At 38.8% G+C, this 144,179-nt stretch overlaps 2 protein-coding genes across 2 annotated transcripts; both read left to right on the top strand.

Annotated features, from left to right (window-relative positions):
• Window positions 1-12,268: 12,268 nt before the first annotated feature.
• CUNH5orf47 (chromosome unknown C5orf47 homolog) lies at window positions 12,269-24,644 on the top strand. Its single transcript, XM_070933959.1, has 6 exons — window positions 12,269-12,677; window positions 15,242-15,330; window positions 16,441-16,543; window positions 18,659-18,697; window positions 23,092-23,141; window positions 24,618-24,644. The coding sequence occupies exons 1-6, from the start codon at window positions 12,269-12,271 to the stop codon at window positions 24,642-24,644; spliced, it is 717 nt and encodes a 238-aa protein (XP_070790060.1).
• An 18,841-nt stretch (window positions 24,645-43,485) lies between these two features.
• On the top strand, window positions 43,486-105,056 carry NSG2 (neuronal vesicle trafficking associated 2). The gene is made up of 5 exons (XM_070933957.1): window positions 43,486-43,548; window positions 44,280-44,430; window positions 72,232-72,351; window positions 103,264-103,374; window positions 104,865-105,056. Exons 2-5 carry the CDS (start codon window positions 44,302-44,304, stop codon window positions 105,054-105,056), a joined length of 552 nt encoding a protein of 183 aa, XP_070790058.1. The 5' UTR covers window positions 43,486-43,548; window positions 44,280-44,301.
• Window positions 105,057-144,179: the final 39,123 nt, after the last annotated feature.

Here is a 144,179-nt window from a genome sequence, read left to right as displayed (position 1 = left end):
AAAAGAATGAGACACTGACATTTCTCCCAGTTTTCTTCTCAGTTTTCTAATTTTTGCTACACCAAACCAGTGTATTATCTATATAAGTAGATAAGAAAAAAGACTCCTCAGGAAAAGCTGCTTTTCCAGTTTAAGCTGGCCTTAAAGCAGCGGGGTCCAATCTTTTGAGTGCCAGGAACTGGTTCTGTGGAGAAAGGCTGTGGCTCCGTGGACTGGAGGGGCTGTGGTTTCACATGCTGCCTGCATCCTGCACATGCATGGATAGGGGTTTCGCTCATGGCCGAGTTTCTGGTGCGCTGTGAACCATTACCAGTCCATGGCATGGGGTTTGGAGACCCCTGGCTTAAAGTATCAGATGAGATTTTTATGTACGTTCTAAGGCCTTTGGAGATACAACTGGGGATATAAACAAGGAGTCTTGGAGACAAAAAGACCAAAAAATCTGTGTAGGAAGTCAGGTTATCTTCTAATATTTACATTTACCTTTTTTCATCAGGCCTTTAATTATTCTTGGGTTTTTAGCTGATATTTTATTTGTTATCACATTGGATTTTAGGTATGTTTTCATTAAGCATAGGTGTTTTCAAAGAATATCTTCTGTAAGCCGCCCAGAGTCAACGTGAGTTAGTTGAGTAGTTGTATAAATTCTCTTAATAAGATATAAATAAATATTACAACTTATTATTATGCAATTGAATAATAACAGGCCTGAACTGAAAGTAGTTGCAGCTTTTTCTATACACCCCAGCATTTCTTTTGTAAGATGATTTTAAATAAATGCATGAGACAGAAAGATTACAGGTGTTCTGGTAATCTTTTAAATTTCTTGACAAATTTATAACAAGGGGTTTTTTTAGAAAGCCAATCTAGAGATGCTATCTAAAGTATGCAACACATAATTTGTATACACCATTTATTTGATATGAAAGCCTTGATATTTTTCCTGTTAATGTCTCTCTTAAAAGAAGCTTGGTTAGTTTTGAAAGCACAGTTAGTGTATTCCAATAATAAAACAAATGGGGAAAAACGATCATGGCCAAAGTTCACTCTGACTTTGAAAATACCAGTAGTTTAAAAGTATCATTGATTTGTGGGGCTGTTTACATCAAGTGTTAACATTCATCATTTAAGACAATAGAGACCTCAAGGTTGTTGTTTAATTCAGGTGATTCAGGTGGCTAGAAGCTGATGTGACAATACAGAGGCGTTTTCATCTGATCTCATTGCTTCTTGGCTCTGTGTGAGAAATGTGTCAGTCTAGCTGAATACAGATAGTCCTCAACTTACATCAGTTCATTTAGTGGCTGTTCAAAGTTACAACGGCACTGAAAAAAATGTGATTTATGACCGTTTTTCACAGTTATGACCTTTGCAGCCTCCCCATGATCATGTGATCAAAATTCACATGCTTGGCAACTGGTTCATATTTATGACCATAGCTATGTCTCAAGGTCATGTGATCACCTTTTGCAACCTTCTGAGAAGGAAAGTCAATGGGGAAGCCAGATTCACTTACCAACTGGGTTATTAACTTATCAACTGCAGTGATTCACTAACAACTGTGGCAAGAAAAGTAAAATGGGGCAAAATTCACTTAAACCTATCTCACTTAACATAAATTTTGGGGGTCAGTTGTGGTTGTAAGTCGAGGACTACCTGTAATATGTTTGAACAAAATACTATTATTTTGTAGTGCTTTAACAAATACCCTCCTCTTTGGTTACTATGAACTGACATGCTCAAATAAGTATATATCTACAAATAGGATTTATTTTTAAAAAAATTAATGAGCTCAGGATAATTAAAACATATTCATTTTTTCACATATTTTTATTAGAATGTTAAATGAAAAGAATAAAAGTCAATAGAAACTAAAAAAAATACAAATTGAAAAATAAAATGGAAAGGAAAGAAGTAGTGGAAAGAGAGAGAGAGAGAAAAGGAAAATGAGAAAGAAAACAGAAGTAGTTTTCCCCTTCAATCACAGGTTAAAAATAAGTTTAGTTTATTACTATCTCTAAATAAAACATAATCTCTTTTTTCCTGTCTTAGGTAAAGAAAACAAAGTCCAAATGCTACGTCAATCCATTTTTCTTAGGAAAAGGCCAGGCACCCAAATAATTATTTTCTTCTTTTACCTTGGTTGAAGAAGCCAATTTAATACACCTTCTCTGAGTTTTTAAAATCATTCTTTAATTCCTTCAAAAAAAGTCTCAGAGATAGTTTGTTAATTATCTGTATTCCAAAGCAAAAATCCATCAGAATTTAAATGGATTTCTTTTAGTATCAATAAAAAAATATCCTTTTATTTATCACTTCTAAAAAAAAGTCCTTCCAAATCTTAGCAGAGCTCTTTTGTATATACAGAAGAAAAAAATAATATCCAAATCAGTTTCCTGTTTGAATATCTGTTCATCTCCTTTAGGGAATAAAACATCCATCAAATTGATTTGTATTACATTTAAATCACTCTTCAAATTAATTTCATAGACATCCATTGCAGCTCGTTCTTGTTTTATAACTTTATTAAATATATTCTGTCAACACAGTGATTCAAGTGCAGGACAGGAGCTCATTTTAAGATTTGGAATATTTGTTCTTGTTCAAAAATACCTGGGATGGTGGGAGGGATCAGTACCTTTCTCTTCCCTCTGGGAAGGTGGGAAAGTTCAAGTTTGTACTTAGCAATAGCACTTAGATTTATATACCGCTTCATAGTGCTTTTACATCCTTCTCTAAGCGGTTTACAGAGTTAGCATATTGCCCCCAACAATTTGGGTCCTCATTTTACCCACCTCGAAAGGATGGAAGGCTGAGTAACCCTTGAGCCAGTGAGATTGCAAATAATATTCACGGCATTTTCAGGCACTTCCTCATCAAAACAGTAACCAACGAATGCAGATCTGGTAACTCTCTAGATATTATTGAACTACACTTCCCAGAATTCCTTGCCAATGACCATGCTGATCTCTTATACCTGCACCAACCAGAGCAATCAGACTGACTTCTACTCAGTCCTGACCCAGATTTAATTTTAAACTTAAAAATCTCCAAAACCTTATTAAGAGATTGCAGTCTTTGTCAAATATACAAGGACCCATTAACTAATGTTCTCAGGTGAATGCACTACAAGCACGCTTATATAGTCAAGTTCACAGTAGGAATTTCAGATGAGGAGATCTTTGATCACTTATACATTTCTGAGCAAGTGGAACATCCCTCCAAAGGTTACCTTTGCATGTCATAATAGTGCCATTTTTGTAGCACTATTTTGTTATAGGGTTGGTCCCATTATCTGCAGCAGCTGTGCAGTCCCATCGTACCTGAGCTATGTAAGCATAGCACTCTATTGAATGCTGTTTCAGTTACCTTTCCATCTTAAGAATAAAGGCTCTCTGGTTAGGGCTATCCCTTTTTATTAGGACTACATTCCTCACAAATTCACCAAATCCCTCTGGGTTCATCCATCTCTGTCTCAACCTACAAAAGAACCCAATGGTAACTACAGTGACCATACATCTTTTACTTGATTTCAGAAGGCTGTTCTTTCGTATTTATTTTTCACAATTCACTTTTGTCTTATTTTTGTTCTTAAATTTTCTTTTGTAAAGCAAAGTTAAACATTTTTTTTATCTTTATGAATCTCTTTCATATTTTTCCCTTTTTTCCCTTCTTTATCCCCCCCCCCCGCAAAATCATAGTCACCTTATCTTTAGCTCAACTTATCAGAGATAAGACATGATGTAAATGCTGTAATATGCAAATAATGCAAATATGAATTACACCAGCTATTTGGAAATTGTCAAAAACATGGGTATGATTTCCAAGGTAGCGGATGTAGTCATTATATTGAATTGAAATAGGCTTGCTCTGATTGGTGCAAGAGATCAGCATGGTCATTGGCAAGGAATGCTGGGAAGTGTAGTTCAGTAACATGTAGAGAGCTACCAGATCTGCATTCCTTGGTTACTGCTTTGATGAGGAAGTCTCTGAAAATGCAGTGAATATTATTTGCAAGGGATACTGCACTAGCTAAACTTTTTAAGTTCATGTGTATGATTATTATAACATTTTCTATTAGGTTAGATTATTTGTACTTGTTTTCCCCCTGAATGGAGCCTTCCCCTTTAATATGCCATTTTGTACTAGTTGTTACAGTACATGAAAACCATCCATTTTCTTTGATTTTTCTTCTCACCCATGTCAGTGCAAACACACACACAAACACAAACACACACACACACAGACATCTCCTTTTGAAAGTGAAATGGGAGTAGATCTCCACAAAATAGTATCTCTTCTCATTGCTTTAGACCAGATTGCTCAGAAGAAACTGCTGGCCAATAAATGCTTATGAAGCAATTCCTTAGCTGCTCTTTATTCAGCATCCTGAAAGCCAACTCTGACAACAGTCCCAAAGGCCCATTGCCTGCCTACAGGAAATCTGAGACAAATAATGGCTGCAGAAAAAGAGAGCCAACCAGAAAACATTGCCTTCTTTTCTTCAGAGAAAAATGAGCCAATTCAGTTTGTCTTTATGAAAAAGAGGGCCTGGGATGAGGCTGTGTATTCAGCTGCCTTTAAAGGCATAAAATGACATTAAGTAATCCCAGCATATAAATGGATTAAGGAAATAACATTCATCATGTATTTCCACAATGTGATATAATGGATCTCTGCATGATCAAGGTGTTATTGCTTTTAAGGGGGGGAGGTGTTTTTTTTAATCTATTGGTTTTTTATATTCAAAAGGAACCAACCCATCTGAGTATATGGAATTAATGGCATTATACTCCCTCTGCTGGGCTTACTATACAATTCCACTATTATATATTTTTTTTCTCCAGACATATGTTAAAGGTAGGATTAAATTCCATGTTTTTGAATCTGAAAATATTCTCCTTTGTGAATATTGATTAAATACTGATTTCTAAGGGAATGTGAAATAATGCAAAAAATAAAAATAAAAATAAAAAATGAAGCCGAGAAGGACAGTTTTAGAATTTTGTTCCTTATTTCACCTTATGGAGTATTTTCTTGTTTTCTTTCTTTCTTTTAAAATTTTTGCAAAGGATTCACTGAGGTTTAATTTTCAGCCAGGGTTAAACTTAAAGAGGAAATGAGGCAAATTAATCTAACTGATGTATGAGGTTTTCATCTATTCCCATTAAATCCAACATCTTCTTTTTTATAAAAAAAAATGCCCCTAACTTTGCTCTTCTAGATTAGAATGTAATAAAATTTGCAATAATAATCTCTGTAATGGAAACCACTCATATCAAAGTTGAGGTTAGGACAGCGGGAATGGGGGGTGGGGTGGGGGCGGGGAAGCATGCAAAGGATATAATTTGTAAGAAATTATGGTGCCCCTCTATATGATGAAATTAATATTGGAGTCTGAAGCTCAAATATAATGGATTCACCTACTCTCATGCACCTAAAAATAGACAAATCAGTTAGCTAAGTTAGCCAATGAATTTGACTCATATAGTCCCATCATATAAAAACATATCACATAATGGACAACAGTAAGATAGACATGTGGAAAAATTAAGGATCTCTCTCTTAACCTGGTAGATCTCTCTACTCTTCATGACACCATAATCAGGCTAAGATCACTATGATCTGAGAGCAGACCTGATGGACATTAATCCCAATATTTTCCCTCTCCCATACATCATGACCTATTCTATAGGTCATGATGTCTTTTTTACCTTTGTGCTTTCCACCAACTGCAAAACTAGTGGTCAAGGCTCCAGGCTAGAAACCGGGAGACTGTGAGATCTAGTCCGTCTTTAGGCTTGAAAGCCAGCTGGGTCACTTTGGACAGCCATTCTCTCTCAACCCAATCCACCTAACAGGGTTATTGTTGTGAGGAAAAGTAGGACGAGCTTATTTACAAAAATAATAAAGGTGGGATAAAGGTAAGTAAATAAATAAATAACCCCAGGGAAATATTTCAAGACTACCCAAAGCTGCTTTTTCAAGACGCAACTGGACTTTCTGGTTTTTCTTTGAAGACATTTTGCTTCTCATCCAAGAAGCTTCTTCAGCTTTGAGCCCTGACCTGGATGACTGAGAATCTCCATAGACATTTCAAGACTACCAATTCTCTGAGGCCCAAAACTGGAGCAGGACAGTTGAGATAGGCCAAATAGAATCATTCATATCAGTTCTTTCACACCAGTTTTTATTTCATTTGACAGAAGGAAATTTGCTTAATTGGGGATTGAATTGGAGTACAGTTTTTTTTTTAACAATGAGAGAGTGCTTAACATATATGGCAATCTAGGCTTAAATAGTTCTGAAAATGGAAACTACAGAGTAGGTGAAGGCAGGCATGTTCATTAAGTCTTTCAGGAAGTAGTCGGTTTGGATTGCCCATCAGTGAATTAAATACAATCACCCAATGCTGAGAATCCAAAATGTATTTTGCTTCAAATTCCTACTCAATATTTACTGAGATGGAAGTAGGTGATAGACCAGAGATATACAAGAAGCTGGGCAGTTGCTTCAGAATGAATAATGGGGGGGAAACAGATATTTAATGTGGTATGAAATTGAAATGGAAGATATCAGATTGAGGGTAGTTAAAAGGACCAATAAATATGGTAGCTGGCTTCTTAGGCGACAATTTAAACGGAGAAACCTTGTGGAGGTGAGATCCTCCACAGTGATGTTGGGTCAAAAAGCATAGGTGGAGGATTTTGTCCCAAATTAGATGTACAGTCAGGAGATCTATCTATGTTGTCACTTATTGATGTAGCAAGGCTGATTGACAGTTGCTAGCATCTAGGATATAAGTCATGGATTCAGATTGTCCTAATCATTGCATGAGTGATTGAATAGTTCTCACGGGTAATGAACTAAGGGACATATTGCCAAATTGTCAGATTCCCATTGAGACAAGAATAAATGTGGTTAGAATATCTTTATTACATTACAGGAAATGATAGCCATGTAAGACACACATTTCTAAGTGAGCCAGAAAGATAATTCAGCCAGCTTTCAAAACCTTCATGTTCCCTCTCAGAAAAGGAAAGTTGGACTTATCCTTATTTTGGATAAGAGATGCTTGTTTATATTCTCTACATTCCATTCAGAAGAATGGAAGAAGAACTAGACTGGAATCTTTCAACCATTAACTTGAGTCGTGGTATGATTCACACATTAGATGAGGTGAATATAATCTTGAGGCACAACCCTAACCCTAACCTCTCTGGTTGTAAGAACAACACATTTTAATTATGGCTTCACATTGTAGCAAAGGGGCCCCCATGAAAAGGATAGCCTATCAACTTTATCATTTGCCAATTGTACCTGATTATGTGGGATAGAGTCAGGGCAAAGATCTTCCCAGCAAACATTGCTTGCTACTGTTCTCTTGTGGATAAATGTCATAAAACTATTTCTACTGCAGTGTAGAGTGGAAATATTTGATCAATATCAAGCTCAGTTTGTCCTGTCCTTGTTCCTGATCCATGAAGATGTCCCCACCTGATAGAATTTTATCCACCTGCTGAACAAGCAGCTTCTTCAACATGAAATACTTTTGCATTACAAGGCAAGGGAGACTCATAGCTCAGCCTATTCTTTCACGCAGGCTGTTTTTTTGCAATGAACCAATTCAATACAAAGAAATCTGCACAAAATCAGAATCTGTGAGTAAACCCTGGTGGAACTTAACTTCTGACAACTTTAGAGCCCAGCGGAGACCTCCTTTTGCAAAGATGACCAAAGCAGAGAAAGCCAGAAGAAGATTGTGTTGTTCAATGATTACTCTACCCCAGTAGCACAAAGCTTTAAAATCCCCTATGAAGGAAATTTAATTGATGCAATCAGTTTGGCCTCCACAGGCTGCTTAAATTCTCTATATTGCTAGCATTCTATTACTGTAAACTAGATGAGGCATATGTGCTCATTCCAAGGCTGCTGCATTAATTAATTAAAATTAATTAAAATAATTCTTAATTTTCCTGTAAGATGAAAGGGACTGCGATTTAATCGCAAAATATGCAAACAGGACCACATCTATAATGACTAACATCTTCAAAATCATTAGGTTTTGCTCAGCCTTTCTATTTATGTTAAATTTGTAGCAATCCCTTTGCTTCTAATTTCATCCTATCTGTTTTACACAAGTCATATACAGGTAGTCCTCGTCTTACGACCACAATAGAGCCCAAAATTTCTGTTGTTAAGTGAGACATTTGTTAAGTGAGTTTTGCCCCATTTTATGACTTTTCTTGCCACAGTTAGGCAAATCACTGCAGTTGTTAAGTTAGTAACGGTTGTTAAGTGAATCTGGCTTCCCCATTGACTTTGTCATAAGGACGCAAAAGGGAATCATATGATCTTGGGACACAGCAAAGGTCATAAATACGAGTCAGCTGCCAAGCACCTGAATTATGATCACATGATCATGGGAATGCTGCAAAGGTCGTAACTATGAAAAATGGTGATAAGTCACATTTTTCAGTGCTGTTGTAACTTTGAACGGTCACTAAACAAACTGTTGTAAGTCAAAGACTACCTGTACTACCACCCCTGTTCATAATTTTCATTTCTGTATCCTTTTCAGTTACAACATTGTAGAAACTAACTTCAGCCTTCTTTTTCTTTCTCTCTACTTCTGCTGTATTTTTGCAATACTAGCAAAGTCTTCGCTGAGCTATTCAAGCCTCACCTTTCTCATATGACTACTACAGACTTAATTTTGTCTCCTACCCAACCCACTAATTGTTTGTAAGTAATTTACTTGTCCCAGATATTTTACTTATATCAAACCAGTAAACAAACTGCTGTCAGCTTTGTGCCCATAATATTAAATATACACGATGCACAATGTTGTATGCAGCAGCAGAAAGTGGCTACTATGGCAAGAGGTTTGCTCATTCAAACAACAACAACAAGAACAAGAACAACAACATGGCTATGATTATTGAAGAAGTTAGTCACAGGCAGTAAGTAATTCATCAGAAATGTGACTGTCATCCTTTGCACTTTCCTCAGATGAACTCTATACATCTCACTCCAAAAGAGCGAACAACCTATTTATTTTTCTAAGCCATACTTTTATCCTTCACATGATCACATCCCTATAATGTTGGAGACCAGTTAATCTCCAACTAACATGCTAGGGGTTTTTTTTAAGTTAAAATGAAAATAGAGAAAGAGAGAGGAGAGAGGAAGAGACAGAGAGAGAATATTTGTCAAACGGAGGAAAAAAGACAGGCACTAAAGAGATTTGTTTGTTTTCTGAAGAGATAAACATATTTCATGGGATTCCTTTGAAAGTAAATTCACTAGGGGAAGGCATGAAATATTTTTCATTTGACTTATATAAATATTATGTGTGTGTGTGTTTATTACCTCTAACTGATTTTTATATATTATATATATAAGTTTGCATATATATATATATTAAGCTTATATATATAAAAGTCAATCAGAGGTAATAAAAACATCTTTATTCTATTTCAGTGCTTAAAGGGAGAAATGTGATAAACTATATGTACTCATACATATAGTTTGGTCTGGGCCAGCTTTGAGTCTCCATCCCTCCCCTCTTCCCCTCCCCCCTCTCTCTGTGTTGCTATGGAGAGAGACAGAGGCATAATTTCTAGTGACAAATATAAAGTGATTTCAAATATTTAAATTCCCAGATTGGATTCAGACAGTTTATAACATGATGCATTCTACCTTTCCCCCCCCCCAAAAGAGCAATCAGTTAAACAATGTAATTGCTGGTGTTTTCTTACCAGGATGACAAGTTTGCATTTCATAAGGGAAAAATATGAGCACCTGGTTCCTTGAGCAGAATTACCTGTTTGTCAACATACTAGAAGACAGATAGCAAGCCAGCCCTACCTACTTGTTTTACCCCACTCCTTTTTCCTGGAGGGAAAAGGTTGTCCTCTGCTAGTTTACACATTATTAAAATAATATTCTTTTCTCCTCTCTTGGTTATCTCTCCATAAGATGAGGCTCCCGGCTGCGAATGCTCTTGAAAGCCTTGGGCAGAGTTAATATGATAGAAAGACAACATTATTGAATAATGAATAATGGTTACTTTATATTTAAACTTCTTAATTGACATTTACAATATAAATAAAATTAAATTTAGTTTTTTAAAAAAATTCTCATGGACTCTCCCATTTTTTGGAATGTGAACCCTGGAATGCCCTTCAAAATCCAAGTGTGGTCTTCAGTCTAAAAAAGGTTGAATACTTCTGTGCTACATGATCTCATTTTAATGGAATGGATTTGTTCTGTGCTGCGAAAAACAAATCCCTATCACTCATAGCAAGCCATCTTGCCATGTTTTAACAAGCTGAGTTCATGCCAGCAAACCATTTTACCTGCAATAGATTTGCCATCCCGGAATCCCTTTGGGATGGATTTGTTACAATTATTTCTCTCCAATTGCAAGACTGCATTGAGATCTCTTGCTACAATTCTCTCTGGTTTCACAGTTAAGACTGCCATCTCATGGTTTGTTCTTGAACAACAAGTTTGTATCTTTTAGTTATGCTTTTTTTTTTTTTTTGTAACTCTAAAAAGAGTACATTCTATTTTAGGGAACTTTAGAAAAACAAAACTTGTGCGTGCTTTAAGTATTTTAATAGACAAATCAATGCATTGGTTAACACAGAATGCATAATCAAATATGTAAAAAATATCCACTATTGCCTTTTATTACAAAAATAAATGATGGCTCTGGATTTGAATAATTTACATTCATGTGGGAAAAAAAAACCCAGCAAACATATGATAGGAAGATGACTGGGAAAAAATAGGTTTGCTTAGGTCTACCACACTGTTTTGCACGCTTGACAGATGACTATCTATCCTCTGCTTAAATCAGTATAGCAGAGAAGAACCTCAAAACCCCAAAAGGCAGACAGTTCCACATATGGACAGATATTATCAGGGAGTTTCTTCTTGGTTTTGGCCCAAACCTGATTTCTTTCAGTTTTCACAGAGCATAATTTGTAAAGCTAGCAAAACTCTATTTGAGCAAAAACCTGTTTACTGGATTATTCACCAGTCTTCTTCTCAAAGTCTTGTTGGTTGGGAATATTGGCAACTCTGATCTCATGCCACTCAATAGTTGACATGGCATCAGACATTTGGTGATGCATGTGGTCTTAATACTTCAGCAGTGTTTCTCAATTTTGCAACTTTAATTATGTGGACTTCAGCTCCCACAATTTCCTAGCCAGCATGGCAAGGTTGAGAAAGACTAACTTAAATGGGAGCTGGTAGTTTCACTATGCTTTTCTTAAGCCCTAGTTGCATAGGGAGTAATCATGTTCAGCCCTTTTATTCTCCTCTTTCATTAACCTCCTTTTATAAACTTGGGCATCTTGGAGGTAAAAGGTTGTCCTCTGCTAGCTTACACATTATTAAAATAATATTCTTTTCTCCTCTCTTGGTCATCTCTCCATAAGATGAGGCTCCCGGCTGCGAATGCCTCTTGAAAGCTTTGGGTAGAGTTAATATTATAGAAGGACAACATTATTGAATAGTGTACAAAATTGTGAAGCTTTAAGAAACATTTAAAACAATTGAGAATTTATTGTCCCTTCTAAATTCTTATCAATTGGCAGCAGAATAAAAGTGTAAAGCATCTATTTTTCCGTGATTGCTTTTTGGCAGCCCAGGTTCTCCATGAATATCATAAGTAGCCTAATATTCCTGTGTTTCCCATTCCATATCAATTATTGTTCCCTGTAATGCACTTTATTTCCTGAGCTAAATATAGACATGCTATTAAGACTATTATTAAGGCATAAATGTTTTAATTTTCAATATAATTTATTAGATGAACAAATTGGGGGGGGGGGTGTCAGAAAAACCTACCTTGTTCCATTTTGGACTAGCATATAGCCTTTTTTAAAAAAATATTATTCAGATTTCTTCTGTTTGAAACCCTGACTCCTGGACGATATTCTAAATGTCAGCTAAAAATTGTGGATGTTAAAATGCTCTCCCTCTCATTCTTTCAGATACTGTAAGTTGCTTACTCATTGCTACTGCAGTATGAGTCATTCAGGCTTCCTGTTATTGAACAAGCGTATTATTTCTCCTCTCGTTTCATGCTGCAGGCACTACAACTTTTGCTCTCCCTGCTGCCTTCATGGGCTCGCCCTGAGCCTCTCCCCCCCCCCTTCTGGTTTATTAGTTCAGTCCAGACTCTCCTGGTTGATCTTGTGAGTGATCAGGTGGGAGGATGCGCCTCAGAGCTTGCTAGTCTCGTATCAGTATGAAGCCCAATTCTGGGCCTCGCTTTGGCCGGCAGCATTTCCCAGTTGTTTATGTCACCCGTTTTGGGAAACACCCCTGTGGCACGAAGATTCGTTCTGGTGGCAAAAGTCCTCCTAAAAAAGCAGCCCAGGAGGACCTCCATTCCTGCCTTTCTGACAAAGCTTCTTCTGCCACTTTGGACAAAACAGGTCTAGTGGGTGTCGCCCCTCAGAGACAAAGGAGGCACCCAAGCTTGGGACCTGGGATGGTGCAAGTCCGAGGAAGCCAAACTGGACGTCGACAACCACAGAGTGAAGGCTGGAACATCAGTATGGCCAAGCCCCCAGGCCGAGAAGCTTCTAAAATAGCCCCTTCAAGGAAGAAAAGCCGGGGAAGCAAAAGGGGGGCAGCAAATTCTACAACCTCTGGTACTCAGAAATGCATAGGTTATCAGCACAACCCAGCATTTATATGATATAACACATTTCCCCAAACTGCTGCTTTCCAGATGCAAATGGCTCTTAGGCAGCAGAAGCCAATACAGTGGAGGACTGACAGATTAAAGCTTAAATACCCTGTTCTTTCTGTGAATAAGAACCATTAATTTAAAATACACGTATTTTCCCTCAAACGGGTCAATCTCATGGTGGCCAGCCAACCCAGTTATTTATTTATTTATTTATTTAGCATATCTCATATCATACATGGAGCAGCAGTATGTATTAACATCTCACCTAGATTATTAAAACAATAAAATATAAATGTTAAAAAGATCTATGTTCAAAAACCACAGTCTAGGCCATCTAACCACTGTTTATATTTTTTAAAAAATCAGACACTGGATTGGTATATGCTCTCAGTTTACAGCCGGTCACGATGTGGTCTACAGTTTGACATGGAACCCAGCAATCACACTGAGGGGAGGATACTATGCCCCATTTATACAGAGTGTCCCGGCAGATGTCATGTGTGGTGTAAATCCTATTCAGGATTGTCCATTGCTGACATGGTAATTCAAAGCCTGGCACCTTTTTTGTGGGGTCATTTATATGTCTACCTACAGTATGTCTGAGTGTTCAATCCGGTAATGTTACATACGTGGTGAACAAGGATAGGTTCACTATGAATTTTTTATTAGCAAGTGGATTTTTCTCCTCCTTCTTGGTTGCTACTGAAGCTGCGATAAGTGTTTCTCAATTTTGGCAAGTTTAAGATGTCTGGTCTTCAACTCCCAGAATTCCCCAGTCACTTCTTAAAGTTGTTAAGGTTGAGAAATTCTGACATAGAAAAAATGGCCTACTTTGTCACGAAGGGCATATCTTCTTCACACCCTCAAATGGCTCTTGTCCTGTTCTCCTGCCAATCTGACTCTAAACTGGTTTAAGAAAATCCTGTCCAGATTGAGATACTTTGGCAACAGTTTGTATAATAATTCAGTCCAGACTGCAGGTTACTGTGTCTTACAACTGCACAATTCCCCTCTTGCTTTTCCCTCACAGCTCCAATAAAGCAATTGCCAGCAGTTTTCCTTCCTGTGAGTGAGCTTTACTAAACTCATATATTTCATAGATATATATCTGTGTTTATGTCTATATACCCACGAGGTTAAATTGAATTTATATGCATAAACATAACATAGCAAAATGCATCCCCATGCAGCACAACAACCAGCTCTAAAGTAAAAATTCTTTTTTTAAAAAAATGGCCCTGGCTATCTCTAATATTTTCTAAAATAGCTTTATTAGGAATGTCAATATAACATTATGGTTAAAACACTTTTTAAAACAGAAAATTCCTAGTTTAATACCCAGCAGATTTTTATTTCTTTTAACAACTATTATTCCTTCCCTCCGTATGCAATAGCTATTTTTCCCTCATTTTTTTAAAAAAAATAAGTTGAGAGCACTGGTAAAAAAAAATAAAGAAATGCTGGTTTTCTTTAAGCCTACAAGAAAAGTAGCTACTTTGGAAAAGAAAAATAATAATTTAAACAAAATTATTCATGAAATTATCTCATTTTTCCATTTTTTTCCAAATATTCTTTTTCTAGAAAGATTTATAAGGATATGTGCCAGCTTAAAAAGGACAATCCATAAAGAAAGTCAGATGATATCAGATGAACTTCTGTCTTATGTACAATAGACATTCTCACCTAGCATTTTCCAGATATGTTGAACTTTAATTTTGATAGGTAAAGCTTATACATCTAGTAGGCTCAGGCTACAAATGACAGATAACAATACAACTAGCAAGAGAAACAATATCAATATTATTAATACCCTAGAAGTTCTAAAATCCAGCCAAACACATACCATAACCTTACATATTCAAAATTTATTTTAAAAATGATGTCAATTACTGTTAGTTATGAGCTTTGGATGATTGAAGGAGGAAATACATAAATTACTTATTCAGAATGTAATACAATGTTCATGAAACAATGCTTCATGAAAGTAAAAAATATTCATAATTTAAAAACTGAATAAGTTTCTACTTTCTGCTTTCCAAATTAACTTCTAATACACTAAATAACAAAAATGTACAACCTAACATTATATAAGCTTTCATGTCGATCACTAGTTATAATCTAGGATGCAGACATAAAGAACAATTTTAGCATATCTAAAAATACAAATGAGCTTTTAAGAACTGATTTGCTCTAGAAAGTCAAAAGGTTACTGTCTTAGCAACAGACAGCATAGTGAATCCCTCCCTCCATTTTACCTCATTTTGTTTTTCATCTTCCTTTTAGTTTCAGCTGCTATATGAAGGAAAAGATGAGTGATATACGAAAACATTATATCCTCTGGAAGGCCTATAATTCTGCTTTCAAATGATATGAAGCATTGATTTTTCAAAATAGTTTGTTAAGATCAACACCTAAACATACACCTCAGTTATAATGAAACAAGAAAACATATATTTTACACCCACACGATCACAGTAGCTTAAATTGAATCACAAAATAAATACAATTAAATTACTTTAATAGGTGGCTTTGAAGAGAGTGGAGCTGATGAGTATGAATTCTCCACGTCCAAAGAAAACGCTAATGAAACGATCAGGGAACAAAAGAAAAAGGTAGAACATCAGAATAATAGCAATAATAATACACTGAAAAATGCTTTGGCTAGTACACTGGGTCTCAGTTGTGGTTGAAAATGGTTTTCTGAACAAATCATATTTGTTCATTGTATGCTGCTTCAGTATTCAAATAACATGTTAAAGGAATAATGACAATTTAGTTGTGACAAATGTAAAATGCTGCCTACTGAAGATGGAAGTGCTGATTTCAGAGTTAAATTCCTTCCTCCAATCTAGGGGAATCTGAAGTTACAGGTCTACATGTATCCCCCAGCCTCATTTTTATAATATGAGGCATACTTTCCAAACATTTGGAGGCAGGTTATACACATAAATTGTGGAGCAAGTCCTGACTAAGTTTAACATAGTTAAACAATAACTTCTCTCTACCTAAACTTTAATAGTAGGAAGACATATATCATTTTGCATCGTAACTGTTTTTCTAGGTTTTCAGAAAAGTTTAATAAAGTGCACAAACATTTTTATTTGTTTTATTATAAACAAATTAACTCAAATTTCATATAGTCAAATGTCAGAAATACTTATTTTGAAATAAGAACAATTATTAACTTTAACAGAATGTTTTAAAAGCTTATGTGGGATCAAAGAATAAGCAGGACAATACCTTCGTTATCAAAACTATAGCTAGATTCTCATAGAGTTCATTTATTTTCCTTGATGGTGATACAATTCATACCCCATACAAACAGTGGTGGCTTTGAACATGTCATCATCCTGGCTTAAAACGCATGTGAATTAAATAGTATTTGATGTCATTGCTAGCTAGCATATTAAAGTTAGCATATTACTATTAAAATGCTGAGGAATGATTTTTGAGTTATATTGTTAACACAGACCCAAATTGCATTAAAAAAAATCCTTATGAGGGAAACAAACTTTTTGAGATAAGCATAGACATACTTTAGGTTTCTTTGCCAAGTATACATATTTCTTTGAATTGCCCTAAGGCTGGCCAAAAGGGATTCAGAGATGGTGGTTCATAGGAAATGATTTAGAACTGGAGTAGGGAAAATGAGAGAGAGAAAATTCTTGATACATGAAGCAGTATGGTTCTGTATGTTTCTCACATAACTTTTTTCCCCCTAGTCTGCAGTGTGGCTTGAAGTATTTGAAGTAATTTCTAAAATGATAGAAGAAAATGGATACTTTAGGAATAGATTGGTGTCTAATTTTCATTTTTCAGTTGAAGGTAAGTAACAAGTGAACTCCTTTCACAAGGAGAAGTTGCGGATAATTGAGCATAATTTTTACAAAATGCATTTGTTAAAAAGGACTTTCAAATTAATTTTTATCTTACAAACTGAAAACAAAATCTCCTTTTTCCTCCTTTAGGCCGAAAAGCTGTTGTCCAGTCTATCTAATGTTAATTACAGTACACTTAAAGCTTCTGAAATTATGTACTGGTAATGACTTGAATCTTTGCAGGAATCTAAATTAAAGCATACTCAATAGATAGCCATCAATCTGCTATTGTACAAACTGGTTGAATCTGCTCTTGAATTTCATTTTTTCATTATCAGGGTTTTCTAACATTCATATTTGTAAAGAAAGTAACCTCAGGAGGTGAAAGCAACTGGCTTATCTTATCTGGGCTCAAAGGCTAAGCATGGAAGACTCGGGAATCCCAAACTGAGGTGGAGGAATGGGTATGTGAGGCTGAGAAGTAAAAAACAACCTGTAAGAAGACAGTTTTTTAAAAAACAACCTGTAAGAAAGCAGTGAGGACGCGGTGGCTCAGCGGCTAAGATGCTGAGCTTGTTGATCAGAAAGTTGGCAATTCAGCGGTTCAAATCCCTAGTGCCGCATAACGGAGTGAGCTCCTGTTACTTGTCCCAGTTTCTGCCAACCCAGCAGTTCAAAAGCACGTAAAAAATGCAAGTAGAAAAATAGGGACCACTTTGGTGGGAAGGTAACAGCGCTCCGTGCGCCTTCAGCTTCTTGCCGGCCACATGACCATGGAGACATCTTTGGACAGCACTGGCTCTTTGGCTTAGAAATGGAGATGAGCACCACCCCTAGAGTCAGAAATGACTAGCACGCATGTGCGGGGGAACCTTTACCTTTAGAAAAGCAATCCATTACGTTATAAGCATTTGCATTTGTCTTGAAGGAAGCTTTATTAGCACAATTCTGTATCCTGCATTCTGAAACAGTAGAAACAAGCCTTGATTTTTTTTAATGTGATAATGTTTTAGTGCACATAAAAGTGAACAGGTCAAATTAACGTTCATTTATTTGAGTGGAAGCCAATCTATAGAGAAATTTAGATTGGTTGTGTATTAATCTGAATTATTCCATTATGGCTTCCCAATAAAAACATCACAATGCTACAGAGCACTTGATACAGAATCCTATGGATTTCTTTTTTCAAGTAGGTTTCCCATGCAATCTAGAACACCTGTTCTAGTTGCTCAGGAAGCCATCAGAGCAATCTTCTCCCTAGAAATTATCCCTTCAGAGAATAAATGTCTATTTTATTTGTTTAACTGATAATCTGCCTTTTCTCTGAAGCTGAAAGTGATGTATGTGGAGCTCTCTCCTTCATTTCCCCCCCCCCACAACTTTTGGGAAATTGTGGGGCTAGGAAATAATCACTGGCCCAAAATCGTATCTTGGAACTTCAGTTGCTAAGAATAGTTATGTATCTGGGTTTCTCAGGTTCAAGCCCAATACTTTAATCATTTTACTGCAGTGAGATGGATGGAGCATTGACTCATCACTAATTTTTCTCTCACCTTTTTTTTTCATTATGTGGAGGAGCAATTCTGAATAGAGTTAATTCTGACAAGATTTTTTTGCCTGATTAACAAGGGGATAGACAATTTATTCTTGCATATTTATGCAAATCTTCCTTGGTTAGAAGTAGTATAACTCTTGTGTGATTTGACATGTGGCAGTTAAGTGTTCTCTTAAACTGTTTTTTTTTTAAATTCATAACTGGCATTCATTATTCCATGCCTTAAGGATGAATGAGATGCATTTCAAAATAAATAATTTGATTTGGTGGTTTCTTCATTGATTTGTTCTGCTAATTGTATTTCTTGCAGCATAACTGCCCACAATGGCTGGGAGCTGGGCAGCATATACTGTACATTTAATAATAATTAATAATAATAAAATAAGTTATTTGCCATTTTCTACTTCAAGGAGGTTTCCCAATTTTCCAATCAAGCCAACAGCTCTAGGATTCTCAAGTACTGATAAGAATTAATTTTGTTTAGTTTTTGTTCCCACAATCGGCCAAGATAATTGAATTGTTCCCACATTAATGGCATTAACATCTAATTATTTGTTATCCAAGTAGATGCTGCAAAGAATTCTCAGCAATCTTTGACCATACAAGGTAGGACAGGGACGTTTAACTAGCTTCTTATTTAGTTTACTATAACACATAGATGATGGTTTAGAATTCCTGTTGTTATAATTCCTAAGTATGAGGACAAGAGTGTTGATAAGAAGTGAGTGATATAAATACATTTTTAATGATCTTCCCTGATATGTTGTTCATTTCCAGTCCTAATTTAATGTATTTGAGCAATAAAGCCCTTCATGGCTGGGAACTGTAATATCTGAAAGAATGCTGCTTCCTGTATATCCCTATATCCTAAAGCCATCTCAAATGGCCTACTTTAACTGCTCTCCCTCATTGTTATGTGGATAGAGTGGGTAACTAGCAGGAAGGTTGTTCAGTTGTAGCTTTTCAGCTTTGGAATTCTCTCCCCAGAAAGGCAATATTTTGGCTGTACTTTCCATGCTTTCAACTGGCAAGGGATTAGAGGGAGAAACAAAGAGAATCAGTGTAGAGCAGTTGGCTTGCAGAGTTGTTCCTGGCCTGGTCCTTGATGTTAGATTCAAAATCAGCTGCCTGGGGATTTGCCCATTCCAAATGCACTTTTCCAGCTAGAATGCCTGAGATTTAAAATCGAAAAGCCTTGATCACAGAGTTGACAGAAAAGATTTCTGTTGTCAACTGCCATTGCCTTGCTTATTTGATAAAGGCAGATTTTTTTAAAAAAATTCCCAAGCTTTTTAATGTGTAAATATTGGGGTGATATTTTTAACTTTTAATTGCTGCTTTTACTCTCCGTTAATGTATGCTTTACTTTATTTTGTAAATTTTTGCAGTTTTTAAAATAGGCTTTTATAATTTTGTTAGCCTTTTATTAACCTCAATTTTAAACTACTCAGATATTTTTAAATTGCAATAATGTACAAGCATATTAAATAAATAAATAGTCATTTCTTTAACATTAAATGAAGGATGCACAGGAAAGCTACATCCTCATGAAATAATAAGTATTTAATACAAAATATAATAGTAAAGAATCTCCAGCTGTAAAATTAGAACAAGGATGATTCTATACAACATATGTGTGATTTATTGATAATCACTGTGTATGCTGTTGATAATTCATTGTGTATGCTAATTCTGACTTAGAAAAATGTAATTTTAGAAAAATTTTCATCCAAAGATGGCCTGGATGCAGAATTTCATTATATGAAAATGAAGCAAAGATTAAAACTGACATTCTATTGATGTAGTTTCCATTAGATTAAAGCTGTGTTGCTGTTGCACAATTCAAAGTAACACAATATTAAGCTTACCAACTTAATTGGAATTTCTAGCTTCATAGTTTAATTAGTTTTAGGAAACTGATTTACCAATCCATTAAGTGTTAACTGATTAAATTTATACTGACATATTCCCTCCTTCAATTTGTCTTTGCTCAGAGTAACATTTAAGTTTGTAAACTATGTGAGAGCAGAATATTTATCAGAATATTGCAAATGAATGCTGGTAAATTGGAATGCTTCATATTTCTTTGAATTATTAGCATGATAAACAATACCAGCTAGCCAGATTACACTTTTTTATTTTCTTTATTGTATATGAAGTGCTTTGGGATGATTTTTACTAGTACAAGTACCCAGTTTTTTTAAAGAAATAAAAATAAATTTAAAGGAATTGACAATCCATATTATACATGGTAGAAATTTAATATTAATACATTATGCCATCTTTTAGTATTTTATATATTCAAATTTTAAAATTGGTTTTAAATAGTTCGGGGTTTTAATTTGTCTGGGCCAAAACTATTTAATTTGATTTTAATTCTACTTTTAAATTTTGTATGTATGTGTTTTATTGTTTGGCTGTGCACCGCCCTGAGTCCTTCGGGAGTAGGGCGGTATAGAAATAAAATAAAATAAAATAAAAATAAATAAATAAATGTATCATAAGATACTATCTATTCTGAGTTACAAATAATTTTCTGTTTGTTCAACAGGTGCATGTCATAGATTTTTGGCTGTTAATCATGATCTGTAATTTAACCTATCATACCATTTTATAGAAATCTTCTGCTTCTGTAATTTCAAAATTTCATTTGGCTTCAGCTTATTGGCTATGATGCACAGATGAAAGAAGCATAGGACCCAGATTGTTGTAGTCAATATGCTGACTCTAAACCGCTTAGAGAGGGCTGTAAAGCACTGTAAAGCAGTATATAAACCTAAGTGCTATTGCTATTCCTATACGAAAACATGGAATTTGTTGAAGCACATCCAGTACACCAAGTACAACTGGAATATCTATGTAAATCTAAAAAGACATATCTTGGAAGACATATCAGATATACCAAGTACTATTGTTATATATGTGAATGGAACAGTCAGGCAGGAGAGGCACATTATATTAAAAAAACTTGGCTGCTCCGAAAGAATTTGGTTCCACTATAGAAAAATGTGGCATGTGAACTGCTTCTTGATCCAACAAAGATGTGCTTCACATAAAACTGGGACTGATGAAAATTTTTGTGAAAGCGATGAACAAGGATGGTGAAGGCTTTTTGTATTTGAGCAGATGTTTCCAAGAATAACTGATGCCAAGATTAAGGAAAACATTTTTGTTGATCTAGAGATTAGATATATCATCATTGATAAGTGATTTGAAGATGTGTTAGTGGGGCCAGAGAAAATCGCCTGGAAAGCATTCAAGGATCTTGTTGAGAATTTTCTTGGCAACTATAGAGCAGCAAACTACATTCAGCTGGTTGATAAACGTACAGCATTCAAGACCATGAAGTGTAACATGTCACTGAAGATTCATTTTTTCTGCATTCACACTTGAACTTCTTTCCCAAATATCTAGGTGCAGTCAGTGACAAACATGGTGGAAGTTTTCACTAGGACATTGCCACAATGGAAAAAATAGTATCAGGGCAATTGGAATCCATCAATGTTGGCTGACTATTTTTGGATGCTGCAGCAAGATGCATCAGCAGTAAAATACTTTTAGCCTGTTGAACACATACAGCATGTCAGAAACATTATGTGATTAAATACTTTATAGTAATTAAACATTAATTTCATATTTCTCAAGATTCCTACATGATACAGACATTCTGAAATTATATTTGTATTCAGTTTGAGGAGTCTATCATAATCACCAAAACTTTTTCAGGAAGCAAAACCTTTTGAAAAAAATTGTTATCCAGTGAACTAATGTTTATAATGCATCTTAATTCACTTTGTGCATGATGAACATATTTACTAGAGTTTGATCTTGATTCTAATCCTGTTTACCTAACAATATAGGTGCTATATGCAGTCTACGTTGGAGTCAAAGCTCTTGAAATAGGAGGGTCCCTTGCAGCCTTGTCCTGCATTGCTTTCTTACAATAAGAATTATACTGTTTAAATGCACTTCTATTTCTTTTAACTAAAAATGGATTTTATGGACATACAGTACTTCCACTTAAAACATGTTGTCATACATTGGTGCTGAAAGGAAGAACTGTTTTGTCAAAAATCTGTTTATATCTTCAGAGGAAAGAATGGATATGAATAATTCTCCCTACCTCTCCTCATTTGTCATCATTCATTAGAAATTATATATTGGCAATTATCTTTGGCTATAATTTGCATTTTTAAAAAGGCACTATTATGTTACTTCATCGCTAATTGTAGCTCCTTTTTTCCCAGAGCTTTAATTGTGGCTCACTTATTAAACTCTATTTAGCTGAAAGCGCTTGATTCTAATGCCTTTTTTTAATTACTAGATTTTGCACAATATTGCACCAAAGAGATAAGTTTCCTATTGATCTGAATTCTTTATCAGATAAATTGTGAAAATAAATGGAGTAGTCCAAATAGGATTGTAAGATACAGAATAACAAATCTGAAGAAACAGGTTTATAAGTGATGTGCAATGTGTTCTCTTATCTTTATCTAATATAATTTTAATAGTATACATTGTTTAATGGGGATTATGAAAGTCATTTCCCCCATAAAACAAAGTACTGTTCACTGTAGTGACTAAAGTGCTGGGTTAGAAACCAGGAATATGTGAGTTCTAGTCTTACGCATGAAAGCTGGTTGGGCTACTTTGGGCCAATCTTTCTCTTTCAGCCCAATCCACCTGATAGAGTTTTTGTGAAGGAAAATAAGACACAAGGGTCAGGGGTGGGTTCTACTTACCTTTACTACTAGTTCGCAGCGGGGCCACGTGCGCTCGCTTTGCTTGCACGCACATGCACAGAAGCATTTTGATGATGTCAGGATCAGTGGGCGGAGCCTCCCGCCGGTTTTACTACTGGTTCTATAGAACCGGTGCGAACCGGGGGCAACCCACCACTGACAAGGGTGTTAAGTATGTACACTGTCTTGAATTGACCAAAAATACAAGGCAGGATAAAATGAAATCTAATCTATTCTATATCTGAAATTCTTATACAGGTACAGATATAAATCAGAATTTGCAAAGTGAAATTTCTTTTACTGACACAGTAAGTAAAACAAGTTTTGTTTCAATGACAAAATAAGATTAAAATATATGAAAATATGGCATTTATACACTTTGGCCCAATGGAAACCATTCATTAGATTTACTTGTAGAAATACTTTGTAATTTACAGTTACATTATTGCTTTGTATATTGTATATAGTTTTAGTTTTTAACTTATATTTCTTTTACTGTATATCTTCTAGCATTTTATTATTTTCCACTGTAATTTTCACTCCACTTTTGGTATAGCATGTTAGGTCCTTTGTGCTCCTTTTTAATAATTGTACCCACCCCCTTATTTTGTAGCAATAATAAAAAATTGGTTTGGAAACACTTTTTTTGCCCAACCACATGTATTTACATTGGTCAAAGCTAATTTCAGAGACAAATAAATGTCAGTAATAAAGTCAATAATGACAATGGAATGCGTGGCACTAGGAAAGTAGATAGTGTGGTAAAAAAGGTTAAGTTATTGAACAGCTACTGTAGGTGATTTTTAAAGCTGTTACAAAATACTATGAGTTTGCCTTTTCATCCAAGGTGGTATATACACTTTTATTCCAAATAAACTAAGGGAACTTTTGTCGATGCAATTTTTCATAATGGTTTCCTCAAGAGATATTATTTATTAATTAGAAAGATATTATTATCTTTTATAATAGACCCAAGACATGGATATGTCTAGCATGAAACTATAGATTCCAAACATGTACAATTTGAAATTATATTGTTTACTATATTTCATTTTTTTTGATTGCTAACAGAAGGAGACTATTTAGTCAAATTGTTTTTCATTATTTGAATTTGTAGAATATAGTATTAATATTTGCTGAGTGCAAATCCCAAGGAATAAATTTGTTTATTTATGGTAATTTCTCCTATTATATTTTACTGTTAGGGAGGAGTCTCTGTTAGTATCAAATATTACCATTTTGGGAATCCAAGATACATAGGGAAGATCAATTTTATTCCATACCTATTGGCCCTTCGAGGCAGATTATGTCAGGAAACAGATTCGATAAAAATGTTAGAAATCTACCTTAGTGATGTAGACTGTATAGTGAAAACTTGACAGCCAAAGTGTGTTTTCCTTTCCTTCATTTTATAATCCAGGGATTTAAGGGAAAATCAGCTTGAGTTTCTTTTTAATGGTCTTTCATTTCTAAGGCTTAAAACATTATTATTTTGCATTTCATTCAAAAAAAGCTCCTTTTCATTTTACTCTCACCACACTATGCAATGGGTTTGGATAAGAAGTAAGATTGGCTTTTCTACAATATGTGCAGAATATTCTGCAGTTATACTGTATATTCTGCAAAATATATCTGCACACATAGAAGGCTCTTAATAAATTACGATTTTGCAGATAGATAAATTAAAGTTTTTCAACTTGATATATGCTGAAAAGAAATACTCAGTGCATTTGTTTGTTTTAACAAGAAGTTCTTAACCAAGATATTTAATCATTTTCTTTTAGGATGAGGCAATTTTTGGATGGGTATAGAAAAAAAAAAAGAAATAAGGAAAAGAAGATTTATTTATTGTTATTATTTTCATTGTTATATACAATTAGCACCTAACCATTCAAGAGAAAAACATTCCCACCATCAGAAGTGCTGGAACATAAGTGCCATATAGTTTATATAAAGAATATACAATATAAAGTGCAAAGTATGTATTTGTGATTACTGCATTTAGTGCATTTATGATTACATTACACTGTTATAATATTTTGTTTAAATTCTGAGTAAACAATGCTCTTTGTTAGTATTTTGTATAAATTCTTATATAAGAATACAATATAATATGGATCTAATGCTACTGAAAGAATAGTTAGAATTTCAGAAAAAAATAAGTTTGTATGAAATAAATATGTAAATCGAAACATCTGAAGTTCTGAATTAATTTTATTCCCATGCAATTAAAATTGCATACCTGAATCTTTGTATGTAAGTTGAAACATTTAAGTAGCAGTCAGTCATCAATTTCAGGTTGCCATAAGTAAAGTGAAGCAGCAAAGTGTGAATTCATAAAGGTGATGAAGATGGGATGCAGTGGCAGTATTTTATTATGGCAGTTAGGCATCCCAATGTTATTCAACCGTGTAACCTACAAAGTGTTAAAAGGAAGGGTCATTCTCCTTCCAACATTCACTGTCATTATATAACTTTTCATTGCTTCCTTGCCTCTATGGATTATTGCCTGGAAACCTCATGAGTCATACTGCAAAATTATATTATCTAAGAGTAATATGTTTCCTGAAAACCCCAATAAAAATGATCCTTTCCTGAACAATAGAACATTGTCACATTTGTTATTGTTTATTAACAATCATAATACCAGCATTTATAATGTTATTTATTTATTTAGGTTCTAGAACAATAAATTTGAACATTTCTGTCCCCATCTACATCTTCATGTCTTCATCTTCAACTTCATGCCTTCAGCATAGCATTCCACCTGAGAATGTTGTCACAGAATTGATATTCAGCATCCATGTACAAAATATAGTCTAGATGTAGGTAATGCATTTCCATGCAATTTCCTGTTCCCTAGTGGTAATACTTAAATACTCTTCTGCATGAAATTTCTCTAAAATAGAGATGTGATAGTTTGATAGTTTACAGTGCAGGAGCTTAGCACACTGTAAGGCCTAAAATTGCTGCCTGCAATATATAAACTGCACAAATAGGAACAGCAAAAAAAAAAAAAAAAAGCCCAAAAAAAAAAAACAAGTTTGACTTCTTTACTCTTGCCCTTTTCATTGGGAATTTAATGCAATATTAATTAAAAGTAGCTGATGACTTCATAGTTAATTGACTAAATGCAAGGTGTATTGTACTTAATTTCCAATTCCTGCTTTCAGATTACCAGATGTTAAGCTTGTTTGAGAACCCCAAAACAATCAATCCAAGAATAAAAAAAACCTAGAGACACGAAATACAGAATTTTCCATAACATCATTGTACTTTCCTGAAAGACAACTTATCCCATTCAGTGCAGATCTTTAAAAGGTTATACTTGGATTTGAAGAAAATATCTAAATTACAGTCAAATAGTTACTGTTACAAACTTGGGCATTGGTCCAACCTAAATGTGGAGAATCTGTAGCCATTAAATTGCTGTTTCCTGCAGTCTGGCCAAGGATAAAAATGTTGGAAGCTGCTATTCAATAAGACCTGCTCATAAGAAAATACATTTGTGCAAGTCTTCTCTGATCGAATTATAACTCATTTACAGCTTGGTGTTAGGAGAATTAAATGTAGCAACAGACAGTATATAGGCTTAGATTTTCATTAGGGAACCCTACAAGATATTATTATTTATTACAAGATAAAAGTCTTTTTAAAAGATGTTGATTGCTTTCATTTGTCCTTGATATTAACATCCCTCAGGAATGAAACCTTGTATTAATTATGTCTGGTATATATGGTATGCAAATGAGGTTGTATGTCCTTAGATTCTACATTTTAAAATTGAATGTGGAAAAAAAAAACCCACAATGCTTTTATTTTCTGAAGTTTTTTCAGTTGATGATGAATAAGTCTGATCAATATGATAAGAGTGAACTGGGAGAGAATTAATTGTCTTTGTTTTACAAAGGTATCCTTGAATGAGAATGAGAGAAAACATTCATGTAAAATGATAGGTCCAAGTAAAAATTGCACCCAATCAACATCTGAGGTGCTTTATTTTATTGAATTCCTACAGCCTCAGGGAATATATCTGCCTATTTATCTACGGATATGGGAAGATATTTTTTCTCTACCAGAATGAGCTCAAGCATTAAGTGCAATGGAATAGAGGCTTTGGGTTGCAAACACAGGCCAAGTAAAATAGGGCCTAGCCCACAGCCACGGCTACTCTGATTGTTAATAACTTTATCTGCCTCTAATGTCATTCACTGAATGAGATTTCCATACGTCTACCCACTTCAAGAAAGCACATGAATTTTGATGCCTTGCTTTGAGAAGCCTCCAAATAGAAGCATCAAGGTCATAAAGACTGAAGCCAGTATGCTGTTACCATCTCCTTAATCTGAAGAACACTTCAGAGAGAGGTGTAGAATTGACTGGGTGGGAGGTCCTACTCAATACATGTGGTTGCCCTGGCCAGCTCTTTGGAAGCAGCCTGAAACCCAGAGGTAGGTTTCAGCAGGTTCTGACCAGTTCTGGGGAACCGGTAGTGGAAATTTTGAGTAGTTCAAATAACCGGTAGTAAAAATTCTGTCTGGCTCCGCCCCCATCTATTCTCTGCCTCCCAAGTCCCAGCTGATTGGGATGAAATGGGGATTTTGCAGTAACCTTTCCTTGGAGTGGGGAGGAAATGGAGATTTTGCAGTAACCTTCCCCTGGAGTGGGGAGGGAATGAAGATTTTGCAGTAACCTTCCCCTGCCACGCCCATCAAGCCACACCCACAGAACCAGTAGTAAACAATTTTGAAACCCACCACTGCTGAAACCAAAGCTAATTATTTCCAAGATTCTTGCTGAATTTTTACTAAGTTTGTTGAGATGAGAGGGATAGGATTATAACAAGCCCACTGAATTATTTCCCATTTAGAACCTAATAGGCAGAGGATTTTTGGTTTCTAACAGCCTTTCTATGATCTGATGAAGAGCAGGTCTACTTACTAGCAACAGAAATGCTTGCAATACACTGTTTACTTAAGAGTCTACAGACATGAGTGAGGGGTCCTTGGTGCTCTCTGAGCTTGATTGTTTTTTTGCAGATGTTTCATTACCCAAACTAGGTAACATCATCAGCTAGCATTGATGATGTTATCCCTCATGTCAACCCTGAGCTACAAATATTCTCCTTTATTAGTCTATAGATTGTTCATTAGCCTAGGATCTCATTATTACAGATGAAAACTGTGCCAATAAAGTTGCCTTTTGCAATTGACTGATGGTGATTTTGTCAGTGTCAATGGTGTTCAAGTGGTAATCTAGATGTAATGCACCCAGGGCATTATAAGTATTGTCTTTGCTTGCTTTTGCCACAGCTATTCTACTTTCAGGTCTTTGTAGTTTGTGATTTTCTCCAGTTATTTCTCTTCTATTCTGCTGTCTCCAGGTACTGTCTCCAGGTACTGCAATATCCACTATCCAGATTTTTTTTTTTGGACAATTGTTAAGTCTGTCAAGTAGTCAAGTGCTTGTCTGCTTGAATTATAAAGTGTCCGAGCACTTTCATTTCTTCATTTTCTATTATTTTGTCTATTTTGTGGTCCCATCCATTGCTGCTTGTAGGCAAGTGGTATTTCTTGCAGATATTCCAATGACCCAATTTTGTTACTTTGCCAAGCCATTATTTATATCCAGTCTGAATGATTTTCTTGCAACAGCTAACTAAGGGGTCCATAATTTTTTCGGTTTCTTTGTACAGGCAGAATTTGTTGTCTGTTGCTGTCTTCTTAATTCAGACTTTGCATACATTTGTTCTTAAGGCTTGGTCTTGTGCAATCAGAATTAGCCCCTTGGCAGTGGTGGGATTCAAATAATTTAACAACCGGTTATCTGCCCTAATGATTTCTTTCAACAACCAGCTCACCAAACTGCTCAGAAAGTTAACAACTGGTTCTCCTGAAGTGGTGCGAAGTGGCTGAATCCCACCACTGCCCCTTGGTCTCTTTTTTCAATTTTCCCACTCTTAGCCATTGCCGGGACTTGTTATTATCTAGTTGTGTGTGTGTGTGTGCACGTGCATGCACATGCACATGTATTGGCCATGTAATACTCTTCCTTGCCATGTCTCTTCTATTTTTCCTTTGTTTTTTTCTTGTAAACCAGTTTGGTCTCTTCGGTATTCGGTAAGCTTCCATGGTGTACTAGCTTCAGTGCATCTTCATTGTCCTTCAGATATTCTTCCAGTGTCCTTTTTCTTCTTCCATTTTCTATTTGCAATATTCCACACTCCTCTATGTTCCTTAGCAAGTAGTCAACATTGCTGCATGGATAAAGGGCATAATTCATTGTCATTATTTTTCTGGTCCTCCTATCCAGTGCTTTTAATTCCACTTGAGTCTAGTCCACTATTCCTGCTGAGTATCTAATGTGTTAATTGCTATTATTATAATTTTAAATTTATTATAGTCATTCAACTTCAGTGGATACCGGGTCACATATAAAACCAAAAAATCCATAAAAACAGATAAAACAAAACCACCTAGATAATCTGGACTAAAACAATCTGAAAAGCAACACAAATCAAACAGAACAGCCCCATCCCAAAGTATAAAAATAACATCAGCCCCAGGCTTGGGGCCAAAGTCAGATTTTGAAGGCTTTCCAGAACCCTAGGAAGAGGGCACAGTCTCTATCTATCTATCTATCTATCTATCTATCTATCTATCTATCTATCTATTTATTATATTTATATACCGCCCTTCTCCCGAAGGACTCAGGGTGGTGAACAGCCAAGATCAAATACATAAATATAAAAATTAAAAAACAATTTAAAACCAGATTAAATATTTTGGCCCATAATTTAAAACATCCCATTAAAATCCAATTTAAAATTTAAAACTGTTAAAATTAGGCTAGCCCGGCTTGCTGGAATAACAAAGTCTTCAGGGCACGGCAGAAGGTGTGCAAGTCCAGGATCCTCCGTACTTCCGGGGGCAGCTCATTCCAGAGGGCAGGAGCTCCGACTGAGAAGGCTCTCCCCCAGGGGATCACCAGTTGACATTGTCTGACCAACGGCACCCCAAGGAGCCCCGCCCTGTGGGAGCGTACTGGCCGGTGGTAGGCTCTTGGTAGCAAAAGGTGGTCCCGTAAATATCCAGGTCCTAAGCCATGGAGCGCTTTAAAGATGTTAATCAACACCTTGAATCACACCCGGAAGACTACTGGGAGCCAATGCAGCTGGTGCAGGAGAGGAGTTACATGGGAGCGCCCCGCCGCTCCCATAATCACCCGCGCAGCCGCATTTTGTACCAGCTGGAGCCTCCGGATGCTCTTCAAGGGGAGCCCCATGTAGAGAGCATTTCAGTTGTCCAGTCGGGAAGTGATGAGGGCATGAGTGACTATGCGCAGGGAGTCCCGATCCAGAAAGGGACACAACTGGTGGATCAGGCGAACCTGATAAAAAGCCCCCCTGGCCACGGCCGTCATATGATCTTCTAAAGACAGCCATGCGTCCAGAAGGACACCCAAGTTGCGAGCCCTCTCCATGGGGGCCAATGACTCGCCCCCAATAGCCAGTGATGGCACCAGCTGGCTATATCGGGACACCGGAAGCCACAGCCACTCAGTCTTGGAGGGGTTGAGTCGAAGTCTGTTTCTCTCCATCCAGACCCGAACGGCCTCCAGGCACCGGGACATCATTTCAAGGGCATCATTGGGGTGGTCTGGGGTGGAGATGTACAGCTGAGTGTCATCAGCGTACTGATGGAACTGCACCCCAAAACCACGGATGATCTCACCCAGCGGCTTCACATAAATGTTGAACAGAAGGGGTGAGAGGACCGACCCCTGCGGCACCCCCCACATAAGGCACCTCAAGGACGACCTCTGCCCCCCTGCCAACACAGACTGCGACCGGTCAGAGAGAAAGGAAGGGAACCACCGTAATACGGTGCCCCCAACCCCCAGCCCCTCCAGCCAGCGCAGCATGATACCATGGTCAATGGTGTCAAAAGCCGCTGAGAGATCTAATAGGACCAGGACAGAGGAACAACCCCTGTCCTGAGCCCTCCAGAGATCATCAACCAATGCGACCAGTGCTGTTTCCATGCTGAATCCAGGCCTGAAACCAGACTGGAACGGATCTAGATAGACAGCGTCATCCAGGTGCTGGGGAAGTTGTCGCGCAACCACACTCTCAACAACCTTCGACACAAAGCGAAGGTTGGAGACAGGAAAGTAATTCGCCAAAACAGCCGGATCCAGAGAAAGCTTCTTGAGGAGGGGCCTCACCACCGCTTTTTTCAAGGCGGGAGGCAAGAAACCCTCACTCAACAAAGCATTAATGATCCTCTGGAGCCAGCCTTGTGTAACCTCCTGGGAAGCCAGCACCAACCAGGAGGGACAGGGTCCAATAAACATATGGCTGCACTAAGCCTCCTCAGAATCCTGTCCACGTCCTTGGGAGCCACAGAGTCAAACTCCTCCCAGATAATATTCTCAGGACCCGCCTCCATCATCCCGTCTGGATCCACCCAGTCCAAGCCTTCCCGAATTTGAGCGATTTTGTCATGCAGATACTGCACAAAATCCTCAGCTCGATCCTGCAATGGAATGCTGTTCCTGAAGACAGGGGTCACAGCAGGCACGCTTCCTCAGCCTTGCAAGTTGACAACATTTAGTAGAGGTGATCTGTCACATCTTCTCAACGGTTTGCACCTGGGTAAAACTAGATGAGGTTCAATGGCATTCATGGGTGTGGGTGTATTGGACTTCACTCTCTTATGACTACATAGCGACTCTAAACTAATTCCCCTCTTTACTCGTCCACCTGGCTCTGCCATGTCTCTCTCCAACAGGACCTGAGCACTCCCACTTTTCCAGAACTTTTGCCTTCTTCAGTTAAAGGTGATTATGCCCCTTGAGTAATTAGTTTGCCCTTGGCTTTCTTGGGGTTCTAGTAAATAAAATCCAACAACAAAGAAGATCCTATTAACCTAAAGTCTGCCACTATTCTTGATCAAAACCATGTGGAAGGAGGCTATTGGAAAAACTTGCTGTGTTGCAGCTGCACAATGTCAGCAGGTTTATTTTTATATTTCCTATATTGTCTGAGCTGAATATATATTAGTACCCCTTTATAAATTTTGCCCAGATTTTGCATGCTACATACCCAAGCTATGGCATATTATATTCATATTTCCAACTATAATTTTAGATTGATTCAGAATTTGTGTTTGAGTCATCTTATAATTAATCTTCCAATCCATTTTTCATGTTATTTGCATTCACAATCACTCAATGAGGGTGAACATGCTTTGTAGAATGAACAATATCCAGCCTCTGAAAACTCCAGGGAAGACAGAAAATTATTTGTCCAAAATTTTTAAAAAGCACATTAATTCTTTCAGATAGGTTTACTTCAGATAAGTCTACTACTGGAAGAGTGTTTGTGGTGATGGGGAGAGCTTGTGGATGACACTGTCAATCGTCTGACTAACAGACCCAATAAAAGCAGGCATCTTCAGGAACTTTAAAATCCCCAAAGCAAGTCTTTATTGAGTACATCATTCTGGCACAGAAGAAAGCAAAACCAGCTCTCTATTTTCCCATGCAACCCTGCATAATTAAAAATGAGTTTTTAACTCATCCTCTCCTCCCATGGAACGGGTCACATTGTCCAATTAGGAATCAGCCTGTTGTTTTGATAACAGTCAATCTTGGCAGACACTTGCAGAAGTGTCCTTGGTTCTCAGTGTTGAAGATTGTAGACTCCACATTCCATCTCACCTTTCTGTCCACCCAGTTCATTGGCAAGTTGAAAAGCAATAACAGTCACAGGAACCTTAAGCATTTTTCAATCTTGACAGACACCCCCTATAATAAAGACTGGTTGAAACTCAAACAATTTATTTATTTAATCACATTTGTATAGTAACCCTTCACACACAATAACTATAAATGGCATTGATAATGATAATGATGATAATAATAATAATAATAATAATAATAATAATAATAATAATAATATATTAAACCATTAAAATAACCATTTTAAATTAAAAAAATAGAAATCAATTAAAAACAAAATGCCAGCAAAACATGCAAAGAGTGCCTTCCATTTATTGTCATATAGCAGGGGTGTCAAACTCAAGGCCTGTGGGCCGGATCCAGCCTGGAAATAGCAAAGGACCGGCATGCAGTGGCTCTGGCTCTGGCAGCTCCCCATGCCCTGCTTTGACTGACAGAGTGCTGCAGGAGGCTATACAAGCCGAAAATGCACCTGTTTTTGCTGCCAGAGGCACATTTGCTATTTCCAGGCTGGTCCCATGGGCCAGATTCAAGCACCCTATGGGCTGGATCTGGCCCATGGGCCTTGAGTTTCACACCCATGCTATATGACAATAATTTGCTGCATACAGCCCCCCTGTGCCCTGTTTTGGCCAGTAGGGTGCTGCAGGAGGCATCTGTCCCATCTCTTCCCCCGGGCCAAACCGTGGAGGAGAACTACAATGCTGCTCTGGCCCTCAAAGAAATCCAGTTTGAAACCCCTGCCATGTTAGCCATTTGGCAGGTTCTATTCTATTGTGGGATATCCAAACTCAGTGATAAAAAACAGAAAAGTCGTAATTCATAAGTTTATTTGTCAAGCATATATAAGATAACAGGTAAAAGTATAAACATAATTTGAATACATGAAAGGATATTAAAAAGGAATATTAGGACAGGGACGGTAGGCACGCTGGTGCACTTATGCACGCCCCTTACAGACCTCTTAGGAATGGTCAACAGTAGACAGTTTAAGGTTAAAGTTTTGGTGGGTTTGGGGAAGAAACTACCGAGTCAGGTAGCGCATTCCAGGCATTGACCACTCTGTTACTGAAGTCATATTTTCTGCAATCGAGTCTGGAATGGTTTACCTTGAGTTTATATCTATTAACTATTATATCTATTAACATGTGTATTGTTGTGATTGAAGCTGAAGTAGTCATTGACAGGAAGTACATCGTGGCAGATAATTTTATGTACTATGCTTAGGTCAGACTGAAGTCGGCATAGTTCTAAGTTGTCTAAGCCCAAAATTTGAAGTCTGGTGGCATAAGGTATTTTATTGCGGTTAGAGGAGTGGAGGACTCTTCTCGTATAATATCTCTGGACTCTCTCGATTATATTTATGTCCAATATGCAGTGCGGGTTCCAGACAGATGAGCTATATTCAAGAATTATCTAGCAAATATTTTGTATGCTCTAGTTAGTAGTACAACATTATCAGAGAAGAAGCTACGCAAGATTAGGTTAACAACTCTTAATGCCTTTTTGGCAATGTTGTTACAGTGGGCTTGGGCGCTTAGATCATTAGAAATGAATACTCCAAGGTCCTTGACAGAGTGAGGGTCATCTACAAGGTCATATCCATCTAATTTGTATTTTATGTTTTGATTTTTTTTGGCAATGTGCAAGACAGAGCATTTGTTGGTTGATATTTGGAATTGCCACTTGTTAGACCAATCTGACACATAGTCAAGGTCTTTTTGAAGAGTAGTTGCATAGTTGGTGGTGTTGAATAGTTTAACATCATCAGCAAAGAGAACACAGTTCCTTTTAATATGATCACAAAGGTCATTTATGTAAAGTATGAAGAGTGTTGAAACTAAGACACTGCCTTGGGGAACACCGCTATTAACATGTACAGGATTTGATAGAGCGCTTCCTATTTTGACCACTTGTTGTCTGTTTGGCAGGAAGGCAGCTATCCATTTATGTAGGAGTCCAGAAATGCCATAGGATTTTAGTTTTAGAAGTAATTTGTCGTGTACCACTGAATCAAAAGCTTTACAGAAATCTATGTAAACTGCGTCTATTGAGATGTGTACTGATTGAGATGTGTAGTCCATATGTTTTTGCAATGTAGTAGTTGTAGATTACAGGATAATTTTTTTCTGAACCCGAATTGTTTGTTAGAAAGTAGGTTGTTTGTCTCTAGGTGTAGGGTAATAGATTGGTTAATGATTGATTCCATGACTTTGCAGGTGACGCAATATAAGGAGATTGGTCTGTAATTTTCAACTAGGCTAGGGTCTCCCTTTTTGAAGATAGGGATGACCCTGGCTTGTGACTATTGGTAGGGCAAGGTGCTGGTACTGAAAGATTTTTCAAAAATTATGCTTAGAGGTTCTGCAATTGCAGTGGAAAGTTTTTTTTAAGAAGTATCTATCAGGTCAAATAGATAGAGATGGTTTTAGATTGCATAGTGCCTTTTCAACATTGTCTTCTGTAAAATCAATATGTATAAGATCACCGTAATCATTGTAATTGTCTGTAGTATGACTGGAAAATATTGGGTATGTGTTGTTGCTGTTTACAAAGACTGAGCCGAAGAATGTGTTAAAGAAATCGGCTTTAATGGTTTCGTCAATACAATCTTCATTGTTTGGTCTTTTTAGGGGTGGGATGGATCTCGAGTCTTTAAGTTTGTTGTTTACAAAATTATAGAAGGCACGAGTGGATTTTGTGCGTAGAACGTTTTTTTCTTGCTTGATGTGATAATTGGTCATTCAATCTTTATCTGTTGGCATAAGTTTTTATAGTGGTTTTTGAAGTTAACTACGTAGTTTGTTTTGTTTTTTCACCAAAAAGATTTTTTTCTGGATTGTAATTTCCTTATTGTTATTGGTAGTTTATTTTTTCTGGTTTTGTGGGGTATTAGTAGTACGTAAAGTTTAATGATTCTTTTGAGTTCATGCAAGAAAATGTTGTAATAGTCGTCAGCACTATTACAGCCAGAGAATAGATTTTGCCAATCAAGGTATGAGATAAGCAGTGGATTTGAGGTCAACTTCATCTCAAGGGAAATGATGCTCCACAGTGCAGGGGCTATGGTAGAAAAGGCTTTCTTCCTAGGTTCCACCCAATAACACTCCCTGGCTAATTGAACCCATGCTTCTCTTATTATACCTGGATAAATATTCCATATTTTTTGCACTATAAGATGCTCCAGACCATTAGACTAGCTTTTGGGGAGGAAAACAAGAAAAAAAAAATTGCCTCTGCCTCCCACCAATTTGCCTCTTTGCAGCAAACATCAAACAGCCTGGTCAGCTTCAGCACAGCCTGATTTAGCACAAGCAGCTGATTGGCAATTGGATCAGCCTCCCAGAATACCGCCAAACAGCTGTTCCAGGCTGCGGGGATCATCGCCACCCATTGCCTCCATCGCCATCCATCGCTGCCATTGCCACTCATCGCCACTGCCTATTGCTGCCTTCATGCACCCCATTTTTGGCCTCTGTATGATCTGTGTCCCATTTTTGGCCCTTTCCAGGTGATGAGGATCGCCACTATCAATTGCTGCTGATTGCCATGGAGGCCGAAAATGGGGTCCGTGAAGGCCAAAAATGGGGCGCACGGAGGCTGAAAATGGGGCATGTGAAGGCGGCAATAGGCAGTAGGAATAGGCGGTGGCGATAGGCGGCAGCGATGGGCCACGGCAATCCCTGCAGCCTGGAACAGCTGATCGGTGGTATTCCAGGAGGCCAATCCAACTGCCAATCAGCTGCTTGTGCTAAATCAGGTTGTGCTGAAGCTGACCAGGCTGTTTGCTGTTTGCTGCAAGGAGGCAAATTACTGGGAGACAGAGTTCAAAAGGTGGGGGCTGGTGGGTGGCGGGGCTTCGGCAACATTCGCTCTATAAGATGCACAGACATTTCCAACCACTTTTTTTTGGGGGGGGAAGTGTGTTTTATAGTGTGAAAAATAGAGTAGCTGGGGTGGGAGGGAGATGGTTTCTCAAATAACACAGTTCCATGCCATGTAGGACTTTAAAGGTTATAACCAGAACCTTGAATTAGACCAGGAATCCAACTGGCAACCAATGCAGCACACTGAACAGAGATGTAATGTGGGCAAATCTTGAAGCACATGTAACTCTTGCACTGTGCATATGTGAAAATGTGCATTAGTGTTGGAATCTAATCTGAGCAATAATTATGTTTTATAACTATAACAAAAGGAGATTCATTTATATGAAATACATTATAGGGATAGGCATAGCCTAGCATCTGGCTAACTAAATGCTACCAGGAGAATATCTAAAAGCATGTGCTTTGTGCATGTGTGCCTAGGAAGAATGGCAGGAGGAAGTAACCTCAGATTAACAATCTTTTGAACAAAGAACAGATGGAATGGTAGATGACAATAGGTTCCAGAAATAATCCTTAACTATCTACACTTACTGTCGTATTGGGGCCATGAAGTGTTGAAGAGTCAGAGTCATTGGATTTGACTCTCCAACATCCCTATGTCTACTAATCTAAAACTCCCACATGGTAATTTTTGAAGAGTTCTCTGTTGATCTCTGGGGAAAGACTTAGTAAGTGGATCTGTCAGCAATGTATTGATTGGGGGATCTGATCTGATTTGTATTCCACTGCAACAAAACAACTGCTGTTTAAACATTTCTTTTGGTTTCAAATCAGTGACCTGTGTCTTTAATTGTGCATCTATTTTGAAGGATGGTGATTGAATTCAGGGAATTTTACCTGAGCATCTGTACATGGTGGAATTTGGTTTTCATGTGCTTCAGTCATCTTTCGTGCAGCCTTTTTCCATTTGATCCTCCTCTTGATAGGCTGTAGTTAGTTAGATTCTAGACTTTGCCTATTCCTATATTTTGTAGAGTTATAAAACCTGTTCATTAATTATTAGGTCATAGCCTGACTTTCAACAATGCTCAAATGCATGCACAGAATGGTTCAACCTTGAACAAATAGAACATCTAGTTCTATGGCATTGATTTCCTTATTAATATTTATACTGTACCAGTGGCGGGTTGCTACTGGTTCTCCCTGGTTCTTGCAAACCGGTAGTGGAAATTTTGAGTAGTTCGGAGAACCAGTAAATACCACCTCTGCCTGGCTCCACCCCCAATCTATTTGCTGCCTCCTGACTCCCAGCTGATTGGCTAGAAGAAAAAAATCAGGGCTCACTTGACAAAGAAGAGAAAAAAAACCCCAAGACACCGTCGCTTTAAATTGACAAGCCAAGAAGCCTCCCAACTGATCAGCTAGAAGGAAAAAATCAGGACTCGCTTCTCAGCTAGGAGATTACTTGGCAAAGAAGGAAAAAAAAAGATTCTATCGCTTTAAATTGACAAGCCAAGAAGCAGCAGCAGTTCGTTTCTGGGTCAGCTGAACAACAAACTGGATAAGAGAGGGATTCTATGTTTTTGAAGTTTTGCAGTTTGTGCAACATGGGCTTTGTGTTTCTAAAAAGGTTTGGGCAATTTCCATTGTGAAATATCCTGTCTTGAATGAGTTTTCTGCCTGCTTGTAAATGGAGTCGAACATCCGGCTTCCACTTTCTGTTATCTCTAAACACCGGTAGCTGTTTTCTTCTTACAAAGTTTCCTTTATGTAGCTGGCAGGAATGTGGAATGAGTATCAGGCAGGTTCCTTGTTAGCAGCTTGATTCTTCCTTGCTTTTCTTATGAGTAATATTTTATTTGGGGAAATGAAGAGGAGGGAGTTTGATTCCTTTCCAGAGCAGGTTAGTGGGCTGGGGAGGGAATGGGGATTTTGAAGTAACCTTCCCCTGGAGTGGGGAGGGAATGGGGATTTTGCAGTATCCTTCCCCTGTCATGCCCGCCATGCCACGCCCACCAAGCCACCACCCACAGAACCAGTAGTAAAAATTTTTGAAACCCACCACTGCGTAAGTCCATTTTAATATGCTATTCCTGGTATTTGAAGCACTCTTGTAATCTTTGACTTTTAGGCTTGCTGTCAAACATCAGCCATAATACTAATGATTGTTTTATACAATATGCAGGTTGTATTACACGAATGGCTATTTTATATGTGAAATTATGACTGAAATATTACTGCTCCTATATTGGTTCACACTGTCAGAAAGTTTCTCCTTAGTTTTAGGTTGCTTCTCTCTTTGTTCAGTTTCCATCCATTGCTTCTTGTTTTGCCTTCTGGTGCTTTGGAAAATACATTGCCCCCCCTTCTTTCTGGCAGCCCCTTAAAAAAGCCTGTTGCCTATCACACTCTTGGGCAAAGCATGTGAGCCATTTCCTCCTTTCAGTGGTCCATGAAAGTGCATCTATAGTATGTAGATAATAAAGTTGAAAAAAGGTGAACAACATTTTTACAGAACTATAGATATGTTGAGGCTGGTGTGACAAGGAATGGCTGGGAGGGGAGGAGCCAGGCGAGGCACCCCTTGACGTGAGTGACATTGAGTTGGCCACGTCTACCCAGTCACATGACCATCAAGCCATGCCTACTGTCACATGACCATCAAGCCATGCCCACTGTCACATGACCATCAAGCCACGCCCACAAAATAAGCTACGCTCACAGAACCGGTAGTAAAAAAATTTAGAACCCACCCCTGTATTGTACATACCCAGTTAGAACATTATTGTGCAGGTAAATACTACTACAATGTATAGATGCATTTTCAAATATTTTTTCAAGAGAGAGAAAGCTTTTTCTTCCCTTAAAATATTGCAAAATATGGCTGCTAAAAAATGCATATGCAAGTAGTCCTCAACTTATGTCCACAACTGAGCCCAAAATTTCTGTTGCTAAGTGAGACATTTGTTAAGTGAATTTTGTCCCATTCTTAGATCTTTCTTGTCACAGTTATTAAGTGAATCACTGCAGCTGTTAAGTTAGTTACACGATTGTTAAGTGAATCTGTCTTCCCCACTGACTTTGCTGATCGGAAGATCGCAAAAGGTGATGCCATAATCCTGGGACACTGATAAATATGAGTCAGTTGCCAAGTGTCTGAAGTTTGATCACCTGACCATGGAGATGCTGCAATGGTCGTAAGTGTGAAAAACAGTCATAACTCACTTTTTCAGTGCTGATAACTTCAAATAGTCACTAAATGAACTGTTGTAAGTCGAGGACTACCTTTATAGTTTGTATAGCTATTTCAATTTTTAACTGTATATCTGATTTATTTAATAAAAGTTTTGTCTGAGTAACATGCAGAATAAGAAGAAAAAAACTTAAATACGTTTACAAGAAGAGAGAAAATGGGATTGGTTACCCATAATTCAGACATGCTAATAAAACTGAAGAGCTGATTTTAATAATACAGTAATATAAATATGAATAGTGCTGATATTGTACTAATCTGGCAGTTTGTTTAGTGGCATTGTAGTTGTGCTTCCCAAAATGATTTGGAATGGATAGCTTGGACTCTTAAAATTAACAGATCAGCAAAGATAATTGTAAAACGTAACAACTTCTTGATTTGCTTAAATTGAAAAGGATATATTTCCCATGCTGAGAGCCAGTTTGGTCTAGTGATCAAGGCACCAGGCTAGAAACTAGGAGGCTGAGAGTTCTAGTCCTGTTTTAGACATGAAAGCTAGTGGGTGACTTTGGACTTGGCTATTCTCTCCCAGCATCCAATGTCAGTGACAATCTAGTTGGTCCATTTCTGTCAACATTTGGTTGATAGTAGGAGAAGAAATATAGTCTCGTTCTATGGGACTCTTAATCACAAAATTAAATAAGAGTACAAGGTATTCTGGCAGTAAGCAACATTTAGCGCTTCCATTATGTTCTATTGCATACATTGGTTGTTTGGATGGATATCAGTTCATATTTAATATGCAATATAATCTCTAAATTTCTCTTTGATTTACTGCTTCCAAGTTACTTTTCTGTTTGCTTTTTTAATGGTGTTCATACCGAGTTTTAACTTGTTCTTTCTCTCTCTGTTTGGGCAAAGTTGTTAGCATCAAACAGAAAATACCAAGTTTATATAAACACATTACTGTTACTTCATATAAATGTATAAATAATTGATTTGGCAAGTTATAATGCAAAGACATTTCAACCTTAAAATCAGCCTTTTGAACTTTCAAAAACAGCCATGAGGGCTTCCACAGCTTTTAGGAGATAGCACAAATTTTTCTTCTCAAATTTCCACACAAGTTTTTATTTCTAGAAACACAGAGAAACAGAATGTTACATTTTCTCCAAATCTGGCTCTGACCAACAAAAAGAAACACAGGTCAGATATTTTCTTTTTAATTGTCATGATGAACTTTAAACTATCATAATTGATTTAAAGGCAATTTAACCTCATGACAATTAGTCAAAAGTAATTACATTCCACTTAGTTTTCTTATTGCTACATCTTACTAATATTCAGATAACCTCATAATGAAGGAGCAGAATTTATCTGCCACTTTTTTCCTTGCTCATTCCCTCAATCTTTTATTTCCTGCTATGTTTCTAATTGATTACTAAATGTACACAAAACACTGTAATTTGAGACATGAAAAATAGAAATCACTGGGTTTTCAGCTGTGCTCCTGCATATGGTGTTCATATTGTACGTGGATGATTCATCCTAGCTTTGGCTATTGATTAGAATAAAGAAATTCAGAATTTCAGTTCTTCTTTGGGATCAATTTCAGAGTTATTATGTCTCTGTGCATGGATTATTCTCTATCTGCACTTAATTGACTCCTTCCCCTCTCCTCCCTTCCCCTCTCCTCCCCTCTCCTCCCCTCTCTTCCATTGAAGGATTGAGCAATATAGTATTATCATTTGTGAGCGTTTATAACCTTAATTCTTCCTTCCTCCCCATTATTATCATCATCATTGTCATTATTATTCTCTTTTCTTCATTAAAAATGAAACTCAGTCAATTGGACATTTAAAAATGTGTCACAAATACCATTGACTGGTGCTAATGGTTGATACGGGTTGCTGCCAGTGTCCTAGGTATCAACCAAGTACCTTCTTAAAATATATGATGTTCCGAGTAGCACAGTTTTTTGCAGTTCCACTGGTATTATTGCAGGAAGCTGCAATTTCTTGAATAATAATAGTTGTTGTTGTTGTTGTTATTATTAGTATCAGTATCAGTATCAGTATCAGTATCAGTATCAGTATCAGTATCATTATTCAATTTTGGTGCCACCCAACTCCAGAGCAACAACTACAATTAATTACAAGTTTATATAATTATATACATCTATATTTTTATTCTGTTCATTAGTTTAGCATAGTAAAAGTATACACCATGTAACTCTGTCAAATGTCAAATGGACTTGGATCACTTAAAGCCACATGGCAGTGAGTCTTCAGTCTGACAACAAAGGCTATGTTTTCTGTACTGTACAATAACGTCTGGGAGGGGGGGGAGCATTCCAAATTTATACCAAATATAAATATTGACAACAATAGGCAAAGTATTTATTTCCCATATTGAGAGAATCCTCAACAGTACAAATAAAAAGCATGATACTAAAGGAAAAAATGGTGTCTAAAGTAGTGTTGGTGTGTCAGCTCTGTGGAATTCTGTGCCACTAAAATGAAAGAACAGAAGGCTGTTTCCCTTTTTTAATATATACTTTATTGGTTTTTTTTAAAAAAAAATTTAAACAAAAAAAACATCAAATCTCTGTTAACATCTGAGGTGTCGTGTAGTTACATATTTACATTATATACATTTTATACATATCTATTACATTCAAATCTACCATTATTGAACATAGACATATCCTTACAATCTCATTCTATTATTCCACCATTTATACCACCTTTCCCATACTGTCTTGAATTTTGAATTCGCATCATTGTTAAGAGCACTTGTTAATTTTACCATTTCTGCACATTCTAGGATTTTGTTTATTATTATCACCTCTGGATGGGTTTGTTTGTCCTTCCAGTATTTTGCAAAGGTTAACCTGGTCGCTGTTATGACATGTATTATAAGGTGTTTCTTATCTTTAGAAAGTCCATCTTTTGGCTGTTTCCCGCCAAAAGTTGGAAATGAAACTTGCTTCCTTTGCCAAATGTTTCCCTCAAGAAAATAGAGTTGAAATTTAACAGTGAGCCCCAATCAATGATTAAGCTGGAATTAAGGAGAAATGCAACTCAGCAAGATACATGGACAGCTAGAATGAATATTACACCAGAGGAAATATAATCCATGACTTTCTTATGTCTATTCCACTTTACATATAGGTTGAAAGGAAGATTTTTTTCTTGTTTTAAAGACTAGCTAATCTTCACGTGTTATGATCTGGTCTTAAACATCTATATTACTTGAGAGTAACTTGAGTTCAATAGGTGCATTGCCCTGGCTTGACCGTTTGGAAATGTATTATACTAATTTACCATCTCTCTATGTTCAGATACATATTCTTAGAGCCCTACTGTTTCAACGGTCCACATCTTCCAGAGAATGCTTTTTTCCCCAAGAACTGAAGAATGAGCCTTTTGAAAATTCCTGCTTAGGATTTCTGGGCAAACACGGTTCTGCCTGCTGTTGCTACATCTGCTCTAATTCCTGAAAACGTCACCTATCTGTCAACGACATCACAGCAGATGGGAGGTGGACTTGGTGCAGACTTAAAACTCTGAGCATGCTGCTGGAAACAGGCAGGCCAGGCTGAGCCGGAACGTCGCCTGCCTGTGCTCTGTGCAGACTGTAGGTGGCGTTGTCGCTAAGCACCGTCTCTTTTTCTCCTTCCAAGCGCTTGTGGCCGCTTTGGGCGACAGCAGGTGGTGCCAGATCCCGCACGGAAGCCGCCGCCCCAGCTTGGGAGTGTTTGCCTGCCGCAGACTCGAGCGGCTGTCTCTGCGCTCACTCCTTGATCCTCTTTCAGTAGCTTTTGGAACCAGCCGGCTGAGGAACGAGGCGCTGTCCATTCAGCACCACCGGGGGGGTTAAAAACCAGCTTTTTTTTGGCGCAATCCGTCGCGAACTTCTTTCCAAGAGCGAGCTGTGTGCCCTGCAGTAAGTAGATAGTGGGAGGATAACGGGGGTGGGGGGCGGGAGGAGGATTCCCCCCCTCGATCGTCTGATTCTGAGGCATGTATTTGTGACCCGCCCCTGATTACTGGCGCAAATGCATCTGGGCTAAGGGGGAAAAAAAAACCGAAGAGGAAAAGGGGCTCTCGAATATCTTTGACACTGTGTTTCATTTGTTAATTTGTTCATAGATTGTAATTCATTCCGGAATACGTCAGTTGCCAGAGAAGTAGGGGCTGTTAAAGAATGATTGTTATTAAGCATCACTTCTGAAAGGCTTTGTGTAGTTGCTATGTTTTTTTTTTTTAAATAGATGTAATATACAGTTAAAAACCTGGGCCAAATGCATCCCTTGTTTAGATATTTTCTGTTAGCAACAAAGGAGCCAAGCTAGGTTCACTCCTACAACCCGATCTTGATATGAAACAATCCTTGTTTGGAGCTAAACCAACAAATGCTTAGGTGAACTCCCTTGTGGGTGGTGTAGACTGATGATACATTCTTTAAAGCAAGAAATAAAGGTAAAATGCTTCCCCCTCTTCCCCCTCCCTCTTTTCCTCCCTTCCAATTTAACAGAGATATGCAAGTGGGAACCATATGACCTGCAGGGTGATTGAAATATGGCAAGCTGACATATTCTGTCCTTAATTTTTCCTCCTTTCTGTCCTATCCTCCTTTTTACCCCCTTTAACACTGATCACCTCAATATGTTTTAGGTCTGGAAAGTGAGATCTAAGGATGGTGAAGCTGGGAAGCAATTTGAATGAAAAGAACAAGCAGCAGCCGTCCAATGAGGATGGTTTTCAGACGGTTCCTTTGATAACACCCTTGGAAGTCAATCATTTACAGTTTCCAGCTCCAGAAAAGGTAAATGGAAAACAAAACAAAATCTAAAGCAAAAAGAGAGAGAGAGAGAGAAAGAATAGGCAATGTAGGCTTTCTAAGTATTCTGTTCTATCGCCTTTCAGAATCTTAGAAAAGACCCATTGTTCCCTTTAAAGGGGTTGACTTTTGCTGTGTGCACCTGTCTGTTTTCAAAAGCGGAGCAGACCAGCATATAATAGAAATGGATCATGGCTCAAGCCTGAAAAATGGCAGAGTCTGCTCATCCTTTTATCCAATAAAACAGAGATGGGGGAAATATGCTTATTAGAACAATCTCAATGAATTTGTGTATTTTAAAATTAGCTTTAAAACTGCAATCCCAGTTGTTTATCTGACATGAATGTAACCTGCTGCAATGAATGCTTTTGACAAAGTGATGCAGAGAGATGTTTTATGCCTATATTCTTGTACCCCTACCTATATTAATTTATGGGAAGAGAATGCTTTTGTCCACCAAGTCAAAGCTTAGATTTTGAATGGGATCCTCAAAAGTCAGTATCATTGATTTACTAAGCCATTATTTTAATACAGTCTGTTGTCTAATCTGTACACATTATCCTATTCTTTAGATGTATTTTTTGGGGAGACAAAGTAAGGTCATAAATGTGTCTCAAATTCATTTAATCTGTGTTTAATGTGGATAGAAAATGACTGCAGTGCATCTGTCTATTTGGTTCTCAGACCCAAATTTGTAGAAAACATACTACGTGGACTGTAGGGATGCACATAAAGGTGAAAAGAGCAAATTAAACAAATTATGCTTAATTCATCTCAATAATGGCACTCTCCTGCCAAAACATTAAAAGTCCTCTCTTTAATACATTATAATCAGTCATAATGTCTTTTCTTATCTAGAGGAATTCTGCTAAGTAGTTTGGTGATGCAGTGATTGAGAGATAAAATGATAGAAAAGATTAACAATCCATAAAATTGCATTTCTGATTGCAAAGTGGTGTAATGTGAATCAGTTCTTAGAAGCAATGGGTTTGATAGAAATAATGTGATGATAATTTTTTGAAAAAAGATTATTTTGAATCTTGTAATATTTGTTTCTTTCCAATAATTTTAAATTTATTTATTTATCCAATGTATATGGATACCTATCTATCCAAGAGTCTCTAGGTAGCAAACCAAAGCAGAATTACATTAAAACAAAACAAACAAACAAAAACAACTAAATGGCATTTAGGCCCAATGAAAACCAAAACTAAAAGACACAAATCCTCATGCCACAAATCCTCATGCCACAAATCCTCATGCCACATCCTCATGCCTCATCCCATTCTAATGTCCTAGTCCCAAAGCCTGGAGGAAAAGTCAAGTCTTCATGGCCTTGCCAAAGGCCAATAGAGAAGGGACTGCCCATGTTTTTGGAGAGACTGTTCTAAACACTTCAAGAATAATAATCTGAAAAATGATTATCACTCTTGATTGTTATATAAAAATTGCAAAATCAGAACAATGGGCTTCTCAGTACTTTGCTGTGGAACACCTCCAGAAGTGTTCTGGTGCCTTTATGTCCTGCTTGTAGGTTTCACAATTGGCTATAATGGAGGTAGAATATCCCACTAGATAAGCATTATACCTGATTCAACAAAGTCTACCTTGTTTTAAAATTAAAAAAAAATTACATTGAATTTAAGAATAGTTCATATTGCAGACAAGAATGTTGTTTATCAGATACACAGAATTTCTAATAAAAGAGATGTAATCTGTTGATCAAGTGGATAACATATTTTCCTTGGGTCATGAAAATACCCTTTTTCAACCACACAATTAATTTAGGCAAATATTTATCAGTTTCAAGTTGGAATAAAAGTGATATAAGCTTCATTTTATTTAGGCAAGGAACTCAATGCACCTGGATGAATAGCTGGGGCAAGCAAGTTATTAGCAATGCAATACAAAATAGATTATGTGGCTGTCAGATCTGGCAGACAAGGGCTTAAGCAGATCTTGAAAAAACCTTGAAAAAAAATCATGTGGCAGCTGCTTTATCTGGGGGTGTAGATGTTTTGGATAATAATTTCTACAATGTCTTGATGTTGCTCATAATTGAGGATTTTAGAGTCTCAAATATTTGGTGAACTAGAGATTATTTGAGTTTGTCTAGGGTGACATAACAATATAAAGTGTGTTGAATTTATATTTTACTGACAAAGAAATAAAGGGAGACTAGTATAGATCTATTTCAAGCTATTTAGCTCTTGACAGCTAGCCATACCCTTTCTGGGATTTGAACCTGGGCTACTTCGAATCTGGAACAATATAAGGTGTTATACAATCACTATCATTTTTGTTTCCTTTACCCAGATTTCCATTACAGTACAGTATTTAAGCCAAGGACTGGGACTTTGCTTACTTATCATGAATAAAGACATGAGCAAAACTGAATTATGCTGTCATTTCCCAACTGTTGCCTTGTGAATGTGTCACATTCTATTTGGCCTTTGGTCAAGACTTGTAAGTCATATTATCCCTGGAAGACAGGAAGTTAACTGAGAAATACATAGAAGTGTATACCACAATGTATACAATTATCATATTTTTTTTTTAAAAAATCAACTCTTTCTATAGGAGAGGCACAATTTTGGTAGATGTTCCAGAAAAAGGGCCTTGGAGGATATTAGGAAATGATAACAAATCATCAACTTTACCTCACAATATTTTTATAAGAATCAAGCAAGCTCAATTTCCTATATAGAAGCTTTGGAAATTAACAGTAATTTTCTACATGCAGTGCAGATGATTACTCCCCCCTCCAAAACAATAGTTAAAATTATGTTATTCGTTTGCTAACTTCAGAGGATAAAAAAACATCTGCATATGTAAAGATAACTGATAATAAATACTGGCAGAGCATAAACTATAAATACATAATAATTTGGTATCGTGTGATAACTCATCTAACCTGATATAGAAGGAACTTATATTTACCTACACATTTCCTGTGCACCTTGAGTTATATCTGCAACTTTAATGTTTCATCTATATTTAAGATGAAATTAGGCCTTTTGTAAGAAGCTTTTAGTGAAAGAAAGAAAGCTGATTGATGGCAATAGAAAGAAAAATAAAGTATTATGTTATAATCTATTTTTTAAAAAAAGCAAAATTGGAGAAAAGATTCTTCTGAATACTTTATTTAGTGTCTTGGAAAAGGCAATAACTTTCTCAAAATCAAAAAAATAGGGATATCTCAATTCCGAATTTGCTATTCTTTTGTCAATTCTTCTCATAGTATCTCTCCTTTCAATTCTTCTCATAGTATAGCTCATAGTATCTGTTTGAGTACATATCTCTATACATATGTGTAGAGTACTCCAACTAAGGCCATACAGAAGTTTATTTTTTTTCATACTGCCTAAAACAACAATAGTATGGATGGTGTCCTGTCTCTTAATGTAATATAACTAAAAAGGATTAAACTGTTCCAACACAACCAGCTCTTCTCCTTCTTTGTTCACAAGAGAATCTTAAAGATGGGGAATTTAGATTGTGGCACTACAATAATCAGACTAATGGTCATGAAAACACATTGACTTTTGCCAAATCAAGAGTTATTTTGTAGACAGTGAGGCATCCACTGCTATGGTCTGGAAACAAATATAGTGCTACATCTGTGTTTTACTATTTAGTATCATATAGAAGAGAACCAGCTGGTGGCAGTGGTTAAAGGCATTGAAATAGAAACCAGGAGACTGTGAGTTCTAGTCCTGCCTAGGCATAAAGTCAACTGGGTGATTTAGGGCCAGTCATTTTCTTTCTGGGCAATTTCAAAACCAGCACTGAGAAATGTTGCCAAGAAAACTACATGGCCTTGTCCATGTAATCACCAGAAGTCCAGAGTGACTTGAAGGCACAAAGTCACCAGCAATCTAGAATAAGGAAAAGAATCAGGTTTTGTCTTCTTTTGGAAATGTTTGATAATATCTGTGAAGTGTCGGGTATGGTGTAAAAAATGGAAGTAGTTTAAATGACTCCATACTTTCTTCAGGGCAACTCTATGGCTAAATGAAGCTCCTCTTTTGTCTATAAAGTATGACTGTAACCTTGTTGCTGGTATCCTTACGATTTATATTGACTGTTTCCTAATATGATTTTCTTGCTTATTTGTTCTCTATGACTATCATTAAGTGTTGTACCTGATGATTCTTGATGAATGTATTTTTTCTTTTATGTACACCGAGAGCATATGCACCAAGACAAATTCCTTGTATGTCCAATCACACTTGGCCAATAAAGAATTCTATTCTATTCTATTTTAAAGTATTCCAGATTTAGTGCTTGTGATCCTCTATGAAAAAGGCTAGGTATGTCATGAAAAGGTTCTTTTTAAAAGAAATGAGGTACAAGCATGTGGCCTACTCCTAGAGCTGCTTTTAAGCAATGTGATTCAGACAACTCTATACTATTTTTAACTCAGCAATTGTAGGTGGTGGACATTTTGTTCCTTGTGAGAGAATAAATAATAATGCAGTCAGTGAAGGAGAAATGAAAAGAAATGCATAATAACACTTTTGCTTTTTCTATGCAAGCTCTTAAAAGCAAAGGGTAAACTTTTATTGAATTTGGGGATGGGGGGGTAGAGCAGATTTGTATAAACTTGCCCTCTTAAAAATGACTGCTATGACTTTGAAATTGCATACATTGCTCTTCCTTGACTATCTATATCTTAAGTCTGTTTGTTGCCTTCAAGAAACGTTATAATTTATTTAACCTACCAGGGACAACATTAATAAGAGATTGGTTGGGAGATTTTAAAATTAAATATGAAATTCATTTTTCAATTTTAGTGGAAAATTCCTCTATATTCTTACAAGTATTTCTTCAGAGTATTCAATTCCAATAAAGACTTCAAAACCTTTTGTGATCAGATCAGTGATACCTTATTCCTTTTAATGTAGGGACATTGTCTTTGTTATTCCCTTTAATGTCCTTTTAACCTAAACAGTTGGGAAATTAATTTTCTTGAAGTTAATCAGATATAAGGAGAACTAGTGGCAGTACCAGATCAAAATGTTTATTTCCATTAAATTTCACATTTCTATATTAGGAAATGAGAAGCTTGCTTAATTTCAGCAATTGTTTGCACTTGTTATTTATTTGCAGGCTTACTCTAATCAGAATACCCCAAGAATAGAAATATAAAACTATACAAAGCAATACATGAACTCTAAATATTTCCCCCAAGAAAATCGGGCATATTGAACAATGACCTAAGCTAAAAAAAGGCTGAGTGAAATAAAGCATTTAGCAGATTTTCAGAATGCTACAGGGGAGAGAGTTGCACAAATTATGGGAAAAACAGAAAAGAGCTACCATTTGGTCCACAATCTGTTAATCCCCAATGGACTGGGGGACTGGGGACCTTGATAGGATTTATCGAGATATTAATATGAGATGGGCAAATTCAATCCTGGTGAGGTGGTGCTTTGAGGTGCTTCGTGTATGCTATATAGGACTTTAGAGGTGGTGATCAATACTTTGAACTGACTTTGGAAGCCTACTGGTGTAATTCAGCAATTTTAGATGAGATATTATCTTGCAATGGTGAGATTGATCCACAAGTACATCTACATTTTGGACCAACTGCAGCTTTCAGGACTTCTCCAAATGATACCCCATATAGAGTACAACACATTAATCAGGTTGAGCTTGAATCAGCATTACTAAAGAATCCTGGTCTAGGTATGGTTGCAAGTAGACCACTAGTTGAAGTTGGACAAAGGACCTCTAGCCATGGCCCATCTGTGATGTTGAAACTCTATCTGTAACCCAAGAGGACACTTAGATCACGAACCAGTTCAGGGGTGAAATCCAGCAGGTTCTGATATGTTCTGGAGAACTGGTATTGGAAATTTTGAGCAGTTCGGAGAACCGGTAGCGGAAATTTTGAGTAATTCAAAGAACCGGCAAATACCACTTCTGGCTGGCCCCAGAGTAGGGTGGGAATGGAGATTTTGCAATATCCTTTTCCCCCAGGAGTGGGGAGGGAATGGGGATTTTGCAGTATCCTTCCTCTGCCATGCCCACCAAGCCATACCACACCCACCAAGCCACGCCCACAGAACCGGTAGTAAGAAAATTTGGATTTCACCACTGAACCAGTTCCTTCAAATGGAGCAGGAGGCCATCCAAGGACCAAAGCTCTTGGATGTACAGAAAGTTTGGAATTTAATCTAAATTAATTTTGCTCTATGCAGACATCAGTTCAGTCATTTTGTGTCAAGCCCAATTTAGCTTAAGATAATAAAGTATCATCCCCAGAAGTCTGATGGCTCCTCACCTCAAACTGGTGAGTGTCTTTACTTAGAAACCTCATATATATATATTAAATACCAAAAGGGGAGAGCCCTGTTTTACCTCACATTGGAGCAACTATGGTTTCAAATTACTGTGATAACAAACTTGAACTGCTTATTTAGGAACATGCAGAACCGTTGAAGAACTATACCTACAACCTCCATTCCCCATACTCATTGAAAAGAAGAGAAAGAAACCTTCCCCCCAATAAGGTCCTGACAAAGGCCATGCAACAATGCTGTTTAGGTGCTCTGACCAGGTCTGACTATTGATTGGTACCAATTCAGATACATCTCTGAAGGCAAGTTGCCACCATCTTCTTCTCCAAAGGGACTCGGCGTGTTTCTGTATCTACTGTATATGTGTTAGAGAGAGAAAACAATTTCCAATGATTAAAAAATGGCTGGCTCCCAAGAGGACTTCATCCATACTCATACTTTCAAGCAAATGACATCCACGTTCATATTTGACAATCTTCCGAATCCAATTATTCACATCCTAGCAGGCTGCCTGTAGGAGCTAGCAAATTCAAAGATCCAACTTGTACGTGGCACAATTCATCTCAAAGAGAAATGTATTTATTTCTTTGAGGGTAATAAGCTCAAAAGAAACATATCAAAATATATAGAAGATCCTATCTCCACCCCAAAATATTCTGGTTTTAGCCTATTTAATTTGTTTGCTTAATATTTAATGCTTGTACCTCTATTTTTATGATGCTTGTAAGCCAACTAGAGTTGCTTGACAGTAATATGGGTGGCATATAAATTTAATCAATAAATCAGTTAAATAAATAAACCCAAAAAGCAGCATTAGGCTTTGCCTTGTTCACCTTGCTGGGCTCCATCCAACAGGCACCCAAACCAGAGTACATGCAAGCAATTTTATCTACCAAGAAATCATAAACATAACCCAGCATGCCTGCAGGCATTTTATCATATCCAATTTTCACAAAAAGAGTCTAAGTAAATCTACCTGTTGGGAATAGTGCATAATGCAAAGAAGAATTGACATTTTGCTGCTCTTATCACAAAAGTTGAAGCTCAGAGATGAACTCTTATCACTGCTTTATCACATCTGCTTGTCCTCCACTTATTACATGACACTTTCATATCATGTATTTCAGTAAGATAGAATAAACTACAGTATCTTACTAGCATTAATCATAACCATGAGGACAGCATATCTGTCAGTTTTAGTGCATTTTGCACAATATGGCACAAGCACAAACAAAGCCCAGTTTTATTCCAACTATATTTATGCTATTCTATACATAATAGTACGTCCAGGCTACTCTTGCTCACATCTATCCAACTTGGAGGTATATGCATGATATGGCCATACTCAGAGAATAAGGAGAAGACTAAGACAGTTGGGATGAGATAGAAGTAAGGAGATCCTCTGTTCTTGATTCTCTAACAAAAGCAAACCATGATCAGGAGATAATGGGGATTAACTGTAAGATTTCTACTGAGACATGGTCCCATTAATTGCTGACATAGATCCTCCTACCTACACTTGCTTAATCAGAAGATATCTTTTACAGTTGAACCAAGCAAACATATCACTAATTATCAAATTCATCATGAAAAGCAATGAAAACAAAACAAAATGAATCAGAAGAACAACAATTACAATTCAAAAACATAGTAAAGAAATACACTAGTGGAACCAGCCAAGCCTGGTTACTGTGGACAGGGGCTATAGCAGTTGTCCTGCAGCATCTGAAGTCTGCTGGTTCCTTGTTCCTAATTGTTCCTTGGTTGTCTTATTTAAGAAGAGGAGACAATGCAGCCTGAGGAAGAGCAAAGATCCTCTCTTTATTCCCCAGTCCTCCAACCCAAGTTATTACATGTAATGTATAGCAATTGGCTGGCATTAAATTGAGTGGGAAAAAATATACTTTTCTTGTTACTAGATAGTTAGCAACTTTGGTTACAGGGCTTTCTGCAGAAACAATATTTTGTTATTCAGTTGGAATTTCCCTGAAGGAGATGGGATTTCTTTGGCTTTATACTCATGATGACATTATAAATTATGGGAAAAGGTACACCTTCAGATATTTGTCTTTGATGCAACTTTATGTCAGACCAAAAGGCATCTTCAGAGGAGTTTTGCTTTTAGATTTTTTTTGTCTTTAAAAAACAATGTTTCTATTACGGGAGAATATACCCACAGGGATTCAACTGTAAAGGCCAGTACTTCAAAATGTCAAACATATTAGTTGGCAACCTTTTTCATAATAGAATAAAGAAAAGGGATGGGAGAACATGAGTGAAGACAACTCCCTTTCCTCCCACAGAGCTTTTATCATCAAACGGCTCAGTGGGAAGAAAGGCAGAGTGTTCATTTGTGTTTTGAAAGATATAATTTGTTGGGCTTTTCATTAGGATTGTTGATTATGCTTAATAGTATTTGCACTCTGGAAAGTGTGATATAAAATAATGGCAATCAATTAAAAAGAAAAAGAAAACCAGCGAGAACAGTATGCATTTTCAGTGTGAGGCCAAGGAGACATTTTCTTGTTTGTCAAATTTGGACACTGCCCATCTCACTCACAGAGTGACTCTGAACGATGTATAGTTAATAACACCAAAGGTTAAATCAAAGGTTAAAAGCCATATAAAAATACCATGATCATCAATAAGAAGAGCCAGATAAAAACAGAAATAGAATAAGTTAAAAAGCCACCCAGAGTTGTTCCAATAATAAGATAGATAGGTATATATTTCATAAATAAATTACATTTATTTATTTAAGAAAATTTATATGGTCATCCAACTCACACTCAGTGACACTGATTGTCTTACAAAGATAAAAATCCAATATAAAAAATTAAGAAAAATAACTCCCCTGGCAATGAAATAAAAGTTAAAAGGTAGGGCAAGAGCCATCAAGGCACTAACCGTCCCCATGGTTGTGGGCTGCCCAGTGAGTCCCAGGTGAGTCGCCAGAGCCAGGTCTTCAAACACCTTTGAAAGACCAGGAAGTGGAGGCCTGCCTGACCTCTGGAGAGAGAATATTCCAGAGAGCAAGGGCAGTGGTAGAGAAGCACTTTTCTTGACTAGCTGATGGAATCCTTAGCGTATCTTCCTAATTTGATCAGGTGAGGCAGATTGAGGTGATGGGGATGAGTCAGTTGCTCTGGCAACCTGGCCCCTCCCACATATTTGTGTATCTCTTCAAAGCAAGAAAATTTCCAACATAGGATCAAGCCAGATTCTAACCACTCTCAGAATTCTTTACTTTCCAGAAGTCCCTGGATAGGGATGGTTATGATTCCATATTTCCTGAGTGGCCCAAAGGCAGGTTTCAATAAGGTGCGCCCCTCTCTCCCGGTTCTTTAAGAAGGGACCCAGGAACCAATCTTGCTGAAGGCAAATCAGAATGGATTCTGCAAAAATAAACCCTGCCTCACTAAAGTAGATTTTTCTTTAGAAGGTTAAACAGGTACATGGATGGAAGTGACCTGTTGACATTGTATTCTTGGATTTTCAATAAGTCTTAAGTAGAGTTCCTCATCAAAGGATTCTGAGTAAACTTAATAATTATGGGAGGGACCTATCTGGGTTTTTTTTTTTTTTGGATTACTAATGAGTTAAAAAATAGAAAGCAAAGGGTAAGAATTCATGGGCAATTTTGTCAATGAATGAAGCTGAGAAGAAATTCTTCAGACACCTTTATTCTGATCAGTGTCCTTCAACTTCTTTGTATATAACTTTATCTTAGAGTTAAGCAGTGAGCTATCTTAGGTTTCAGATAATAGAAAACTATTCAAGGTAATAAAAACCAGAAGTAATTGTAAAAAGCTCTAGAGATGTCTGTTCAAACTGAGCGAATAGAAAATGTGGTTCAATTCAAGTAAGTATAAACTGAAAGCACTGGGGAAAAATTGCCCTATGTTCTTATATATACTGATTGAGTCTGTTGTCTTTAACCAGTAAAAAAAGATCTTGGGGTCATAATAGATTCTTCAGGGAAGATATTGATTCAGTGTCTGACAGTTGTGAAAAAGGCAAGGGATTATTTAGGAGGATAGAAATCACACTGTGATACTGTCATACAATTCTATGGTAAGTACACACCTAGAATACTGTACAACTCTGGTTATCACATTTTTAAAAAGGATTTAATGAGGGGGTAAAAGCTGTGAATTTTCTTTTCCAGTTGGTGTGCAAGCCCATTTGACATAGGAGTCCAGTTTCTCAGGGAGAACAATATCTCCATCCTGTTTGGATTGAATTTTAAATCCAATTTAAATTCATATTAAATCCAAACATACGGCTGAATCTTATCAACTTTGGCTGATCTAAAAAAAAAATTATTCAGGATCAAACCATATTACTTACTTACTTAAATGGGCGACCACCAAAATGGAACTACGATGGGCATGACAAGTCAAAGACCTAGACACTGAACACTGAACTCTTTGGACACAACCCAACAGGAAAGTTTCTCTAAAAATGCTTGATTCTACTGGAGATTCAGAAATATTTAAAGATTAAGGTCACTGAAAGATGTTAAGAGTTTGAGGAGCCATTATCTCCATTATGCAGTTTCCACCATGAGTCATTCTATACTTTGGGGATAAAGAAATAGACCTGAGAGGCAACTTTGTAATAAAACCTTAAGAAGCTATAGGAAAGATCATGTTCCTAGTAAATTGTGATGTGGAATGAGACTAGTCAAAATGATGAGCCTTTTGAGATGAATCTTGGGTGGGTCCTTCTGAGGAAGAAGAAAACAGAATTATTTAGATTCTCCACTCCTGCTCTGTAATTTCAAATTACATCTCCATTCATCATGGTCACCAGCATGGATAATCAGCTAGCATGTTGAAAGTTTATGAGCCAAAACATCTGGAGAGAGCAAGGAGCAGAAAAGTAGGAGAATCGAAGAATGGTAAAATTAAGATGGGAAGTGATGAAGATATAAAACAAAAGGAAACACGTGGAAGCAATCCATACAAATAACATCACTCAGGAATGAAAAGGGGAAATAAAAACCTGGAAAGGCTAATTAATGAAAGAACGAAGAAGACTGAAGTTTGCTTTAAACCCAGGGGAAAAATCTTAGAATGAGAAGGTGAATGAGATATAAGGGCAAGAAGAAGGAAATAAATGGAAATGATACAAGGCTAAAATAAATGATGTGCTAAATTCAAGAGAGGTATGTGATCCTACTAATGCTTATTCGGTTTTAGAACTGGTTATATGCATTTGGGGACATGTTCACTGGACCATAGCTTTAGAGAATGTAAAGAAGCTCCTTATGCAGAACTCTTTTGGGGTAATTTGATTGTGAAATTCAGATGGAGACTTTAAAATCTAAAGCCCAGGCTTATCACCATTACTATCCTTATCCTAGACCAGAGTTCCCCAATGTTTCTGGCTTTGCAGACTGGTAACAGAGAGAGAGGGAATGGTTCTCTGTATGTGGCTGGCAAGCATGCACATGCAGGTCCATTTGCCTGCCACTCATGCAAATGGAGTGCATGCACATTCACACACTGCTTGTGCAAGTGAGGATGTATGTGCATACACACATGGTCGCCAGCTGTTTCCTTGGCCCAGTTGCAATCCCCTCATGGCCCACTAGTGGGCCACGGCCCACAGGTTGGGGACCCCTGTCCTAGACAGTATATATGATAAAACAAAGTGGGCAATCATTGAACTAGATATGAGTTTGAAATAGATTTAGATGAGTCAGGGATCTGTCTTTGGAAAAACAAATATATGAACCCTCCTATGGTTTGCTGCTCTCTTTTTCTCTCTAACAAAGGGAATGCTCTAGCTATGAGGACAACCTTTCTAAGGATATGTAGACCAATTCCAAACCAGGAACCTTAATTTCTTTTGGCATTGTTAATAATCTGGAGAAGAAAAATTTAAAAATTCATGTTCTGTGCTCCTTATGCCACCTGACCTGCAATACATTATATACTCCTTTGCTGCAAAGCCGGAATTACATGTCCTTTCCTTAAATGAATAATTTAAGAGTATTCATAGCACCCAATCATGTTAAATATTTCACTCTGTCCTTGGCAGAAAAAAAAAAGAATTTTAAGTGCAAGTATAAAGTGCAAATTAATGGTACTAAATGTCCTAAAATGAAAAATAGTCTTGAAACAATACAAGCCAAGATACTGAATTGTCTTAGTCTTTAACCTAAAAATGGTGGAAATTAATATATTCTTGCACTACATTATATGTTTTATTTCTTACTGAATTTCTCCAATTCCCTTTTTAATTTGGGCATCCATTAAAGTTTCAAACAAATTTCACAAGGTTCATGCTGGAATATGAAGATTAAATTTAGAAAAGAGGTGAGCATTGCAATTTTAAGTCCTTCTTCAGCTTATATTAAACTCTGGGCTGGAAGGAAAGTTTCCAGTTTACCCTCTTCCTGTTCATCCTCCTGAATGGAAGTTTGTGAAGCAAGGAGATAATTCCAGCAGGACTTTTTCTGACTAAGAAAACCTGTCAATGCTAGCTTTGGATGGAAGAGTCTGACCTATTGGAAAGTAATAAAATGGCTGGGGGTGGGGGGAAGAAATCCATCACTCCAGAGGTGGTATTCAGCAGGGTCTGACCAGTTCTGGAGAACTGGTAGTGGAAATTTTGAGTAGTTCAGAGAACTGGTAAATACCACCTCTGACTGGCCCCACCCCCATCTATTCTCTGCCTCCTGAGTCCCAGCTGATTGGGAGGAAATGGGGATTTTGCAGTAACCTTTCCTTGGAGTGGGGAGGGAATGGAGATTTTACAGTATCCTTTCCCTGCCACGCCCACCAAGCCATGCCCATAGAATCGGTAGTAAAATTTCTTGAATCTCATCACTGCATCACTCCCATCATTAGAAATACTTCTCCCAAAGATCCTAGAACAGAGTCCCCCAGGTTTTTGTGGCATTGCGGACTGGTTGGGGAGGGGGACATGATGGTTCTCTGCACATGCGGTGGGCAAGCTTGCGCAAATGGAGCCAACGAGCACACACTCACCTGCCACTTCTGGTTCCGAAAGGCTCAAGGCCCAGGGGTTGGGGACCCCTATCTTAGAAGATAAACTGTATTTTCTACTATTTTTGCTTGTGACTATATCTCCTCAGTCATGATTGAGCAATATCTTCCTTGGGAATTGTTTATAGGGAGAAAAGGTGATGTAGCTTCAAGATCAGATTGGTGCATGTTTTTGTGTTTCATGGCCATCACATTCTCCTTAGTGCCTTAGAAAGAATACAGTCACTTTGGACAGTGAGATGGGCAGCATATACATTTTATAATAGATAGATAGATAGATAGATAGATAGATAGATAGATAGATGGATGGATGGATGGATGGATGGATGGATCGATCTGCAAAGTGGAATTGCCTGAGAAAAGACAACTACGGTGGTATCTTGGTATTTATTGTTAATTGGTTCTAGGAGGTGTGACGAGTACTAATGTGATTTAACTTTGTTTTGGCCAAAAAGAGTCACGAGGCAGCCAACAGTGACAAGTACTAGCTTCCGCATTAAGTACCAAACAAATACCAAACAAATCAATTTCCAGGACAAAATTTTCACATGAAAATATGTCAAGTTCCAAATTCAATGAGTTTTTAAGCAACCGAGTATCGAGGTATAACTGTAATTATTTGGAAGCCTGCAATATGTCTGGAAATATACTAGAAATATATTATTTCAATGCATTTTGATGATAGCATGGCACTAGATAGTACTTAGCAGTGGGAATGGCTCAATTAATTCTTGTTAAAAGGTGTTTATTAATTTGAGTTCCTAAAGGCATTTACCTGAGCTTCCATTCCCCTACGTAACTAAAGAGCATAATGATTTGCCTTCTTAAATAAAATTAAGTATTAATATATCATGCCATGGGTTTTTTTTTGTTTTTGTACAATAGCAATTAGCAAAATCAGCAAAATTACTAATTAGCAAAAATTAACAAGTAACTGATTAGCATAAATCAATGGTGTATAAATAAAAGAAAAAATAAAATCACTAAAAGTATAGAAAAAAATTAAGGGAAACAGACAATAAACTTCTTAATAGTTATCATGCACCATAACTATTTCTGATAATGGGTCTGTTACAATACAGATAATGCATAAAATCCACCCTGATTTGTTAGAATTGTGATTCCTAAATTGTGATTTTTCATTATTCAGAACTAATCTGTAATCTTTTCTAGTATTTTCTAGAAATTTTATTGATTGTGGACTTCTTATTGATCCACATCTAAATTGTTACTTTGTTTAAGGTTTTCTTTTATCGAGTGATTATTATTTTAGCTGCTAAAATTAAACAGGTGATAAATTCCTTATTTTTAAACTTAACAATTTGACTGAATAAATTAATGCAATGGCCATAGCTCTGGGTAGCATTCAATTCACTGCCTGATAATAATATTTACACTTAACACTTTTTGAGGATGTTGTGCTGAAGAGCGTAACTTTAACATGTAATCACCCCCCCCCCTTTTAAAAGGACCCCATATCTTGCTGATGCCTGTACTATCTAGGAAAAATAACTAATGGTTGAAGAGTCCCTTCCTTCCTTCCTTCCTTCCTTCCTTCCTTCCTTCCTTCCTTCCTTCCTTCCTTCCTTCCTTCCTTCCTCCCTCCCTCCCTCCCTCCCTCCCTCCCTCTACACATTTATTCTTGATCATTCTATGATTCTATCAAGTTAAGTTTTAGTATTTTAAAGAGGTTATATACGAGAACGTAAATGGCAAGTATGTCTATCTCAGCATGTCCTGTGAAATAGTATTAAAGCTGGAGCTGAGCTTGCATTTCCTCCTCTTCAGCATGTCGCAGGAACAAAGGGTGACAGACAGACCTATGGAATTGTGAACCATTTAAAAAGTGAGAAAAAACAGAGGACACAATCTTTTTTAGCTGTTTTGTTGAACCCAGTTTGTTATACATGTCTTCTATTATGAGTCGGGACCCACACTTACATTATTTCATCATAACTCTTTCATTATACACAAAACATTCATGCTGGGTGCTTGACTATAATTGGAGGCTCCTTGTATTGATCTTAGCTTCAGTTCTGATCTGCTTCCATAAGTTCCTTTTGTCTTATGTTTATTAGATTTTTTTCCCCACATAGTTTTTAAATAATAATTTCACCTTCATTCAGATTTCTGTTTAAAGAGCTCTGGGTAGTTAAATGTATCATCTCATTTGCTTATTCTAGGAAATATTTTTTTAAAAAATAACCAGTGTGTTATGAATATCCATCCACCCATCTATCCACCCATCTGTCCATCCATTTATCCACCCATCTCTTTGAATCCCATTACTGGACTGTGAAACTGGCAATCATCTATTGCATCAAGTGCGGGAATCAATGGCACTTTGGGATGATAAGCATTTTATGTATCAAAACCTATTTTTAGGATCTTGAGGGAGATCCTTTTGTTATGTTTTAATGGCTAATCTTTTATCCTATTGGACTGGATCCAATAGGATCTAGACAAAGAAATTTTTAGCTGAGTAATTATGATGTTGGACTAGGAGTGGGAAGATTTAGAATCTCATCCTCCCACATCCACAGAATTTCACTGGGTAAAATCTGTAAACACTGTAAAATCTCCATTCCCTCCCCACTCCAGGGAAAGGTGACTGCAAAACCCCCATTTCCTCCCAATCAGCTGGGACTCAGGAGGCAGAGAATAGATGGGGGTGGAACCAGTCAGAGGTGGCATTTACCAGTTCTCCGAACTATTCAAAATTTCCATTACCAGTTCTCCAGAACTGGTAGCGGAATAGTCAGAACTGCTGAATACTACCTCTACTATCACCTTTAAAACCCTTTGCGGCTGAATGTTTGGAGATCAGAGGGACCAGCAACTCTTCATAGTATTCATCTGGTCAATATCCTCTGTTAGGGTGGGGCTGCCTCCTCATCCTTTTTCTCAGAGAATGGCATCTTCAGGGATTATGGAAATGAGCCTTTAGGATTGTTACCACCTTCTGTAGAGAAACATTCTTCCAGATATCAGAATAGTCCCATTTTCTGCTGGTTTCCAGGAAGGCCATTAAAATGCCAGCCTTCTAAGTCAAAAGATGAGATATGCTATTTCTTCCTGCAAAATTAATATCCAAACACTAGAGGTTTACATGTGTCTGGGTGTTATATAAAATGGGCATGGGCAATTAATTTCCCAATGGGCCACATGAGAAAGTGCACCTGTTGTGGAGGGCCACTGCCACACCCTCCACCAACACTGTTTCGTGCCCATTGATGACATCCTGCTCCCTGCCAACGTCAAGCCACTGTAGGCCAGATAGGGATAGTCTGGATGTGGTCTATAAAACGAGTAGGTTTGCTATGAAATATTTTTGGAGGGTTTTTAACATCAGTAAACTCTTGCCCAGTTTTCTAGAAGTCAACAATGCATCAATATACATTAAATAGAGGAAACGTACTGAAAGAGAGAGACAAAGGAATTAAATTTGAAAACGAATCAGAGATTGCAGAGAGGTTGTTCTGATATGCTTTCATTGCATTTTATGATTAGAGAAGGGGGAAGGAACATCCAAGGACTGCAGATGTGCAAAGTTGAAAGGGAATGAATGCAGTGCTTGACTTGTTTATCAAAAGATGCATTTGTATTTGCTTTGTAAATACAAATGCATTTACAGAGCATTACCGAGCTTAGTGTTAATGATCAAATTTTCTTTAATTAACGGTCCAGGCTTTACAAAGCATGGAGAAAATAAGTATCAAGGTCCAACCAGGAATATAATTCGGTCTCACCGAATTTAATGGAAGTTGAGCTTTTTTCAGTTTAATGAGACAGTACTTGTTGATACAAAATAGCAGGGGACCACCTCAAGAGGATCACATCTAATTTACACCAAGAACTTTCAATATAAACAGGAAGACCAATTCAGGGCAAACTCTTAATTAAAAGCTCTTAGTTCCATGTTACCTAGCCAATAATTAGAATTAATGACATTTTGTCATCTTACTAGCATAATATGGTACTTTTTTAAAACAAGCTTTCCAAACCTCTCCTGTATTGAGATGTCCAACAGTTTTTATTTTAAAAATACTTGTTACTTTATCCCAGTGGTGAAATTAATTTTTTTTTACTACCGGTTCTGTGGGTGTGGTTTGATGGGCATGGTGTGGCTTGGTGGGTGTGGCTTGGTGGCAGGGGAAGGATACTTAAAATCTCCATTCCCACCCCGCTCCAGGGGAAGGATATTGCAAAATCTCCATTCCCACCCTACTCTGGGGCCAGCCAGAGGTGATATTTGCCGGTTCTCCAAACTACTCAAACTTTCCGCTACCGGTTCTCCAGAACCTGTCAGAACCTGCTGGATTTCACCCCTGCTTTATCCTGTTGTCCCCATGTTACTTCTGTATTATATAATATTTATTATTTCATTGGTGAAGTCTCAGTCCCTTTATTCAATTGTGCTGTTAAAATTAAAGGGTTATTTATACATACTGATGCTGTTGTTATTGTTAGTGTAATATGGATTAGCAAAGTGGAGAAGCCCAGACAGCTTGCAAATTCACCTCTTGGCGACACACCTTTATTTCTGAGATGATTTTTTGGGGAAAAACACCTTCCTGAAACCTCAAACCTCAAGCCATTGATTTATTGATGTGTGACATCTCTCAAAACTGTCCCATTCTTACCTCTGAAACCTCTTTTGTACTATAAATAACGCAAAGAGAGGTGTCCGCAGCTCTGATAAAAGCACCATTGTGCTGTTTTGATGCAAACTCCTCCCTTTGTGTACATGCTCATGATGGCATAATGCACATAGAAGGAGAATTGAATTTGTAGAGCAATGTTGCTTTTGTCATTGGCTCCCCTTCCCTCTGATATCTCTGAGGGCAAGAAACTAACAGATAAACGTATAAAAGGTAAAGGTAAAGGTTCCCCTCACGCATATGTGCTAGTTGTTCCCAACTCTAGGGGGCAGTGTTCATCTCTGTTTCAAAGCCGAAGAGCCAGCACTGTCCAAAGATGTCTCCATGGTCATGTGGCTGGCATGGCTAAACACGAAAGGCGCACAGAACGCTGTTACCTTCCCACCAAAGGTGGTCCCTATTTTTCCACTTGCATTTTTTATATGCTTTCGAACTGCTAGGTTGGCAGAAGCTGGGACAAGTAATGGGAGCTCACCCCGTTACACAGCACTAGGGATTTGAACTGCTGAACTGTCGACCTTTCTATCGACAAGCTCAGCATCTTAGCCTCTGAGCCATCGTGTCCCCAATAAATGTATACATATTAATAAACAATAAATGTATACATATTAATTAATTATTTTTAATTCATAGCCAATAAACAATTCTGGGTAGCTAATAAATAGAAAACAACAACATGTAAAAAGAATACAGCAGAGCAGAAGAGCAAAATGGAAAAACCAACCAAACACATTGATGCGAAGCGAAGCGAAGCGAAGCGAAGCGAAGCAAAGCAAAGCAAAGCAAAGCAAAGCAAAGCAAAGCAAAGCAAAGCAAAGCAAAGCAAAGCAAAGCAAAGCAAAGCAAAGCAAAGCACAAGCTTGACTCCATTTCCCAGAGTTTCTCAGCTCTTTTTGTGCTTTATTTCCCAGATATCCTCAGAAAACACAGGTGCATCTGGGATCTGTGCAGAAAGAAAGGCTACATAGCAGCAATCCAGTCCAAAGCCCGAGCCAGATGCCTATTCCAAGCTGCTACTTAGCAGATTCTTGTGGAAAACCCTGAGCTCTCTTTAAAACCCAACTATGTCCCTCCACCCCAACATTTCCCAGATAAAAATGGGACTCTACTCTGCAGGATCTGATAGAATATAGCGACCGGAAGGGTCCTTCTTTCTTCCATTTCAATATTAATTTAATTTAATTTAATTTAATTTCCAATTTATATACCGCCCTTCTCCCTGAGGACTCAGGGCGGTGTACAGCCAAGATAAAAAACATAGAATACAAATATTAAAAACATTTAAATATATATATACATTTTGGCCTGAAAGTTAAGAAATCACAGACTGATTAAAAGAATTTAAAAATTTCTTCTTAAGCCAACCCGGCTTGCTGGAAAAGATGGATTTTAAGGGAACGACGGAAGGCATTGAGGTCATGGATTCTCCTTATCTCCGGGGGCAACTGATTCCAGAGGGTAGGAGTCCCCACCAAGAAGGCCCTCCCCCTGGGGGTCACCAGCCTACATTGTTTGGCTGATGGCACCCTGAGGAGGCCCTCTCTGTGGGAGCGTACGGGTCGATGGGAGGTCATCGGTAGCAGCAGGCGATCTCGCAGATAGCTAGGCCCTATGCCATGGAGCGCTTTAAAGGTGATAACCAACACCTTGAAGCGCACCCGGAAGACCACCGGGAGACAGTGCAGCTCGCGCAGGAGCGGTGTTACATGGGAGCGCCATGTTGCTCCCATCACTACCCATGCTGCTGCATTCTGGACCAGCTGGAGCCTCCGGGTGCTCTTCAAGGGGAGCCCCATGTAGAGAGCATTGCAGTAGTCAAGGCGAGAGGTGACGAGGGTGTGAGTGACTGTGCACAAGGAATCCCGATCGAGAAAGGGCCGCAACTGGTGAATCAGGCGAACCTGATAAAAGGTCCCCCTGGTAACAGCCATCAGATGTTCCTCCAAAGACAGCTGCCTATCCAGGAGGACTCCCAGATTGCGAGCCCTTTCAGTGGGGGCCAAAGACTCGCCCCCAATAGTCAGTGATGGAGTCAACTGACTATATCGGGATGCCGGGAGCCACAGCCACTCAGTCTTGGAAGGGTTGAGCTTGAGCCTGTTCCTCCCCATTCAGATCCGCACAGCCTCCAGGCACTGGGACATCACTTCAAGGGCATCGTTGGGGTGGCCTGGGGTGGAGATGTACAGCTGGGTGTCATCAGCGTACTGATGGTATCTCACCCCAAAGCCACGGATGATCTCACCCAGCGGCTTCACATAAATGTTGAACAGAAGGGGTGAGAGGACCGATCCCTGTGGCACTCCATAGATGAGAGGCCTCGAGGTCGACCTCTGCCCCCCTGCCAACACAAACTGCAATTGGTCGGAGAGAAAGGAGGAGAACCACCACAACACAGCGCCTCCCACCCCCAACTCTTCCAGCCGGTGCAGCATGATACCATAGTCGATGGTATCAAAAGCCGCTGAGAGATCTAATAGGACCAGAACAGAGGAACAACCCCTGTCCCGAGCCCTCCAGAGATCATCCACCAACGCGACCAATGCTGTTTCTGTGCTGTGCCCAGACCTGAAACCCGACTGGAACGGATCTAGATAGGATGTTTCCTCCAGGAATTGCGGAAACTGTTGTGCGACCACACTCTCAACAACCTTCTCAATGAAGCGAAGGTTGGAGACAGGACGATAGTTAGCCAATATTGCCGGATCCAGGGACGGCTTCTTGAGGAGAGGCCTCACCACCGCCTCTTTCAGGGCAGCGGGAAGTGACCCTCACTCAACGAAGCATTAATGACGCCCTGGAGCCAGCCTCGTGTAACCTCCCGGGAAGCCAGTACCAACCAGGAGGGACATGGTCCAGTAAACATGTGGCCGCACTAAGTCTCCCCAAAATCCTGTCCACATCATCGGGAGTCACAGCATCAAACTCCTCCCAGATAACATTCTCAAGACTGTTCCTCGTCACCCTGCCCTGATCTACCCAGTCAGAGTCGAAATCCCCCCGGATCTGAGCGATTTTGTCATACAGGTATTGTCCGAAATCCTCCGCCCTGCCTTCTAAGGGATTCTCCCACACTCCCGGATGGAGCAGGGAGCGGGTCACCCTAAACAGGGCGGCCAGACGATTCCCTGATGACGCAATAGAGGCGGAAAAGTAGTTAGACTTTGCCGTCTTTATCGCCACTAGGTAGGCCTTAATATGCAACCTTACCAGTGTTCGATCAGATTCAGTGAGACTGGCCCTCCAACCGCTCTCCAGGCGTCTTTTCCAGCGCTTCATTTCCCTCAGCTCCTCAGTAAACCAAGGAGCCACCCGGGATCGGCATCGGGTCAGAGGCCGCAAAGGCACAACTCGGTCCAAGGCCCCACCAGCCGCCCGATCCCAGGTGGCTATCAGGTCCTCAGCTGAATCATGTGCTAGATCCTCAGGAAATGGCCCAAGCTCTGTCTGGAACCTATCAGGATCCATCAGGCGCCTGGGGTGGATCCATCTAATTGGGTCCGCCTCCCTGCGGCGAGGGGTTGCAGTTCGAAGATCTAGGCGAAGGAGTGAGTGGTCAGTCCATGACAAGGGTTCCATGTCTATATCCCCTATAACAAGACCACTCAACCACTGGCCAGAGACAAAAATCAAGTCCAGAGTGTGACCTCCCCTGTGAGTAGGGCCATGAACTAACTGGGTCAGGTCCATGGCCGTCATGGAAGCCATGAACTCCCGAGCCACCTCAGACATTTCACCAATGGATGGCAAGTTGAAATCACCCATGACTAAAAGCCTGGGTGTATCTACTGCCACCGTGGCTATCACGTCGAGTAGCTCAGGTAGGGCTGTTGCCACGCAGCAGGGAGCCAGGTACGTAAGCAACAAGCCCATCTGGACCCCACGGCCCCACTTCACAAGGAGGGACTCACATCCGGCTATCTGAGGCACAGTGGTCTCCCTCGGACCCAGATCCTCGTTAATAATAACCACCCCCCCGCCCCTCCCCTGGGTCCTCGGCTGATGGAATGCTCTGAAGCCTGGTGGGCACATTTCAACCAGAGGGACGCCATCCTCCGGGCCCAACCAGGTCTCCGTAATACCCGCCAGGTCCGCTCCTCCCTCTTGTTTAAGATCGTGAATGAGGGGGGCCTTATTGACCATGGACCTGGCATTGCACAGCATCAGCTGAAGCCCAGCTCCTGAGTATCTAAGCCACCTAGTATCCGAGCGGAGTCTTGGGGACCGGGGCAAGCAATTGCTCTCAGATAGTGAGTGCGAGCCCCCAACACCTGATGTGGTCCCCTGCTCCCGCCATATCTGCCCCTCCCATCTACCATGCCGATGGTACAGCCCTCATAGATATCGTCCCCCATCCCTTTCCCAATCCCTCGTCCGGTGCCCCCCAAATCGTTACCCTGTGCCGGGCACGGCTCTGACCCTGGTGGATTCCCCCCCATCCGCCATAGTCGTCTTCCCAGTATCTTTAAAAGAATAATTACAACCCCCCCAGAACCCCTTAAAATCTTAAAAAAATTCCCTAAAAAGCCCCATAAATTCTTCCTTGCTCCATGCCATCTCTTTGGACTCCAAAGTCCGTCATCGAGATAGGCCCTCGATAATGTGGGGGGCCAAACCTGCGAGAGGGGAGAATCTCGCAGGGTGAGGAGTTCCAACACCGAATACATATAGTCATCAGGGGAAACAGTCCAAGGGTGGGGGACCGCTGATGTTACAGACATAGGGAAAATTCCAGTCCATGGTCAGGCTGCCAAGCTCCACTGTCCTCTCACGACAGTGGCTAAGGAGGTGCATATCATTCGACCCCGAAAGTTTCCAGGGCGGCCGTCTCTCACCAAGGCCAACCCATGGAGACTTTGATAGAAAGCTCAGGGGCGAGGATAGCCATATTCCGCCTCCTCGGGCTTTATGTCCATAGAACCAGTATCCCTCCTGGGATTAGTGGCATCAGGGAATCCAATATTCAGCTCAAAGGAGGTTTAAGTTCGTAAATGTTCATCAAAGAGTTCTACATGGTAGGGAATCCAGACAGGCCAGATGGAAGTGGGGAAAAATTAGGAGTAGTTCAGCAGGCCAAGATGGATGGGAAGCTATGATCGTAATAGGCCAATAGGCCAAAACTCAGTCCAAAGGAAGGAGGAGGGGGGGGATTCAAACTGCATAAGTTTGTAGTCATTTTCCAGCCCCAGTAACCATCAACCTTCCATTCTAGTGGGTAAAGCTCCCCTATTTCATCCCCCCCTTATCCAGCTCACCCTGGGGGGGGGGGTCTCTGGGTCTCCCTGGAGGTAACCCTTCCCCCAAGGGTCACATACTCTCCAGTCACCCTGAAATCAGATCTAAATCCACTGCTGAAGGGTCCTGTGCCGTCTGTTTGGAAGTCTGTAGGCCCTTGGGAGCCACCCCAACCTCGGCGCCATCGCCACGGTCACCGCCGCAGCCATCACAGTCCCCATCATCATCGTCGCCATCGGCCCCCCCACGGACGTCCCCAGCCACCCCCTGCCTCCAAAGATCCACCTCGAGGCATCCAGGGGCGTGGGGAACCTCCGTAGGGGCCTCACAACGCCGACGTCATCCAGGAGCTGCTGCCGCCGCCGCCATGATCGCCTGTGGCCGCCGCCGCTAGCGCCGCTCCCCTGCAGGCCGCAGACCGCCATCACCCACCGCCGTCCCGACGTCATCCCCCTCAGAGCTGGGATGGTCCGGGGAGCCGACAAAGCTCCCAACGGGCTCCTCAGATGCTGCTTCGCCCGGGCGGGGGGTCATAGATGTTCGAAATGACCCCCCTGAGCCCCCCCAAGCCGAGGTATCGCCCCCAAGAAGCCGAGACTCAGCATCAGAGCGCCATCTTGGACATGCGCAGAAGAAGAAAAATCATAAACACATTCTATTCTATTAGTAGAAATACATAAGAAAAAAAAACACAACAAACCAACAGTGATAATAACAGTAAATCTGAGGGTAGTATTCCTCAGATGGTGCCACATTTCTTTCAGAAAAAATAAATCAATCTCCAAATACCTTCTGCAATAACCAACTCTTCATAAATCTCCAGAAGGCCATAAGGGTTAGTCTTATAAATGATTCTGTAAAAAGGGACAGCCCCCGCCCCGAGAATATTTATTTCCATGTGTACTCACACCGAATAAGTTGGGAGCTTCAGCAGGCATTATCTGCTTGCATGCAGATGCAAGCCCAAAGCCATATAAGGATTTAGAGGTAATAATCAACATTTTGTATTATACACAGAAACAATGTATTGCTAGTAAAGATGGACATTGGACAATCAAACCTCATGCTCCCAGATACCAGAAGGTAGGAAAATAAATTAGATACAAAATTCACATGGCATTTCTTTCTCCCTTTATAGGACAGTTTCTATTTTATGAACTGAAACTATGGACAATAAATCTATATCAAGGAATTTTGAAGCAAATACTTTTTTCTTTCTTTCTTTTCTTTTCTTTTCTTTTCTTTTCTTTTCTTTTCTTTTCTTTTCTTTTCTTTTCTTTTCTTTTCTTTTCTTTTTTTCTTTTTTTTTTTTTTTTTACAAATAGAGCATCTTATAACAAAGCACACTGCTCTCTCCTCTTTACATTGGTCATCTTTTCTTCCATATATTTAGAAAAATATTCAAGGAATGCTTCCAATTTTCTGCTCAGATTTCATCTCTTTAAGAAGCAGAATTTACATTGCTGGTATACTGCGGAGATACTATAAAACCAATGCTTCATGCCTATCTGTTTTGAAATTAAAAATTGAGGCCATCTCCTTGTAAATATACTACAAATAGAAAACAATAGATTTTTCAAATAATTCAAATTTTGTCCTAGGTAATTTTGTCCATGGTTCTCCCTTCATCTTTGTAGTAGGCATCACACCCTTCTTACACTCAGGGTACACAAAGATTTCCTAGGGTTCAAACCATTATTGTTCTAGGGAAGAATTTAAACGTGCTCCTTTCAAACTTATCTAGAAGTAAGTCACATCAATCTCAATGAATTTTCTTTCTGAGTAAATGGCCTAGTTTTGTGCTGCCAATAAAACAAAGACTTTTGAGAGCAAATGGATTGGAGATGAGTAGTAAATAGCAGAATAATTTACAAGAAATTATTAGCAATCTGTTCTGCTTAGAATTTTCAGCAGAAAAGTTATTTGTCCAGAGATATATATTATTAAGGGCAATGACTATAGTATATTTTTTTTGGTAAGGCAAAACAATTTGCTTTTTGGCAAAGCAAAACAATTGGCAAAGCAAAACTGCCTTCCTTCATGTATAAATCTTGAAAATATCAAAAATAGTATTTAAATATCAAAAATAGTATTTCCAATTCTATTTTGAAGGAATGCACTCACATTAAGATATGAAGTGTGGATTCTCAATTATTAGTGACTTTGCCAGCTGTTAAAAATAAGACAATGTAGAAAACATAGTCTAAAATTATTCATTGATGATTGATGTGAAAATGGCAGCTCTCCAAATTTTGTAGCCTCTGGAACAAAACCATCTGACTTGGCACCCAAATTCTGGATGAAATTCCAACATTTGTTTCATTATCCACATATAGTTCTGTTATTTCTTTTATATCTCATTTTCTCAGCCAAAAATAGCTTCCAAAGTAGCTAACTATCTAAGGCCAATGCAAAATATAATACAGTGTTAGAAGTGTTTATATGTATATTATATAAGTGAATTGAAGTGGAAATTGCTCATCTAACATTAGCCATAAAGTTTGCTGTTTATAGGATTAATAAACATGGTAGGTGGCATCCAACATATTTTTAAACAGCTTTAAAATGTGTAGGATTATCAGAATCCCAGTTAGATGCTATGTTCTAAACATAGAAAGGGGAGATGGATCGTTATGGAAAATGGATAAGATTTCAAGGATATCATAGTGGTATCCTAAAATAATACTTGGTTGAATGATATAGTTGAGTCATTTTAGACATAGCAGTAAATAGCTTTGTCCATCCTCCTTTTAGGTAATTTCACTGTCCAGCATATAACAACTGTTGCATGCTTTAGAACTACTTCAATATTTGTTGTAGATTAGAAGGAGAAAATATTATACTCTATGTTAATTTTGAATGTGCAAATTCTGAGCATGTGTTGTATTTCAAATGGAAGGAATGCTGTGGTACCACATTATGCCAGAAAGTTGCTATGCTACCTTTACCTGCCATTAACCATAAAGATTATCCTATGCTTTAGATTTGAAAAGAACAAGAGTGTTGGAGCACACATAAAAGCAATAGTACTTAGACTTATATACCACTTCATAGTGCTTGTACAGCCCTTTCTATGCGGTTTACAGAGTCAGCATATTGCCCCCAACAGTTTGGGTCCTCATTTTACTCACCTTGGAAGAATGGAAGGCTGAATCAACCTTGAGCCTGGTGAGATTTGAACTGCCAAATTGCAGTCAGCCGGCAGTCAGCAGAAGTAGCCTGCAGTGCTGCATTCTAACCACTGCACCACCATGGCTCATATACATTGCTTCTCAAATCAAATGCATGTTTTCTTGAGAATATTTATTCATTCAATTATTTTCTAATTTGTTTTAATTCAAGAACAGTTTTTCCCCCAACGCCATCACTCTGCTAAACAAATAATTCCCTCAACACTGTCAAACTATTTACTAAGTCTGCACTACTATTAATCTTCTCATCGTTCCCACCACCCATTTCCTTCCACTTATGACTGTATGACTGTAACTTTGTTGCTTGTATCCTTATGATTTATATTGACTGTTTCCTAATATTTGATTGCTTATTTGTACTCTATGACTATCATTAAGTGTTTTACCTTATGATTCTTGACGAACATATCTTTTCTTTTATGTACACTGAGAGCATATGCACCAAGACAAATTCCTTGGGTGTCCAATCACACTTGGCCAATCAAGAATTCTTCTATTCTATTCTATTCTATTCTATTCTATTCTATTCTATTCTATTCTATTCTATTCTATTCTATTCCTACCCATTTCTATCCAATTGACTGTTATACTAGACTGGTCAGATTTCAGCAACACCTAGTATGGCCGAAGCCTTGTTCCAATGTCATTGGATATTCCTGAAGAAGGTGGAGCAAGAAATAGAACAAGAAATCCTATACAAAACTATCATTTGAAGTGCAGTCTTCATATTCCCATTCATTTGATTTATGGATTATTAATTGGCAACACTGGCAGAAAATTGGTTGAACAAAATATTTATAATGAGAAATATAAACATTGCTTTAGATAAGCCAAATAAGACATGATGTGGCTAAGTAAGATGTACTCCATCAAATAAGGAACTCTTATGATGTATGGGATGGTTGCCTTTGCAAAATGGACTCCCCAAATGCCATACTTTCCAAAGTAGTCAGGGGTAAGGCTCAGGCCTTAACCTATGATTCTCGCAGCATCCCTGCTGAAATTCAGGGCCAGAATGGCTAATGTTCAGCTACATAGTTTTAATAGTCCTAACATTTATCCCATGTTGTTTTCTGAAATAAATGGATTTTTTTCATTTTGCCTTATCCCCAGATGTGAGGCGCAGGACACTAGTAGGTTTAAGGAGAGTGACTTAGTTTAGTCTCTCACTATCATAGAAAATGTTGTCAGTTCATTTATGTAACCTTCGTTGTTTCTTTCTGTGTATGCATGTGTGTATTTTTTACCTACAACAATGATTTCTGCATACATAAAGTTATTCCCAGAGATGACTTATTGAAAACCAGTTCTTTAATGAAACTACAAATTTCCCTTTTGGCTGAGGAAAACTGAAGATGTCAATTTTTGTGTCTAGGTGATTGTGAAAACAAGAACAGAATATCAACCAGACCAGAAGAACAAAGGAAAACTTAGAGTGCCCAAAATTGCTGAATTCACAGTCAGTTTCACTGATGGTGTAACAGAAAGGTTAAAGGTAAGAAATACAAAGGTATGGTAAATGTCCACTTTTCAATTTTCATAGAATAATTAACAGACAGCAGCTCTCCTATTTTGCTTTTAAAATGGCATACAACTCAAGATCAAAGTATACATAGACTTAAAAATTCTTGGGTTGGAATATACAGTTTACCAATGCATGGTGCATTAGATGTATGACATGAAGAGGAAGAGGGATTCAGCCAGACCCAACCAAACTCTTCCAAGCTGCTATTACTCATGCCACAAGAAACCTACACTTACAGTCAGAATTCAGTTGGGGAAACTTGCCTTCATTATATCCATGATTTAAATGTTTCCTTAATTAATTAATTAATTAATTACCTTAATTATCTGAATTCTGGTACGTTCGGCCTCAAAATCACAAGATATTTCCAGAATCTAAACAGGTAAATGATTCTTCATCTTTCTGTAAAAAACATGTATTATATTAAATCTATGTTCTACTCCATCTGTTTCTTATTGGCACAGAGGTTTCAGAGTTGTTAGCCTATTACATAGTGGAAAAGCAGACCTGCTTATGCAACAGATTGAATTTGTGCTCAATTGCAAAGTTTTATACTGTTGCAAAAAAAATTCCAGATTAAAAGGATGTCATCTCCCTGACTCAAGATGATTACTGGTAATATTTCCACTGTTGGATGGATATAATCAAAAAGCAGAAATTGCATTTGAACATGAAACTCATGCTTGCAGACTATATCTGTCAAGGCCTTTTCATTGGCAAGTATGATCTATTGTCTTTGATCTGGGTTTGCTCTAAAGGATGAGATGACAGCTGTAAGCTTTATTTATCAATAAAGAAGAATCATTAATTTTGACATGAGAATGAACTGCAGCAAGTTTTAGGGTCCTGTCATTTCTTTTTTCTGTCTGTCATGAGGTATTTGTTCAATTTGCATTTTAATGTAAATTTACTTAATTGGCAGCTTTCAAATCAATGTGCAGCAGCCTGTGAATATATACAATTGTATATTTTAAAGAAAAGTGTGCCCGAAACGTCTATATTTTTTTGATGAACTGCACATGAATGGATATGAAATTTTAATATAGACATGGAAATAAAAGAATTATAGTCTGATTCTGTAAGGAATTTAATTCTAAAAAAATTAGGACCTGAAATGAAAGTATCTTATTTTCTATAGAAAACTAGCAGCTTCCACTTTTATTTATTTATTTATTTATTTATTTATTTATTTATTTATTTATTTATTTATTCATTCAATTTATATGCCGCCCCTCTCCAGGGCGGCTCACAATACACTCAAAAATCACTATAAAAACACTTAAAAATTAAAAACATTAAAGACATTAAAACACATTCACACCATTCATGGCCAGATCTCATCAGATTGCAAAGCAAGATCAACGGCCCTAGGCCTGCCGGAAAAGTCAGGTCTTCACCGCTTTTCGGAAGGCTAATAGGGTGGGGATGGTCCGGACCTCAGGAGGTAACTGGTTCCAGAGTGCTGGGGCAGCCACAGAGAAGGCCCTCCCCCACGGGCCTGCCAGCCGGCATTATTTAGCTGATGGGACCCGGAGGAGACCAACTCTGTGGGATCTTACCGGTCGCTGGGAGCTATGCAGTAGAAGGCGGTCTCGAAGATAACCTGGTCCTGAGCCATGTAGGGCTTTAAAGGTAATAACCAACACCTTGAATTGTGCCCGGAGACCAATAGGCAGCCAGTGCAGCTTGTGGAGAATTGGTGTAATGTGGGTGTACCTAGGTGCACCCACGACAGTTCGCGCGGCTGTGTTCTGGATCAACTGTAGTCTCCGAACACTTTTCAAGGGTAGCCTCATGTAGAGCGCATTGCAATAATCTAACCGTGAGGTGACAAGGGCATGAATGACTGTGAGGAGAGCCTCCTGATCCAAGTAGGGTCGCAATTGGTGCACCAGGCGAACCTGTGCAAAGGCCCCCCTAGCCACAGCTGTCAGATGTTGCTCTAATCTTAGCTGTGAGTCTAGGAGGACACCTAAATTGCGAGCCCATTCTGAGGGGGACAATTTCTCCCCCCCCCAGAACCAAGGATGGACAATCAACATAGTCTTTAGGAGGCAGTACCCACAGCCACTCGGTCTTGTCTGGGTTAAGTCTGAGCTTGTTGACTCCCATCCAGACCCTCACAGCCTCCAGGCATTGGCATATCACATCCACCACATCACTGAATTGACGCGGGATAGAGATATACAGCTGGGTATCATCAGTGTATTGCTGATATCTCACCCCGTATCGTCGGATGATCTCACCCAGTGGCTTCATGTAGATGTTAAATAGGAGGGGACAGAGGACTGAGCCCTGAGGCACCCCGCAAACGAGGGGCCTAGGGGTCGATCTCTGTTCTCCTACCAACACCGACTGTGACCGACCAGAGAGATAGGAGAAGAACCACCGTAACATGGTGCCTCCCACTCCCAGCTCCCTTAGTCATCCCAGAAGGATACCATGGTCAATGGTATTGAAAGCCGCTGAGAGGTCAAGTAGCACCAAGATGGAGAAATGACCCCCATCTCAAGCTTGCCAGAGATCATCCATCAGCGTGACCAAAGTAGTTTCCATGCTATAGCCAGACCTGAAGCCAGACTGAAAAGGGTCTAGATAATCTGTTTCCTCCAATGACCGCAGGAGCTGAAGTGCCACCATTTTCTCTACAACCTTTCCCGCAAAGGGTAGGTTGGAGACTGGATGAAAGTTCTTTAATTCTGCTGGATCTAGGGAAGGCATCTTGAGGAGGGGTCTTCCAACTGCTTCCTTTAACGGTTGCGGGAAGGATGTGTTAACTAAAGCCTGGGGCCAGCCTTGTGTCACCTCCCTGCTGGCCGAAACCAGCCAGGAGGGGCACGGGTCCAACAAACAAGTGGAGGAACTTATCGCTCCTACAGCCTTGTTCACTTCCTCAGGATTCACAGGCTCAAACTCATCCCACACAATAGGACTAAGACCTGCCCCCGTCATCTCGGTTGGAATTGCCCAATCAGAGTCCAGGTCCATCCGAATCTGAGCAACTTTATCCAACAGAATAAATTTAATTTTGTTATTAAATTAGTATCAAATGCAGAAGACTTTCCTGTGATCTCCAAACTTCAGCAGCCATGAAACATGTATCTGGAATAAAACAATCTTGGAAAGCATTGTTTGATCACAAGGCATTGCTAGTTCCATAAACATCATAAATAAAATCCCCATCTATTAAGAATATGTCAGAATTTCATGCACAATTGACAAGCCTTCTATATACAGTATGCAGTATGTGGGAAACACAGCTTCTATATCCATGTTGCCATATGGATGGCATCCACATCGAAAAGTGATCTTATGGGTATAGTATTAGCAATCATGTGGCATATGAAGCTGCAGAGTACTTCCGTTGACTGGAGTACTATTCTGTATACCAATGAATTCTGTGTCAACATAAGATCTGTAAGAGTTAGTTTGAAATGACCTATGGACATGGAAATCAAAAATCTGCCAACAATCAATACAAAATGTAAAAATTAATAGCAGTTGGACTTAAATCAATACCTATGGAGGCCACATTTTATGCTTTGAAAAGTTCTGAGAATCCTTTGAAATCAGTATCTTATGTTTTCTTAAGCCAGGAAAACATTGGGACTCTCTAGCCTGAAATATGGAGGCATATTTAATTACAAAAACACATTATTGACAACATAGTTCCCTATCACTTTTATTTCTCTTTAATTGATTTAATTTAATTGATCTCCCAAGCTACTTCTATCACTCTCTTTCCCTTCCCAAGCTTTCTTCTCACACTGGTTTTTATCCGGGTCAGCAAATAAATCCAATGATCTGTCATTCAATGGAAAATGTCAGTGCTATTTTCTGACTCTTCATCTGTTTTTGATTTTGGCCTCTCTGTATTACGTATTAATCACTTATCATCATAAGAGAAAATAGATCAGGCTGTAAACTTCTGCCTGCTTTTCATAATATTCTAGATTAACTTTATTGACTTTATTGAATTATCAAATGAGTTGAGATAATAGATCATTTTTATTATCTTCTATATGGTTTTAAAAATTGCTTTTCATTTTTATTCCAGTGCATATTGTAAGGAGGTTGCTAAATATACTTCCTTCAGATTACATACATCTTGTACTGGAAAAATAACTTTCATTTGTGCTTATGGAGAAGGGAAGTGGCATAAATGTTTTAATCTTTATTGATTTTGATTTTGACACTTTTTAAAAAGAAAAGAAAGGAAAGAAAAGGAAAGGGGTGAATGAAATAAAGATTAACAGATCTTGTAAATGAGATCCTCATGTTTTCTGTTTTTAGATGGAAGCTTGTTACTCAGTATAACTCTCCGGTGAGCAATGTGCTAGAAATTTCATTTTCACCTTTCTGGAACAGTAAAAAAAAAAAAAAAAAGGACTTTTACCATACATATAAGCCATCTTTTTGCCTTTTCTAAATCTTTGTGTGATTGCTTATTAAGAAGCAATTATTACTATGCTCAATGGGATTTGCTCTTAAATTGGATGTGAGGAACTGCAGCCTTCTTTGTCCTTCCATCCAGTGATTATCCATAGAGCTTTTCTGTAGGATTCTTGGTGTCCAAATATAAGGAAGGAGCAAGTGATTTGACTAATATCAATGGGATTCATATAGCTGTTTGAGAAGCCTTCATTTTCCAAAATGACAATTTTCTTAGTTTTGCTTCCTCAGTTTTACTAATTCTGATGCACATTTACTTTTGGGTAAACTCATTTGAACTTAATGGGCCCCTCTGCGGATATTGTTGATCTACGGGATCTCTTTCCTAAAAGGTCATGTGATGCCTGAAACATTTGAGTCTGTTTTTCAAATATAGACTGATTAATTATTAATTAATTGTTTGTTTTTGGTAAGATAGTCTTATGAGGAAAAATGTAAGATTACAGATATTTTCTTAGTGGTTGAAGTTTATAAAAACAACTATATGAGTGGTCCATTGTGAATTTATATTTTAACAAATTTTCTTTAATTGCTGCTATTAGGAAATTTATTTATTGTTTTGTAGTTCTAGATAAAACAAGAACAATCCATTCACTTTGAAAAAAAGATATGTTTTCTTGTTTAGATATTTAACTGCTGTATTTCCTTTCCTTTCTCTCTCATGTGAGTGAAAATTTCATTGTAGCAGCAGCCATATTTATTTTCCCCAAACATAAAAATCCCTTCTGAACAACATTTTAGGGCCAAAATTAATAATGTCTGCTATCACTCCTTCCCTTCCAAGGAATGTTGCCCTACCCTCAAAATATAGGAAAAGAAAATATCTAACATTTAAAAAGGGATCTTTCTCAATTAGGCTATGTCCTATATTGCTTCTAGCTTTTCCTTCCATCTCTCACTTGTAAAAGCAGTTTTGTGTTTCTGCTGAAAATAGGTTGCGATCACATGCCTATTGCAGAACTGTCTAAAGTATGTAAATTAAGCCAAACAGTGTGCTGTTTTTTCACAGTATATTCTGACTTTTCCTATTAGAGTACAGAAATAGAAATTCCCAAGGATATTGATGTTCCTTTGACTTCCAGAAATCTTTTTAGCTATGTCCTTGACATAGAAATTTCTGCATTATCAAACATCAATTTCCACTTTTGCTAAAGGGTGAAAACTTGCCTAAAATAATGAAAATTGAGAGTGAGGTTTTCCTTCCAGCATTATATTCTGCTTAGTTTGCATATTTTCTGTCACATTAAGTTTATCGTAATCTTTGCCTTTAAACATACTGATTTTAAGAACAGTAGCACCTTCTATTTAGAAACTAAATTCTTTTATTTCCAAAAATAAAAATAGCCATCCTCTCCACAAAAGCTCCAAAAATATGAAAATGATATGCCTCCTATAGGGACCCAGAACGCGAAGAGACATCTCCTTTATATGTCATTCAAGAGATTTTACTGGGTGGGCTGATGAGACATTGCAAAAACTGAGATACATGGACCTACCATACTGTATATTGAGTATACAGAACTTGTAGAATCCTTTTGAGGGCCTTAATAATAGTTCTGTTCCACATCACATGACTTGAAGGGAGAAAGGAGGAAGTTTGGAACAAAGGATCAGCACTATCTCAACTTTGATGCCCAACTATCTTTTACAGGTAGAGATTTTTAACGACCCCTCCCCAGCTCTGGCTGGACTGAACCTATTTTTGAATTCAGTCTTTATTTTCTTCTCCTAGAGCCAAACGTGGTCCAGTCCTCATCAGTTTTCGAAGAATTATCCATACACATAGAGAGAGACACTCAGAATCCTGACCCGATTCATATTATTTCTTTCCAACTCTTTGTCAGGTTGGATAAAAAGATAATTATATACAGAAGATCATATGCCTGCTGTATCCTTCACTATCAGTTAAGGATGGGCCACCGATTAGCCATAGCCATATTAATTCCATAGATTAATTCATGTGAGCAAAAGGTACTTAATGGATTCAGTTTTCAGTCAGCACTGAAAAAGAAAATCAATAAATGGCTGTAGCTTTAGAAGCCCAGTGTTTTTCAATGATGGTAATGTGTGACTTGCCCATCTGTTTCATCTGTTTAGCCCATTTGCTAGATCTGACTAAAAATCAATTATTTTTATTTAGAGGTTTTGGGGGGGAGGTATAATTCTATAATGGAAGGAGGAGGGATTAAGATCCATACTAGACATCAAGGATGTGCTTCTCTCTATTTCCCGTTAGTTTTGTCAGTATGTGAATGGTAGCCTATGTAATTGGTGCAAGATTGATAACATATGTTTCAATGACTTTCCTAGTAGGGTGCATTGAGTGTACCTCAGTGATGGTTTCTGAACTGTCTTTAAAGCAGACCCTGCTCTTGCATTGAGTCGAGCAAACTACATCTAAATATGGCCCCCAAAAACCATTACAGTAAACACTGGACTCAAATGGGCAACTGTTATAAGACCATCCCATCTTATTTCTATTTGCTATTCAGCAATGTCTTTTACTACATGTTCGTGTCTTCTCAATTTCTTGTTTATTGTATAGTTGTTGAAAATATATTTTTTTCCACAGTTCAAATGTTCGGTGTTGGAGTGTTCAAAAACACCACAGGCGTTACAAATGTTATCACTGATACTTTGCATGCAAAAGAACCACATTGATGTTGCAACATAATACACAGTATTTGATATTCCAGTATCGTTCCAATTTTAGTATATGTGCTGCCAAAGCGAGCACGAGTATTTGATATTCCAGTTGGTTTTGCAACTTCTTGCAATTCTTCAGCAATATTATCTATCCCAGGATAGTCTTTATTCAATTTCAGATGATGGAGGAGCACAGTGAAGTTATAGGTATCAGGATACATCAGTGAGTTCCCATCTCTTTATTTCATAAATCTTTTCCAAAAATGCATCTGATACCCTGACTTGGGTGAGTTTGCAGGAGATATGGAAAATGACTTGATGTATTTCCTTACAAAATGATCTGTGGCTTCTTTGATGTTTTCTTATTCTAAAAGCATTGCAAAACACTCCATACAATGGGAATGTTTGGCCTTAGGAATGAGTCTCTTCAATCAGAGCTGCACGGATGGATGTACAAGATGGAAATTACATGTAGAAAACAGGAAATATGTGTTAGGGGAAGCTATAATAGATGTTATGACAAGGGAGAAAAGAATTAATAACACATAACTATTTTCAATGTTTCTTGTCTCTTGTAGACTCCAATTCTACCCTCACCCTTGTGAGTAACATTAATTAGAATAGTCAGTTCTAATGAAATTAGAACAGTCAGTTCTGGTGAAAGTCAGTTCACCTTTGTAGGAAATATCAGAACTCCTTGTACTTGATAAGTAATTCTAAATGTTTCCTTTATTCTGAGCCAATTGACTAAACTAACCTGTTAATAGCATGAACTTTGATCATGGACAACATAGAGTTTCTTTAGAAGAGAAGCTTTTATAGTAGAGCTATCATCCACCTTGGCAAGAATATTGGTGGGTGGGTGAAGCAGGAAGATTCAAGAGGTTGGCTGTGATCAAAGCCTTTCCCTTTTTTTTGTAGGCATTCCAATCACTAGCTAAACTTGTTTGCTCCCACACCTGTGTTAAAAGAATAGGGTTAAAGTGGGTAGGAGAGACAGAAAAACTGAAGCCATGCTCACAATGCCTCTGTGTGTCTGTAGAAATCTTAGGTAGAATATGCTTATAGTCCTACCCAATGGTGGGCTGCAACTGGTTTAACAACCAGTTCTGTGAGTGTGCCCTTTGTGCATGCATGTGCGCTTTGTGCAGTGTTCATAATACAGCAATTTGAAGCTCAGTTGCTTACTTTCTAAGGCAGCCCCAGTAAGTAGAACAGTGGGGGTGCGGAAATCAGCTGTGCCGCGCAAATCAGCTGAGCCAGAAAGAAGGAAATATAGGACAGGCTAGGGCGGGGGCAGGTGGGTGGGGCCAGCTGATCATCGAAACTACCGGTTCGCCTGAACTGGTTCGAACCAGCAGCAGCCCACCACTGGCCCTACCCATATATGTATTGTGTCATACACTCCATTGGGCTTTTGTTTATTGTAGGTGCAGATACCTCCATAGGGCTCTGGGATAATTCCCCAAAGGAGTTGTTGTCCCTGCACATGAGCTTGTCATTTCTGAAATATGATATTACATTGCTGTGTTGCTCAGCTCAGTTATGGAGCATTCTGGCAGCTTGACCAATTATTCTTCAACTTCATGACTCATCTTGTACATACATTATGACAAATGTCTTCGCCCACTCTATGTAGGTGGAATCCAGGAAAATAATGTTAAAACAACATTAAGACCCAGCCACCAATGTCCCAAAGTAATTTCAGTTCTGTTCTGCCCTCAGAGAAGACCTGTCAGAATTTCTTTACATGGAAGTTTTATTCTTTTGCTGTGGAAATCTACTGAAACAGAAGCCCATAGAAGGTTTTATTTCCCTACAATGTCCTAAATTCTCTGTCAGGAATCTAGAAATCATGGTGAACAAAGTGGCTGAATATGTAAAGTAAGCATCTTATGGATTTCCCTTTACTGAATGAAGATGGGAAGAGAGGTAGGCTTTGGTGATCCCTATTTTTCCCCCAGAGCTTCTGACAAGGAGCCTGTGAGATCTCTTTGTGAAAAAGGATCTGAATTTTCGCCAAGTGACAAATCATTCTTGTCCCACAGATGACACTCTTGATTAGATCAAAGCATTTTTGGCCATCAAAATTACACCAATCAGAACCAACCCGCAGTGTTGTTGTTTGTGGATGTTGCCATTCATTTTTCAGTATTAAGTTATCTACTGAGCTTTTCTTTAGGTATATTGATATTCAAAAAAAGTACAAAAAATACAGAATTATTATTATATATGTGGATTGATTTACCTCATTACTGCCTCTCTGCCTAAAATGGAGTAGAACTGTCCACTAATCATTCTAGACTTAGATACAATTCATGATCAGTATTTTGAAGATTAAAATTTCAAACCAAATATTATTTGTATTTCCTCCTTTGTTGAGACAAATTTTGTCATGGGGTATATACTAAGGAATCTTGAGTTTTGACAAATATTAGAGACATGATTTTTAGCTTAATGAGCATTCCAAAGAGTTGAATATTCTTTTTTTCAACTTCTCATAGGTTGCTATTTTTTACTTTTCATTTTATATTCTGTATTAAGGATCAGGTAAAATACTATCTTCTCACTGATGAAGATGAAATCTTGTCTCTTGATCTTCTATTTACTATATATATTTCATAGGCATTAGAGAAAGTAAAAGTTGTATTGGACATCAACAGATTAAATGAACACCTATCATCTATATTTTGTTAATTTTGAGAATTTTATAATATATTAACTTATTTTTATTGCAAATAAAGGACAACAGCATAGCAATTAGCTATGGTGACACATGATTGATTCTCTCCTTCCTGCTCTTTAATACTATAGATCACTGGGAGAGAATATCTATGTGGTTTGGGGTGCCATATCAGTAGTATGAGATTGAGACTCAATTGTTTATTGTCATCTTGAGCCACCCCAGAGACACTCTTGGGGGTTTAGTATCTGAAGATAGTTGGAGTCTGGATGTGTCAATGTAGGGTAAAATTAAATCCAAGCAAAGTAGATTTTGTGACAGCATTAGTCTTGTCTCTCAAGGAGAAGGCACTTTCCCGATAGAGTAGATCCACAATTTGAGGACTTTTTGGATTTATCATGGCTATTGCTGGATAAGTAGGTGGAGGCTGTGATCAGGAGAGCCTTTGCTCAAATTTAATACCAGTTACAACCTTACTTGGATCTGACTACAATGGCTCATTCTATCAACATCACTTGATTAGACTATTGGAACATCACCTACATGAGACCATCCTTAAAGACTACTCAGAAGTTTCAGATGGTGCAAAATGCAGTGGACTGGGTGTTTTTCAGGAGTTGACCATTGCAGTAGATGATCATGCTTGATTTGTGCATCCTCCGTCAGCTTTCTGTTAGCTTCAAAGCATGATTTATACAGTGATGGTATTTACCTATAAAGCCCTTTATGCATTGGCACCTGGTTAGTTGCAAGATTGTCGCTCTTCATTAGAATCAGGCTGATCACATTGGTCACGCTCCTATTTTGGGGAGATTGAAGGAGCCAAGAAGTGCTTTTTTTTTTGGTGATGACATGACCACTCAGATCTGTTTATCTGCGATATAGTCTTCTTTCTGAAGTTGGTGTTTCCTGGAGGGTTTTTTGGGCATGCCACATACGTTATGTGGATTCTATTTGTCTTATTTTTTCTATTTATTGTATTTACAATTTTTCTTGGCCACTGAGAATCTTGGGAATACAGCAGTGTACACAACTGAGAAATATTTTTTAATTTCCTCAGAAAGCTCTGGAATCTATCAAACATCAATGTCAACAATTCAATTTCCCATTTTAGCTTTCTTAGGTTTCATATTCTTTTTATTCCCACTATTGCCCTGAAGACTGCTATAATGATCTTGTATCCAGTGGCTTCTTTCAATTATTTGTGATAGACATCCACTCATAAGATGAGACATTCATTGCTTTCTCCCCACTTCCAATAGTATGTATGCATGTGTGGGTGAGTATGTCTCTAAATTAGTTCAAGAGAGGCATCTTCCAGTCTGGTAGAACAACCTTGGATGGCAGAAGGAGCTGCATTCCGCCAACAGTTTCTGTTCTACTGATAAACAATACTAACCTTTAGTTTTTCTATTCAGAAATAATGCCATGGGGATATAAACCCTGTTTTCCCCAAAATAAGACATCCCCTGATAATAGGATCGTGGCTCAGCAGACTAAAGCACTGTTATTAACATCCACTTACATCTGCTGCCTGCAATTACTGCAAGTTCAAATCTCACCAGGCTCAAGGTTGACTCAGCCTTCCATCCTTTCTAAGGTAGCTAAAATGAGGACTCAGATTACGTGGGCAATAAGCTGACTGTATAAATATACAAAAATATAAAGGCTATTGCTTAATGCATTGTAAGCCACCCTGAGTCTCCAGAGAAGGGCGGCATATAAATCAAATAAAAAAAAATAAAAAAAATAAGCCCAATTGGACTTTTGAGCGCATGGCAATAAGGCCAAGTGCTTATTTCAGGATTCAAAAAAATATCATAGAGGGTCTTATTTTCGGGGAAACACGGTAGCAAATAGTAAAGCTGTGCTGTATTTTTTTAGCAAAAAAAAAAATGCTTCAAGGAGTGCAGAGATGCTTGATCTATCTTCAGCTCCTTTGGACAAATGCATATTTTCCTGAGATTTCATGGCTGCTCTTCACATATCTAGAAAAAGACATGTTTGGTTTAAGAAGTTGCAAATAGGGGCTTTGTGTACAATCCTATGTGCTCCAAATCGCCTATCTTCTTCAGAGCTAAAGTACTGTGCAACTTTGCTATTGTGCCACTGAATTTCTTCTAAATTTGCCATAGGGGACATAGTTTCTGTGGGATCAATAAGTAATAAGCACATTACTTTAAAGCAGAGGTGGGCTTCACATACTGTAGCAACCAGTTTGCCCAGCACCGGAAATGTAAGCGTGGGCCATCCGCGCATGCATGCAGCATCATAAAACACAGCAATTCGCTTCCACATGCCATCCATACATGCATGTGACGTCAAACAATACAGCAAATGGTTCACGTGCGCCATCCGCATGCCATCCGCACATGCATGCAGCATCAAAAACACAGCGATATAGGACAGGATTGGGCCCCGGGCGGGTAGGCGGGTGGGCGGGCCCACTCGTATGTCGCCACTACCGGTTTGCCCGAACTGGCTGAATACCCCCTCTGCTTTAAAGTCATTCAGAGTTATTGGTAGTCAGGCAGCATGCCAGTTTAATAATAATTTTTTAAAATACTGTATGTTCCATGGATAAGTAGATGGCATTGCATTCCTTCCACTTTCACAATATTCTGCAAAATTCATTTCCATGGTTCTTCTGGTCAAACTGAAGTTAATGTGAAATCGCTAGACGTCATTCAATCCCTTCTCTGGAAAACAAGCAATAATGTCAGTGATCTCTAAATCCTATCAGAGATGTTTCTTCAGCCTTGGTCTGCTCAGCAGGGCATTCTTACACTACTTAATATGACAGTTTACATTTTTTTCTCATTTTGTCACATGATCAGCCCTATTCATTTCCTGTTTTGGATTTTTCTGTCATAAAGAATAAATAATCGATTGTTCTTTTGACCTTAACATAATTGGGTTACGTAGTGAGAAAGAATTTGAAATAAATCCAGTTATAAAAATCAGTCACATAACTCCAAGTATATCTTTTATATTTTTTCTCTTTTACAAAACTCATATTTAGAGTTGTTCCTTATATAAGCTTTTCTGTTTTCATGAAGGTCAAAATTCCCAAACAAACTTATACTTAAATGCAATTTTTTTCAAGTATGTGGTAGGAGAGGAACATTTATAAGCCTAAATGATTAAGTATAGTAGAAACAGAATGTAAGAAATAGAGTTTTTAAAACTTCCCTGTAATCCCTTTTATTGGGATAGAGGTGGGGTGACTGAATGGAGCTGAGTTTTTACTGGCAGATGCCCTTCCTGATGCCTAGGCGAAGTTCGCAAGATATTTTCTCTTTGCGCCCTAATAAAGAAACATCTATTACTGCCTAGAATTGAACTCTCAAACTCCTGAGTGTGAGGTGAGCGCCTGTACCTCTAGGCCACCACACCACTCAGAATCTAAAAATTAAATAAATATCTATAAATAATATAAAATTTTATTAAAGAAAATGGCAACATATTCATTCAGTATCTAAAAAAGCTTCAACACATTTTTCTTTCTTATATGTGTGTGTGTGTGTGTGTGTACACACAGAGAGAATTTTATATGATTTCCTCATCTGTCTTTATGTACAATTTGGTGCATTGCTTCTGTTTAAGAACTAACAGAAGAAGGCATGTGAAGGAGAAAGTAGTCTTGTTCCAAAATGTATTTTCAGTTTATCTGTTCAGCTCAATTCATTTAAACAAATTGTCAACAGGTTAGTGACAACCAGCTATTGGTTATAAAATATATTATAAAACACTGTATGTAATCACTGTGTGATGCTAGGTATCATAGAGGAAAATATTTGAAGAATCAGGATTGACTCAGAAAGAGGATACCAAATACTACAATGAATATGGACTTTTTGGATCTGGAAAGCCTTGGTCAAGGCAGTTGAGTTTCTTAAGGACAGGATTTAGAGTGATGTTCAAATGTTTATGTATTCCAGGAAAACTGGAAACAAACTGAAGTCAATATAAATATGATTAGAGTGGTATTGAAAGGGTACTAAATGATCAAGGATACACATATGGAGCGGGAAAAGACATTCTGATAACACTGACCAGAAAAATGGAGCAAAAATTATTTGACTCATCAGGATCCTCTTGCCCTAGATTTTTATTTGTGACTGTTAGGAATGGATTTGGTAGGGGTGTATGTGAAAAAAGAGAGTTGCATATATATTCCACTGTTGGATTCGATGTCATCAAGTTGAATGCCATCATTGGATATAGACTTATATTTAAAGGCATTAGATTCTCTTATAGAACCAGTATAAGAAAATGCTGTAAATTAGATCACATTCTAACTCTTCATGGTATATCTGCAATTGGGACATTTAATGGTTTAAATATGAAAACCATTCTTGCTGGATGTGCGATGAAGACAACAGCAGTTGCAATGACAATACAAAGGGTTGGAATGGATGACCATCGGGGTCTTCCAAATCAATAAAAATAATAACATTAATAATAGTTTCTGAACAAGAGACAGTAATGTACGATGCATGAATGCTAACAATGATTTTGTTTCTTGACCTACAGTGCTCCATCAGCATTCTCAAACAGAACTAAAATGCTTGAACATAGCAATAAATATGCTATTACTGCTTTTCATCTCATCTCACATGAAAAGGTCACTGCATTTGAGGTAGAGAAATTATTTCTCTGTATTTATATGTAAACTCACTTCTTTGCAGGGCTCTTGCAAGTGAAGCTCAATTTTGAGGGATATTATATTAAATGTCAGAGCCAGTAGAACAGTGAAATGTGAAAAAATGATCTGAGGATACAGAACAGAATACAAAACTCGAACTCCAGAAAATGAACCTTCGTTTGCCCTCAGCTGTTCAATCTACTTTTGTGACAGTGAAGCAGCAATGCCTATTTAGATGCTTTTATAAATTTGCCTTGTTTAAAATTACCTGTCATAACTAAATGAAGGTAGGCTATCAATAATAGAGGAAGTAAGTTGGGCCATGGTGACTCAGGATGTCCCAAAGGTGCTTTTTCAAGAAGCAACTGGACTTTCTAGTTTTTCTTTGAAGACATTTTGCTTCTCATCCAAGAAGCTTCTTCAACTCTGACTGGATGGTGGGGAGCTTCTTCAGTCAGAGCTGAAGAAGCTTCTTGGATGAGAAGTGAAACGTCTTCAAAGAAAAACCAGAAAGTCCAGTTGCCTTTTGAAAAAGTATCTTTGGGACAACCATGACCTGGATTACTGAGAATCTCCATAGATGGTGACTTAGGGATACATTACATTTAACATTTACTCCTTTGTTATAGTTAAATTGTTTCATTGAAATGCAATTTCTTTTCTAAACTTTTCTGGATCTTAGGTGAAATCTATGTGCTGCTTTTAGTTACTTTGAATTTATATTTCATTTGTATTTTGTTTTTTGAACTTGTATTTTATTTTATTTGTTAAATTTGTTAAATTGTCCAGATAATTTTTGTTTACAAGATGTTACTACAAAAATGAGGCACTGGAAAAGTTCTCTGTCCATACAATACAGTAAAAAAATCACTATATTTTTCAATAGACATTACCTGCTACCCCACTCTAAAGCTGGTACCACCACAACCCCTTATTGCTAGGAATAGTAAAGAGGCTGTCATTTTGAAAGTTCCAATGTGCATCTCAGAAGGATTTCTGGGAACAAAAATATTTCTGGATGTCTTTGTCATAAATTGATTTCCTCGAAAAATTGACCATGCAAAATAGGTCATTAGAAATGGAAGCTTTTGATGGAATGCCATCATTTCACTTGAAACTGGAGGGGTTTTCCCATCTGCTTTAGTTGTATCCATAAATGTTCTTTCCCTCAAAAAAACTTTATTAAATGTCAAAAAAGTATAAAATACAAAAAGAAAATAACCCAATTATCCTTTGAACTAGAGTAAACCATAAACTATTACAGACAGTTCTTCTATTATCATAAACAATCTAATCATCAAAATCCAAGGTTAAAATTTCATTTCTTTCAGCTTCAGACAAAAAATAAAAAATAAAAAATCCAAAGGTGTTCCAAGTAGAAAGGAAGCTAGATAAAGATTGCTTTAATCAAAACAATCAATTTCACCATCTCCATCAACTCCACTAATTTCACCATCTACTATTCCATTTTTTAAAAATATGTGAATCCTTCCATCTCCATGCATATAGAAGCCTTGTTGCTGTTATCATATATAAAAACAAAATTCCATGCTTTTTTTCAATCTGTCCATCAAATCTACAAGAAAAATCTCTGGCTTTAGTTGTACTTTCAGGCTAGCAGTGGTGATAAAAAGTGCCTTCAAATTGTTTACATTTCCAACATACTTTTGACACACCTTATACTGTACATATTCAACAATGTATCAGGTGTTAAAGGCCAGTGGTACATCATTTTGTAAGAATTCCCTTCAAAGTTATAATTCAATGTAAATTTCAATTATTTATATATTTGCACATTGATCAAGTGTTATAACCAATTTCTTGACTATTTGATTAAAAAAAACCCTTTCACACATTCGTTTTCCATATTCATTTTCAACAGTAATTTATACATCTTAGCAACTGCATTTTTGTCATTAATGTCATTAGTCATAAATCCAACTCAAAACCAGTTTTCTCATTGGTAAGAACAAAATTCTTCTTATCCAGTTTAAATCTTTCTGTTAACTGAGTATAGGCAAATCATTGACAAATGTGGTCTTCCCTTTCCAGTATCCACAAATGTTCTAACTTCTTTGATAATTTCAGCGCTGAATTGTATTTGGTGTTGCATTTAAAAATGTCCTTCAAGCTCTGGGACTTTCCATTAATGCAAAATCCCATGTTAATCGCTTGGTGAAGTGCCCTAGATGAAACATAATGCAATGTGATATCACCTATAAAAGCTGGCAGCTAGGGGACATGCTGTTATATAGGAGCTTTATTATTTAATCAGTTGCTCAATTTACAGATTTGAAAGACAAGTCAGTCCCAATTTTTCTCATCACAAACTTTCCTTTTTATAAGGTCATTTTAGAAAGGCTGCTCTGAAAAGTACTCATCAACTGAGAACACCCATTAGAAATTAAAGGATCATGTTCTTGAAATTTCCTTTTTTCTGGAAAAGCAACAATCATGTTTCTGAATCTCAACACCAGAAAATTAAGCATCCTATCTAATCCACTATTCATAGTTTATCATTAATTTTTATTTTCCCTTACATATTACACTGTTTAGCATTCAACTGCTCATGTCTTTCCAATGTAAAGATCTTCTACAGTTATGCCATTGTTAGACCTGCAGGACAGTACCAACCATGACAGGAGTGAAAATAATTGGAATACACGGAGGACGAAAACAGTGATTATAGATTCTCACAATCATACAAAACCTGAATTTTTAAAATTGTTTTCACCAGTTGAAATGGACTAGCTGTCTGAGAATTACAAGAACTGAAATCTAACACACAGGACGGAAACCAAATTAGGGAAGAAAAAGCTGTGTAACTACTTCCTAGTCATATTTATTACTGAAACTTTCAATCAATTCAGTACACTAGACAGTGTCATGCACTTCATATTACAAAGTTCTGTTTGTAGAAAAGGATATTTGTAAGCTACACTAAATGTTATTTTGACAATGGAAGACTTGGCTATAAATACCCATAACAACACATTTACAAATAAACAAGGACAAGGACACTGTCAAATCATATCTCCCAGTACCAAAATTTGATATTTAATATGAAGTGCATGACAAAATCAATTGTTTTACAAATATTGGCTTTTATAACCTTTTATAGTAAATTCTTTACTAATCAGTATTGCAATGTTTGATGTACTACAGTGATTCTTTGAGCTAACAGAATAAAACAACGTATCAATACAGGAGAATATTTGTAACTCAGGGTTGACATGAGGGATCCTTGGTGCTCTCGGAGCTTGGTTGTTTTCTTGTCGATATTTCATTATCCAAACGAATTAACGTCATCAACGCTAGATGACAGACTAGTACTGATGATGTTATCTAGTTTGGGAAATAAAACATCAGCACAAAAACAACCAAGCTCAGAGAGCACCAAGGACCTCTCAGAAAAACAATGTAGTTGTCAGATATTTCACTGGGATTTTAGGACAGAATAACAGAATAACAGTTGGGAGGAACCTTGGAGGTCTTCTAATCCAACACCAGGCTCAAGCAGGAAACCCTATATTATACCATTTCAGACAAATTGTTGTCCAATCTCTTCTTAAAAATCTCCTGTGTTGGAGCATCTACAACGCCTGGAGGCAAGTCTTTCCAGTGATTAATTGTTCTAACTGTATTGTTGGACTTTTGGTTCTGTGAATGCCCCATTCCAGAGTATTATGATGTTGGTGGTGATTTATTCATCGATAGAAGAAAACTGAATGAATGGTATCAGTATGTGTGGGATAAACAATTATGAAAAATTAAGATTAGAAAAACAGATTAATCTGAAATAGAAATTCCTTCAGGAAATAATAAGATACTTGCTATTTATTTTCCCCCCCAAACTTAATACACACACACATACACACTGTAACCTTGTGGATTTGCATTCTGGCTCAACTCTGGGGATTCATTGTGAAGCATGCAGTGAAAATGCTGGGTCTTCCTTCACAAATGGTTTAGCAGACTGGGTGGAGTTAGCTCAATTTTGTAGATTTGAATGAAGCAAGTTTTTTTTTCTTTTTGCAGTTTGCTAGGAAGCTAAGTCCTAATACAGACGTTCAATAATCAATCATTTATCTGTTATTGATAATGTGTCTTATAACTATATAATTATACATGGCTATACAATCTGAGGTTACCATAATCTGACTGACTATATTGTAAATAAAATTGCTCATATCTGCTCTGAATAGGAAGCTGGGTATGATATGGATATGATAAAATAGTGGAGATAGCTTTTTTCATGGTTACTAGGATGTTTCTGAGCAAGTGGGCAAAAGGGTTCTTTGTAGCATTATCTCCAGAACTTGTGGACTTAACCCTTTCCTGGCTAGTTAAATGTCTGGAGACAAATGTATATTTAGTTAATCTCTCTCCCTCTCCCTCCCTCCCTCCCCCCCTGGTATGTTGATGCTGGTAATTTTGAGAGAAGCAATGATCTGCCCCTATTCAATATGGCTGCGAGGGTCGGTCCTCTCACCCCTTCTGTTCAACATTTATGTAAAGCCGCTGGGTGAGATCATCCGTGGCGTTGGGGTGGAGTTCCATCAGTATGCTGATGACACTCAGCTGTACATCTCCACCCCAGGCCACCCCAACAATGCCTTTGAAGTGATGTCCCGGTGCCTGGAGGCCGTGCGGGCCTGGATGGGGAGAAACAGGCTCCGACTCAACCCTTCCAAGACCGAGTGGCTATGGCTTCCGGCATCCCGATATAGCCAGCTGGTGCCATTGCTGGTTATTGGGGGCAAATCACTGGCCCCCACGGAGAGGGCTCGCAACTTGGGCATCCTCCTGGATGCACGGCTGTCTTTAGAAGAGCATATGACGGCCGTGGCCAGAGGGGCTTTTTATCAGGTCCGCCTGATATGCCAGTTGCATCCCTTTCTGGATCGGGACTCCCTACGCACGGTCACTCAGGCACTCGTCACTTCCTGCCTGAACTACTGCAATGCTCTCTACATGGGGCTCCCCTTGGGGTGCACCCGGAGGCTCCAGTTGGCCCAGAATGCAGCCGTGCAGCGGATTATGGGAGCGACGGGGCGCTCTCATGTGACACCTCTCCTGCGCAAGCTGCACTGGCTTCCAGTGGTCTTCCGGGTGCACTTCAAGATGTTGGTGACCACCTTTAAAGTGCTCCATGGCTCAGGGCCGGGGTATCTACGAGACCGCCTTCTGCCGCCAATAGCCTCCCACCGGCCAGTTCGCTCGCACAGAGAGGGCCTCCTCAGGGTGCCGTCGGCCAGACAATGTCGGCTGGTGACCCCCAGGGGGAGAGCCTTCTCTGTGGCGGCACCTGCCCTCTGGAACGACCTACCCCCAGAGATACTCATGATACCAGACCTCCGGACTTTTCGTCTGGCCCTGAAAACACATCTATTTCATCTAGCCGGGCTGGCTTGATCCCATCCTTTCGGTTTTAATTTGAAATTGGTTTTAACTGGGTTGTTTTAAATTGAGGGCCGAAATTTTTTAATGTCTTTTAAACTGTTTTTAAAATTTTATATTTTATGTTTTATCTCGGCTGTTCACCGCCCTGAGTCCTGTTGGAGAAGAGCGGTATAAAAATCAAATCAAATCAAATAAATAAATAAATAAATAAACTGCCTTGGATTAATTTATTTTGGGAAACCATCATCCTACATCCAATTTCTACTATGTGGAGACAGTGGTGGGTTAAGAGTTGCAGAACTCTTGGACAAAACAGATTGTCCAGATCCATTGAAACTGGGATTCAGACCTGAGCATAGGACTAAACCTAATTGGTGACTTTCATTTGTGACTTGTGGCTGAACTTGGATGAAGAAAGCATGGCCATCCATCCTTGTTTTATTAGAACTTTTGCTATTTGTATAGTCCTGCTTGATTGTTTATGTGGTTGGGATTTGGAGGCCTGATATTATAATGATTCCATTCCTTCTTGGGTGCTGGAGTTCAGCTGGCTGTCAAAAGGTATGGTGAGAATGATCAGGTTGTTGGTCTTCCCTCAAGGGATGGCAGTCCTTGATCTTCTCCCCTCTCTGATTTAACATCAATTTGAAGCTTCTGGGAGAAGTTTCATTAGTTTAAGGTGAGATATTATCAATATACTGATTATATCCAGTTGTACTGAGAATCACTAACCCTATCCCAAGGAGAGCAGGTCCACAATTTGGAGGTATTCCTCAACGTATAGGTCCTGAGAATGGAAGCCAAGGCAGGAGTAGTCTTACCTAGGACAGGAAGCAATAAATATCAACCCTTTGTCATCTCCAGTATTGATTACTTTACATGGGGCTGTCTTACTTGGGACTAAAGAAATGAGCCTTCTCTGTCACAGCCTCTCTTCACCAAAAACCTTAGTTGCAGCAAAGCATAGCAGTCAATAGGCTAAGTAGACAGTCTTGATTCTGCCATACAGCACCATTGCAATGAGACTTGCACTGGATATGTTTCCAAGGACAATTCAAAGTGCTAGTTATCACCTATAAAAATTTAGTAGTTCATGGCATGGGTATTTTTGAGTTTGTCTCTCCCATGGGGTCAGAGAATGCCTACTGAAGATCTCTAACTATAAAGGCATGAGAAGAGCTATTCTCTGTGGGCACTGCCCAATTTTGGAACAGCTTGTTTCTGACCCAAGGGCAGCATTTGCTCCCATGGTTTTATGGAAGTTTGCAAAATTATGGTTGTTCTGCACGCCTTTGGGATTTGAGTAACTGTTGTACCTATTTCTAAGACTAATTGTGATGTTTAACTGTGATTATTATGTTTGTTTCCATTATATAGTATTGTATATATGCAAACGGATTTGGATGTTCTTGCACAGTATTTAGAGTCAATTGACTGAACAGGCTATAGATTAATTAAAACATTTCCCTATGGATCCTATTATGCTCACTCCATGTCCTCCAGGAGGGAGAAGAAACTGAATAACGGAATAATGGAATATTTTAACATGAAACCTGTCACATCTAAGTTGTGCATGAGCCAAGCAAGTTTTCCGTAGAACATTTAAAAAAAAAAAAGCTGCTACCATTTTGGTCCCATTAACCTTCTTCTATGTAAACCTCCCACCCAAGTGTAAAACATTTATCACTTCAGTGCATCTGCTTAGAAAGAAAGCATTTTATAACTCACCCAGTGCTTATTAAGCATACAGTAATTGTTATTCCCTCACTGGAAATTTAGGAGTTGGCAATGAAATATGTCTCCTAACTACAACCTGGCTCCACAAACACTTAAAGCATCAAATCCATTAGGATCCAAACAAGCTCCAGAAACGATATCATGGCCAGTCTAACTGAGCCAGCTGCTTAATTTAATTATTTGACAAATTACTTGGAAACATGATGTACTTGTTTGTTCTGTCATCTCATTGCTCTCCCAGAGTAGCAGGGCAGGCAGAATTAATGGCAGAGATATCATCTGAAAAGGCAGGCTTTGTGGTGACGATGTGTAAAGCAAACCGGGCAATGGTGACATCAGAGGTTCCCAAAAGAAAAAAAAAATGTTGGAAGAGACATGAAAAACATTTTCTGAAGAATAAGAGTCTTAATTTAATTCTAGTCATGTTGTGCTTTTATTAAAGAAACGTCAACCATTTGTTCCCACTGTCCTAAATGTTATGCACAACCTATTTTGAAATAATACTGTGTTTTCCCGAAAATAAGACCCTGTCTTATATTTTTTTGAACCCTGAAATAAGCGCTTGGCTTATTGCCATGCGCCCAAAAGCCCGATTGGGCTTATTATCAGGGGATGTCTTATTTTGGGGGAAACAGGGTATTTTAATATTTTCTAGTCTAAGGATGATAAAACTTTCCAAATAGTGGCTGGATCTCTCCCTGGAATGTGTAGAGCTGTTCTCTCCAGTTGCACCGAACTCTAATTCTATGCTCCATGTATTGTGGCTGTTAGAGCAGGGAGTGCCAAACTTGGCAACTTTAAGACTTGTGGACTTCAACTCCCAGAATTCCTCAGCCATCCATACTTGTTTTTAAGCATAGGAAAACTGGCTTATCCTGATGTAGGGAAAATATTACTTATAGTAGAATGGGGCCATCATTCTTCCAAAGTAAGATTATGATGGGATGGGTGATAGTGAAAGGGGAAGAACTGTAAAATTACAAGAAACTGTAAAAAAATGTTTTTATTTATTTATTTATTAGGTTTACATCAGTGGTGGGTTTCAAATTTTTTTACTACCGGTTCTGGGGGTTTTTCTTGGTGGGCGTGGCATGGATTGATGGGCATAGCTTGGTGGGGGTGGCAGGGAAAGAATACTGTAAAATCTCCATTCCCTCTTCACTCCAGGGGAAGGTTAATACAAAATCCCCATTTCCTCCTCAGCTGGGACTCGGGAGGCAGAGAATAGATGGGGGCAGGGCCAGTCAGAGGAGGTATTTACCAGTTCTCCAAACTACTCAAAATTTCCACTAACGGTTCTCCAGAACTGGTAAGAACCTGCTGAAACCCACCTCTGGTTTACATGCAGCCCATCCCCATCTAGATGCAACATAAAGATTCATCCTTCATATTATAGAGACCTACAGGATATATCTTGCTTGTCTCTTCTGCCAAACCTTCTCGGCAGCTGTATATGAAATTTCAGCCTAATACTGAATCCTCCAATTTGTCCAAATGGGAAATTCATTAAATTTATGCATTCATTACTTGGCTTCAAATAGAGCCAAAGTGTTTGTCTAATATTGTCAAGCTTTCCTACATGCCTCCGTCTTCTATTTTTAAACTTTATCTTTGTGAGAGGCACTCTCAATAGATGATTCATCTCTATAAAGCATGGATATTCAATTATTCTTACAAGCATTAAAAATGCTTCCTGAGTTTTCTAAAACCAGTGGCGATATTAAGAAACACTGTGAAGTATATTTCTAATGCTTCTTATTTTAATGAAAGTTGCTGTGGACAAACCTCTGTAAGGTCATCAATGGAAAAGAGGAGAAATGGGCCTGGAAGATGTAATCCCTCTTGGAGAACCACGTTTCCAAAGCACCTTGATGCCATTCCCCTTTCCTACTTCCTTCCGTCTCTACAGGTTGCACTTGCATGCACATAACAAATAATACTGACTATATGGGTTGATTCTGAATCAGTTCTGAACTAAAATAAGGTTATTTGAACTGCCCAGATCAAGCCCAGGTAAGCTATATGTCTTTGTTCATTAGTCAGGATCATTCAATGAGTAGATCAAGTCATGGAGTTATGATAACAGTAAGTTAAAAGGAATTAAATATGTGGCTTCCACTTTCAATTACACATTTATTTTATCATGCAGTTGAGTCTAAGAGGAAAAAAATTAGAACATGAAATTCCATGTAAACACGAGATATCTGGTTTTAAGAAGAATGAGAAATAATGTTTCCACATGAAGGCATTAGAATTCAAGTAGCATATGAGATATGATAAAAATAAGAGGGGCATTAGGAAAAATGAAAGTGCTGAAACATAAATTATTATAAAAAACAAATTCTCCTCCCACTGTGGATTAAGGAACTTTTATGGAAGGTTCCTTCTGGACAACTATTTAGATAGTTCATTTTTCTGATTATGTATTATTTCAATAATAATCAAGTTTTGCATTTTCAAGAGAATTTGGAAAATGGTAACTTATGCTTATTATTCTCATTTTTCCCTTCAGTCTCTAAAGGGCTTGATTTCTTTACTATACTGGGTTTTTGTCAACTTTACTATTCTTTAAAAGAATCCATTAAATTACTTGATTTATAATAATAGTTGCAAACTTGAAACATAGCTTTAAAATTGGAGGCTTTGATGACCATAATCTGTTTCTCATAATGAGAAATTTCAAGCTAGTTCAAATGTTAATTGCAGGTAACTGGGTATAGACATGAATAAGTATTTATTTTGCTGGCTTTGAATTTTGTATTGGCTGAGAGAGTCAAAGAGATTGCAACCTGGTGATGGAAGACCAAAGCAAAGTGAACTAAAAAACAGGCTGGAAGTTAATACATAGTACATCAGGGGAAGGAAGAGCTTGAATCGAGAATGCCACTAAATACACACGTTCTTAGGATAGTTTTAACTTCTGTACTGCTGGTTCTTCTTTTCATCTGATTGATTTATTGTTTATATTTTTTAGAATATTTTAGTATATGCTTTAGCTTACCATTATGGTTGCTTGAATTGTACTGTCAACCACTTTGGATTTTTTTTTAAACAAGAAGAGGCATCTAAATGTTTACACAAAACAAACGGAAGTGGTTTCAATTTTGTAGGTTGTGGTGGAAGTATCTAAAAGGAGATAGCAGTAGGGTTGGGTGATAGAATGATTAGTATGACAAACCTCCTGAATATCACAAGATACAGAACCAATCTAGCTACTAGTGATCTGAAAGGATACTTTGCTTCTACAGAATTTGCATGAGATACCCCTTTGAATCCCTGATAAAAACAAAGCAATGGTCCCCTATATTTTTTTTCCATTGTGTGACACAGCAGCATTGCTTAACAACTTTTACAAATGAGAAGCATCTGATTGAGGCAGATCAGCACTGTTTCAGCACTTCGTTAGGACAGAACTGTTTGTCAAGGCATAAATATCTTTCTCAACTCAAAGGTGCTTTTTCAAAACGACCGAAGAGCTCTTGGATGAGAAGCGAAATGTCTTCAAAGAAAAATCAGAAAGTCCAGTTGCCTTTTGAAAAAGCACCTTTGAGACGACGATGACCTGGATGATTGAGAATTTCCATAGATATCTTTCTCAGCTCTCTTGATGATTTTTCCATCATTGAGACAGGGGAGCTCAATCCTAGGATTACTTGAGGGAGATTGCAGTAAGTCTGCCTTAGTTTACAAAGCAAAAATATTGGAGGCTCTTTAAAAAAGAACAGTGATGCTTTGGCCTTAAAATAGATTGGCTGCCCTTGGACAGAGGTGTATCTAGGCAGCTTTCCAGTTTTTTAAAGATTTTATGGAAGAAGAAGGACATACTATCATATCTTCAGCTGTGAAACTCAAGTAATGTTCTGTTTCCAGTCATACTGTCTTTCTAGGTTCCACGCTAGAGTAGAATAACAGAAGGGACCTTGGAGATCTAGTCCAATCCCCTGCTTAGATAGGAAACTCCATACCATTTCAGACAAATGGATATCCAATGTCTTCTTTAAAACGTCCAGTGTTGGAACATTTACAACTTCTAGAGGCAAGTTGTTCCACTGATTAATTCTTCTAACTGTCAGGAAATTTCTCCTTAGTTCTAGGTTGCTTCTCTCCTTGATTAGTTTCCATCCATTGCTTCTTATCCTGTCTTCAGGTACTTTGGAGAATAGGTTGACCCCCTCTTCTTTGTGGCAACCCCTCAGATATTGGAACACATGTTTTACTGAGGTTTTACTGAGTACTTGATATATTATAGCAAACAAACTTTTTGTTGTTCCTAATAAAAATGGTTATCGGTTTTGTCTCAACAGATATTTGCAAATTGGCTTTCTTTTTGTTGTGCCCAAAATCTGGCTCATTTAAAGCAATCAAATCACTTTGAAGATATGACATAATTTTATTTCCATGCAAATCAATAAGTAGTATATTGTGGACTCCCAGCAAAGCATTGACACTTTTCTGAAGATCCATGAGCCAAGGCAAAATAAGAGTTTAGCTACCTTTGGTCCACTACATTACAAGAGCAAGAAAAAGAAAAAGGCAAACACAGCATGATGTTGGAATATTTTAGATAAACAAATCTTTGTGACCTTATTATTTATCCCTTCCTACCTCAGCATGCTAGCCCTACTATCTTAGAAATATAGTCAGTGAATAGAAACAATTTTATTATTACTACAAGAATTAAATAACTGTAACACCACATAATTAATTAATTTGAGGATGGATATAAAAATAGATGATAATGGGAAGGGGTTTAATATAGAATAGAAGGGAAAATGGAATTTGGTTAAAATAAGAGGTGAAAATGAAGGGTAATATTGGTAAAAAATAGATGAAAATAAATATTATGGCAAAAAGGAGGTATAGAAATTGTAATTTTAGTTGAAAGGACTAAAAATTGTTTAAATTTGTTAACCGGCCAAATACTCTGTTCAGCAAAAATACATTGTATGTTTGTGTGTGTGTTTGTGTAAAAAATAAAAAAAAACTTTACAAAAAAAAGAAGAAACAATTTGGTTTACTGGACCACAGGTTCCTGACTGATTTACCTTGACAAGGACACTATAAGGAGTTGATATGTATTGGGGAGGGGTATTTCATAAGTTTAGTAATGAATTCAGTATACTTGTATATTGGAGTGCATACCATTATATTTACATTTATCTTTTGCCGCTACATTTTCTTGAAGATAAACAATATATTTTAGAAATGAAAATAATAACACACTCTGCGTTGAAGATATGCATGCCCCACCAGTTGCCCCAATTATAATGCATTTTTAAAAATGAAAAAAGAGGGAGCAGGATGCAACGAGCATCACTGTTTATGGCTTCTTCAAATCAGGTACTGAGGCTGGATCTATTTTCTGCTTCCTCCCTCCTGCCTTCGTCTCCTATTCTCTGGGTGTTAATTGAACAAGCGGGCTAAGGCAGCATCAATATACTCAAAATCAGCCAGCATTTATACTTAGAGTGCATCGCAGCCAATAACATCTTTGTCATTTTCATCCAGAAAGTCATGTTTTCACCTTGAGCTGTTCCCAGATCAATCTCAGTGGGAAACTATGTTATTTTGACCCTTGGCTTCATAGGTGTTATTGTGTTCTTATTGCCAGATGGAAACACACTTGGTGATATTTAGCATTGCATATTTTATGTTTTTCTGCCTAGAGATATTAGATTCCAGTCCAAATTAGCTTGTTTACGTTGTATATGCTAGAAATTCATAGTTTCAGATGTTAATATTTATTGTTATTATTGTGGTTGGTCACATAGTCAGCCAGATGTTCAGACTGAATCTTTGTTTTCTTTTGCCATAGTCATTCAATTTTTATTTGCAGATCTTTGTATTTTGTGATTTTCTCCAGTTCTTTCTCTTCTATTCTGCTGACTTCAAGTACTGCACTACCCAGACATGTTTTTCTTTCTTATCAACAATTGTTAAGTCTGGGGTGTTGTGGTAGGTGCTTGTCTGTTTGAATTCTAAAGTCCCAGAATGCTTTAGCTTCTTCATTTTCTATTACTTTGTCTATTTTGTGATTCTACCAGTTCTTGCTTGCAGGCAAGTGATGTTTCTTGCAGATATTCCAATACACTATTGTTGCTACTTTGCTATGCAGTTGTTTCTGATGAGCCTGTGTCATTTTTTGCAGCAGCTAATTAGGTGATCCACTGCAGTGGTGAAATCCAAATTTTTTTACTACCTGTTCTGTGGGCGTGGCTTGGTGGGCATGGTGTGGCTTGGTAGGTGTGGCAGGGGAAGGATACTGCAAAATCTCCATTCCCACCCCACTCCAAGGGAAGGATACTGCAAAATCCCCATTCCGTCCCCACTCCTGGGGGAAGGATATTGCAAAATCTCTATTCCCACCCTACTCTGGGGCCAGCCAGAGGTGGTATTTGCCAGGTCTCCAAACTATTCAAAATTTCTGCTACTGGTTCTCCAAACTACTCAAACTTTCTGCTACCAGTTCTCCAGAACCTGTCAGAACCTGCTGGATTTCACCCCTGATCCACTGTTTCTTCAGCTTCTTTTGTTGTCTGTGCTGTCTTCTCAATTTTGGCTTATATGCATTTCTTCAAGAATTGATTTTGTTGAAAATTAGCCCCTCTATCTCTTTTTTCAACTTTCCATGCCCAGGTCTTCTTGTTTTTTCGCCTTACCTGCTAGTTTTGTATGATGTGCTGTCCATGTAATACTTGATTTTGCCATATCTCTTTTCTGTTTTCTATTTGATCTTTCTTGTAGGCTATTTTTTTTTTGCTATTCGATTATTATCTCTTCACAACAATGTGAATTCACAGCTGCAAGTTCTTTAGCTGGTGTCGGTCTTCATATTCATTCTTCTTCAGGGGTGCTATTCAACAGGTTCTGACAGCGGAATAGCGGAAATTTTGAGTAGTTTGGAGAACCGGCAAATACCACCTCTGATTGGCCCCAAAGTGGGGTGGGAATGGAGATTTTGCAATATCCTTCCCCCAGGAGTGGGGAGAGAATGGGGATTTTGCAGTATCCTTCCCCTGGGGTAGGGTGAGAATGGAGATTTTGCAGTATCCTTCCCCTGCCACACCCACCAAGCCACACCATGCCCATCAAGCCACACCCATGGAACTGGTAGTAAAAAAATTTGAATTCCACCACTGTTCTTCTTCCCCAAGAACTCAGAATGCTGTAATGTATCAGTATAGTATATACTGTTGTTTGGTTTTTTCCAGCTGACAGATGGAAATGTCAATACACAGATTTTCTAAGTGCTGTACAATATTTTTTGGTCTGGCACCCAGTGTGCTGATAATCCCTGGGACTGCCATAGCTGGTTTGTGCCATAATCTTTTAATTTCAGTTTTTTGGATCTTGATACTTTGTGATGCTCTCAGATTCTTTGTCTTCTATTCTATTATCTCCAATTCTTTATCTTCTATTCCACTATCTACTCTTCTATCTACTATGTATTTATCCACATTTTTTTTCCTTTCAACCACAGTTATATCTGGTGTGTTATGAGTCAAGATGTTAATCAGTCTATATTCAGAATTCCACAAAATTTAATCTGCTCATTTTCAACTACTTTTTCAACTACATGTTCCTACTAATTCATTACTGGTACATAATAATGTTTACAGATTTTGCAGTGAATCATTTTGGTGACTGTGTTATGTCATTGTTTATAATCAGTTTGCATGACCATCTCTCACAAGATAAATATATGATATTATATTTCATCTGCTTCTTTGCACAAAGTGCACTTTGAATTATTTGATGATTTTTCAATTCTCGTCTTCATTGTATTAGTTCAAATACCTTGCTCTTGTGCAACAAAAATGAAATCTTCACTTTCTTTTTTTAATGTTCCAGTTGTAAACCACTGCCAGGTTTTACCTTTATCCACCTTCCACATGATCATTTGTAAAAATTGACCATGCAATCCTTTTCCTTGCCAACTTTTTGTTTATGTTTTTATTACATTTTTTCAATATTCACTTGTTGCTTTAATATTTCTCATTTTTAACTTGCATCAATGCTTGTTCTTGACTGTCTTTTACATAACAAATCAATGCACACTTTTCTTCTTCAACAATTTGTCTGACTTGAAGGAAACTTCTTCCTCCATTTCTTTGGGGCAGGTATAATCCATCGATATCACTACAGAGATGTAATGCATAGTGAATGGTGATCAGTTTTCTTGTTTTGGTCTAAACTGTCTAGTTCAGTCCAGTTAATAATTCTAGCAGTGTATCATATCATAAGTATGACCCAGGTATTGATAGCATTACTAACTTTTGTGCTTGGTAATATTCTCACTCCTTGGATGTCTTGTTTATTAATCACACTTTTAACTTATCTATGCTTGATGTTATTCAACTGTATACTTGTAGGCTTCATCCTAATGGTTCTTGATAGTTTGGCCATTTGGCATTTCAATAACATTACTGTTTGTGATTTTATCCTGATTTATTGCTACAGAGGCAATAAATTTCCCTAGGCCAAATTCCATTTCTAAATCTGTGCTAAAAATTTGTATAGACTTTGTCAATGATTGGACTTCAATTTCTGATTTTCTATAAAGCTTTAGACCGTGGGCGTCAAACTTGCTGCGTCAGGTTGCCGCCACATGACATTTTGCAATATTTTCCCCTTCGCGGAGCTGGGGTGGGCATGGCCTGTGTGTGACACACCCGGCCCGTGGGCTACCAGTTGGACACCCCTGCTTTAGATGTTGATGTTGATGATTTAGTTTTATCACAATTATCTCTCTGTCTCTGTGATCTCTTATCTCTATTTCATCTATAATCTATCTATTATCTATCTTACATGTATATATGTAGGTATGTAACTCAAGGCAGCAGAGACACCAAATATTCTTGCTTTCTATTTTCTTTGCAACAGCATCCCTGTTAGATGGGTTGGGTGAGGTTGAGAGAATTGCTGGCTTAAAGTCACCCAGTGGCTTTTATGCCTAAAGCAGGCCTAGAAATCAGGCCTCCTGATTTCAAGGCCAGCACCTTAACCACTATATCAAACTAATATCTCTAATATCATTTCATGAACGCTTGCTGCAGTTTGTTCTAGTTTAGCTTGCTGTCTTTGATATAGCTCCTCCAAAGTTATTAATTTGCTTTCCTAGTGTTAATATACCCTTTTAGAAAATATACCAGTATTCATTTTAATATCTGTGATGATGGGAGTTAAGTGCTGCATGTTGTGCTAAAAAACAACCGCAGCCACAAATCTGTTAAACTGACTATAAATACACATGATTTCCTAGGGAGCTAACATTCATGACAAGAGATTAATTTAATTGTTAATTGTTTTGCAGGTCACTATTCTCATAAGCCTGGCTCTTGCATTCCTTGCCTGCATAGTCTTTCTTGTGGTATACAAAGCATTTACCTACGACCACAGTTGCCCAGATGGATTTGTTTATAAGGTAAGAAGCCTGGGATGAATGAACTGTCTCAGCTAGTGATAGAATCTAGTTCGCTGCATGACTACAATTTAATCCTACCATTCTCTGTCAGGACTGAAGATATAATTTGTCAACAACATGCTGAAAAGTGGTTAGTGCTTTAGGAAATAAAGGTCTGCAATACCCTCCAACAGCCTCAATTATTCTGAATCTGACAGGTATAAATCTTCAAGCAGACCTCAGCCAGCTACCCCCATTTATTTTTGAACAGGCTGACAAAAACTAGGTTTTTGACTCAGCTTAGTCTCAGCACCAGATTAAAAATGTAAGAGGCATACAGTTACGCACTATGCATTTTTAAAGTTTTGGGACATCTTTATTGATCCTCAGTTTATTGTCACAGAATAAAGGGAGAAATAGGAGTAGGAGTAATAAAACCGAGGAAAAATTACCTACTGGCAAGCATGATTCACTGTCTTGTTGAATTTCAAGTCTATGTCTTTACATCTAAGGACAATATTCTTTTCATTAGCTTATACCAGTGACAGCGAACCTATGGCATGCATGCTGGAAGTGGCATGCAGAGCCATCTCTCCGGGCACGCAAGCTGTTGCCCGTTGCTCTTCCGGGTTCCAGCGTGCTGGCCAGCTGGTCTTCATGTGCGCGAGAGCACCAGAAACCAGAACAGCAGCTGCCCAATGCGCATGTGAGCGCCGGAAAGATGATGTTCCTGTTTCTGTCCCACACATGTGCACTGGCCAGCTGGTCTTCACATGCACATGCACGCCAGAAAATGGAAGACTAGGTGGCTGGTGCACATGCATGCACCGGAAACCAGAAGAGCAGCCGTCCGGCATGCACATGTGCACTGGGCGGTTGCTCTTCCAGTTTCTGGCACTTCCGCACACTTGAAGACCAGCTGGTCAGCCTGCCGGAACCCAGAAGAGCAAAGGGCAATGGCTCACATGTCCAGACAGATGGCTCTGTGTGCCACTTCTGGCTTGCATGCCAAAAAGGTTTGCCAATGCTGGCCTATACCCTACAAAGAGAACATATGTACTTGTAGTTCTGCTGAGATTTGCAGGACTATCCTAAGAACAAATTGCATCCAGGAAATAAATGTTTCTTTTGAGTCAAAGTCAACTGCTGGTGATTTTTGCTCCATGGACAGATCCATGCAGTTATTTTGGCAACAATGCAGAATGGTATCCCATTGCTCTTTTGTTCTTTTGTTCTTTTTCTATTTCTTATTTTCTATAGTCTGAACTACAGTCCTGGGATTTTACCCATTCAAGTAATAGCCAGACCCAATTCTACATTTAGCTTTTTGAGATCAACCAATAGTCAACTGCCATGGAGCTGGGTTTGGTAGCTAGAATTGCACTCAAAATATTTAAACTTTTGCAAGGGGTTCAGGGTGAGTTAAATTGATGGCAAGTAGATCATTAAATAAAAAGGTGTTTTTGTTTAATTGGTATTCATGGTACCTGTTTTTTTCCCTTAATCTCCAGCATAAGAGGTGCATTCCCGCTTCTCTCGATGCTTACTATTCAGCTCAGGATTCCAACTCCCGGGGCAGATTCTACACCGTCATCAGCCACTACAGCATGGCTAAGCAAACCAGCTCGCGGTCTGTATCTCCCTGGCTTTCGTCAGGATCGGTAAATCATGAAAATAAGGCCGCTAAAACAGAAGGCCATTAAAGCCTTGCGATGGCCTGGGGATGGAGGGAGTGGGAAAACCACATCATGTCTCTAAATCATTGCTCTAGTTCACAGAGGGCGCCTTGCTAATCGGTGTGATGAGAATACACTAACTCCAAGTGCAGGTGTCATCTTAATGGATAGTTTTCTCTCTTTCATTCATTCTCCCCTTCCCCTTTAGTGCATTGTTCTCGTTAATTTGTAACTAAGTCAGGATCTTGTACAAAGGCATGTTAGGTGTTGACTATATCTCACAATGTACAAATATTTTTAAAACCATTGCTAAGTATTTGTTAAGAAAATAAAAATGAAACAAAAAAAGCAAACCCAGAAAACATTGACAAGAAGGTAAAAGAAACAGTAAACATAATTTATTAGGCCTTTCTTGGCTGAGAAAACAGCCTTGAAACTTGGCAAACAAAGGTGGGGAATTTGTTTATCACAATGTGACATGAAAGGAAAGTTCAGATCGATGGAGGAACTTTATAGTGCACAACCATCATATACAAATAAAATACATAATTGTTTGGGCAAAAATCCATCTCAAAGAGTTTTCAAGGGATGGTGATGTTATATGGATGCTTTTAAAGCAATTTAGCACCACTGGTGCTCCAATGTGCATTATTCTGTCCTTAACATTAAAATGAATGGGAAAGCCCTTACATACAAGGAAATTCCTGTCTCTTTACCAAAAGCCCCACACATGCATTAAACTATTGGATTGTGGCTACTAATCTTTGGTTGTTTCTCAAGAGGGAAATATTAGCCGTGAGAGTGAATGCAAGCAGGTTCCTATGTGTCTCCTGACTGTCAACCCAATTTTGAATACAACAATTCTGCCCTCCAACAATCCAAAACTGACCGCCAAAGTTCAAAAACAACAAAGCAAAATCCGACTTAGAGAAAGAGGGTGAACTGCTATCTCAGAAGGGCCCAGGGTTGGTTTCTTTCTTTCTTTCTTTTTTTGGTTAATTTGAGAGAAAGACAAAAAATTATAGAAGTGAAACAAATTTTATTTTGATTCCTCAAGGAGTAAGAGAGACTTATATCCCCTTGGTTCCTGGGAATCTTGCTCAATAGAGCAACAGACAGATGCCACTGCAAATGCCCATCACATGGCCAGCCACACTTACAATAGAGAGATTCAAAGTAACACAGGAGATAGCCTGTTTACTGTATGTTTGCCAAAATACATTAAAAATAAAAAATGGCTAGCCAATCAGGTGAATTACCACACAAATAAAATGTTGCTAGAGATACAGAATAAGAGGAATAACAATGGTATCTGCTACTAGCCACCATGACCCCAAAATGATGAAATAATGCATTATGACATCATGAGGCATATGACTGCCCTTTCATATCCCAAGATTAGATACAAGTACCGAAGTTATATGTTTTGCCTGGTGATATTATGACAATATGTAAACACTTGCCCTCCTTATGCCAGTGGGTATCAGATAGCTTCAGAAATTTATCATCCTCATTGGCAAGGCTCGTTTTCTTTCCTGAGAATCTGAAAGAGTTGGATAATACTGTCCTCTCCTCAAAATGTAAAAGACAGAAAAAACAAAACCCAACCAACCAACCAACCAAAACAAGCAAACAAACAAACAAACAAACAAACAAACTTGTAAGCAGCAAATAATTTTTTAAAGTGGAAATTATATTAGAAGTAGCACAAGCTGAAACAGTGATATTGGCTATTCAGCTACACATTTTCTGCAATAGGGATCAAGAAGGAGGTACTGGTTCTCCTGTCTATTGGATAGTATTTGATGAAACGTATCAAATTAAATTAGCACATTGTGTAGATGATGAGTAAGTTACTAAAAGGATTTTAGGAGTATAACCTTGCTGTTTTATGCCACATTTGCATGCTGGCATTTTTAAATTCTTCCCTCTTCAATTGTCCTTCACCCTATACAATGACTAAACATTTTTTTAAAGAAATGCAAAATAATTTTAAAAGTCACCCATGACATAATGTCAGAGCAGCTGTGGAATAAACCACTACCACCGCCAAAAAACCCATGCGTATTTCTATACACTCTCATGTAATCATGCCTTGCACCTACTGCAGATCATAGCTTCACTCTTTAAGAAGATTCTCCTAACTGACTTTGGGTTCATTTTTATTAATGAAGCCAACATCTAATATCACTGTCAATATGTAGGTGGTAAAGAGATATGGAGCTAATCATTGGGAAGCCATATTTTCCTCCCAGGAAAAAAATCCACATATGTTTCAAAAACCAAGCATATACATTACTCTTAATGGAATATAATGCCTGTGTTCATTTGCACCAAGTCCTTGGCATCATCTAAGAAACTGTGTTATACAAATTGTGTTATATATAGGCTACTAGTGCAGCAGGATTAGTACTAGTGACCTTGACAGGCAATGGCACTTCATAGTCTCCTAAAATAGTACTGATTAAGGCCACATGATTCAACCACTTCAAGGTCTGATCTGTGCTTAGATGGAAGACTCAAGTCACATGAGTCCAATCATAGACGTATGTGATACATAGATTTATATTACAGCTACATTGAGTTCATCTTCAGTAAATGAAACATGCTGAATTCTTAACAGAAGTTCTCAGAACCCCACAAATTGGCTTCCACAAAATCAGTAGAGCCATTTAGAATGATAAGAATTACTGAATAAATGCACAGGAGGAAGCAGTTCAAGAGTGTGTTTGATCTAAGACATCATATTAGGAAACTCTGTAATCTCATATAAATTTATGCTTTATAATATATATATATATATATATATATATATATATATATATATATATATATATATATATATATATATATATTATACAAAGGATTGAATGAATTGTGTATTTAAATATTCTTGGTTTTGCAAGCTGGTTTGTGTCAAATTAACCTTCAGTTTCATGAAGAAAAAAGAAACCAAGGTGTGATCCACCAAAATCTTAATTTGTTTTAATAGGAGTTGCTTGGGACTGGTCAGTGGGGGAATTGCCCAAATTATGCAAATTAAACCAAGCTGAATGTAGAAAAAAAAAAAAGCTAAGCAAACAACAGCCGTTTTAAAATTAATCAAATTGTCACTAAGAGTCCTAAAGATGGGCCCCCAAATCAGATTCCTGATTTATATTTTACCTGCAAGAAAAAAAGAAAGCCTACTCTACTGGAGATGGAAAACAAAAGAAGTAATGATAAATGGTTGTATAATGTAGCCAAAACTGTAGTGCCAAATCTCATTGTCTTTTTATCCCTGTCTTTATCTCTTTCTTCATACTACATCTGTAAATCCATTTCTCATCTAAAAATGTAAAAAAAAAAATCATTGGAAAAAAAGTAAACAATTTCCAGAACAGCTACTGGATAATTTATAATTTTGTGGTTGTTGTATGTCAGTAGATAGAAGAGACTGAAGTATTTTTGGTGTAGTTCTTGACTTTTTCTGACAGGACAAATAAAATTAGATGTGTCTGAGAGTCTCAACTATTGTGGTACCATTGTTTCCTTCCATTTTCTCACTAAGAATTTACATGAATATGATGAACATGTTAGGAATGATAAAACATGGATTGTGCATGTTAATTTCACCCCTCACAAAATATAATAGACTATTCTTACATTTTTAACACCAACTTTACTTCAGATCAACTCAATTCATAAGTTGTTCTGGCTCATAGAGATCCCAACTGTCAGTTTCAGGACTCAACTGGCATCTGCCAGTCAGGTATATTAAACATTGCATAATTGCAATGAGTTACACTTCAAAATGGGTGGGTCCTTCACAGTTCAAACCTGCTGCTTCTGACAACCTTGCTTAGACATCAGCGACCCATGTACGTGCAACCACACAACATTCTTGGTATATACACTTTTCTTTTGTGAACATTTTGCAGCCATCACTTATTTTAAGATCCAAGCTGAAGTTATTCTGCAGAAACTCATACCTTTCTGGGAGGAGGGAAGTGCTGAAAAATTGTTCCTGAAAACTACTCAAACCCTGAGAAAAGTCAACAAAACTATGATTTAATCAACATCGTACTAGAAACAGAGGTTATAATCAAAGTCTTCTCAATATCAGCCAAGGTAAGTGAAATATATAAAGTGAAGCCTTTTCCATGCTACTCAATAACATTTTTGTCTATCTAAAAACACTTACTTTTAATTTAAAAAATGAATCAGATAAAAAGAGACTTGTGTATAAGAATGCATCACATGGCTCCAGAAATTAGGGAGGACAAAGATAATGATTAAATGAGAAAATATATGTGCCAATACATTTTACTGCCAATTAGGAGTGAATGAGTATGCATATGCAACATTAATTATGCATAAGAACACATATACACCTACACATTATCTTTATTCACTGCCTCTTGTAGGATGAGCTTTACTTATAAGAACTTTGACACTGCATGAATGTACCAAACCATAAAAATTACACACTTAAAGATGTGTAATTAAAGTTCTAATTTATATGAAAGCTTTTGTATTTCTGCAATCTGTCCGCTACAGAAAATTACATTGTAAGTGCAGACATGACAGTGTGACTCCGAGAAGGGAAGATGCTACTCTCCATATGTGGAATCTACTTCATGCAAGCCATCCTTTGACAGGACAAGGGATGGTTTAAACCAGGGATAAAATCTATTTACCTTCCCTACCGGTTCGGAAGTGCGTGCTTCCCGAATGCGTCACATGCACACTTGGACCCTCTGCACATGCGTAAAGACTTCTACGCATGAGCAGAAGGTCAAAAACAAAGACGTAATGACGTCTGGGTGGGTGGGTGGAGCCTTGTGCTGCTGCCGCTACCGGTTCTCTGAATCATGCATCACTGCTACTACTGGTTCAGCTGAACCGGTCCGAATCGGTAGCATTTCACTCCTGGTTTAAACATGAAATAAAACCAGTTCATGGAAACTAAGGCTATCAGGCAAAGTTAATCACAGTGGCTATTGCATCCTTTCAATGCTAATTGTTGCAGTAAACATGATTGGGAAGTATCAATGTTGAGACCAGCTCTTGGGTTTTTCCCAAGTATGTATTTAACCAATGGGAAAAAAATGCAGACAAGATGGAAACAAGGCACAGTCATTTTCTCAGGTCTTCATATAAAGAGGGAAAGCTTTACTAGTGGCAGGATTCATTCTGACTTTACTTAACACTATCTCCTTTTTCCAATGCCCAACATTATGCTTGTTTTAAAAATATTAGTAACATTGTTTTTAAGTGAGTTAATAGCAGAATTCACTGTTGTACTATAATCAGTGCAAAATTAGTCTTAAGAAATACAGATAGTTGATATTCCAATGTAGGTATAGGTCTATTCTTCATTATGAAATTTCAGCTTGGAAAATAGGGGAAACATTTCAGTCTGATCCCACATTAGTTTCTTTTATAAATTTTCCCAATGAAGAATCAATTGGGAATGCAGATAAATTGAGGTTATAGATTAAAAATAATTTTGCCCACCAATGAATTCTGTAAACACAACAAAGATACCTTTGAAATTATTCTGTGTCATATTCATGTAACAGAGTTGTTGATTAATTAATGTTTGCACAAGCTGCCTAAGCAAATTTTTCTCCCATTGGGCAAAAACTTTGGGGACATCACTAGCAGCAGTCAAAAAATGACCAAGACAAAAATACAAATATTTATGACATTACTGTGTGAATGCCCAAATTAAATGTGTATGTTCAAGAGGAGACTTAACAGTCCAATTTTTTACATGTACCTGACTTGGATTTACTGTAAAGTAACCATTCACTTCATTAGAAGCTAAATAAGCATGCATTTCGAGGTGTATTCAGTTGTAAGTCTCACTGAGTTTGGTGGAACTATTAAATGTGGTTGAAATTTTCAAATCCCTTATCTTTTTTTGCAAAATATCCAATGAGTTGGACACAAATGTCAAAAGAAAGATACTCAGAACGGCAGCCAATGTACTTAACTTCAGTGAGCTGTTGAGTCTGAATTACAAGGAACCTCCATTCCTCACATCATAGGCACAGAATTATAGATATAAAAGTAAAAGAGAGCATAAGTCTTATGCTGAGCCATTTAAATTACCTCTATAGAAAGAAAAAAACCTGTTGTGGGTTGTTTGTCAGTATTTTCTCTTGCATTTTCTTATGGACTCTATTTCCAATCCCTCATCTCTACCGGCAAATCTCTTTGGCTCAGATGTGATTCTCTCTGATACTGTTAAGAGGGAACATTTTTCTATTTTCAGCCACCCTTGGGATTTTGTAAGTGTGATGTTGGTAGTGAATATTAATAATATTTTGAAGAAAAAAAGAGCCTGAAATTGGGACAGCAGAGACATTCAGGATCTTGCAATAACTGATGCCACTGTCAGGAGTTTCCCTGATAGGTTTAGTCCAATTAAAATGTAAAATAATTGTCATCCTTGAGTCCAAGCAAAGGTGGCCGAGTTTTTCTGCATCAAAATATCTGGCAGTAGAACATTGCCAGAATTATGAATCAATTGGCCTTGGATAAACATTTGCACCTAAAAGAAATGCATTTTGTGATGGCTTGGTTTAGCCTTTCAAAATGATAGCAGAGGAAAGAGAGAGGAGGGGAGAGAGAGGGAGGGAGGAGGGGGAGGGAGAGGGAGAGAGGAGGGGGAGAGAGAGAGAGGGAGAGAGGAGGAAGAGGGAGGGAGTGAAAGAGGGAGAGAGAGGGGGGTGAGGGAGGGGGAGAGACGGGGAGTGGGGAGGGAGAGAAATATTACATGTTTTCATTTTAAGGGGCTAAGGAAATGAGTCTTCTCTGTCATAGCCTCTCTCCAGGCATTAGGACAGACACATATGCCCAGGAGTTCCAAAAAGTCGTTTCTTGGTTTTTCTTGGTTTATATTTATATTTGTAAGCTGCCCAGAGTTTTTAGGAATGGGAGGCTATAACAGTTTTATAATGAATAATGACAATAATGGTTCATGTGGATAATATTAAGAATTTATTGTTAAACACTCATTGAAATATTTCATATATCATCAAAGCGATACACATCCAATCATCATACCATATTGACTTTTTATCTTTCAAAGTCCATGATCCAACACAATGGACTCTTTAACCACATGGATGGCAGCAGTGAGTGGAGTTTGCAGCCAGGCATTGTTCTTGGCTCGAAAAGTAAGTTGACAAATATGTAAAATCAATATATGTTTCTGAACAATGCATTCAAAACATGCATTCTTGGACTGAGTTGTATTTAGCAATAGCACTTAGACTTACATACTGCTTCACAGTGCTTTTACAGCCCTCTCTAAGCGGTTTACAGAGTCAGCATATTGCCCCCAACAATCTGAATCCTCATTTTACCAACCTTGCAAGGATGGAAGGCTGAGTCAACCTTGAGCCAGTGAGAATTGAACTTCTGAATTGCTGGCAGCCAGCAGTCAGCAGAAGTAGCCTGCAGTACTGTATTCTAACCACTGCGCTACCACAACTCTTGCCATGGTCCATATGCATAATTACATAATTTATACTGGAAAAATGCACAGATTGGGATAATAAAATATCTGCATGAGAGCAACTCATTGATTTTCCAGATATTTCTTACAAAAATGGATTTTCCAGGAAACAAATGGAACAGAACAATAAGTGCACAGATGTGGCAGTGACACAAATTGAATTTCCACATATCATTATGTTCCCAAGAATTGATGTCTGTGTTTATCACATAAAGAGATTTCATCTAGTTAAAAATACTTGGCTCAGATTTGGTTTTTATTTCCTGGAACATCATTGTTGTTATTTAAAGATTTCACTATATTTTTGTGTTAAATGCATATGCAAATAGCAGCTTGTTTTTTAAAATCTATTCTTCTGAATTAATTTAATTTCTGCTTGTCAGTGTTAACCATTCAGGTATAGAAAAGAAATTCAGAGGAAAGGGAAGTGGCCAAGCAAAGCTTGCTATTATATATATCATAATCCCTGAAATGCACCCTAGCATTAGAACTTGTCATGACTGAGTAAACTACAACCAAGAGGAAGAAACCAAATAATAGTGCTTTATTCTTTTCCTCTCACTTTACACGGCCCAACTCTGTCAGAATATAGGGAAGATAATTAGCTGTAAACATTTGCCTGGATTCATGAAACTAAATCAATAATAGAATAACCACAGAGAACATTAATTAGTTCTCAGTCGCAGGGTATTGGCTTGATGTATGTGATCACTTGCCAGTGCAATGGAATTTGTATAGACGGTGCTCTACTTCCAAGAGAAGATTCCTTGGGAACACCCAACCAGCAGCCTCAGATATCAAACTCAGGGGGTCATTTGGGGTGGGGTGGGGAGGATTAAGCCTGAAGGTCCTTAGTTCTGCCTTATGAACAAAATCAGAAGAGAAATGTCAACTGCAGCTGTTAGAATCTGCTAACCTAAGAAATTGTTGTCAGTTCAGTCATTCAGATCGGTCCTCTCGCCCCTTCTATTCAACATTTATGTGAAGCCGCTGGGTGAGATCATCCATGGTTTTGGGGTGAAGTACCATCAGTACGCTGATGACACCCAACTGTACATCTCCACCCCAGACCACCCCAATGATGCCCTCGAGGTGATGTCCCGGTGCCTGGAGGCCGTACGGATCTGGATGGGGAGGAACAAACTCAGACTCAACCCATCCAAGACCGAGTGGCTGTGGTTTCCGTTGTCCCGATATAGTCAGTTGGCGCCATCTCTGACTATTGGGGGCGAGTCGTTGGCCCCCACAGATGGGGTTCGCAACTTGGGCATCCTCCTGGACTCACGGCTGTCTTTTGAAGAGCATATGACGGCCGTATCCAGGAGGACTTTTTATCAGGTTCGCCTGATTCGCCAGTTGCATCCCTTTCTGGATCGGGACTCGTTACGCACGGTCACTCACGTCCTTGTCACCTCACGCCTGGATTATTGTAATGCTCTCTACATGGGGCTCCCCTTGAGAAGCACCCGAAGGCTCCAACTGGTCCAGAATGCGGCCGCGCGGGTGGTAATGAGAGCAATGTGGCGCTCTCATGTAACCCCCCTCCTGCGCGAGCTGCACTGGCTCCCAGTGGTCTTCCGGGTGCGCTTCAAGGTTTTGGTTACTATCGTTAGAGCGCTCCATGGCTCAGGACCAGGGTACTTACGAGACTGCCTCCTGCCACCAATAGCCTCTCACCGACCAGTTCGCTCGCATAGAGAGGGACTCCTCAGGGTGCCGTCGGCCAAACAATGTCGACTGACGGCCCCCAGGGGGAGAGCCTTTTCTGTGGGGCACCTACCATCTGGAACGGGCTTCCCCCGGAGTTACGAAACATCCAAGACTTACGCATTTTCCGCCGTGCCCTGAAAACATTTCTATTCCAACAAGCTGGTCTGGCCTAACTCTCCCTTTTTAATTGGCTTTTAAACTGGCTTTTAAATTGGGTTTTAAACCTCTTTAGATAAATTTGGATGTTTTTAATCTTTGAGCCTAAATTACTTAATCTGTTTCTTAATAGTTTTTAACTTCTATATGTATTTGTATTTATTATGGCTGTTCACCGCCCTGAGTCCTTCGGGAGTAGGGCGGTATACAAATATGAAAAATAAATAAATAAATAAATAAATAAATAAATAAATAAATAAATAAATAAATAAATTTGCTGGATCAGCTGGGAAAAATAAGTACACAGTGTGAGATGAATTCCAACATATTTTTTGGGAATTGAATCATGCTGTTTAATTATTCCAGGAACTCCAACAAACAAAAAAGCAACAAAAGTCAAAAGAGAGCCATTACTTCAACTAATCTTTGAATTATGGCCAGGAATTTGTGGTCTATAGTACCACAGTATCCCTCACCTTGTTCCATGTAGGTCTGGACAACTGGGCGTTCTTTCGTAATGGCTATATGAAACAAATAGAAACTGTGAACAACCTTATAAGCATCTGACACAACACAGTCATGATTCTGCACATAAATCTCTCTCTCTTCTTCTTTACCCTTTTCATAAGATGTGATCCTTGGGCAATGTAGAGGAAGAATTATGGTTAAGCTGAAAGCTGTGGAGTGAATTTACAGTAACTGGTCGAACTCCTGTTTCCTAGTGGAAGTTAAGTTTTCACCCTGCAAGTGCAAGGGCAGGAATGACATTTCCTGATGCTTCACAGTGATGTCATTAAGTTATCTCATGATGGAGACCTGTGATGGAAATTGTCATTCATCATTTAGGACATGATTGATTACTACTGTCCAATAGTTTCACCTGTGGGCAACAGGCTATTTCAGGCAATGCAACACAAACATTTAGCTTCTTGTGTGCATCTCCTGGCATCTCCACTTAAGTCAGTTGCTTCATTCTCCATAGTAGTAAAGCAGAATCTGCAGCCTAGATGGCACAGCAGAAACAAATCCCCCAAACCAAGAATGGTGGATAGGTACATTAGTTGTGAACTAGTAACCAGGTTTCTTTGTTGAAATGGCAACCAAGCTGAGGAGAATCTTTTGTAGTCATTCAAATTGTTCAATTTTTGATATTTGTATTCCTTCTATGTACTGTAACCCGAAAACAAGTCTCCCTAAAATGCTGATGCCTAATTTGTATGCACAATTTGTCTCTATCATATCAAATAGTCATTTTGCTCACATACACCCACACAGCATTTCCTGGGAATCAGAATTGATGGTTTACATTATCTCATAAAAATATTTAAAGTTAACATGAGGCTAGCCCAGTCAATAGAGTCTGCTGTAAACTTTTTTTTAGCTTGACACCCTCCAGAGCAGATACTGAGGTTTACTACATGAATAGTCTTTGAATTAATGCTCTTTTATTTTTTTTGCAAACATCAATATATTATTCCTGAAAGGAATTAAAATCAAGTTCTCATTCTTATCACTGGGTAGTACTCAGTGGTGGGTTTCTACCGGTTTGCTCCGGTTCGGGCAAGACAGTAGTGCTGGCGGTGGGAGACTCTGCCCACCCGCCCAGATGTCATCACGGATGCTCTGTGCATGCCCAGAAGTGCTGCACGTGAGTGAAGCGAGTGCGCGCATGTGCACGCTCACAGTTCTGAACCGGTAACAAAGGTAAGTGAAAACCACTACTGGTAATACTGCATTGTGAACATTTACAATGATTCCTGTGGTGATCCTAGTTTCTCAATGTTGCTTTAATGAAATCAAATTACGTGCTCACATTCAAATGCTAGATACTTAAAAATCCTACTGAAATATTTTTTATTGGTATTGGATTGACAGAATTTCTTTATATTTGATTTTGCTTTCTTCACCTCATTAAGTTTAAATCTTTAAATTAAAGCATTTAAATAATGATGTAGAGTATTTCTACAGATTTAAGTCTGCTAGTGAGGCAACTATGCTACTGTTCTCCCATAAAAACATTTCTCCTTTGCACTGCTTTATGTCCTTCTGAGCTCTGTTATTTCTGGCTTGATCTGCTTCTTGAAATATCACTGGTTAGTCTGCTATGATCAGTGATGGGATTCAAGTAATTTAACAACCGGTTCTCTGCCCTAATGATTTCTTCCAACAATCAGTTTGCCAAACTGCTCAGAAGTTAACAACCGGTTCTCCCAACCGGTTCGAACTGGCTGAATCCCACCACTGGCTATGATGTCACAGAAGTATTTAGAGCAATCACAGTTTATTTGCTGGCTATCAGTGTCTCAAGAATGCTGATTTCATTATAATTTTGAAGTCAAATCGATAATGTAGTTTATAGTGTACCGTATAGGACTTTAGCGTTCTGTGAGCATCATTAAACAAAAACTAACATTGATCACATGGTGGGATTCTTCAGCTGATATCATAATTTGAACTGAAATGTTCCAAATCCTTTAAAGAAAAATAGGCAGGCCAAACTTTTGTAAAATGTGGCATATGACACTGGCCAGAGATTGGTTCATTTATTAGATTGCACTGAGTTTCAGATACATATGGAGTAGAATTATTGAAATCCATGAATGTAGATCATTAATGTCTAACATATTTTATAGATTTCAGTTACCCTACTTCAAAAAGGACTAAAACTGGTATCAATCCATTATCGTGCATATATATTTATCATGTCAATCCTTTTTAGGACCTGCAACTTTATGTAAGGTGTAGAAAATGATTACAAAGTAGGAAGCCAATTGAAAATAAAGATATGAGACAAGAAAATATATACTTACATCCCCATTACCAATAGTTGAATATTCTGTTAATGAGCCCATTCTCCCAATGTGGCATACTGATGTTTGAAATAACATTAGGGGACAGGAAAATGAAACTCTGTTAGTATCCTTTAGGCCTGAAGAGGCTGTCATTAGTCATGTTTGGTCCCCTGTTAGCTAACAGCGTTTGATGAGTTTGACTTAGATTTTTAGCTTGCAGAAAAACATTTTTCAAAGCCGGCTTGGGGAATTGGTTTGCAGTGCCATATTTTGAATTAAAGCCCCTTCTTGCAAGTGGAAGAAACTTCTTAAAATATATACTGTAGCTTGATTCAGGGATTGAAGAACAGCAAAATGACTTAATATTCAGTCAGCCAGCACAAGGAGAGAACTCTATAATATTACCATCACATATCTTCTATATTGAAAAAAAAAAATCAGATCTCTTGATCTGAGACAGCTTGGTTGAGGTATGTGAGTGTGTACTTGTATTTTTAATAGCAATGGATAAGCAATAACTCTTCAGCAGTGGTGAAATCCAATTTTTTTTACTACTGGTTCTGTGGGCGTGGCTTGGTGGGCGTGGCAGGGGAAGGATACTGCAAAATCCCCATTCCCTCCCCACTCCTGGGGCCAGCCAGAGGTGGTATTTGCCAGTTCTCCAAACTACTCAAAATTTCTGCTACTGTTTCTCCAGAACCTGTCAGAACCTGCTGGATTTCACCCCTGCTCTTCAGGATTCATCTTTTGGAAGATACTACCCAATAGGCTATAGGTTATCATTCAACTGAAGTTGTTGGTGATCAGTCCTTGGGTGAAGCTGGCTTTCCTCTCTCTCTCTCTCTCTCTCTCTCTCTCTCTCTCTCTCTCTCTCTCTCTCTCTCTCTCTCTCTCTCTCTCTCTGTGTGTGTGTGTGTGTGTGTAAGGCAGGATAAGACCTCTTGCAGAAATAAAACTGGAATTATCCCAAAGTCTATCATATAATATGGGTCAAACTTATTCTTGAATGCAGGAAGCTTCCAAATATATCCTGCTGTCCTTAATGCTGAAAATACAATAGAACTGAGTTTAAACATGAAGACAAGTCTATGCCGTGATATTGGAGGAGCCACAAAATGATTTCCTAGTTGTACCCAGAGTGGTTTGTGGGGGGTTTTGTTTGTTTGTTTGATAACTTACATTCCACAAAGAAATGGAAGAACAGACTACTAATGATTACAATCTGGCTGGTTGATGGCTACCTTCAGAATCACAAACAGCATAAATATCAGGGTTTTAGAACAACAATAAAAAAGGACTTCTTGTCTCAGCTTTTGCACTTCTGGGATACATTTGGTTGGCCTCAGAATGGCATGGAAGGATAGAATGGATGGTCCTTGATTGGATCCAGCAGAGCTCCTTATATCTCCAACCAATTCCAGATGAACATTGAGATGACATAATTCTTCTTGTAAATCTATCAATTCCACTTCAGGATTTTCCAGATTCACCTATATTTGACCCATCAGGATATTTCTAATTCAACTGGGCTGCAAGAATTTATCTATTAATAGGCAGAGCCCTAAAAGTGATATTAAAATACCTGTTTCAAGACTTACTGTCAGCATATATACAACTAGTGTATACAGCTATAATGTCCTTAAAGAGAAAAATACCTTACACCTGAAGGTTATCTCAAATGGTTAGTCTCCTCTCCTCTCCTCTCCTCTCCTCTCCTCTCCTCTCCTCTCCTCTCCTCTACACTACACTACACTACACTACACTACACTACACTACACTACACTACACTATACTGGTAGTCCTTGACTTACAACCACAATTGAACCCAAAATTTCTGTTGCTAAGTGAAACATTTATTGAGTTTTGCCCCATTTTATGAGCATTGTTGCAACAGTTGTTAAGTGAATCATTGTTGTTGTTAAATTAGTCACACAGTTGTTAAGTGAATCAGGCTTCCCCATTGACTGCTTGTCAGAAGGTTAGAAAGGGGATCACATGACACCGTGACACTGCAACCATCACAAATATGAGTCAGTTGCCAAGCATCTCAGTTTTGATCATGTGACCCTGGGGATGCTGCAATATGTGAAAAATGGTCACAAGTCACTTTTTTCAGTGCCGTTGTAACTTCAAACAGTCACTAAATGAACTGTTGTAAGTTGAGGACTACCTGTACTATACTAAACAAATAAATAATATAAGTAACACACCAAAATTAAGAAATAGTGGCTTGGATCTTATCATCCATCATCTTTAACGCCATGAATAAAACAAAGTTTGTTTAGTTATTTAAAAGATTTGTCTGATTGCCTATCTTAGAACATAACTCTAAGTTGGTCATAACAAACATGTGACCAAGAAACAACAAAAACCATAACGTAAAAACATGGTGCCTCAACTGTCCTCCTTTGATGTATCTAATACAACTGTGTACAGGATCCCTGTGGGGATCCAAAAGCTTAAAAGGCCTAGACCTGGAACTTATCACTATCACCACCACCAATCAACACTGACTACAACTGGCCCCAGAGAAAGAAGTACGATCACTGTAAAACTTTGGTCCGTCCTCCCAATCCCTAATGCTAGTCCCAAAAAATTCTGTAGACAATTATACTGTGTTTCCCCAAAACTAGGACATGTCTGGATAATAAGCCCAATTGGACTTTCAAGCGCATGAGTTAAAATAAGCTCCCCCTGAAAATAAGCCCCACCCAAAATACTTAGACACATGCACAGCTGCTGCGCAAACAATAGGATCAGAACCGCTGCCACTGCCGCCCAAAATCAGCAGGCCAGATTCGGTGAGCCCGATCCACCACTGCCACTCGGAAGAAGAAGAAGAGAGAGAGGAGGCACCGCGAGCGATCCCATTTCTGATGTTCTTCTTCTCCTGGGAAGCAGCAGCTTGTTCAGCTCCTCAAATCTGGCTTGCTGATCTTGGCCGATCTTCTTCTCCTCCCCTTGCTTGGCATGGTAGGAGCTGGAAATCTGGTAAGACACGCATCTCGCTTCTCTGCCATGTCATACCTGACTTCCAGCTCCTGCCATGCCCAGCGAGGGGGGGGAGAGATGGCAAGGGGAGCCCCATCTTGCTCCATGCTTCTTGCTTCTCTGCTGCCCCACCCCTCTGCACCTGCCATCCCCCTTGCCGGCCAAGATTGGCAAGCCAGATTCAAGGAGCTGAACGCGCTGCTGCTGCCCAGGAGGACAAGAATGTCAGAAATGGGCTCTCTCACAGCACCTCCTCTATCTCTCTCTTCTTCTCCCGAGTAGCAGTGGTGCATCTGGCTCACCAAATCTGGCCTGCTCATCTCGGGCAGAAGCGGCAATGGCTCTGACCTGATCCTCAGCAGCAATGCTGTGGGCAAGAACCGGCCATGTCTATCCTGCTTCATGGCTGTGCAGACAGCCCGCACCGGCCACTTCTTGGAGCTCCAGTCCCCCTCCCTCCAGTCCCAGATTGAAAGGGCTAGGACTGGGAAGAGTTTTTTTTGCGGCTGCTCTTTTTGCAGCTGCCACTAAGAGAAGGGGCGCGCGAGCTACGGTTTGCGGAAGCGGCCTCTGTGAGGCCATTCTGCGTGGATGGCAAGGGCATGTGGGGCACGTCCCCCCCTTTGCTCCCCCGCCTTGCCGCCTCATCTTGTGCTATTTGCATGGGAAGTAACAAAAAAGCTGCCACAATTGCTGGAGGCAGCGGCCTGAGTGGCACCGGGGAAGCAGCTGGTCAGCGCTTCAGGGCCGAGGTTTAGGGATAAGACCCCCGATAATAAGGCCAAGGCCATATTTCAGGGGTCAAAAGAAAATAAGACCCTGTCTTATTTTCGGAGAAACACAGTATTGAAAGCTACTAAAAGATTCCAGAGAGTCAGGACAATTGCATCAATTCACCAAGCTGATATTTAAATAAGTTATCCAATGTGGCCTTCTCTTCTGCAGTATCTTCTTTCTCTAATAAATTGTGAGTTGATGGATCTTTGGGCATGATACAAGATAGGATATGGAGGATTGCAGATGGAATAATAAAGAACAATCATCTCCTTATAACTTCCTTACTTGAATAGAAGCATTGTTTGGAATCCAAACCATTATATTTAAGCCAGCTGATTTGTTGCTGAATTACTTTGCAAATGCCATCGGTTGTGTTAGAAAAGAGTTGATAATTTGTCTCCAGCATTATTTCGCTAGACTCTGTTCAGTCGCCTAATGGGATTACATTATGCATATTATTTCAAACAGATTATTAACATTCTATTGATATTCCGGATTCAAGTGGGCTCATTCTTCTACCCTTCCATTTTTTTGGGGGGGGTATCATTTTTAAAATTGCACTCTGTGTAAAATTTCCATATTGTGCTTATTTGCGTAAGTATTTTCTCTTGCAGGACTTGATCTTCCTCTATTAGGTTTTTCATTATCAGTTTCTGCCCTGTTAATGTAAATTTTCAATATTCTTGACTGCAATCAATGTTTACCCTGTTTAGAGAAGTGAGGGGTGGATGGACTACTTAGCAGACGTAGAATAAAAAATACTGTACTTTACTTCCATGTCCAATATTTTCAGTTGACTGAAAATCCAATACAGATGTACAGGAATTACATTTTGTAAAACTCTCATGTCACTTATTTTGGTTTTTCATATGAATGGCCTCACGTTGGATGAATAGATCTTGTTCACTTGAGAGGTTCCTACTGGTGATGTTTGACCTGGTTTTCCTTTTTGTTTCAGACATCTGTTAGTTAAAGCCTATAATATTATTTGATGTCTTAATATTGTGCTTTTTGCTCCATCCACTGTCACTTCTCAGTCAGCTAAATGCTGACGCTCTTCTATAAAGAAAGCAGATATTTATCACCATTAGCCATATGACAAGAAGATAAATGAGGTCAGTAAGCAAAGACTGTAGCCAACCTTCCTTGCACTTCCATGGCACTTTTCAAATCCTTGGGCCTTGTTGCCAAGGAAAGCTCTTGAAATCCCCGTGTTACTAATTCTCTTCTAGACGAAAAGACTTTCTCCTATACAGGTACCTCATCCACTGGTTGTTCTTAGTTCTCATGTTCTTGGTTAAAGTGTGATTATTGCACTATGGCTAGTCCTCGACTTACGGCCACAATTGAGCCCAACATTTTTGTTGCTAAGTGAAATATTTGTTAAGTGAGTTTTGCCCCATTTTACAACCTTTCTTGCCACAGTTGTTAAGTGACTCACTGCAGTTGTTAAGTTAGTCACACGGTTGTTAACTGAATCTGGCTTCCCCGTTTTTTGTAAAAAGGTTGCAAGAGGTGATCACTTGATCCCGGGACAGGGAAAGCCTCTTAAATATGAATCTGTTGCCTGACCATGGGGAAGTTGCGAAGGCTGTAAATGTGAAAAATGGTCATAAGTTACTTTTTTCAGTGCCATTGTAACTTTGAATGGTCATTAAATGAACTGTTGTAAATCGAGGATTACCTGTAGAGTCCTTTTGGAAATTCGCACACTTTTTTGTATATTTCTTGTTACAAATGGCAGAGGTGTTCTATAGCTGTACTGAATGATCTCTGATTATGAGAGAAGGTTTTAGGCCGAGGGAGGCCACTGTTCCTCAGATGGCCGGTTGTGAGACCCTCCTTGTGAAGTGGGGTCATGGGGTTCAGATGGGTTTGCTGATCACGTACCTGGCTCCCTGCCACGTGGCAGCAGCCCTGCCCGAGCTACTCAATGTTATCGCCGCGGTGGCGGTTGATACCCCCAGACTTATGGTCATGGGGGATTTCAACCTGCCTTCCGTGGGTGAGACGTCTGAGGTGGCTCGGGAGTTCATGGCTTCCATGACGGCTATGGATCTGACCCAGCTAATTCATGGCCCTACGCACATGGGGGGAAACACACTGGACTTGATTTTTGTCTCTGGATAGTGGCTGAGTGATCTCGAGATAGGGGACATAGTCATCGAGCCCTTGTCATGGTCGGATCACTCTCTCCTTCGCCTTGATCTTTGAACCGCTGCTCCCTGCCGCAGGGAGGCGGAACTGATAAGATGGTACCGCCCCAGGCGCCTGATGGAACCTGATAGGTTCCAGACGGAGCTTGGGCCAATGCCTGAGGTCCTGGCTCACGCCTCGACTGGAGACTTGGTGGCCGCCTGGGATAGGGCGGCCGCTGGAGCTCTGGATCGAGTCGTGCCTTTGCGGCCTCTGACCTGGCGCCGATCTCACCTGGCTCCTTGGTTCACTGAGGAGCTGAGGGAGATGAAGCGCCGGAAAAGATGCCTAGAGAGTAGTTGGAGGGCCAGTCGCACTGAAGCTGACCGGACACTGGTAAGATCTCATATTAAGAATTACCTAGTGGCGATAAAAGCAGCGAAATGTACTCATCTTGCTGCTCTTATTGCATCTTCAGATAACCGCCCGGCCGCCCTGTTTAGGGTGACCCGCTCCCTGCTCCACCAGGAAGCGAGGGAGGACCCCTTGGAGGGAAGAGCCGAGGACTTTGTTCAGTATCTGTATGACAAAATCACTCAGATTCGGGAAGATCTGGACTCCGACGGGGTAGATCCAGTGGGGATGACGGAGGCAGGTCCTGAGAATGTTATCTGGGATGAGTTTGACTCTGTGACCCCTGAGGACGTGGACAGGATTCTGGGTAGACTGAATGCGACCACATGTTTGTTGGACCCGTGCCCCTCCTGGTTAGTGCTGGCTTCCCGGGAGGTGACGCGAGGCTGGCTCCAGGGGATTATAAATGCTTCATTGAGTGAGGGTGTCTTTCCCGCCGCCTTGAAAGAGGCGGTGGTGAGACCTCTCCTCAAGAAGCCTTCCCTGGACCCGGCAATATTGGCTAATTATCGTCCAGTCTCCAACCTTCGCTTTGTTGCGAAGGTTGTTGAGAGTGTGGTGGCATGACAGTTTCCCCGGTACCTGGATGAAACGACGTATCTAGATCCGTTCCAGTCGGGCTTCAGGCCTGGGTACAGCATGGAAACGGCATTGGTCGCGTTGGTGGATGATCTCTGGAGGGCTCGGGATAGAGGTTGTTCCTCTATCCTGGTCCTATTAGATCTCTCAGCGGCTTTTGATACCATCGACCATGGTATCATGCTGCACCGGTTGGAAGCGTTGGGGGTGGGAGGCACTGTATTACGGTGGTTCTCCTCCTTTCTCTCCGACCGGTCGCAGTCTGTGTTGACAGGGGGGCAGAGGTCGACCCCGAGGCCCCTTATATGTGGGGTGCCACAAGGATCGGTCCTCTCGCCCCTTTTGTTCAACATTTATGTGAAGCCGTTGGGCGAGATCATCCGTGGTTTCGGGGTGGAGTACCATCAGTACGCTGATGACACCCAGCTGTACATCTCCACCCCAGACCACCCCAACGATGCCCTTGAAGTGATGTCCTGGTGCCTGGAGGCCGTACGGATCTGGATGGGGAGAAACAGGCTCAGACTCAACCCATCCAAGACCGAGTAGCTGTGGTTTCCGACGTCCCGATATAGTCAGCTGGTGCCATCGCTGACTATTGGGGGAGAATCATTGGCCCCCACGGAGAGGGCTCGCAACTTGGGTGTCCTCCTGGATTCACGGCTGTCTTTAGAAGAGCACTTGACGGCCGTGACATGGAGGATTTTTCATCAGGTTCGCCTGATCCACCAGTTGCGTCCCTTTCTGGATTGGGACTCGTTACGCACGGTCACTCATGCCCTCGTCACCTCCCGTCTGGACTATTGTAACGCTGTCTACATGGGGCTCCCCTTGAGGAGCACTCGGAGGCTCCAACTGGCGCAGAGTGCGGCCGCGCGGGTGGTGATGGGAGCGATGTGGCGCTCCCATGTAACGCCTCTCCTGTGCGAGCTGCACTGGCTCCCGGTGGTCTTCCGAGTGCGCTTCAAGGTCTTGGTTATCACCTTCAGAGCGCTCCATGGCTTAGGACCTGGCTATTTACGGGACCGCCTGCTGCCACCAATAGCCTCCCACCGACCAGTACGCTCCCATAGAGAGGGGCTCCTCCAGGTGCCGTCGGCCAAACAATGTCGACTGGCGGCCCCCAGGGGGAGAACCTTCTCTGTGGGGGCACCTACTATCTGGAACGAGCTCCCCCCCGAGATACGGAGGATTCCGGATCTGCGTAATTTCCGTCGCACGCTTAAGACGTTCCTATTCCAGCAAGCCGGCCTGACCTAAATTTCTCCTCTTTTAAATGGGAATTTTAAATTTGGTTTTAAATTATTGGGGTTTTAAATATGGTTCAGCCAAATTTATTTAATTTGTTTTATCTCTATTTTAAATTTTGTATTTATATGTTTTATTTTATGGCTGTTCACCGCCCTGAGTCCTTCGGGAGTAGGGCGGTATACAAATTTAATAAAATAAATAAATAAATAAATAAATGAGGAAAAAAGGGGTGGCACTTTGAATTGGTCATTGCTGATAAAAGAAAAATAGCAATAACAATAGCAATAGCACTTAGACTTGTATACTGCTTTACAGTGCTTTACAGCCCTCTCTAAGCGGTTTACAGAATCAGCCTATTGCCCCCAACAATCTGGGTCCTCATTTTCCCCACCTCGGAAGGATGGAAGGCCGAGTCAACCTTGAGCCTGGTGAGATTTAAACTGCCAAATTGCAGGCAGACTGAAATGCTTTCTACATCCTACTAACAATCCATAGGCTTAGGGTACATAAGCCACATAAGGGAGATTTTAAGATCACAACCCCTTTTACATGACATTTGACTTTCAAGGTAGTAGCTTTGAAATATGTTTTTGATTAATGTGTTCATTCCGGATTGCATGTCTTAGCTTTTTCCTCTAAATTCTTTTGGACAGGGCAGATTACTCTGGTTTATCTCCCAATTGCACAATGGAACAGAAGCAAAAGTGCACCTTACCCCGCAGGGGGATCTTTCTAATGCTATCCCAGTTAACAAGGGTGTTAGGCAGGGGTGTATACTGGCACCCTTTCTCTTTAATTTATATATCAATGACTGGAGAAAGGCATTTTCGGATCACATGGTCTACATCCATGCCCCTAGATTAGCTGATTATAGATGTCCGCTCCTGCTGACGATGCCGCAATACTTTCATTTTCCCGGGTGGGCCTATGTAGAGCCTTAAAAATCCTTTCTGCTTATTGCTCTGCTAACCAACTGCATATAAACCACTCTAAGTCTAAAATCATGGTTTTTGCAAGAAGCAGGAAAATTTATCATTGGAACCTTGATGGCATCCCAGTGGAACAGGTCCACAGATTTCAATATCTAGGTATCCTTTTTCAATCCAATACCAAGTGGCCTGCGCAGGTTAAGTCTCTCTGTAATAAGGCTAAGATTTCCACCCATGTCCTCTTGCACTTTTTTCATACTGAGGGAGCTCATCACATCCCCTCAGCAATAAAAGTTTACAGGGCAAAGATGATAGCTACTATCACCTATGGCACCCCCCTATGGGTCCAATCCAACATCTCCTTTCTTGAGTCTGTCCACAGCCAGTTCCTATGCCATTTGATGGGAATCCCTCCCTGCGTAAGTAATGCTGCAATTCGTTTGGAACTGGGCATATCCTCACTTGCAATAATCTTGTGGAAACGTGCAATTAGCTATTGGTTGTCCCTGTGGAATAGACTCCCAGGCTATTACCTAGGCCAATGCCTATGGCAGGACCCTTTTCATAGTCCCTGGGCCCATAATATTCATACAAAACTTTTGAAGATCAGGATTTCCCCCATTGAAGCTTTTACTTTAGGACCTGATACTGCCAAATCATTGATTTTTCAACGGCTGGATGACATTGATAGACAATTAAATCTGGCAAACGGATCGGGAACATGCTCACTGTTTTCCCTTGGTATTGTTCCCTTGCCTCACCCTCCACCTTATCTCTCCACGTTACACTCTATCAAACATAGGCTCACATTTATGAAGGCATGATTTAACGTGATCCCCTCGAGTGTCCTCGACAGTAGGCTCTCGGGGGGAGTAAAATCCATCTATTGTACATGTGATGGCCGATCCCCGGAATCTCTGTTCCACATTATATTTGTATGTCCCCACTACCGAGACATAAGATCAAGATTCATTTCTCCTATTTCCCAGAGATTCCCTGGTTCACCTGATCTGTTCAGCCTTTATTTCCTACTCCAGGAAACAGACCCCAATATAACTCCAAAGGTGGCAAATTTTTTTGCTGCAGTCGTGGCTGAAAAAAAACGGGGGAAGAGACAGGTAACCCCTATGGCAGAGGATCACTAGTATTGTTAGTACAGAGTGTACCTAAGGCAGTAGATGGTGTACTGTCACATGATCTATCTATATTTGTAAAATTATACTCCCCTTCTATGTGTATTTTAATTTGGTCTTTGACCGCAATAAAAGCTTACTTACTTACTTTTGGACAGGGCAATGAGCCCTGAAAAGTTGTTTAGATATATATTCAATACATTAATAATCAGGTTTTCAGCATGCTAGCCCTCTTTGGGTTAATGTGTTTCCTAGTTTATCCACTTCAGTGCATTTTGGATGAAGAGGGAGTTAAATTATAATCTATATTGTTATAGGGTACTTTGGGTTGGGTTGGAAACTTGGTGGTATAATTATGATTTTCTTGGCATTATGGGAGTGACTTACTATTGACCTCTGGAATTATTTTACCCCCTAGTCTAGCCTAGAGACGGTTCCCACCTGTGTATTAATCAGAATTGGTGCTGCCTAGCTATTGGGCAGCAACCAAATTTGGCTGGCTGCTGCCATGAAATCACCAAGAGCTTAGTATGATTAGAAAAAAAGAAATTATAGAAAATATTTAAATGAATATATAAATTAATAGACAACAATTAAGAATCATTGATTGCTTCCTAACTATCAAAAGCCTTAAAATTTATCAAGTACACAGTGACTGTGTTAGCATCAGAAAATTTAATTGCTAGAATCAGACATTTGTTAAGCTTAGTAACTCTTGTTTCTTTCAAATGCTTAAATAAACTCGATGAACAAATCAAACAAATATTTTTTTTTACAAGAAATTGTTTTTTTTAATAAAATTTAGAAAACTGAATAAAATGGGTGAATGGTTTTATGCAAGTTGTCTAAAACAGAATTATGCAATCATTGTTTTCTTTTATAAATTAAGAACATAAGCACTACATAACAAACTGGAGTACTAAAGTATGTGCAGTTAAAGAGTTAAGAAGTGGAAGGAAATCCACTTTGTCATTTTGCAAACATTTGGAGTTAAATGTAGGTTCCACTCTAATATAAAAACAGGCAGAACAACCAATGCAGGCAATAGACCAAAATTCAAGTGTTTGTTTCAGGGGAAAACTATACTGAACACACACGTTGGACTTTCCTATTGAAATTAATGAGCCATTTTCTTATTGATTGCTGAGCAATCTTTCAGCTCAACAACTTTGAAAAGGTCTCTTGATGTTGCACAAACATTTCAAAGGTTAATAAGACATAATGGGACAAGAAACATCATGGAAATGGAAAGACATGGGGTGGGAGGGAAAAACATAAATCAACAGAAGAGCTACTGTACTTCTAATGAGGTGGTGGCAGAAACTTAAGTTATTTCCAAGAGCACCATAGGCGAATTAATCGATCCTGGAAGGAAAAAAAAAACCTGACTGCTCCCTTGAAGCAAAGATTGCCAAGCAAAACTACAAATTTTTGGTGTGAGCAGGTGATGGATTAAAAACTATAGTGGCCAAAGTTTAGGGAAGTAGTAGGAATGAGAAGACAATAGATAGGATGGATGGATGGATGGATGGATGGATGGATGGATGGATGGATGGATGGATCAGTGGTGGATTGCTACTGGTTCGCCCCAGATTGGGCGAACCGGTAGTGACGGCTGTGGGAGGCTCCGCCCACCTGCCCAGACGTCTCTGTACATGCGCAGCAGCTTCTGTGCATGCACAGAAGCGTTGCACGTGCACACAACTGTGCGCGCACCCACACGCCCACAAGTGAAATGGTAGCGGCTGAAATTGAAACCCACTACTGGGATAGATGGGTGGATAAATGGATGGAGATCACCACAATAGGCCTGGAAGAGCTCCTGATTGTCACTTGGCTGAGATTAAGAAAGTTTGTCCATTTGTCTATGTCAGCCTCAGTGGTACATAACTGTTACATGGAACCATGTTGTCTGTTATTAAAGTTCTTGCAACCAGCATAATTTGCAAGTTACAAACTATTAGGGTTATTTGAGGGATTTCCTCTTCCCAATTTCAACTGCCCATATCACATCCAGCAGAGGGGGCATGTTATGGGTTCCACTGCCTCGAGAGTTACATTTAGTGGGCCATAGGTGGTGGGTCTTTCCTACTGTGGTGCCTGCACTATGGAATCTTCTCCCACCTGAGGCAAGGTTAGACTCGACATTGTTGAGCTTCCATTATAGCTACCTGGCTATATCAACAGGACTGGGGACTCCAGGGGACTCCAAAGGACAGGTGAATTATTGAAGTGGCTCTGCTATTTTAAACATCCCTTTGTCTATTATTCTTTGGTTTATCTTGGTTTTCACACCTTTTAATGTATTTATTAACTGCTTTCAGCTGTGTTGTATGCCACCTAGATTGCTTATTTGTGAGATGGACGGCTACATAAATTGGTTTAATAAATAAATTAAATAGTCCAAAGTACGGTTGGAGTTGCACATAGAAATGATTAAAAATTATTTAAACGTATTTAAATGGAGGCAGAACAATTCTGCCACCCAAATAGAGATGAAGCTACCGGTAGATTAGACTAGTGGAAAACATTCTAAAGTGGGTGAGATTTTTGTTGGATTTTCTCCTTCCTTCTTTTTCAATCAGTGACATGAATTAAAATTATCTTAATTATCTTATGTCATCATCTTTTACAGCAATGTAACAAGCAGCTATGTCATATCCTCCTCACTGTGAGACTAGATATAATTATTGAATCTACCAATGCATCCTAGATTATTTTTTTTAAAAGAACTTTGTAAAATATTTCTTCATAAACCTTACCAACATAATTTCAGATGCAATACATCTGAATATGGAAGAAATTTGAATTCATCCATCCTTACAGCCAATAACCCAAGAGAACCTGGCAGAGGAAAGTTAGAGAGAGCTAGAGATCTCTGTTGCCATTTGAAATGAAGAGGAGAGCAATAGCCAAATTCTCAGAACGAGAGAAGATTGATTGTGTTTTCCAATCGAATGACATTTACCATCTTCACTTGGAGGTTCTGAGGACAAAGGGATAAATGAGCAAAAGGCAAAGCTAAAAAAAAAAGTTCTAATGAATATCCCATAAGGTGTGTCATACAAATCTTATTTTCTTCCCTTTGTTAATCAAAAAAGGATGCATAGGATATTAGTTATTATTAATGCATTTGGTTCTTTATAAGCTCTCCAAGTGTTCTTTCCTGGGCTGTCTTCCTCAATTACAGTAAATGGGAACTAGGTACCTGTTTCATGCCTAGCATGTCTGGCTGATTCGATGGAAACCAAATGTTTTAGCAAGAAGGGACACGTGATATTCTAGACTAGGTTCCTTCTTTGGATCAAGGAAAGAGCAAAAGAGGTAGTAAGGTACATTATTGCCTCAGTCAGAAGTCAAAGCAAGCCTTTTCCAGCACTGCTTTTGTGTATGAGTCATGCAAAATTCCTTCTGAAATGTATCTCAATGTGACAATGTGATTGGAAGTCAAGAGTAGAAAGGATCCGTGTATGGAAGTCCTGGGTACAGTCTGCATAAGCGGCAAGATAAAAGGATAGAATGCTTGCTGTATTAACAATAGCAGTAGCACTTAGACTTATATACTGCTCCATAGTGCTTTACCGCACTCTCTGAGCAGTTTACAATCTCAATAAATTGAGATTGTATTGCCCCCAATAATCTGGCTCCTCATTTTACCAACCTCAGAAGGATAGAAGTAGAGGTAGGTTTCAGCAGGTTCTGACCAGTTCTGGAGCACCGTTAGCAGAAATTTTGAGTAGTTTGGAGAACCGGTAGTAAAACTTTTGACTGGCCCCACCCCCATCTATTCTCTGCTTCCCAAGTCCCAGCTGATCAGGAAGGAATGGAGATTTTACAGTATCCTTCCCCTGCCACGCCCACCAAGCCATGCCATGCCCACCAAGCCACACCCACCACTGGATAGAAGGCTGAGCCAACCTTGAACCCATCAGGATTAAACTCCAGGCTGTGGGCAGAGTCACCTGTAATACTGCTGCATTCTAACCACTTTTATTGCTACAATCTCTGTACTCATTTGTGTCTGAAGATTTAGATATTTAATCAATAGTGATTTTTTGGTCGCTTTAGATCTTGGCTTTAATACTCTTTAACGGAATAGAGGAATTGAAAGATCCATGTGTTTTTCTTCGGTTGGGAAACATGCAACCTCTCTCTCTCCTCCCTTACTTGAATAGTTAATTAAGTGGGGCTTATTTTTTCTAGCTGTCTTCTTGGAAATTGATATAGCCAAACAATCATGAACTGTAATGATTGCTGCTCCTTTAGGGCAAACAACACATGCCACTTTACAGAGGAATCATTGAGGCAGCAACATGTTAAGCAATGCTTAACCAAGTGTTCAATGAGGCTTTGGATCTAAATCCTTTTAATATTTAATTGGTGAATGTTTAAACATCTTCATATTACTTTAATCAGGAGATTCTGAGAGCTATTATTTGTCCTAGAATTCAGTGCTTATCTGTTTCTACCTCCTGTGAATAAGGTGGCAGAAACGGATTATTCTTGAATTAGATGACTATAGAAGTATGGAATCTTTGGTTATTTTAATCATGCCAATGGTACATAGAGTGTTTTCATAGAGGAGAGGAGCATTTCAAAGATGTAAGATTCATGGTAGAGCACATGGTTTCATAGAAGACCTTCTAGGAGGTTGAGATGGCTTCTTTCTGATATTCTGGAGAGCAGCTCATTGCCTACGGTCATATTTACTATTAGAGTTATTCTTAGATTTTTAGATTCCATAATCTAACAGAATTTCAGTGGTTTACAAATATGTGAAATTCCAAACCCAAAAATAGAACATAGAAACATTCAGAAAAGGACTAAAATCTATGAAGCATACAATGCCAAAGAAAAAGGCCTTGCGATGCAAAGAACTTCTAGAAGAGCTTGGTCTTCAGTATCTTCCAAAGATGTTCAAGATAAGAGATGGTCTGACCTCAAACAGAAGGCCATTTCAAATGCTAAAGAACCAAAGAAACAATGCTTCAAACATTGGCTCCCCTGACCTCTTGAAAGTGGGGAACAATCAGCTGCATCTCCCAACATCATTTTCAGGTTGATTTTAGGAGATAATACAGTGTAGACTATAGGGAGTGAGTTTAAGAGCTGAGGTGGCATACTGGTTAGAGCAGGGGTGAAATGTTACTGGTTCGCACCGGTTCAGGTGAACCGGTAGTGGCAGCGGCAGATGGTTCGGAGAAATGGTAGCGGCAGCAGCACGAGGCTCCGCCCACTGCACAGACGTTGTTACTTCCTGCTTTTTAACCAGGAAGTAACCTGTTTTTTACCCTCTACACATGCACAGAATGGTTTGCACATGCACAGAAGGTCCAAGCGTGCATGTGACACGCGCGCACACACTTCTGAATTGGTAGGGAAGGTAACTAGTTTTCACTCCTGGGTTACAGTACAGCACTGCAGGCTACTTCAGCTGACTGCTAGATGCAGTTTGGCAGTTCAAATCTCACCTGCTCAAGGTTGACTCAGCCTTCCATCCTTCTGAGATCGGTAAAATGAGGACCCAGAGTGTTGGGGGCAATATTCTGACTCTGTAAACCGCTTAGAGAGGGCTGTAAAAGCACTATGAAGCGGTATATAAGTGCTATTGCTACTGTTATATTGCTTAGTAAAAGCAGCTTTGTATAATCTCATTTCCAGAATGTTCAAGTCAGTGGAAAAATGATTACAAATCAGTTCTTAACTTGCCACCCCCCTTTACAGGTATAACCACAATAACAATGGAGATACAGTATCTTTGAAAAAAAAAACCTTTGTGATATTTACAGGATAAATATCTGGGGCCAACAGATAGCAAATTTAGGGTGGAACTTTCAAGCCACTTAATTTAGGAAGGATTATCTCGCCAGATTAAATGTATGTAAGCAACAGGAGCTAAAAAAACATCCTTCTCAAGATGCCCATTACTAAACACTCTTGCTCTCTGGTAGGAATGGGGTCATGGGGAAAGATAATTTAGCACAGATACAGTACCTTTGAAATCTAAATTCTCTAAAATGGAATATCTACACATGCACTTATATCTGTTATTGATTAATAGCATGGACATTTTAAATGGGTGACAATGATATGTGTTTAGCCAAGTACAGTACAATAATATATGTTTAGCCAATTACAATGGGTACATGTGAATATTTGACATGTTCCAAAGTCCCAAATACATTTGTTGTTGTACTTTATATCCTGAGTGTCCTCATTTATTTCCCTATGAAAATGCTCCTGTAAAGAAATCTGCTAATATCTCCATAAACTCTTTTCCTTATTGGTTAGCAACTTGACCCAATTTATAATCATGTTTGATCATTATTCATAAGCTTGTAATTCCATAACCCTGTACTTATTGTGATGCAATAAAATATAGAAATGTTGACCAACACAGAAAACAATATCTGGAAGTTTCTGCAATATGTATAAAGAAAGTGAAAGTGGGATGGTCTTCTAAATAGCCGAAACTTTGCAAAAATTGTTTCTAAATGTTTTTGTTTAATTAAATGTTTAAAATTAATGGATTCACATTTTAAGAAATGTAAAATAAATCTATGACCTAGGACAAGGGTGTCAAACTGGTGGCCTGCGGAATGTTCACCTGCATCACATCCAGGCCATGCCAGCTCTGGAAATGGAACAAAGTTGCGAAACGTCACGTGATCATAATGTGCCGCAGCAAGTTTGACTCCCGTGACCTAGGACAAAGCCAGTTCATTGGAAAATCTGGTTTTATGTTTATTGAATTTGTTAAATAATGTTTACAAAAGACGTGTGTTTGTGTTGTATGAAATATGAGAGTTATTTGAGTTTCCTGGTTTGTTCATGCTCCTTTAGGCTGCTTTTTGGTTTCAGTACATATGCATATTCGGCTTCATGCTTGTGCAAGGAAAGCACACAAGCTTTCCTTGCACAAGCACGAAGCCGAAGACACCAGCCTGAAGATGACGAGTGGGACCTCGTCGAAACGTCGCCAAGATACTCTCAATCTTACACGGGAAAATACGCGAATATGCCAAGACTTGCATACCTGTACCCATGAAAATCTATGAAAACAAACATACACACACACACACACACACACACACACACACATACACATGGGGCTACCCTTGAAAACCATTCGGAGGCTTCAGTTGGTGCAGAATGCAGTGGCGCAGGTATTAATGGGAGTGTCCCGACGCTCCCATGTCACACCCCTCCTGCGTGACCTGCATTGGCTACCGGTTGCCCTCCGGGTGAGGTTCAAGGTGTTGGTGATTACCTATAAAGCCCTACATGGCTTAGGCCCAGGGTATCTGGCCCAGCCAGCAACAGCTCCCCATTGCCCGGTGCGCTCACACAGAGTGGGCCTACTTGGGGTTCCGTCGGCCAAGCAATGTCGGCTGACGGCCCCTAGAGAGCGAGCCTTCTCTGTAGGCGCACCTACCCTCTGGAATCAGCTCCCCTTGGAGCTCCGGGTGGCCCCCAACCTTCGCTCTTTCCACCGTGACCTTAAAACATGGTTGTTTCGCCAGGCTGGCCTGGACTGAAGGGCCAGGTTTTAATGGGAATTTTAGATTCTTTTATTGTTTGAATTTTAATTTGGACTTGTTGTTGCGGCATATAAGTCTGATAAATAAATAAATAAATAAATAAATAAATAAATAAATAAATAAATGTCAACATTTTAAGATGAATTCTGGTTCTGTCAAGCTTTGGCTTAGCAAAGGCAATTATCTTGTATAGCTTGAAACAAAACAGTGTTTCAGATGTTAAAGAGTGGCTTGAAAGGATAAGTTGTCTATTGATTTTTGAAATATCTTATATTGCAAAAACATAGGCTTATATATAGATCTTTTGACTTAATAATATGTCAAATGACTGGACTAATTCTATAGTAATAACAGGGATGTTTTCCTCTTTTTTTCAGCTTTAGATAACTTTAATCACCGCTATGTAAATTTTTGTTCTGCGACTGCATTACCACTGTTACCTTGTTTTCATCTTTGTTATATTTCACTATAGTAAAGAAAGCTTGCCAGCAGCTATGTATATAGTGGTTCAACTATATTTGGGGAATTTTAGAGGTAGAAATGTGAATATTCCCACAGGCTTCCTGTTCTCATTTCTCCAGAAGAAAATAAATAATTACCAGCCTCCTTCCAGCAATGGCACCAGAAGCTCAAGTGGCTGAGCTGTGCCCACCCTCCTCCTTTTGCGAAGATTTCAACCCCTCACAGCAGGATAAAACTACAGAGGATCTATTCCTGAGCATTATCTCTGCCTTGTTTGTATTCTTATCCCTCATCCAGTCTGCACACTGTTTTTATCACCTGTCTTTGATAAAGATAATTGGGGAACCTAAGCGTAGTGATGACACTGCAGTCCATATCCTTTGATGATATCTCCTGAGAGTTTATATAGATATTTAAAGGTGCATCTGGAAAAAGAGAGCCCGTTTGGTATAATAGTTGAGGCACCAGACTAGAACTGGGGAGACATGAATTCTTCTGCTGTTTTAGGTATGAAGATAGCTGGAGGATGTGGGGCCAGTCATTCTCTCTTAGCCCTAGAGAAAAGCCAAAAACATTGCCAAGGAATATAGAATAGAATAGAATAGAATAGAATAGAATAGAATAGAATAGAATAGAATAGAATAGAATAGAATAGAATAGAATAGAATTCTTTATTGGCCAAGTGTGATTGGACACACAAGGAATTTGTCTTGGTGCATACCAAGAGCCTGAGTGGCGTAGGAGGCTAATGCCTCCTACTAAGGCAGCATTTAACATCCAGCTGCCTGCAATTACTGCGAGTTCAATTCTCACCAGGCTCAAGGTCGACTCAGCCTTCCATCCTTTCTAAGGTGGGTAAAATGAGGACCCGGTTTGTTGGGGCAATAAGCTGACTTTGTATAAAATATACAAAAGTATGAAGGCTATTGCTTAACGCATTGTAAGCCGCCCTGAGTCTCCGGAGAAGGGCGGCATATAAAAATAAATAAAATAAATAAAAAAAAATTAAAAAAAATACGCTAACAGTGTACATAAAAGAAAAGATACATTCGTCAAGTATCATAAGGTACAACACTTAATGATAGTCATAGGGAACAAATAAGCAATCAAATCATATTAGGAAAGAGTCAATATAAATCGTAAGGATACCAGCAACAAGGCTACAGTCATACAGTCATAAGTGGGAGGAGATGGGTGATGGGAACGATGAGAAGATGAGAAGATTAATAGTAATGCAGACTTAGTAAATAGTTTGACAGTGTTGAGGGAATCATTTGTTTAGCAGAGTGATGGAGTTTGGGAAAAAACTTTTCTTGTGTCTAGTTGTTCTGATGTGCAGTGCTCTATAGTGTCGTTTTGAGGGTAGGAGTTGAAACAGTTTATGTCCAGGATGCGAGGTGTCTGTAAATATTTTCACAGCCCTCTTTTTGACTTGTGCAGTCAGAAGATTCCTCTTAAATCAACCAGGAGTCAAAAATGACCTGAAAGCAAACACAGAATCTTGAACCCCATCCCTATATATATATGTAGGGATGTAGGGATGCATGCATGCACATTATCAGTAGTAATAATAACATTACGTAAATATTACAAAAACATGGTTCAAAATCTTTCAGAACCAGTATAATAACTTGAGACATAGGAAAAAACAGCCATGAGCCTGCTCTGAGCTCAGTTAAGTATCTTATTGTCTGCCACTTGTTGGAGTTGTGTAACATTGGCACTTCAGTGATGCAATACTGACAGAGCAGTGTATTTGTCATGTAACAAGTAGTCCAGCTGCATAGTTTCCTTGAGCAAATGCTGCTTATGGATTTGTTTGTTTTTTTCACATTCAGATTATTTCTCTCTGATTCTCTTCTGCTGAGCTTCTCCTACTTCTGCATATAGAATTCCTCTTGTGGGGAATTCTGACCATGCATCAGAAGAAACAAAGAGAGGCTAACTTTCACATTGGCTGAATAATAGTTAATTTATTGAGGGAGACAGCTATATTCTTCAGTGATCAACTCTTTCCTTGCTGTTGATTAGATGGTGATCAACTGTGATGTTTGGTGATGAACTCAAGATGGTTGCTTATGTACGATGTCTTTTTTTTTTTTGAAGTCCAACATTCCAATTTTTTTTTTCATATGCTGATAGAATTTAAAAGATATTTTACTGATTAGGCAACAAATTGAACACAGATATACTGAAGCTGCTGTGGCTGATAAAGGCATCATATGCCTGCTCTCAAACCATTTGCACATTATTTGTCATCTTATTTCTTGTGCAGCAAGCATTTATTAGAACAAGTAAAACTCAATGAAAATGAGACTGGGTCGGTCTACTTATTCCAAAGTAATCTTACCAATTTCAATGAAGCTATGTTGCAGCAGCGATTTCAAACCACTGGTGGACAGTAACTGATCCTTTCTCAGATATCTCTAATGACTTGTTCTGAGAGTTTTCCAGGTTCTCTTCTGTGTATTCTTAGTTCTTCTTGTTGGAAATGCAGAGCCAACTCTTCTGGACCTCATGACCTATTGACCATAAGGTGGCAGGAGGGTGTCATTTAGAGTGAAGGATTAACTGAGGTCCCCGATTAATGTCTATGACTTTACTTGTTTTTGTCTAAGTCTAGAGATTGCTGATCTCTGATCTCTGATCTTCTGCTTTTATTTCCTGCTGAGATCCCTTTAAAATGGGCCAATAATGCTTGACAGAATCAGAAATGATGAGCTGCTGTTACAGATGCTTCAAGCCAGATGGTTCTATTTTTAAAGAATTTGTCAATCTCTAATACTCAATAGATGGCAAAGTCCTCTATTGTTATCCCTAACCTTTGTCTGTGAGATGACTTGGGGCTGAAAAATCAGGAAGTTTCAGTAAGTAGTATAGATTACAAGAAATCAGGAAGCTAAGAAAGAAAAATCTCATGCACGTGGTGCTTGCTAAATGACCAATCACTTAGATCTTTTGAAGTTATTACAGACCCTCCAAAAGGTACGTACAATGCAGTTCTGGAGTTCTGATGGCTGCACCCCTCTCCCACAGTCACATGATCACATTTTGGGTGCTTGGGAACTAGCTTTACTGCCATTTGCAACATCCCGCAATCATCGGACAATAATTTTTAGTGGGTTTTGCCATTATTTGCAATTTATGCCCAGTTGCTTCCAGAAAAAATGAGTCCTATTGGATATAATGGAATTGCTTAACAAGCATAACAAAAAAGGTCATAAAATTGGGTGTGGTCACATGGTGACCTGTTTAATGATGGTCATGACTAATTAATTAAGTAATTCTGAGCTCAATCACAGTCAAAAGTACAAGACTACCTGTATAACTTAAGAAAAGCGTTGTAACTTCCACTCTACTTTTGTTACAATCTTTGGGTTATTAAAGAACTAAGATTAAAAAGCACTTTGTTTATAAAATCCGGCTTGACTACAGCATGTTTCCATCCCTAATCATTAGTACAATTTTTACAGTTACCATCCCTGCTGCAAACCATCAAATAAATAACATCCTTTCTTGTAATTCTTGGTTTTCAAAATCGGTAGATGACAAGGATGTCATTGGATAAATGAATACAAAATGCAGAAGGTGTGGTGAAAAGAAACATCTCAAATAAGGTGTCATATCTGGAGAGTTTCCAAAGGACTAGCCAAATTAGTTTTTCCAAAAGAACACATGAATTATCTTTAATGTATTATAATATTTTAATAATAAAAAGGAAGTGCCTTGATTGATGTATTATTTAATAATAATATATGAATCTTATGATGACACATGTTTCTTTGTTGTTTGTATAGTGTCCAATCACACTTGGCCAACAAAGAAGATATTCTATTCTTGCATAGGAAACTAAGTTTTCAACTCACTTTTTACACATTTTTGTAAGTGAGGTCCAGTGAATGTCAGATGTACTAACTTCATGGGCTGTTGGTTGGATCTAGCAGAACACAGTTCCATTTTATATTCTTTTGGATTTTTGCCAGGATTCATTTACCTTCACAGAAGGTGACTCAGAGCAGCATAAATGAATACATAAATGAATATTTGTTTCAGCACCTAAACAAACTGTATATGATCAGAACACACAACACTTTTTCAAAAATATATAGGCAGAGTACACCATTATATTTGGTTATATTTGAACTTCCCAAAGGAATTAGAAAATGTGTCCAGTTACTAAATCAAAAGTGTAAATGTAAATGTGTTTTCCCATGTAATTTTCCTTCTATACAGGGATGGTATAGACCGGCGATGGCGAACCTATGGCACATGTGCCATAACTGGCATGCAGAGCCCTCTCTGTAGGCACACAAGCCGTCAGCCAGCTTAGGACCACCGCTCATGTGCATGCACCTCTCACTGACCAGCTGATTTTCTGGATGCTCAGGGGCGCATGAGGGAAATGCGTGTGCATGCACAGGAGGGTCATGCATGCATGTGTAGGGGCAGGGGAAGCATGGGGGGTGCAGTATGCAACCCCATGGCCTACATGGAGGCCTGCTAGGCCCAAAACAGGTAGGGGGTGCAGCGCCCACCCCACGACCCAGTTTTGAACCCAGGAGGCTGCAGGGAGGCCTGCTAGGTCCAAAAGGGGTGTGTGTGTGAAACGTGTGCACGCACAGGGGAGGCCAGGGTGAGCAGGGGGGGTCGCAAGCGTATGTATGGGGGGTGGGGGGGAGTGTGGGGGTTTATGCGCACATGCACAGGGGGGCACATTGCATTATGGGTGCTGGCACGTGCACGTGCTTTCGGCACATGACAAAGAAAAGGTTAGCCATCACTGGTATAGACAAAGTTCTATGCTTTCTCTTTTGATTTTCTTTCTTTTTGATGTACTGTATGTTTAGAGCCATTAACCGGTGATGTTAGACAATATTTGTGTCTTTTCTAATAATTAATTGGAAAATTAAGTAATTATTATTAATTCATTAATTCATTCATAAATATATTAAACAAATTTATATGGGCACCCAACTCACACACAGGTGATTCCAGGTAGTTTACAACATATTGTAATGTTAATGATATTTTATTGTTTATTTCTGAATCTCTTATTTTGATTCTGACTTTTAGGTGTTTGGTTATTAATACTTTTAAGCAAGCTGTCTACTGTATTCCTGTATTCCACTACAGGAATAGTGTATCTGCAGCGCCTTGAGTTAATTTGAGTAGTGGGGTGAAAATATAATAGTGTAGGCAAAATTGTCACTTTTACATTGATTGATGGTTGTCATATTCTATTTCTGGAACATTTCATTTTGATTAACCCAGGGCTTAGCACTGATAAAAAGCCTAGTATTGTGATGGCTAACCTTTTCCAGACCGAGTGCCCAAATGTGCATGCCCAAACCCCCAAATTGCAATGCGTGTGCGCCCCCACTAAAACGCACATGCCCCGCACATGAACCCTGCCCCCGTGCAAGGTGCATGGCACCCTGCACACGCCCTGCCCCCCGCGCATGCGCAGCAGAGACGTGAACACCAGCTGGCCGGTGGGAGGCGTATGCACAGCAGAGCAGAACTGGGGCGACAGCTCACATGCTATCAGAGAGGGCTCTGTGTGCTACCTCTGGCACGCATGCCATAGGTTCGCCATCACGGGAAAGACCAAATAAAATTAAGAATTGGAGATCTCTATTTTATTAATGTCTTCATGTCTGCATCAAAAAATTTCAATGGATTTTAAAATACAACATATTCAGCTTAAGTGCTACCTATGTGCTTGTATAACAAGAAAAAAGTAAACCATCCTGTTTGATATGCAACTATAATTGTTGCACTCAAATATATGCTTTAGGTGTTATATTCTGGAAAGAAGTCCTTTCACAATCTGACTTTGTGGCAGATTTTGATATTTGCGATATCCACTTCTACTACATTGAAATTGTTGGATGGACAATGGAAATAGATTTTCCATGCTATTCTTATTGCTAAAAACTTGTTCTTCAAGATTGAGAAGATAAATTTATGTTCCCAATTCCTGAATGGACTGAAAATTTGACTTATGAATGAAGTATGTTGTGTATGGGTGATTATAATAAAATTTGGCCATTATTATTGAGAGTGCTACATTAAAATAATATAGCAGGAAAAGTCCTCAGGACTTGCTTGCCCATATTCAAGAGCTGATGGCCCCCATATCCATTCCTATCTGATTTCAGACACACAATATATCAGGGTTGTAATTTTTCATTTTTCAAAGTGTGTTGATGTTTCCTTAACCATTTAATATGGTTGCAAATCACCAACACTTGGTAATGAGATAGGTTTTTACAATTGATTTATAGCATGTAACTCTGAAGTACCAAGACTCCTCAGAAATAATGCCTCTTAGCACCTGTGAAAAGGGCAGACTGTGCTTTTCAGCAACAGCTAGGGTGACCCAACATCCGTGATGGACAATGATGATTCATCTGTTTTGATCAAGAACTCAAGCTGTGCTAAAACTGGCACTGAAGAGACAATAGGGGACTGTCTTTTCTCTCTGCAGAAACCATAGTAGTGCTATGGACCGGCTTCAGAGTCTAAAAGAAAAAAGGACAATGTTGGACTGCCAGAGCTGTGATTTTCTTACTTTATTCACCTCTTTCTTATTGCAGTTACTAATAAAACATTTTCCAATGATTTTGCTCCCATGGATTATACCTCTGGTTAAGCACTGGCATCTTTAAAAATAATCTCACCATTCAGAAATGGAATGCACCAGAGGTGGGTTTCAGCAGGTTCTGACCAGTTCTGGAGAACTGGTAGCAGAAATTTTGAGTAGTTTGGAGAAGCTGTAGTAAAAATTCTGACTGGCCCCGCCCCCATCTATTCTCTGCCTCCCAAGTCTCAGCTGATCAGGAGGAAATGGGGATTTTGCAGTAACCTTCCCTGGAGTGGGGTGGGAATGGAGATTTTAAAGTATCCTTCCCTTGCCATGCCCACCAAGCCATGCCCACCAAGCAATGCACGCCCATCAAGCCGCACCCACAGAACCGGTAGTAAAAATATTTGAAACCCACCACTGGAATGCACATATATAATCTTATTCTTGTATTGAAATTATTCCCTTCTCCTCCAACGTTTTCATCTTCTTCCGAGGGTTTCAGAACTGCAGTTTAGGCTTAGAGAATTGTTAATTTATTAGGATGTTGTTTTGCTCTTACATAATCAGTATATACTTCACCTTTATCCTAGTCTTGGAAATATATCACCCTCCTTTTTTTGGGGAGCACCTACCCCATGTTTCTTAGTGATGCATCCATTACAAATCACTTTTTCATCTTCCTGAAATCCATTCCCCTATTATCTGGTTACAAGTCCCCCTTTCAACCAGTAGGCAAATTTTCTTTCCTAAGCAAAGTTCTTCCTCTTGCTTTTGTTCCTTGATTGTACAGAAATATTTCTCTTCTTCTTGTTGTTTTTAAACGCTTGCTACCTCAGAGAAGAGTCTAATCTCCAAGGCTGTTGGGTGAAAATATAGCAAAAACACTAATCGTTTGCTGCCGAGCAAACATATTATTGCCCCTTTTGAACACCAAGAGAAAGTAAATCCTTCCAAGGGTTCAATCTTGCCAAGAGAAAAGAAACAAAAGAGAACTCCAAAAGAGACAGTTCTATGGGATGTGAATGTAATTCTCCAAATCCTAGTTAATCCTAGCACAAAGGAAAAGTCACAGACTTGGACTTTTACATTTTAAACCACTGTCATGGTTCAGTCCTTTTGCATAGGTCATAAAAGTCATGTTGTAAGGAATCTGCAAAGCAATTTTATACCAGATTGATCAAGGCTAGGGTTAATCTTTGGGCTACAGTGCGGTTTTCAGGGAGCAGAATTTTTTTTTTTTTTAGCAATTCCAAAAGACAAAGGATTCTTAACCATTTTTAGAGTATATAGCCTTATGACTTTCAATTCATTTCTAACCTACTATGGATCATAGTGACAATGTGGTTAGAGTTGGCATCTGGCAAATTGTCTTGGCTCCATCTCTCCTTCCATTTATATCAAAGAATACCCAGATCTGATATATACATCTTGTAGACATTCATGGAGAAAAGTATGCAAGAGAGAACAGATGCTAACAGTTTCACAAAAGTATGACTTTTCTTATCTCTGCATGATGTCGCGGCCAAAACCTGACTCACGTAAAGCAACCAAATCCCTTTGAAGATACAATATTAATTTATTAACATGCATACAGATACAGAATATGCTGAGTTCCCAGCAAAGTATTGGCAGCTTGCTGAGCGGCCCTGAGCAAAAGCAGAACCACAGTTTATATACTTTTAATCTGCTGCATTTCAAAGACAAGACAAAAGGAAAAGATGGACCCAGTGGAAATTACAGCATGACATTGGAATGTGGCTGATAAACCCATCTGGTCTATTGCTTCCTTCTAGGTTGGCAGGCTAGCCATACTATCTTTTAGATAGAATCAGTGAATAGAATTAATCTGGTTTACTGGGCCACTAGTCCTTGTCTGATTCCTCCTCCTGTTGCTACTCAGGGTGAATTCAGCTTGCTGTGAATCTTGTAGGATACTTAAGCAGTTCATCTTTATTGGTGGGGTACCACATCTGTATCTACCAAAATTCTTTCTTTTCTCTCCTTAAAATAGTTGTATCCTTTCCTTTTTGGCATCTGGCTCGAGACCGGAGCTTTATGTGAATTCTCAGGATTTTAAAGAAGCTCCGTGCAAATATTTCAGACCTCTTCCTCTTTTATTTTAAAGAATCAGACATAGAAGCCTGCAAGCAGTTATTTTTATTCATTGCCTTACTTTTAAT

Source organism: Pituophis catenifer, unplaced genomic scaffold, assembly GCF_029215685.1.
Source record: "Pituophis catenifer annectens isolate HBS135680 unplaced genomic scaffold, rPitCat1.0.hap2 SCAF_2, whole genome shotgun sequence".
NCBI lineage: Eukaryota > Metazoa > Chordata > Lepidosauria > Squamata > Colubridae > Pituophis > Pituophis catenifer.
The sequence above is the reverse complement of the archived record's forward strand: the minus strand, read 5'-3'. Positions and strand labels throughout refer to the sequence as shown.

Bases quoted from the DNA above. Each gene is read 5' to 3' on its own strand.
- CUNH5orf47 (XM_070933959.1), top strand. From the start codon at position 12,269: ATGAAGCCCAATTCTGGGCCTCGCTTTGGCCGGCAGCATTTCCCAGTT. The intron at 12,678-15,241 runs GTACTCAGAAAT...TTACTTTAATAG, and splicing joins AGCAAATTCTACAACCTCTG to GTGGCTTTGAAGAGAGTGGA. The intron at 23,142-24,617 runs GTAAGTAAAACA...ATTTTCTTTTAG, and splicing joins AAATTTCTTTTACTGACACA to GATGAGGCAATTTTTGGATG.
- NSG2 (XM_070933957.1), top strand. From the start codon at position 44,302: ATGGTGAAGCTGGGAAGCAATTTGAATGAAAAGAACAAGCAGCAGCCG. The intron at 72,352-103,263 runs GTAAGAAATACA...ATTGTTTTGCAG, and splicing joins GTGTAACAGAAAGGTTAAAG to GTCACTATTCTCATAAGCCT. The intron at 103,375-104,864 runs GTAAGAAGCCTG...CTTAATCTCCAG, and splicing joins CAGATGGATTTGTTTATAAG to CATAAGAGGTGCATTCCCGC.